The sequence below is a fragment of the Eleutherodactylus coqui genome, chromosome 3 (genome assembly GCF_035609145.1).
Source record: "Eleutherodactylus coqui strain aEleCoq1 chromosome 3, aEleCoq1.hap1, whole genome shotgun sequence".
NCBI lineage: Eukaryota > Metazoa > Chordata > Amphibia > Anura > Eleutherodactylidae > Eleutherodactylus > Eleutherodactylus coqui.
The window spans coordinates 140,393,102-140,537,280 of NC_089839.1; the positions used below are offsets into that span (position 1 = coordinate 140,393,102).

The 144,179-nt window shown below is 44.5% G+C and overlaps 1 protein-coding gene across 1 annotated transcript; it reads right to left on the minus strand.

Moving 5' to 3' along the window:
• Nucleotides 1–13,534: 13,534 nt before the first annotated feature.
• Nucleotides 13,535–90,422, minus strand: MYH9 (myosin heavy chain 9). The gene is made up of 41 exons (XM_066596175.1): nt 90,268–90,422; nt 70,466–70,818; nt 67,491–67,647; nt 65,546–65,573; nt 63,714–63,807; nt 61,845–61,937; nt 59,556–59,619; nt 59,148–59,246; nt 56,517–56,660; nt 55,778–55,873; nt 55,083–55,201; nt 54,849–55,001; nt 51,875–52,048; nt 50,145–50,318; nt 48,829–48,943; nt 44,380–44,573; nt 44,163–44,284; nt 41,023–41,092; nt 40,387–40,547; nt 38,443–38,551; nt 37,952–38,083; nt 37,274–37,480; nt 35,937–36,074; nt 32,316–32,439; nt 31,061–31,232; nt 29,721–29,933; nt 29,492–29,636; nt 28,125–28,331; nt 27,936–28,040; nt 27,549–27,701; nt 26,996–27,244; nt 25,472–25,684; nt 23,867–24,079; nt 23,172–23,333; nt 22,807–22,935; nt 20,899–20,987; nt 16,569–16,692; nt 15,852–16,060; nt 15,648–15,756; nt 15,398–15,570; nt 13,535–14,384 (listed from the first exon to the last, which is right to left on the minus strand). The coding sequence occupies exons 2-41, from the start codon at nt 70,796–70,798 to the stop codon at nt 14,270–14,272; spliced, it is 5,880 nt and encodes a 1,959-aa protein (XP_066452272.1). The 5' UTR covers nt 70,799–70,818; nt 90,268–90,422; the 3' UTR covers nt 13,535–14,269.
• Nucleotides 90,423–144,179: the final 53,757 nt, after the last annotated feature.

Sequence of the window (144,179 nt, forward strand, 5' to 3'; positions counted from 1 at the left end):
AGTGCATATGAAAGTACAGAATTAGTCTTACCAGCTACTTCCTTTTCCGTGAGTCCATCATAACAGCACTACTAAAGGTTGCCCTTTGACCTTTCGAGGGACAGGAAGAGAAGTTTAAGAGGCCGCCTCCCCTCACACTTTTCCAGTGACTTCCAATTATTATGACGCCCTTTGTTTCTCCAAAAAATTTTGTTAGTATCATTTCTTAAGATAATATATTGTTACATCACAAAAATATAATTCATAGCGGAAGGGAAATGTGTGCTGTCATGGTGGACTCATCGAAAAGGATGGCGGGTAAGATTAATTCTGTACTTTCCATTTCATCCATCCTGACAGCACTACTAGAGCTAATACCAGATTAGAAACCAGTTTAGGGAGGGAACACAGCCTGTAGGGCTCTTCTCCTGAAAGCCGTATCTTTACCAGATTAAAGGGGTTGTCCCGCGTCGAAACGGGTTTTTTTTCAACAGCCCCCCCGTTCGGCGCGAGACAAACCCGATGCAGGGGTTAAAAAAGAAAACCGGACAGTGCTTACCTGAATCCCCGCGCTCCGGTGACTTCTTACTTACCTGGTGAAGATGGCCGCCGGGATCTTCTCCCTCGGTGGACCGCAGGGCTTCTGTGCGGTCCATTGCCGATTCCAGCCTCCTGATTGGCTGGAATTGGCACGTGACGGGGCGGAGCTACCAGGAGCCGCTCTCCGGCACGAGCGGCCCCATTCAGAAAAGAAGAAGACCGGACTGCGCAAGCGCGTCTAATCCGGCGATTAGACGCTTAAAATTAGACGGCACCATGGAGACGAGGACGCTAGCAACGGAACAGGTAAGTGAATAACTTCTGATAACTTCTGTATGGCTCATAATTAATGCACAATGTACATTACAAAGTGCATTAATATGGCCATACAGAAGTGTATAACCCCACTTGCTTTCGCGGGACAACCCCTTTAAGTCTAAACAATGTTTAGAAAAGTATGGAGACTAGTCCATGTGGCAGCTCTACATATCTGCTCACTGGCGGCTTCAACCCTCTCAGCACATGGGAGGCGCAAGAGTCCTAGTGGAATTGGCTTTTAATCGCCTCTGCGGGACTCGAGTTCTGAAATATATAAGCCTCTCTGACGCACATCTTGATCCACATAGTGATAGTATTTTTGGTGGCTGCCTTCCTCTTATTTTGGCCCTGAAATTGAATACAGAGACTGTCAGATCTCCTAAATGATTGTGATGATCATATATGTGTCATCACAGCTAGTCTAACATCCATAAAGTTTTGGTAGGAGGGTAATATAATCTCCTACTCTCTATAAACAGAAGATGCATTATCATCATCAAAGAGGGTTTAAATTTAAAATTATACGGTCCTCTAAAAGTTTATGGAATATTTCTTTACACGATGGGGCCTGTATTTCCCCTATCCGTCTAGCAGTGGTTATTGTCACTAGGAAGGCTGTCTAGACTGATATATTTTTTTAGTTATTTCAATAATGGGATCGAAAGGGGTTTTAGAAATACTATCAAGGCAAAGGTGTAGAGGATGCGTTTGCACCTGGGCCCATGGGCCTTAGGGGGCCAATCAGGCCTCTCTTCTCCATATACAGAGCCCAGTATTATGAATAAAGTATTATACATTGGGGTCCTGTGAGATTTTGTACCAGGGCCCAGAGGCTTCAAGGTATGCCTCTGTATCTAGACCAGTGATGGCGAACTTTTAGGGCTGGGTTCACACTGGGTGGATTTGCCACAGAAATTCAACACGGCAAATCCGCCTGCTGCTGCTAATATCGGGATTAGCCAGACACGTCGATGAGATTTCTCAGAAATCTCCTCCACACGGGACGGTGAACCTCCCGCGGCAAAGCCTTTCGCAGATCCGGCCGCAGCATGTTCATTTTTTTTCTTCTGCTGCGGTCGCGCTCTCCTCCTCTATGGGAGCGCCGGCCGCAACGGAAAAGCGAGTGGCCAGGCCGCTTCAAAACCTGCGGAATTTTTCGCTTCGGCCAAACCGTGAAATTTCTGCCTGGAATCCGCCCAGTGTGAATCCAGCCTTAGAGACAGTGCCCAAAGCTCACATGTTTATGGCAAAGTGCCAACATGTCAGGGGGCAGAGATCATCACAACATATGATTTTACCCCCTTTATTTTGAAGCGGCCCTGTCCTTTTTAGAACAGACAGCTTGCAGATTTTGACTGTGGAAATGCTGCAGAACGTCCTCAGCGGAAATTTCTGTGGAAAATTCTGCAGCATTTACGCATCCAAAAGGCAGTCAAAATCTGCACCCTATTTTGAAACAGCCCTGCCCATTTCTACCACATGTAAACATACCCCAGCAGCAAGAGACCCCCCCCCCAGCAGTAACAGTAACCCTCCCACAGCGGCCCCAGTGATAACAGTGATCCTCCCCTCAGTGGCCCCCAGTATTATAGCGACCCTCCCCACAGCGGGCCCCCAGAGTAATAGTGACCCCCCCCCCCACTCCTCTGCACAGCGTTGCTGCTGGCACTGATCCCAGCACACACTGTGATGTCAGTGTGCTGCGGAACGCCTCCTCTCCCTGCTCTCGCGGAACCAAGTAGTAGGAGACGTTGGGAGAGGGGGATCACGGCTGCACACTGACGTCACAGTGCCGGTATTCACAAGCGGTCAGTGGCCGATGGCGGCGTGTGCCAGAAGGGAGGGCTCTGTGTGCCATAGGTTCGCCACCACTGATCTAGACTATATTTAAGTTCCAAAGATGGACTATTTTCCTGATAAAAAGGTTTTCCCTTTCACCCTTTAACCTGCTTATGTTCTACAAGGCAGATGTTAAAAAAAAAACAAAAGGCACCACAAGCTGCCACTTCTACTCCTAGGGTTCTAGTCCCTTTTGTAGGAACTCTAGTATTTCATTATAGTCTGGATTCTCAAAATCCATATTGCTTTTACTACTACAATTTTTTTTTTTAGCCAATGTGGCATAAATTTTAAATGTTATGTTTTCCCTACTAGCCATAAGAGTATCCACAACTGCCCCTGATTTCTAACGCTCTGCCCCTCAGTAACCGGGGCGCCAGTTGTAACTGATGAAAGTTGGGGCAATTTACTGGGCCCTGCATGAGCAAAACCCCTCTCTGCATGGTAGATTCCTGAACTGCTAGACTCCGAATCAGAGGATACCAAGGCCTTTTGCGTCACTGTTGAGCGATAAATAGGACCTTTATTCTGCTGTCTCTGATTTTTGAAGAGCCCGAGCTATCAGAGGTAAAGGAGGAAAAGCATAAGCCAGTGACATTGCCCATGTTTCAGTGAATGCATCCAACTCTCTGGGTTGTCCTGCTGGATGCAGTGAGAAAATGTGACAACTAAAGTTTTTCCAGGAGGCAAACGGATTAATCTGTGGTTTCCCCCATGGCCTACTAGCTGGTTGAACACCTCGGTGTTGAGGCACTACTTCTCCGGGTCCAGTTCTTACCTGCTGAGATAGTCTGCTATCTCGGTTTGAGATCCTCGCAGATGGACTGCTGTTAGGAACTGAAGATTGTACTCTGACAGAACATTTTTTCCTGGGCAGCTTCTGTAAGTGTTAGTGCCTGGTCCCTCCCTGGTGGCGACAAAAGGAAACAGCCGTCATATCAGAATATATTCTGACATGCTTCCCTTTAATTGTTTTGCATTAATCTAGGATTTCCCAGACTGCTGCAAATTCCCGATAGTTAGGAGACTGAACTAACGAGGAGGCCAGAACTCCTGAAAAATGGTTTGTCCTACTTGAAACCCCCCCCCCAAATCCTGATTTACTTGCATTGGTGGTTATCAAAGCCAAAAGGATCCTCAAGCCCCCACATTTCCTTTCTCAGGTTATTGGATAGTTTGTGGGAAGGGCTTTTTTGTTCCCTTTACAATATGTCTCCTGTCCATTTGAACAGAACCTTCCTCTGGAGGGGCCTAGAAGGTACCAGAGCCCATGGCACCAAGGTTATGCATGCAATCATTTTCCCCCAGAATCTGCACTGTTTCTTTAATAGGTAAAAAAATCTTTCTTTTTTAAAATCTCTTAACTGATTCGATCATCTGCCTCTCTTCCCTGTGGAAGAGATGAGCCCGATTCCAACAGTACCCCAAGGAATACTTTAGTTTCCGGAGTCAGATTTTATTTTTATAGTCTAATATCCACCCCACACCTGACAAAAGCCCTGTCTGGGTCAGATCAGTTGACCTGGTAGGTTTATCATCTGCAATAATTAACAGGTGATCTAGGTATGGGACAATATTAACTCCTTGACCTCTAAGGCGAGCCACTGGCTCCATCATTTCGAAAAAAAAATGCAGGGCCGTTGCCAGACCAAAAAGCAGTGACAAACTGAAAATGGTGAAGGTCTGTCCATTTGAACTGCAAACCTAATGTATTTTTGGCAAGTTTGATGGACTGGTATATGGCACCCTTTAATCTAAGGTACATAAAATGCAGTTTTGGTTTATCAGAGAGGTATAGTCGATTTAATTGTCTCCATTTTAAATCTCTTAACCGTAATATTTAGACTTTAAACATGCATTATTCTAGAAGACCCTTTTGGCTTGGGAACTATAAATATTTTGAATTTAGTGCTAGTTCCTTTTTTTCCCTGGCGTCATCATGACGGCAGTACCAGGAGGTTGCCCTCTGATCTTGTAGGGACAGGAAGCAAGAGACTTGAAAAGGCTCCTCCTGCCTCCCATTCACCAGTGTCTTCCAAATTACTTACATGGACATGTCTTGATTTATCAGGAAAAATGTTTTTAATTTGCTCCAAGACAAAAAAAGACATAGTCCCGCGAACACAAATTAGAGGGGTACATTACCCGAACATTAACGGAATTATGCCATAATATCGCCATGCAAATTATATATAGAAGTCTCTGGATATACATATATATATACCCACATGTATGCACGCATATATGCGCTCCTTTTTTAGGGGGGAGGGAATAACGTGCTATTATGATGACTCGGGAAAAAAGGAATTTTCGGTAAGAAATTCTATCCTTTTCCCCAGCGTCATCATGACAGCATTACCTGGAGTTATACCAAATTACTTTTAGGGGGGGGGGGGGACTATTGCCTGCAAGACCTTCCTATCGAACGACAGGTCCGAGGAAAGGTCGGTGTTTAGTCTATAATGTTTCGTAAATGTGTGCAGGCTAGACCACGTGGCCGCCCTGCATATCTGGTCCGGCGTAGCCATGGCCCTTTCTGCCCAAGAGCACGATACTGCTCTCGTCGAATGCGCTTTGAGTCCTTCCGGAATCGGCCTGTTGCTGAAAGAGTAGGCCTGCTGGATTGCTGTTTTTATCCAGCGGCTAATGGACCTCTTAGAAGCCGCCCTTCCTCTGCCCGGCCCCTGAAATTGAATAAAGAGATGGTCAGTTTTTCTAAAGAAGGAGGTTTGTTCCAAATAACACAGGATGGCTCTTTTTATGTCCAGGCTGTGGTATTCTCTCTCTCTATCGCTTTTGGGGTCCTGACAGAAGGATGGAAGGATAATCTCCTGCTGCCTATGGAACTTTGAGGCTACCTTAGGTAGAAAGAAGGGGTCCATTTTTAGTATGATTCTATCGTCCAAGACTAGTAATTATGGGGTCTTGCATGAAAAGGCCTGGATCTCACTAACCTGCCTCGCCGTCGTAACTGCGACTAAAAATATTGTTTTGAGGGTTAGCGTTTTAATCGAAGGGGGACCTACAGAGGCTTTTGAGTACTAAGTTTAAGTCCCATGGGGGTACTGTACTATGGGATACTGGTCTCATCCTCTCCGCTGCCTTCATGAATCTGCGGATTAGCCTATGTTCGGCTAGCGGTTGGTCCAGAACGGCCCAAATCTGGACTTTAAGGGTCCCTGGTCTTAGGTTTTTATCCAGGCCCTCCTGGAGGAAGTCCAAGATGTCCGCCACCGAGGTGCCGAGGTTGGAGACTTCCAACCCCCTCCAGGAAGAGAACCTCTTCCATATCTTGTTGTAAGTGGCGGTAGTTACAGGTTTGCGGCACTGGCGGAGAGTTGATACTACCCTGGTGGACAGACCTTGTCTTAGCAGCATCTGTTCCTCAACATCCATGCTGTCAGTTTCAGCCTCTGCACGTTGGGACACAGAACTGGGCCCTGCGATAGATCCTCTCTGGCTGAGAGGCGGATTGGATTGAACCATGCCCGCTTTTCCCAGAACGGGGCGACTAGTATGACGGTCGTACGGCTTTGCCGAATCTTCTGTAGGACCCTTGGGATAAGGGGAATGGGAGGGAAGGCATAGGCCAGACCGATGTCCCAGCTCTGAGAGAACGCGTCTATCCCCTCGGCCCTGTCCCTTGGATTGAGGGAAATGTAATTGGGGCATTTTGCGTTTAGGCTTCTCACAAAGAGGTCTACTTGCGGCCTGCCCCAGATGTCTATGATGCGCTGGAACTCCTCCTGGTTCAGGGACCACTCCCCTGGGTCCAGGCGTCTTTGGCTGAGGTAATCGGCTGTTGCGTTCTGGGACCCCCTGGGGTGGACTGCTGTCAATGACCGCACCATGGCTTCGGCCCACCGGAAAATCCGGGCTGTCAATTTCAGGAGATGGTAGTTCCTGGTACCTCCCTGGTGGCGAATAAGGGAGACCGCAGTCACGTTATCTGAGAAAACCCTGACGTGTTTGTCCCTTAGGGTGTCTTGTGACCTGTGCAATGCTTCCCAGATGGCCATAAGCTCCCTGAAATTTGAGGTCTGGTTTCTAGTCCTTGGGCCCCATTCCCTCTGTAACAGGCGTTGTCCTATTTGTGCTCCCCAGCTGAGTTGGCTTGCATCGGTGACCACGCTAATAAAGGGTTCCGCCACCCACGGGGATTCTGCGTTTAAATTACGCGCTGACTGCCACCAGTGAAGGAACTGAGTGACCAATAGTGACAGGGGCATCCTGGCGTCTAGTGAGGTTGCTGCTCCATCCCAGTTGCCCAGGACGGCCCTCTGCAATGTTCTTGAATGCGCCTGGGCCCATAGTATGATCTGAATGCTCGATGTCATGAGGCCCAGGAGTCTCATTCCGTCCCTTACCGATATCTGCCTCTACCCCCTGTATTTATGGATTGCCTGCCTTAGGCTCTCCCTCCTAGGTGGCGGCAAGGATAGTGTCTGTGACTCCAAGTTTATCCGCACCCCCAGGAATGTTTTGCGAATTTCGGGAAGGAGGCTGGACTTCTGGAAGTTTATGATCCACCCCAGTCTCTGGAATAGGGTGATGGCCCGAGCGGTGTCCTCCTTCAAGGCTTTTGCCGAGGGTCCCATTAGTAGGAAGTCATCCAAGTAGGGAACGATATTAACGCCCGATGTGTGAAGGTGCGCGACCATCTCCACTACGATCTTCGAGAAGACTCTGGGTGCCGTGGATATGCCGAATGGTAGGCACTGAAACTGGAAGTGATACAGGCGGCTTTCTATCTCAACCGCAAATACTTATGGTGTTCCGGCAGGATTGGGACATGGTAGTACCCATCCTTCAGGTCAATTGTGCACATATAGTCCCCCCTTTTTACTAGGGTTACTGCTGACCTGATGGTTTTCATTTTAAATTTTTTATAAATGATATGTCTGTTCAGGCCCTTCAGGTTGAGGATCATCCGATGCGCACCGTTCGTTTTTTTAATGAGGAAGAGGGGAAGAGTAGTACCCCAATCCCTGCTCTACCGTGAGGACCTGTACTATAGCCCCCATGTGTAGCAGATTAGTGATCTCCTTTCTGAAGACATCCTGGAGGACAGGGGATTGCGTGGGGGTAACTGTGAAATTGTTTGGGGGCTGGACAAAGAACTATCCTGTACTCCAGGGATATCACTCGGAGAACCCACGGGTTATGTGCTGCCACTCCAGACCAAACTTTAGTAATCTACCCCCCACCTGGGAATCCTCTACTGGAGTAGTGATTTCTTTCGTCTTACCCCTGCCGTCCTTGGGGTAGGACCAGCCGCCCGTCTTCCCTTTTCCCTGATAGGGTCTGAAGGCTGGCTGTCGCCTGAGAGGTAACGCAGTTCTTGCCTGGTCTGGAAAGCCGTGGGTCCTGTCCGCCGCTTTCTTCAGGATTTCTTCCAGATCTGCCCCGAAGATATACTGGCCGTGGAAGGGAATGTTGCACAATTTACTTTTAGACGCAGCATCCCCTTTCCAGGTCTTCAGCCAGATCGCCCACCTAGCCATATTGGACAATGCTGCGTTTCTGGCCGCTAGTCTCATCGACTTGGCGGAAGCGTCTGCCAGGAAGCCTGTTGCTAGTTTCAGCAAGGGTATGCATTCCTATATCTCTTCCCTGGATGCTCTCTGCTTGACCTGGTTGCCCAGCTCCCCCAGCCAGAGAAACATAGATCTTGCGACGGCCGTGGCCGCGACATTCGATTCCAGGGTAAAGGCTGCCGTCTGCCATGCCCGCTTCATTAGGATGTCCACGGGATCCTTAGGGTGTGAGGAGTCCTCAAAGGGAAGCGCTGTCTTCCTCGCCATCTGCGCGTCTACCTTTGGGACGTCCTCATAAATCCACACGTCCTCCTCCGCGAACCGGAGCCTCTCTATATTCCCGGGGCAAATACAGATGTTTATCTGCGCAGGCCCACTCGGGGGAACACGGTCTTGTTTCACGCCCTAAGCCCGCCGAACATATCGTCCTGTACGGATCTTGGCTCGACCGTGTCTTCTATCTTCATGGTGTCTCTCACCGCCTTTACTAGTTCATCAAGATCACCCGACGAAAAATAGTATGTCTTATTTTTGTCTTTAGTGTTGGGGGGGGGGGGGGGGTGTAGTCGAAAAACTCGCTTTCGGAGAGTTCACCCAATGACTGCTCAGAGTCTGAGCTCGTTAACGGCACGTAACTGGGTCTTTTGGCGCCCCTTTTTTCCCGCTGGGCTGAGGGAAGGCTAGAAATAGATGCCCGGACTTCTTCCCTAACAAGGGACCTTATGTTCTCCATGAACGCCGACTGTTTCTCTTTGAGGATTCTTGCTGGGCATAGCGATTTTTTGTATGCCTTGTCTAGTTTTTTTTAAAACACAGGGAGCACTTCCTGTGCCTTTTCTTGGGATCCTGTTTTGTTTTGGCGGAATCCCTGTCCTGCAATTATACATGCATAGGCGTAAAAAACCTGCGTACGCTACCGACCATGAAAACCAAATTTTGTACATATTGCACCCTTTTTGGTTTTAGATGGAACACTCACGGTTTGTAGGGCCTCCACATCTGTCTCTCTGCTTGTCATGCTGAAAAGGGAGCTGTAAGACTGACCTGGGATCTGGGTGCACCTTCTGTGAAGGTGTCCTGCAATGGAGGCTTGTCGGGGGGCTTTTTCAAATTTCCCAGGCTCTACTTCCGGCCCGTGACATCACCGCGTCACTAGCCCCGCCCCTGACGTCACACGCGGCCGCGCTGGAGTCTGCTGCCGGTAGAAGAGGGGTCTTGGAGCCTCTGGCCCGCCGCAGCGGTGGTGAAGCTGGGAGGCAGAACCTGTGGCCCGCCGTTCCCCCAGACAATGCTGATGAGAAAAGGAGGTAAGAGGGGAGATGAGCCTGTGGTCCGTGCTTCCTCCACCCCCCCCCCATAATCAAACTTTTGGCTTTTGGCCCCTCTTGCACGTCACTGTAGGGACAGGAAGCACTGAAGAATGGGAGGCAAGAGGAGCCTTTTCAAGTCTCTTGCTTCCTGACCCTACAAGGTCAGAGGGCAACCTCCTGGTACTGCCGTCATGACGACGCCAGGGGAAAAAAAAGGAACTAGCACTATTGCACCTATCCCATAAGCCTGCTGGATTATTTGCAGTACCTATGCATTATCAGAAATCAGAGTATTTCCCATTGTATAGGAATAATCCACCTCCCACTGGCTGCTTGATTTTAGAGGATATTTGGAGTGGGATTGATAGTGGAAGGTTTATAACTTTCCTTCACTTTGGAGAAGACCATCTGCCCAAATTTCCATTTTTTTCTGGTCTGTCTCTGTGGATAGCCAGGTTTTCATTGGCAAAGTCTCTTGGACTAAACTCTGGGTAGTCCCTTCTCCCAGGATTTTATTCAGTTCAGGACCAAACATATATATTCATCCCGAACAGGGATGTTGCATAGACATTTATCCGCTCTCCATGCTTTTAGCCATTATGCCTTACTGGAGGCATTCAAATTTGCATTTCTTGCAGCAATCCTGAGGGATTCTACGGATGCATCCGCCAAGAAACCTGTCACTTTTTAAAGTAAAGGGATACCCTTGCATATCTCTTCCCTGGAGGCTCTTTGTTCTAGACTGTCCTCCAGTCTTGTCAGCCAGAGAAACACCACACTGGCCATGGATATGGCTGTATTAGCCTCTCATCTGTATATTATATGCAATCCAAACTAGTTTAAAGGGGTTGTCTCGCGAAATCAAGTGGGTCTATATACTTCTGTATGGCCATATTAATGCACTTTGTAATGTACATCGTGCATTAAATATGAGCCATACAGAAGTTATTCACTTACCTGCTCCGTTGCTAGCGTCCCCGTCGCCATGGTTCCGTCTAATTTCGGTGTCTTCTTGCCTTTTTAGACGCGCTTGCGCAGATCCGTCTTCTCCCTTCTCCCTTCGGCTCAGCTCGGCAGCATCGGCATTTTGGCTCCGCCCCCTTGTACGCATCATCGCGTAGCTCCGCCCCCGTCACGTGCCGATTCCAGCCAATCAGGAGGCTGGAACCGGCACACATCATGGGGCGGAGCTACGCGATGATGCGTACAAGGGGGCGGAGCCACAATGCCGATGCTGCCGAGCGGAGCCGAAGGGAGAAGACGGATCTGCGCAAGCGCGTCTAAAAAGGCAAGAAGACACCGAAATTAGACGGAACCATGGCAACGGGGACGCTAGCAACGGAGCAGGTAAGTGAATAACTTCTGTATGGCTCATATTTAATGCACGATGTATATTACAAAGTGCATTAATATGGCCATACAGAAGTGTATAACCCCACTTGCTGCCGCGAGACAACCCCTTTAATTCATAGCCTGATGAAGGGGGTGAGATAGCCACAAAAGCTTGCTGTAAGATCAGGTATATTTGTTAGCCAGTAAAAGGTCTCATCTACAAGATTACTTGGTTTCTCTCACTGAGAACAATCACACTTCTCTCTACTGGCCAACATGGTACCAAACCCTTTCATATAAGCGTCTTGAGTATCATTTATAGGAAAGGCAGTTCTAGGTCTAGATCTAAGTCAACCAAACATCTCATCCTGTATTGATCTGGGCTCCTGGATGCATATTATCAATTTCTGCTACAGCTTTGTCCACCCAACCAACCGAGTTGAATCAGCCCACCCAACCAACCGAGTTGAATCAGCCCACCCAACCAATCAGGTTGCTGGAATTGTAAGCAAGAACCAATCTGGTTGCTGGCATTGCTGAGTATGGCAGAGGTGCTGCAGAAATTGATAATGCCTCCTGGACTCCTGGAATCTCCATAGTGCAGCGAACAGCTCAATTCCTCTAAAATCAGTATTAGAAAAGTACTATTTCCAGTCTTCTTCACATCAGATAATGCACCATCTGACCACTCAGATTCAGATGAAACTATACTCCTGGTGCAAGGTCTTTTACGTGGCTTGGAGAGGCCAGGCTGAGGATCTGCCCTCATGGCTTACACCTCTTTTCTAACCATAGTACTGGAGGTCCCCCACGAAGGTGGTTTGCTCCTCCCCATTTTGCAGTGCATAAAGTGTTTCTATAGCGGTCCTCCAGCTTTCTTGCACATATGCCACATTTCTTGCATTTTCCCCCTCTCCACCGTAGCCTTTTAGACTTCATCCTGTAAGACGAGAGGTCAGTGCACGTTATACTATAGCACAATATGAGTTTTGTCCAAGTGGACTACTCGCGGTGCGTGGGATTTTCACGGTCACCTTTAATGCTATTCATAGCGACTTTTGGTGATGCCAGTCATAGTTTTCCTGGATTTAGACTGCAGAGGCTCAACCAACCAAGTCCACCTCTTAGCTGGGAAAAAAGCATGCCCAGATGCATCGCTGATATTAATACCATGCATTACAAAAGGACGATTTTAACCCCTTCGTTGTAGACATGTGCCTGACTGCGCCTCCCAAGCCTACAGGTGCAAAATTTTGTGCTCTTATTCACACCGGCTGTTGGGGTGCCACAGGCCCCGAAGTATGTGCATGGGACCCTGCAATCACCTGTGCGCTACAGAGTTGGTACAGGGAAATTACCGCAATTGGCAAGGAACACCAGATCGCTTCTTTGTGTGTTCGATCCTGCACAGTCAGCTACAAGACCTTCAATGCTCCCATCTGAACCTCTCCTCCATGTCTGAACAGGAAGAACACTGCAGAATTGTGAGGGAGGCGGCGGCATCTTAAACTCCTCTTCCTGTCCCAAAAAGGTCAAAGGGCAACCTCCAGTAGTGCTGTCAGGACGGACGAAATGGAAAATGAGGATTTATACCCCAAAATGGACATACTTCTGTCCCGTGTTCAGAAACACTCATTGTGGCCCTAATCTTATGTCTGTATGTATAACAGGGCCCAAATCAAAAAGGAGCATCTGGTGGCTTTCAGGACAGGAAGGCATTTTAGGCCCCATAGCACATTTTTTTCTAGCCCATGAGCATCCAAAATGATGAACCCCACAAATAACCCCATTTTGAAAACTAGACCCTTTAAAGAATTCGAGGGGTGTATTGTGTATTTTGACCCCACAGCTTTTGAATGAATCTAACAAAAGCAGAAGGAAAAAAAGATATGATTTCCCTTTTATGGGCACTTGTCATTTTAAAAAGTTTTTGTACAGCACACATGAAGACTTCTACCCCAAAATGGATACCTGTTTGTCCAGTGTTCAGAGAGTCATACCCATTGTGGCCCTAATCTTGTGTCCGTATGCACAATGGGGTCCAAACAGAGAGCATTAAAACCAACCGTTTTTTTTCTTCTCACTTTTACGCAATTGCCGTTATCCATTGATAACAGTAATCACGTGACCAAAGACTGTGTACCATGACCCCCTATAAAATTTCCAGGAGCTTGACTACATTTTGGTTACCAGGAGGGGGGAGATTTTAAATTACCCTGGCAATCCACAGCCTCTGCGCATGTCTGCTGGCCTTCTACGCGTAGCGTAATGACGTCTGGCGTTCATGCGCAGACAACGGCATCAGGTCTTGGAAGACTAGAACACTGCGGGACATTGGAGGATGGGGAGAGTACTCTCAGCTTCCCTCATGGATCCGATCCATGAGTGGGAGCTGATTTTGTTTTCTTTACATTCCATTTACCTTAATGTGATCACCATTATCCAGTGGATCACAGCGATCATGTGACCAGGGGCCAGATTTTCGGGCCCCTCCATGACAGCTCCAGATTGTGTGCTACCTCAGTTAGCCAACAGCATGGAGCTGTCACATCCATGGGTTTCAAACCTCAGAGTGAGCGGTTTTACGGCCCTGAGGATTAAAGCCCAGCAAACCCGTGTGTAAAAAGGCAATGTTTACTCTAAAACATAAGAAAACTGAAAAATTACCAGTGGACCTCATTTGCAGTACTGTTCATATTTATTATAAGCAACAAAAGGCATCTGACGGTTCCTCAACTCTGGATGCAAACAGGCTGCAGTATAAAGGCACTTGCATTATTATGCAGGGTAATGTGATAGGCTCAAATAGTACTAAAGATTTTACATACTCGTGAAGATGTTCGTTTAACAGGGAAGAGTACTCTGCATACATTTACAATGATCACTCCTGACTGGCAGCGATGCATTTGAAAACAGACTATAAAAATAAGGAGTGCACAGTATATCATTTCATATAAGTGGTGCATGGCAGCTAATTCTCCAGTTATAAGTTTATCACATATACTTCTCATGTATACAAAACATTAATATAAAAAGTGTGGTCCAAACATTAAATATTTGGTCCTTATATGACTTCCCAATGACAGTGTATTTTGGCAAAACCGCATTACAAACAGAAAAGGCAGTAATGAAGACTTAAGTTTTCTAGACAGTTTCAAGAAGAAAGGTAAACCAAATCTGTTAGCAGTCGCTCTTTTCAAGACGCTTGGAATCAAGATGGGCAATATAAAATACATCTTAAGATTCGACATATCAACCGATTACATGAAGTGCCAAAACATTTAACCCAACATTCTGATGAAGCCACAAAACACATTCAATGGAGATTGCATTTCATCAAGTAACGACTTTAACAAGACAGAAAAAAAACATTCAATCTTTTCCAGCAACAAGCTTTATATGGCGATTAAATCTCTAATCAGTAGACTTTAAATCTCCAGAATCAGCTTTGCTTTCCAAATCTTCATCAGAAGCTTCATCAACTCCCTTTCTTCCAACACGTCTTGTTACAAATGGTACATCGCCACGTCTGTAGGAGAATCATAAAGCATCAAGGATTAACGTTTTTGCAATGTATAGATATTGCATATATTAAATATTGAAGCGTACAGAGCAGGCAATTAACCCCTTAACGCTCCAGCATGTACGTTTACCTGGGATGGTCGAGTTTTGTATGGAGGGGGATCGGGGGTCACTCTTGTATGATACAATGCAGGTACCAGCTGTTTCTTAAAACCAACACCCACCCGCAACAGCTCTTAACACTGCTACTGATCAACCCTTTAAATGCCCCCAACTCTACTCCAGTCTATACCACAGGATTAAAGCCATTTTAACCTCACAAAAAGGCATTCCTACCATTCCACATTGGAAATGGGAGGAAAGTGTCCATGCTTACATCCTGCCCAGCAGGAGCTCCAGCTTCACTGGGTATTGCTCAGTTCCTCATCAGCCAGCAGCAGATGGATGGAGGGAGGGCCCTGCCAAACATGGTGGTCACGATCAAGTGCTCGCAGGTACAAACTTCCACAACGGGGTGCTGTTAACACCATGACCACTTCAACAAAAGTTAGAATAGCGCTTTGTGAACTGCACACATTATATTAAGTGCAAACCTGGTGCTCAGTGGGTTAACCCTGGTGAGGGAAATACCATTGGCACCCGAAGTCCAGGTTTGCGTGTATAAAAAAAACCCCGTTTAGTCCACAATCCTGGACCACCAGGAGCTTAGTGAGAAATATAGCCAACAAATCAATAAAAGAGCCCCACACTCTTGGGACTGGGAGATATTACCAGTCACAGTATGTGGTAAGCAATCACCAGAGGTACTTGGAATCTTCACTTTATTGCGACGTGTTTCGGTATTTAGACAATGCTGAAATGCATTTTGTTTGATTTGTTTGTAATATCACGGGGTAGAGGGATCTCTACGTGGACAGGCACCACAAGAGAAGGGCAGCAAGATTACTCAAACATTGCGTTTTTTGGTCCCAATAGGCCATGTAACTAAGGGGTTAAAGAACTACTTATCAGACAACTTACCGCAGTTTGCTTTTAAGGGTATTAACCTCACGATTCATTGTTTCTGCAGTCTCCGTAGCATCCTCAAGTTCACGCTGCAATTTACGCCGTAATGCATTGGCACGTTGGGCTTCTTCTTCTGCTTCCTCCACCTGGCGCTTCAGCTGTTTCATACGAACATTATTTTTCTCTGCCTAATAACAAAATCCACAGTTTATGTTAAAATAAAGTCTTCAAATGAAGTTTGCGCCCCAAAGTTTTCAGTAACTACCTGGTCTTTAAACTGTTCCGCATTGCGCCTTTCATCTTCCATTTGCATTAGTACATCCTTCAGCTTTTTCTCTGTGCGACGGACTTGTTTGCTTGCAGCCTGCCTCTCTCTATTACAGGATAGAAGTTTGGAGTCAAGTACTACAGCATCTGATTGTCAATTCTGCGTACAAACATTACAATTTTATTAATAAAGACTACATACTTCATTTCCGTGTCAAGCTGTTCTTCCAGTTGTGCAATTTTTGCTTCCAAGGCTGTGATTGAAGCCTTGAATTTAGATTTAACGGAGCCTTCCAATTCCTGTAACTTTGTTTTTAACTCCTTGTTCTGGCGATCTAATTGTTGACGGGCATTCTCATTCTTTTGAGCGTTACTACGTTCCGCATTCAGATCAGCATTCATCTGGTCAATCTTTGTTAGAGTAGGAAAAATACAATTTGTGAAACAGAACTTAAAAGCGTTTTCCCACAATGCACATTTATCTGGTGGTAAGAGTTTAATTACTGGGGGCCACATCAAATCAGTAGGATGATGTTCCCGAGCCCCCCGGCCCTCCGTCCTGCACGACTGCCATATGAGCATGTGCTGGGCCTCTCAATTCAGTCTATGGGACCAATTAAGACAGCAAGTAAGGCGCTTGTCATTCATCAGATATTTAATGGAGTGGCAGGGTGCATGCTCAACCACCACTTTATTTAAAGTCCTCCTCAGTGTGGTTATGCAGCGATGTATGGAAGTCTTGGGACCCCATTCTAGTGATCAGTAGGAATGCCAGTGGTCTGGACCCCCAGAGCTCAATCATTACCTTCCCTCTGGGTGATTAATAGGCGAATACAGTTTAGAATACTGCAGTGACCAACTGGCTAAAGCTTCAGAAACCCAAATTAAAAAGACTGTTCACCGAAAACTTATTAAGCACCTGGAGTGTAGCCTTTCTCAGTCTGTCACTGGCCAGTTCAGTGTTGCCCTGTTCCTCCTCCAATTCTTCCTCGAGCTGGGCAATGCGAGATTCTAAACGTCTCTTTTCTTCCAAAGCCAGAGCACTAAAAATTAAGAGCAGTTTTGTAAAATGATTTGACGTTCAGTTAATGTCAAACTGAAATCTAAAACTTAGACTGTTACTTTAAGCACTACAAGCCAAGCTCCTGGGCCAAGAGTAGGTGAGGCACTGAGCCCAGAGATGTAAATTTTTTTTTTTTTAAACTTACCTACCAAGTCGACTACACTGGAAGTCACCGCTCAGTGCATTGAGCAGGGCTACCAAGTTGTCCGCCTGTTATAGTGTGAGATTTTACACCGTTCCAATTTTATGTCCTTTTGAAAGGGGGAGGGGGGAGAGTTTGGAGAACACCGCTTTTGGGTATAGCTAATGCCACTAGGAGGCAGACACTAAGCAAAAAAAGTGTTCGCTCCTACTACCAGCTATATCAATCCTAAAGGAGTAGTAGCAGCCAAGAAGAATATAAGAAATAATACAGTCAATGTAGACATTAAAACATTTAAGACTGCAACACCGCAAAGAACTATTTGAACTCCAGAGAAAGTTCCAGCAAGGCGAAAGATGAACATGAAATCTTCAGAGTTAAATTAGGTGGGTGCTGTTTCCCCCAGGAACGTGACGAGAATGATTTTACGGTAAGTACAAGAGTCTTGTTTTCTCATCTGTTGTATTCAGGGGGTAGGGTAAGAGTTTGAGATGTTCCAGAGCAGTCCCTTGGGGGGCAAGGAAAGGTACAGAATGACACATGGTCAGCTAATGGCCATCTGCAAAACTCCTTGACCGAGAGGGGCATCAGCAGATGGAAAGACGTGCATCCTATAGATGTAACTCCCATTTTCCAGATAGACTCTCTGCTTAGAAAAGCAGCCATCGAATTGTCTACGCCAGGAATGTGGACTTCCAAGAATGCTGGGGGGGTGATCTTCACCCCATGATAGGATTTTCACTGCCTCTGCCATGACTGTCGAGCTACAGGTCCCGTCTTGATTTATGTATGCAATGGCTGTCACGTTATCGGTCTGCAACTGACAAGGGAAGGTCTGTTAGCTTGGGTGCGAAGTGTTGAAGCGACGAGAGAATGGCTCATCGTTCCAACACATTTATTGGAAGGGGTGACTCCCTTACAGTCCAGTTGCCTTGGGGCGAGTTGGCTGGCATCTGTGGTGAGCACCTGATAGTAAAAAGGCAGAAAGGAACACACCAGGTGGACCCGTGGAGAATCCAGCAACAAGAGAAGGGAGGCAAGCGAATCTGTTGATAAAGTCCACACATTTGTCCCATGGAGTGAGAATGACCCACTGGAGAGGTCTGGTATGAAACTGGAGTTGAGAAACACTGTTCTGGACAATTCCATTTAGGCAGTCTTCAGGGACCCCCAACAGGTACAGGTTTTCAGGATATCCTATAAAAAGTACACCTGTGGCAGTGTCTGAGGCACCGACAATTACATCAGCTGTATAATACTGAGGCACTGCAGGAGCAAGTGTGTACAGCTTTCTGTGGTGCCCTGAGAGCATCACAATGGATATATAGCCCCGCTGTGCTGTGTGGATAAGCCTGCACAGGTACTTACAGCCATAACCAGCAGTGCCACAAGTGTGCGGTGAAAAGCAGTGCCGCCTGGGATACAGACCCAGAAGAAGATGCCATGGACCCCAGCAAGCCAAGGGCTCACTGTACGACTCCACCAGAACCCTGTACCACGAGCAGGAACACAGCAGCGGTCCCCAAAGGTGTAAACAGGCCAGCTAGGAAGAGGCTGTCTCCCAAAGGGAAGCCCCCCCGTGGGAAACCCCCATGCCAAAGGTATGGCAAAAGAACATTCACCTGGGGGCTCAGGATGGTAGAAAGGTCCTGATAGGGGGAAGGGGGGTGGGGTGCAAGAGTAGAGAAGGAAGTGGTACTGTATGTGGGGAAAGCAATAGGATACTTGCCCAGTGGAGAGAATACTCACCTTTCAACGATAGACTGTAGAACATGTACTCCACAGCAATGCAAGCTCCAGTGCTTGGCTGCCTTTGGGTAGGAAGGGAATGCACCAATAGGGGGGAGCTACTGTAGCTGGCGGGTCAAGGTCAAACTGACATTGACCATTTCACCTTGTCTTCTGAAGGTCGGGCCAACAGACTGGTTAATAACTCCAGCCTGTTCGCCCTTGGTGGGGTAATGAAGAGCATCCAGTGCCAGCCCTGTATGCCCAGATCTAGAAAGATAATTGACGAACCAGAGAAAGAGGTCTGCCTCCTACGCACACAAAGCTAAAAGGGGTTAGTTTAGTGCCTACAAGTTTGTTATAGCTAAAAGGGAAGGAAATACATTTTGCCTAGTATCTACCTCCTAGTGGCAATAGCTTAACCCATAGTCTGAAGCAGAGTCCTCCAATGCGTTGGACGAGAAAGTATTAACCCCTTAAAGCACCCCTTTGTCAGGACAAAATTCTGTAGCCGATTCCGAGGGGGGGTGGGTGTGTATTACCAGCCGTAGTTCATCATTCCTCCGATCTGTTATTTTTGCAGCAGTAGTTTTGAGATCTGGAACTATCAAATCTACACTGTGCACTGTTTTGATTGGTAGTGTTAAGACCCTATACCTGCTCTTTAGTAACTGCTCACGTGCCAATGCACTATGGGGATTAGTTAGTCGGAAGAGAACATTAGCCATCTTGGGTGGCTGAAAACAGGACTTTGAATCAATGGATTGTAGGGACTAGGAAGGACTGGAGGTACCATAGCCCCCTCTACTCTTGGAACAGAATTTAGTCCTGTCCTGTAATTAGAGGGTCATTTTAGGGAACAACCACTTTAGTTTAACCATTTTCTGCTGTATGAGGGTTTGTCTTTTTTGGGGGTGGTGGAAGTGTCTATTAATACTATAGAATTTTTTTTTTTTTTTTTTTAAATACAAAGTAGAATTTGTTGTGTTTTAGTTTTTTTCCCCCCCACTTCGTGACACTTAAAAACAAAAAACACATTTTGGAGGTGGCGATTTTACAGAATTCAGTGCCGTGAAAGAAGTTCACTTTATCCATGTGCGGTTACAGACATGCCAATTTTAGAGTTTGTTTTTTTGTGTCTAATGTACTACTTTACAAAAAACTTTAATATGCTTTGTCGCCTCATTCTGGCCTCCATTACTAATTATTTTTCCATTCATTGGGGTAAGGACTTTTTGCAAGTCGAACTGCAGTTTTTTGGTACCAATATGGAATTTACACAACTTTTGACCACTCTGTAATTCCGCTGTTAAGGATTTTCTTTTATAGCATTCACTGTGCGGCATACACAATGTAATATTTTAACTTTTATGGCTGCAGTGATACTAAATAAGTTTAATGCTAAAAATGGGAAAATGTTATTTTGTAATATTTAAGACCATTTTTAAACCTTTTACTCCTGCTGCATGTATGATATACTGCAATACTTAAGTACTGAAGTATATTGCATTTTTACTGGCTTAAGGGCTAATGCTCACGGGTCAGATTTCCGCCGCATTGTACTAGGCGTTGCCATGCAGCTATAAGGTTTTATTGAACCTAATAGCTCAATGTTCACACTGTGGAATTCCACCCGGTGAAATAAACCGCGTCATGTTCTAAATGCCGCAGGAATACACGCGGCCGGCTTCCATTGTAGTCAATAGAAAAGCCAACCATCACGCTATACTTCCGCTGTACTACAGCGGAAGTATCGCATGAATACGCAGCCCGCCCAGTCATTTGACACTTCCGGCACGTCATGCGTTGTACTGCGCATGTGCACCGGCCCTCTATGCGGGACACGTACGGCAGATCTGGAGTGGTATGAGGGTTTAGGGGGACGCCATGGCGGACTCCGCTGCGATATTCCGCTGGCGGAGTCAGTCACGGATGTCGGCATGACATCCAATAGGCAGATTCTTCATGCTAACATGGCCACCTGCAATCGCGTTATAGTGGGTGTTCTTGGAGGGCTAGAAGTTCCCTGCTTAAGCACTTAATGGCACCAAGAGCTAGCTCCCATTGTGGCTGTCAGCGATATTAATTAACCAGTCAGTAGCAGGTATGCCCTCACACAGCAATGATGTACATTGAAGTCATTGGTGATAGGCGTTAAAGTGAAAAAACCTAGAATGCAGAGCATGACAATTGGAAAGCATAGAGGTAAATTTTTACCAGAACTCGAGAGCACTTTGCCACAACCCCCTTAGCATTTTTATTCAATTTCAGGTTTGTAATCCTAGCGTGGGTACACTGAGAAAAATATGTACTTACCCTTTACCACTGCTATTTGCCATTTCATCTGCCAGTTCATCTCTTTCCTGTTGTGCTTGTCTTTTGGCACGCTCTGCAGCAGCAAGCTCCTACAATATAGATAAATGTAGAAAGCAAAAAATTACATTCTGCTTAAAAAAATATTAAACCCTTACAAGGAATACTGTAATGCAATCTACATGCTAACCTATAGCTAAAAACGATGTACATATCTATGATTGTTGCAAAAAGTCAACCAACATTTTGTTGGTAAGAGTTTTATTAATGTGGCAGAGCAGTAATCTCACAATCACCCTAGAGCTATCAGATATTACCAAGTAGCCTTTATCCAAGCAGGACTATGAGAAAATAACCAGCAAAAGTTTCTCCTGGTATCAGAAGTGGAGAGGATTAACTTGTGTGAACTGCAGTTTGAGCAGTGCAAAAATGGATTCTATTATGTAGCCCAGACAGAACTTAGGCTAGGTTCACACTGGGCAGATTTGCCGCAGAAATTCCGTCCAGAATTTTGCTACGGCGAATCCACCTGCGGCCGCTAATCCTGGGTTTAGCCAGCCATGTGGATGAGATTTCTCAGAAATCACACCTGCAAGTCCCCTTGCTGAACAAAATCTGTATTGCCTCATTTGAAGTGACCCATGCTATAAATTGTCACTTGGTACTGGGCATTATTCCCATCCTGCAATTTAATTCAGCGTCATTTACTTTTAGGGCTTTATCAGGAGCAGGTCCGGTTCTGTCCTTGGCAGATAAGCCCAATATCCACGGGCGAGTTTGATTTGCGAAGCACCCACCCAGAAGATCTGCAGCTCAAGTCACCCATAGGGAAACATAGGCGTCCGTAAATGCATTAAGGCATGCAGATTCTGCAGAGCTTTTGGTCCGGAAAACAAATCGCAGCTTGCTCTGTTTCATTGCAGATCCAGTACAAATGGCTTCCACTGTAGTCAATGGTAGCCATCTGATACGCACCCTGTCCACAATTCAATTGCGAATGGGCTGCGGATACCGCAGGAAAGCAGGGGTTAAGGGGGAAAAAAAAAAAAAAGTGTACTGCGCATCCACAGTAAAGAAATATCCAGACATGATGCAGAATACCCGCACAGGTAAAAGTGTTCGTGGTCAGGGTGGGATATTGCTGTGGGCTACCGTATGTGGAATCACACCTGCCCGTGGACTTGAGCCCTTAGGCACAGAAGCACTCATTGAGCACTATAGTGCAGCAAGAAAGTGGAAGTGTTCCTAGCAGACCCACATCAACTGTTAGTGACATCTGGATGCCCCAGCCACATTGGAAATGTGTGAAGTTAAAAAACAAACAAACACTGAAACACAATGTGAATGACCCCCAGGTCTTATATGACGTCATGGGGAACAGATGTTCTTAGAAAGTAGTTCCAATAAATAATATATTACACACACACACACACACACACACACACACAGCAGTTAAACCACCACATTAGTAAAATCCCTAAACAGTGTCTGTTCCTTAAGGAGTTAATGTCACATGTATATATTTATATAAAGAAAATAAGCAGTTGTGCTCAGTCAGAAGTCGGACTCCTCCTGGCAGCTGAATACAGACCCATATAGAGCTATATGGGGCTGTCTTCAACTGTCAGAAGGAACCGAAAATGTCCAACCTAGCATGAACTCTCCAGCGTGAAAGTGCAGGTCCTCTTTAAACATATTGCAGATTCAGAATCTAGGGAAACCCTTTAGATCTAAAAACAGTTGTCAGCCAGTTCTAAATATATAAAGACCGGCCTCCAGCAGAACGCTAGATATAAAACAAGTCTTGGCAAGATCCATGTTTATCAGAAATCTGGACTTGTCCTTATCAGGAAAGCTGAAAGCACTCGGGTACAATTCTAAACATACTCTCTCACTAGTAGACTATTTTACCTCTTGCATATGGATCATCTCTGCCTCTAGACTTTTCAGTTTCTTTTCATTTTCTTTAGACTGGCTTAAAACGTCATCTCTGGATGCTCTTGTGTCTTCCAGCTCTCTTTGGTAATCCTTCATTTGTGCCTATTTTGTGAAATAGCAAATAAAGTACGGAATGATTTAAACTAAAAAGGGGCAATTCCACTTTGGAGCACTACAATACGTAATGTAGTACACTTCTATTTATGACACGGCAGATAATCTGCAGTGTCCAGTAAATACAAGCATTAAAATATTCCTATACTGTATACATACAAATGGTTTCAGAATTTAAGCAACATTGTCTTCTGCCCACTTACACCAATAGAGCAATGGCTTACCTGCAGTTTGCGCAGTTGTTTGACGGCTTCTTCTCTGTTTTTGTTTGCAGAATCTATTTGTCCTTCCAAATCTTTCAGATCCATCTCAAGCTTCTTTCTGCATGCTACAGCTAATGAACGTTGCTTCCTTTCATCTTCAAGCTCCGCTTCCATTTCTTTTACCTGAAGGATTATAAATATTGCAAACATCTGTAGGTACATAGAAAACTGAAGTGTGAAAACATTCATCAAGAGTAAGAGGAATATGGGAAGTCTCGCCCATTACTACAACTTATTTCAGTCTACAGCTTGCCCCCTGAGAAATAAAGGAAAAATAGAATCCGCAAATCAATTATCGTGCATTCAAATCAGGATTGAGAGGCTCCAAACCTAGATTCTTTTTGTATCCTCGCTGAGGTTGTTGGCACATTAGACTAAGTTAGTTCCATTAGGAGGCAAGCATAGAACTGTCCACTCCCCCCCAAAAATGGAAAGGACTGCTAAAAAAGGTAGACCTAAGGGGAAATTGACACTGCAACACTAGTTATAACGTCCTCCCCCATAAAAACCCTACATTTTTGCACAATAAAGCCTTAAGCTGTGTAATCAATTTAGAAAGTGTTGAGATGAGAAGTTGTTTATCTTCAACATCCTATGTGCTTGTAAAGGCATGACTGTAAATGACAATTTAGAGAACACAATGCGTAAAAACTTACTTGTCTGACAAGTTGTTTCTTCTTGTCTTCACTTTGCTCATCACGTCCTTGCAGGTCTCTCTCAAACTGTGCCTTCATAGCTTGCAAGTTGACTTCCAAGCGCAACTTTGCATCTTCTGTAGCTTGCAATTCATCTTCAAGTTCTTCTAATTGAGTCTTAATTTCTTCTACTTGCTGTTCCAAGGCTCTCTTAGACTTTTCTAGTTCATGTACCTTTAGAAACAAAAGACAGAATAAATCAGTTTTTAATGTGGTATATCGAATTTTTGAAGACCCTAAAGAAACAGTCACTTATCAACAGTATAAAGAAAAGTGTCACATTTTACCACAGACTAATCTCTAAACTAGACAGGTTGCCACCATGTGTAACTACTTTACTTGATACCATAGCACTAACTGGACAGGCACCCTTCACATTTACACCCTGGAAATGTGCGATCACTTGCAGCGCAGCAAGTAACCCTGCTCAGTCCCGTCTTAAGTCCTGAGGCTCCCCAAGTTCTATATCTTCCCAAACAAGCTCCTGTCAATATCTTTTTAAGAGAGCCCTGTGGCCTCCAGGGCTCCTGAATCTGATAGAGATTGGGACAAGGCTCAACTTAAAGCTATGCCGACTACCTTGGAAATAAATAAACTTCTTTAAATGCTTTGTAAGGATTCCATATCGCCTTTCTGGGAGGCTTCAAAAGGAAATACAACATGCGGGCCATAGAGTATCGGATACTGAAAAGTCGCAAGAACAGCCCCATGCCATATTTGAAATGCATAGACGTGCCATACAGGAGCAATTGACAAGTTGAGGATATTCTTTCCTATCGGAAAGACCTGGAAAACCTCCAATCTTCGCATCTGTGGTCTAGGCGAGTACATCTTGCCCCCTCTGTTAGAAAAATGGGTCCAGCAATCTTTTGGGTAAATTTCTGCAGAGGCCTGAGGACCAGCGCGTTGAAATAGATTGTAGCCACAAAGCCTTGGGCCCCAAGGCCACTGACCCACAGCGTCCTTGAGATGTACCATGCAGAAGTAATTTTATACATAAGAGCTAATGATGGCACCCACCAACTCCAAATACCTGTGTCATCATCATAATCAGACTTAACTTGTCGTACTCTGCAAACATGGAGAGTTGCTATTAGAACTGAAGAGGGACATTACATATTGCCGAGAACATTTTCAACTGCCCAGAAGATCTCCCTTAGGTATCTTAAAAGTCCCTAGAAATGATGTAGCCAACACCAAACTGGCCTACAACATGCTTTATTCCTGTCCTGCCACCACAGGTCTAATGGCAAGACTCCCCTAAAACAAAGGGGTCCCTGAAAACCCAGATTTCCCACCTACATGAACCTTCTGCTCCCCAACCATTGGAGAGCTCTTGACCTTCCTTTGGGGACTTTGAAACTGCCAGTCAAAGAAAATTTTGCAGTGTGAACAGAGCTATTAAACAGTGAGTATACATTGAGGTGGTTTTAGTAAATTGCTCATCTTCACATCCTGTCATAACTAACAGTACTTAATAGGCCAATTGGAACATATCTAATGTGCCCAGGACAAAACTGTATGCAAGACAAAAAGAAGGAGGAGGGGGAGTTGGCATAAACTTACACTCTTTCCAACATCATCCTTGGAGCTAACCAAGTCCTCCATTTCAGTGCGCAATTGCTTGTTAAGTCTTTCTAATTCAGCCTTCATTTCAAAGGCCTCTTCCAGAGTGCGTTGCAAGGAGAGCGCTTTGGTTTCTTTTTCACGAGCCTCTGCTTCAGCACGGTCACGTTCTTCTGCATACTTAGCAGAAATGGTTTTCTCCTCACCAAGCAACTAAAAGGGACCAAGAAATTGAAAAAGTTAAGAGCATTGTAATTGAAGTACATTCAGCTTCATGGAAATTCTCTAGTTTCTCTGTTGCATTTTCACTGCTTTGATTAGGAAGGAATCTAGATCCCCACCATGCAGTTGAGCTTGTTACCACATATTACACTATATATAATTTTAAGTCCTTTTTTCAAATTTTTTCCTAACTGTGGGGGTCCAACTGCTGGAACCCCCAGTGATCAAGAATGGAAGACAGTGTCCCTCTATTTCACAGTTGAAGATGCAGGCTCCCATTCCTGTAGTGCAGGAATGCACGTTGTGCTTGGCCATCTGTCTGCCCATAAAATTAATAGAGCAGCAGCACTATTCATTGCAACGGGGCAGACAGCTAATCAAACGTTCGGCTATTTCTTGCTGCCCCATTGAAGTGAATGAGTGCTGCTTGGTTATGTGTCTGCACCATAGAGAGGAATGGAGTAGCTGCTGCACATGTGTGATTCGAGTCTCCATTCTCCCCACCACTACAAAAACCATGAGCCCACAACGGTTAAACCCCCCAAAGGCAAAGTGCTGCCTGGCAGTTCGCAGATGATTCAATGCAACTGTCTGAATCACTGCTGACTACAGGTAGCCTTTTGCTTAAACCATGACATCTTGTCTTTGGTCAACAACCTTGATTGTTAACTTTACCATATATGTGAACTTACTCTATAAACACTCATGTTTGTGTGATAATTGTGGTACAACAATTGTATTTGTGTATTAGCTAAAGTGGCCTTCAGTGAGGGAGTGTGAATTGCTTGCCCTTTTCGTTGACCAAAGCTCCCTAGAGGTGCCTTGAGAAGACTTATGATTTGATGTAAACCCAAGAAGCCATATATATTGAGTTAGTTGTACATTAAATGAGCTGGCATATTTCTAGCCTATACTGGAGACTTCCATAAAGAAAAGACTAGACATTGCCAATTTAAGTTGGTTATTTGTGTATAAATGGTATAAAAACATAAAAGTATGTTACAAGTCTACCAAGCTGCTGTCACTCCCTTCTGCGATGTGTTTGTCAGTATTACTCTACTTAATGTCAATATATTGCTCTACTGTCTTGATGAACCCTGCTATGCCGAGTAGATTAGTTTCCTGATCCATGATTTAACATTAGCAAAAGAAACAAGCTCTGTTAAATATCCTAAAGCTCTAGAAGAGATAGTGATAAAACAAGAGCACAGGAAACTGGACATTGGCCTTTGCCAAACTGATAAACTCAGAGTGTAGAGCTGTAACCCACTTAGAAGTGAATCTGAACTCCTTTAAAATTACCTGATCAAACTTCTTCTGTTTCTTCTCCAAGTTGGACACAATCTGACGTTGGTGATCAAGATCCACACTAATATCTTCTAATTCCTGCTGAAGTCTAGTTTTCGTCTTCTCTAGTTTGTCATAAGCAGCTGCTTTTTCTTCAAACCGCTGATTTGTAGCTTCTAATTCTTTTTGATATTTTTTCTTTTGCTCTTCAACAGAGTCCAAGGATGTGACGCTCTCCTCCATTTTCTTTTTCATATCTACCATCTAATATGGAACAAAAATTATAACTAACTTAACTTTTGGCCAAACTCACACCATATGCTGGTCTGCCCGTAAACCTTAATGGGCAAACATACCAAAATTGTGAATTAAATTTAACTGCAGACGTATCCTACTTTATCGACAGTGGCATGCATCTGTCTAAATATGAGCAATGAACTCTGGCTAGAGATGCCATGACGAGAATCACTGCTTACATGCCAGTAATATTCAAGACACCTATTGCCTAGCCATAGAACTATTGGATCTATGGAATGAACACACTCAAACGAGTCATCTGATCACTGACCTGAGCCTGAAGTGTTGAAATCTGCTTTGATAAGTTTCTCTTTATTTCTTCCTCTTCCTCTAGTTGCTCAAGGAACGCATTTTTCTCATCTTCCATTTGTTTAAGTTTTGTACTAAAACCAAGCTTCTGGCGAGTTTCTTCTTGCAAGACTTCCTAAAGAAGCATAAAGCAGATACAAGGCATTGGACAAAAAGGTAGGGTTTTTGATAGAAGTAGCCAAATTAAACCTTCTGGAATGCTTGTATAGAAAGTTGTTTTAAAAAAACACAAACTATGCAATAAACCTACATGAACACGAGAAAATGCTTAATACAAGATCCACATTGGCATATGTGATTTGCTCTAATAGGATATTTCATTTATAGTTACCAAGAGTTGAACACCTACCTGAGAATCTTGAAGTTGAGATTCTAATGTAGAAAAGTCTTTGGAAACTTTGATACATTTGCTGTCTGCTTGAGTAAGAAGTCCTGTCACATTATCCAATTCCACCTGAGATTTTCAAAACGCAATTAAAAAATAACCAGATATACCTCATTTATCATATACTCTGCATTGCCAATAATTGCAGTTTACCTGCAGTCTGTTTGCCTTCTCGAACAGCTCTGCCCGTAATCGGTCACCTTCTGTGATTTTTACTTGCAGCTCTTGAAGTTGAGCCTCTACCTTCTTTCTCTTGTGTTCAGAGTCACCCTTGCCTTGTAGTAGTGCCTTTATCTCATTGGCCAATTCATTACGCTCACTTTCCAGAGCCTGTTTGACTTTTTCCAAGTTTCCTTTCACCTAAGAAAACATAGAATTAAATACCACAACAGAGAAAACCATTGTTTATTTAAGGGTAAGGGATAACTAGCTGATCAGTGGCAGTCCAACTGCTGGGACCTCCAGAGAACAGGAGCCACTTTTCCCGCATCCTTCCCATTGCAGCTCCCGCAATGAGGAGATTGAATGAAATGCGGGGGTGTTGCTCTGTTCTTGTAATGGGACTGCCATAGATGGCAAAGTACAAAGCACTTGGCGATTTCAGTCAGCCCCATTGAAATGAATGGAGCCGCAACTGTGCATGTCCAAAATTGCATTCCACTCCAGGTGAAGCCACACATAAAAGTGAAAAGGAATGGAGGAAATGCCCCGCCCCCCCCCCCCCCTCCCTACCTTCCCCATTCTCAGGATATGCAGGGGCTCCAGCAGTCAGACTTGATCAGTTTATCTATTCAATAATTAAAAACTTGGACCCTCCCTCCCCCCCCCCCCAAAAAAAAAACAAAACAAAAAAAACACTCCTCTAAAATACCTCTTGAAGGTTAGGTTCTAAACTGCAAGTGAATCTGGGTAAAGCAACTCCAGTGACAGCTACCACTGACCGAATGGTTTCTTCCACTTTCATCACTAAACAGGTTGTCAATGAGTGCCATGTATATAATACTGTAAATGGCAGTGCCGCTTCTTGAAGGTCTAGATAACTGATGCTCTTGTTTGAGGCCCCAGGTACAGGACGTCTAGATCAAGGTCTTCATTTTTTTTAGTCAAGTACCACCTTCTCAAATTATATGAAAGTTACCCTCCCAAGGCTATGACCTACTACGCTGCACATATAGCACAGGATGAGTACAATGCAAATAGCTCTGAAACTACTTCATAAATGTCTTCAAAGGGAAAGAAAGGAAAAAAAAAAACCACTTCCTCTCCTGTCTATTAAATCGCAGCTTTCGTTTTTCATAACGCTCTCAAAATAAAATCTGCACAAGGTTTGGTTGCTAATGGTAACCGTTTTATTCATGAGGTCTTCATAAATTTGGCCCATAGGCACGTACCATGCTACAGCAATTCTCACAGTTCAGCACCTTGAGGAAAAAATACGCACAGACCCCAGGCCCCCCCAACCCACCTATTATCATCCGAAAGACAAATACACTTTACAGAATGAAATCACTGCATCTCACCCGTTTAGTTTGCTCTAGCTGTTCGGAAAGTTCCTCTACAGCTTGACCGTGTTTCTGTCTTAGCTCCTGGATTTGGGCTTCATGTACTTTAGCTTCCTCATCTAAGCTTTTCTTCAACTGGGTCACCTCTTGCTCTCGTTTTGTTCTAAGAAATATTGATATTACAGAATTAGTGAATCTCTATAGATCAGGCATAATTGAACATTGTGACTGATTTTTGCAGTTATACCGGAGTTCTTGCTGGGCTGCTGTGGAGTCCAGCGTATCTTCCAGTTCTGTCTTAAGAGCTTCAAGTTCTTCACCCAAATCCCTCTTTTGTTTTTCTGCCTTGCTACGAGCAGCTCTCTCAGATTCCAGGTCTTCCTGTAGTTCTCCTATCTGTGATTCCAGCTCACGAATTTTCTTAAGAGCCATATTCTTTTGTGCAGATTCTTCCTCTACTCTGGAAATTTAGCAGAAGACCACAGATTTGTACCATGAGAAGTACCATCAACAGATAAAAAGGATATAGTAAAGCCCATAACAAAGCATGGTCAGTCCAACATTCAGAAAAAACCCAGGACCTACAGGTAGTGTGTCCGTGAGTGCTGATGCTTAAGTGGATGAGTTTACATTAGAGATACTGCATCTAAACGGGAGGTGTTCCGGGAAGAAAGTGGGAGATGCTGTCCAGAAAGATTATGGCAACACTAAAATGGCAGAATTCTGGCATAGAAAAGTTGCAAATGTCTGCGTAAGCCCTGCTTGCGCAAAAATTTTCTGACTCTTTCACGGCCTCAGCACTTATCCGGAAAGTTGGCAGGGCCACATTGGACCAACAGATGTGCAATTTATGGCAGAAATGTATGCTGGGTCAAACATTTCTATGAAGGCAGACAGAAGTGCTTAATACATGAAGAGTAGTGAGCCACTTCATGAATTAGGGGCACCATGCGCTGGGGGAAGTTATATTAAAACCAGTTTTGGAAGTGCCAGTCTTCATGAAAATAAGTCCTTGAATAAAAATGTTCTAAAAGATTGACTGGTTTTACAGGTGAAACAGTTAATTGCGATGTTTAACCAGTACTGCAACAAGTTCTGCAGAAACATGGCACAACCTGTTGTGTATGGATACCATAATAGAAGTCAAAATAAAAAAAAAAAAAAAGTTGCATATCAGCAATTTCTCAAGATGCACCTTAGTAACTATGGTTAGTAATAGCACATTTTTATAAAGACTGAACGATCCTTAGGATCATGCAAGAAACGAGACAAACTTAATACAAATATCAGGAGAAAAGACTCCCTTAGGTTCTGTTCACCACTTGTAGGTTTTCATCTTCAGTTCCATCTGAAGTGCCATTAAAAAAGCCCCCCAAAAAAAATTTGTTTAAAAAAAAAACAGAAAGAAACACCCACACACCTATAACAGAAGCCAGAGGGAATGATTTCTGTCAGAGGCAGTTTTCATTTTTAAACAAAAATAAAACTGAGCCGGATCATTCAAAGTGAGATCAAGTGTGATCAGAGCCTGAAAAAGTACTGTAGAATGATCCGTAATACTTTTCCCCCTAAATTATATGTACTAACCTTGCAAGGGCAATATGTAATTCTTCCTCCTTTTTAGCTAGCTGCATTTTTAATTCCGCTATTTGTGCTTGCAGCTCGGCAATTTGATCATTTAAATCTGTAGAGTCTCCTTCCAACTTGCGACGCGTCTTCTCTAGCTCTTGGCGCTGCTTCTCCTCACGACGTAGGCGCTCTAAGCAGAATTAAATAAAGTGGGGGCATAAACGCAAAAAAAATTGATTTTCCATTAAAAACTATTTCATACCAAGTACAGAAGAGTATAAAGAGTTGGTAGCTCACCATCCTTTTCAGAAAGTTTGGGGGACAAGCAGCCACAAAACACCACAATGTAACACATAGAATACGTTCTGCTTAATTCTCCCTGGTAGTCACAACAACAATTCCCCATCAAGATAACTATTGTAGCAATTTGTAAGAGCAACAAATGGAAATGGGTGGGTTGTGAATTAGTTACTTCAGGTAATAGTTGTTTAGGTCTTGTTAATTAGTATAGTTGGGTATTCCAATCTTGGCTTTTTACAGCAGAGAGGAGAAACCTCTGCCATTTATCAGCCACAGCCTACAGAAGAGTCAAGCACTTAGCGCAGTGCTGTTTCAGTTGCTCCCATTCCCTTTAACGATCTCCAGAAACCGTTTTCTCCAACAGTTGGTCGGAACAGAGCTTCTAGGTTTTCCTATCGCCACCGTTAAAAAAAGCCAAGATGAAAACACCCTGTTTAAAAGGGAACATGTCACCTGCCTAAAGCACCATAAACTGTCAGTGCAGTTAGGCAAGGCGACAGGGAGCCACGTGCTGCATTTTTCATACTCTTCCTAGTTCCTGCCAATGAACAAAAATCTAACTTTTCAGTGAGGTTTGTGCGCTCTCCCATAGTCATTTATAGGAGAGTATGGGACTCAGGACAGTCAGATTTCAGCAGCAGACACAGCGAGGACCAGGAAGTAGGAGAGTGAAAAACACAACACCCAGCTCTGTCACCTTGTCCAACGGCACCAAAAATTAGTTTATGTGCTTAAGGCAGGTAACAGCTTCCCTTTAAAAATTTAACTTTTGTCATGGCTTAAAATAGTTTAAACACCAAAAAACAAAAAAAAACCAAAACAAAACTTTGGGTCATCTTCTGACATCTAATTCCTTTAAGAGAAAACAGCCTAGTTACAGCTCAAGCTTTGGGGTAGTCTGTTTAGATCAGGATTCTGCCCATGGTCTGGTGAACAAATTACGTTTCCACAAAAACTTATTAGTAAAGCTTACCTTCCAAGTCAGAGATCATAGTTTCATGCTTGTGTTTTAATTTAGCCAGACTCTTTGACTTTTCCTCTTCCTCAGCTAGATTTGTTGAAAACTCTGCAACACGATCCTCAAGAAGTTTTTTCTCCTAAAAGATGCAATTTAGTTAATATCCCCTATTTTTATCTTGCACATTTATTTATAAAGTGCACCTACCCATTAGAGAATTTTCTTCAAATTAATGCAGCTTTAACAAATCCACTCAATAGATGAATTGAGCAATATTTGACACAATTTGTCTACAAGTCTTTGTCTTGCACCAATTTGGCCCCCAAAACTATTAGCAAACCAGTTTTAATACTTTATTTTTACGTAAAGAACCTCTCATGTCCAAGGGTCATTGATGCCCCCAATTCTGCAGCACTGGTATTCCTACTTTCAAAAGTTAATTTTCGGGTGTGTTTTTGCGGGACAAGTTCCATTTTTTAAACGTACTATATAATGCATTGAACACTTTACAATTTCCTGTTGGCGTAAAGTGGGAAAATCTGGTTATTTAAATTGCTGCTGTCAGAACGGACTAGCTGTTAACCTTTTAAATGATGCAATCAGTTCTCTAATCGTGGCTGATGCCAGCTGTCAGTGACAGCCGATATCTGCAGTGTATGGAACAGGCTTGGCTCCAAAGCCCACTCCATTTAGAGCATGTTCTGTGGACAACCATTTGCATCCTAACCGTACAGGTCTTCTCCCATGGTGCACCATGGGCTCTGTGCGGTCCATTGCCGATTCCAGCCTCCTGATTGGCTGGAATCGGCACACGTGACGGGGCACAGCTACGCGATGATGCGTAGAAGGGGGCGGAGCCAGAACGCCGCTCGTGCCCGGACCAACCAGAAGGGAGAAGACCCTTCTGCGCAAGCGCGTCTAATCTGGCGATTAGACGCTGAAATTAGATGGAGCCATGGAGACGGGGACGCCAGCAACGGAGTGGGTAAGTGAATAACTTCTGTATCGCTCATATTTAATGCACGATGTATATTACAAAGTGCATTAATATGGCCATACAGAAGTGCTTAACCCCACTTGCTATCACGGGACAACCCCTTTAATTATCCCTACATATAGGGTTAAAAAGGACAGACCTAGAGTATATTTTGGCATAAGGCCTGGCTTACTTGGACATGCGCTGTACGCACATACCCAGGGCACTGAAGAGAAGCTGCATAACAAAAAACCCACTGCAAAAGTACTATTAACCTGGTTATAACCAGATCAAATGGGTCGGAAATATAGTTTTGAGTTTGAGTTGCCATAACTAAAATTAGTACTTTGTGTCCTACAGTGTATCATTAACACTTTCATGTATTCTTGTTTCTTTAAGATAGGATTGGATTTATGCAATATAAGGCTCTGCTTCATAAAGGGGCTCGCCATCTGTAGTTAGGCATTGTGCCCATCCGTGTCAGGTACTGAGCGTGTTCCCCATTGGCCAATGCGGATATCCTGATTTTGGAGATCTGCTGAAATACTCCATGTTAAGTCTGAGTAGTTTTTTTGGGTGAAGATGCAAAACATTTATTTGGGGAGCCAAAGCTTGGAGGAATATATTTCCAAAAAAACAGCAACTCCCAGAACCTCCAACCATTGCAAACGGAACACTAAAGATATCTACCCATCCACTTTTAGCTACTAGGACGAGTAGACAGGCAATGAATACAGCCAATGGGGCACAGTGCTGAAGTGCACGCTGCAGCCCTTTCATTTGAGCAATCAGCAGGGTCTCAGTGCCTAGACCTCCATTGATCAAGACTTCATGTTCCGATATGTCAAGCTTTTTTTAAAGTGCTGTTACTTTTTAATCTATACAGGATTATAAATGTTCTTCCTCAACTCATAACTCACATTTATTGACTCAGATACACAAATCTGATCTCAATGAAAAAAACCCAAAAAACTTAGTTTTGTTGGACATCAGAGGGGATCAATAAGAGCCCGTCACTTGCTACACATGGAGCCTGTAAGTTCCTGCCGTACGCGTTGTAGTGTATGAGGATATACTTAACCAATGGCTTTTGTGATGCGTACTCAGACAATGTATGATGGGTGGCAAGAGGGGCATGTAGCCCAACACTCTCCCAGAGGGTAGAAAGAAAAAAAGGTATTTAAAAAAAGGCACAAGGTGTACAGACTAGAAAATATGGAGACCAAGGAAGAAGTGTACCATTGCCACAACCTATACGGCCAATCCATCCGTTTGGTAGTGGCCCATTAAGCTCACTTCTGACTTTGTTGTCGGAATGGGGCGGTGTTGCACCATTCTGCTGGAAGTTGAAACCTGGGATTTCCCATTCCAGCTGTAGCATGTCCAGGTACCAAATCCCCAGGATTGTTTTCTCCTGGAAAAGGGGTGGGGGGAGGGGGCCATACACTTTCCTACAGGTTATAGTGCAAAACATTAACCTTGATGTCAAACATACGAGTCACGTAGGTAGGTCAGTTTGCCCTCCCCCAGACTGACATTAGGTTTGTAAACTGTGTACAATACTGTGGCTTAAATCACTAAAGATTCCATGAACTCCGTTTTCATTAGCGTTTGCATCCTCCCCCCAAAAAACAGACTTTGTCGTCCCGTTTGAGAGGCGATAGTCCGTATGGATACCACCACCAGTTAGCGCAGAATCTTCCAGTCTACTGCGAGAGGTCCAATTCTCTTCTTGCTCTGATGGAGGATTTCTGAGGACTGTGTGAAACTTGCAGACACGCTTTACGGTTTCCACGCTTACCAGTGGATGAGTGGATGATTTTCACTTACACATATAACCTTTTCTTAAAACTGGAGTACCATGTATGAATTGTATGCCCACTGGGTGGATATCCGACAAAAAGCTATTGGTTATGACCCTTAAAGTTACATTCCACTTATATAATAAAGGTTGTTGACTTTATATTTTCATAGGCGTTTTAAGACTCTTGCAGCTTCAATAGACTAAAATATTCATAGACCATAGATCATGCCATAAGTTGTATGGAGGTAGTGAATGCCGGCCACAATCCCAGCATGTATGTGCAGAGCAGTAGTAAAATCCTGAGCTAAGATGTAACCACTATCCCTCCCGATAGTTTTTTTTTTTTTTTTTTAACTAGGAGTCATCAGGGAAAAGAACAGGGCTATAATACAAAAAGCACTGTAAATTACCGCCCCTAAATGGTTCTTCACTTTGGTTTTAAAAAAAATTTTTTTTTTTTAAAAGGACATTGTACCACCGCCTGGAATAAAGCACAGTACTAACCAAGTGTCCTATGATGCAATAGATTTCAGGAAACCACAGAAAAAAAAAGGAGGGACCAGAATAAGCGTTTCACTAAATATGAGAATGTAGGAGCTCAAAAGCTACAGATTTATCAAGCTAGAAACACATCTGGCATTGGCCATGAATACAAAGTGAAAGCCCCAGCCAGTTTAGAGTCTACGATGACATCTAAGCATCTCCTTCACATTCGCATGTCCTGAATATACAGAGTCAAACATGAGACCGTAAATAAACAGGAGGTATAGCAGATATTTTGTTATGCTGCCTGGAATGTGAGGGGCCTTAAAGACAAATTCTAGTTTTCAGATACTCAACTAGTGTTCATTCTCACCTTGCTTAGTTTGCCGGTCTGGTCTTCTAGCACAATTACATCTTCTTCCATCTTCTTAAGTTTTGCTTCAATAGTAACCTTTTCCAACTGAAGCTTCTGTCTGGCAGCTTCTTCCTCTTCCAACTGTTCCTCTAGCTCCTATACAAGTTAAAGGGAATCAATCAGCTTGAATACTGTCCAAATGTTGGGTTATAGAGCCGGAGAAGCCGAGCAAATATATTGTCTATTGGGAAAGATGCAGTACAACATATATTTTAATCATTTAAACCTTCTGCACACTCAGATGAACAGTCCAATAGGTGGTCCCATCAATGATTGACTGCCTTCACCTGTAGGTCCTGTCATACACAGATAACGGTCAATCCCTAATAGCTCCGCCTAATTTACTGTTCAGCTCGGAATAAGCAGAGAGCTAAAATAAATTACAAGTGTATTGAATGTTTCCCCATAAAACTACATATTTATCAGCTCAGAGCTTCTGGCTCTATAGCCTGATGTCTGACTATTGGAAGTTGGCTGTGTCCATAAGTGGATATCTATATGCATGAACAGACAAAAAAAAAAGTTTGACTACATTGCCAAATACCATAAAAGAGGAACTGTCACTTAATTTGTTATCATGCACATAAAGGAGCACTAGATATAATCCAGTGACCATAACTGTCTCCTAAGAACATGCTGCTTGATCATTTTAAGTCTTGATAGACTAGGGCCAAGAAAGTATTCTTGCCCCTAATAACTCCAAAGACAATCAGATCAGTGTTCACACTAACTTGGGTCTCTATTACAGTTCAAGGCACTAGCTTTTCCAAAGATTCTGACACAAACCTGTCACATATCACAAAACACACATGAATTGATGTTTTTGTATCTACACAGAATTCATGCGACAATAACACTAACCTGTAACTGTATGACAGTGCGAGGGATGGGGAGGAGAGCAGAGAAAGCTACCATTACAAAGGGCTGTATGACGGGTGTGGGGGATGGGGAGCAGAGAAAGCTACTATTACAGAGGGCTGTATGACAGTGTGAGGGATGGGGATCATAGCGGAAGCTACTATTACAGAGGGCTGCAAGTCACTCAATGAGTAAAAGGGGACCAGCAGCTACTCCTAGGATAAGACCGGGAGAGAACTGCAGTATTGAATGGTTGCAATTATGCTAAACAACCTCTGGAAGAGGGGATGGTCATTACTTATGACTGATTCAAGTTACTGGCAGCCTCTTCACCTTCCATCAATCCTTCACTACAGTTAAAAGCAGTTAAAGAATTTTTTTCCCCCCCAAGAATATCTTTTTATATTAGTATTCAGGTTAGTAGGTCCTGAACTTGCCCCAATATTTTGTTGCATTTTCTTCTTTTCTCCCTGCAGAATCTGGCAACGCTCCTCCTCTTCCTCCACACGAGACTCCAAGTCATGCAAGATTTCTTCCAATTCCTGCTTTTTAGCAGCTAGACGAGCCCTCATTTCTTCCGCTTCTGCACAAAGCTCAGTCTCGGCTTGCAGCTGTTCCTGCAGTTGCATTTTCTCTTGCTGAATCTAGAGGCAGAAAGCATGGAACTTAAGTTAGACAATTAAGTAGAGCTTATTTTTAACATTCATATCCTGCTGTTTGTAAAGTTTAAGTATCAAAAAAGCATTACAAAATTAGCTAGTAATAAAATGGAAAGTTTGTTAACACCAATCACTGAAATACCAGATTTAGGGTTGCTAAATGTCACCAGACTGATAGGAGGTTTGTGAGCAGGAGAGCACTGGCGTCACTTGTATAAGTTGAATGGGAAAAAAAAAAAAAAAAAAAAACATTCAAGACTACAGTAACATGAATACAGCTTTGCCATGGGATGCAATTCTGGTGTCATTCGACAAAATGACAAGCAGATACATCAAGTCAATTTATCAGAATTACAATAAAACTCAATTACAGCAAAATGGAGATATTTGTCATGAAAGGAAAATATATTTTCTCCTAAAGGAATAAGTATGTAATATTTAAAAGGTAAAAGCTACCTGTATGTGAAGACTTTCCATCTCAGAAACTTTCTGGTCAGACAGAGTTTGAAGCTCCTTCACTTTTAGAAGTTCAACTTCCTTCGCTTGCAACTCTTCATCAAATCTGTTAGCTTGCAACAACGGCTTAACCTGGACAGAAAAACAAATATTTACACCTAAAGCATTGTGTAATACGCAAACGCAAAAATCTAAAAAAACTCAGCATGTTCTATTTTGCTGTGTCTATACATGGGTGAGATAGCATCGGTCTCTATGGGTGCATATGCACGCACACTTCACAATGGTGCAAGAAACCGAAGACTGGTGTTTCACCCATGACAGCATGAGCGAGATACAGTACAATTCCGCTACCATATGTGGCAATAGGCCAGGTCACCAGCAGCTCCTCAACGGTAATACTTAATGACCTATGCATCGTTTTAGGCTTACTGTAATCTGAGCCCAGTCTCAAACTGTTGATCAGTACTAGAAAAAGAGAACTTGCTCACCTTTGTAAACAGCCGCCACCACTGCCAGTTCCTTAGTTTTAGGTAAGCTGCACAATTCCTTTGAATTACTTTCATTGCAGTAAGCTGCTGTTGACGTTTAGCAAACGCCCTGAAAATAAGATTTTAAAGAGGTTTGGTGAAACTTGAGTTAAATGATCACAAGCTATTAGATGATCATATTTAATTCTGCACAATATTAAGCGCTGAAACCATATGTACTAAGAGGGGGAAAAAAAACGAAAAGAAAAACAAACCACGACAATGTTCCCAATTCACCTGTAATTATAAAAGTATGCAAATGGACAAAAGAGCCCTTAACTTTCTCAACGAACCAATCCTACACTATCTAAAATTCAGACAAAAAAAAATCCAATGAGAACAAGACATAAGGCTAGTTAAACACATGGGAATGCCCCCAAAATAATTTAAAGGGGTTGTCTCACCCTTCTGCGCAAGCGCGTCTAATCGGGCGATTAGAAGCTGAAGTTAGACGGAGCCATGGAGACGGGGACGCCAGCGCCGGAGTGGGTAACTATATAACTTCTGTATGGCTCATATTTAATGCACGATATATATTACAAAGTGCATTAATATGGCCATACAGAAGTGCTTAACCCCACTTGCTTCCGCGAGACAACCCCTTTAACTAAAGGACCAAATGTGGCAACCATGGAAAACAAGCAATCAGGAGGCTGGAATCGGCACACGTGACGGGGCGGAGCTACACGATGACGCGTAGAAGGGGGCGGAGCCAGAACGCCACTGCTGCCGGACAGACCCGAAGGCAGAAGACCCTTCTGCGCAAGCGCGTCTAATCGGGCGATTAGACGCTGAAGTTAGACGGAGCCATGGAGACGGGGACGCCAGCGCAGGGAAGGTAAATGAATAACTTCTGTATGGCTCATATTTAATGCACGATGTATATTACAAAGTGCATTAATATGGCCATACAGAAGTGCTGAACCCCACTTGCTTTCGTGAGACAACCCCTTTAAGCCCAACTTGAAAAATTGGTATACATGCCTATTGGCCATGAAATTAAAGCTACCTGCCTAGTATTGTGGACGTCACACTCAACTGACCAAAATAGTCCAGATCGGTTGAGGGTGTTCTGTGGCATCGGGCAGCAAAAAATTAACAGCAGATCCTTTAAGTTGCGAATTGAGGGCTCCATGGATCAGACTTTTATTCCATCACATTCTACGCATGATCCATTTCATTGAGATGCTGGTAATTTGGAGGCCAAGTCAACACCTTGGACACTTATACTGTACCGCAAACTGTTCAACCAATTTTTGGAGGGTGGCTGGGGACATTTTACAGCTGAAAGAAGCCACTACCGTAAAGGAATACCATTGCCAGGAAAGGGGATCTTTAACTGCAAAAGTGTTTGGGTAGGTAGCGAGTGCCCACATTAATGCTAGAACCCAAGGTTTTCCTAGAGCATCACCCTGCCTTCACTGGCTTTTATACTTCCCATAGTACATCCTGGTGTCACCTCTTCCTCAGGTGGGAGGCACGTGTACCCAGTTGTCCATTAGGGCTCTTGAAAGGTGGGAATGAAAAACGTTGCTGAGCCTGTGGTGGTAGAGCTGAACACTAACGCTTGCGTACTATTTTGCAGGCATCCGGTTCCCACTGATTTTCCCTTCTGGCAGAAGAGTAATGACGAGTGCGACAGCTATCCACTGGCTGACGCAGTCACATGGCCCTTTTGTTGGGAAGGTGATCGCTGGCTCCCCTTAACCAGAGGTGAACACCAGCAAGGAGTGGCAAGACAGCAGCAGCGTGCAGGTGGGCAAGGGAGCATGTATTGTGTTTTACTAGTCGCAGGCTCAGAAAGGTTTAGAAAGTGTATTCCCCCGGATAACACCTACATATATATGGTGAGTACTTAGGACTTAAGACTGACCAATATGACCTTCATCCTGAAAGAACACTTACTTTCTCGCAATGTAGCCTCTGCACCAGGCTTGGAAACTAATGATCACATCTGTGATTTTAAGGTCACGTTCTTCCTCTAAATGAGCAAGGACTCCAGCTCTGAAAAACACTTTGCTTTGTCCAATACGATAAAGGTTGGAGTCTAGCTCCAGGGCTCTGATCTAGAAAACATCGACCAAAAACTAGATTGTTTAGTAGCAGCATATATCTATATTTGTCACATCTGGCTCTACATGCACTAGAACAAGCCAATAGCCAATATAGGTTTGTGTTATAATTTACATTAACTTATAGAATAAATTACTTTTGGGCCCTATCTACTTTTGGAGAGAAAAAAAAAAAAGTGTGGCATAAAAATGAAGTTTATTTGCTTTTTGTGCAAACGTGGTGTGCACCAGAATTTGCAATTTTCAACTTTCTTCCCCACCACAATTTTGGCAGAGGCAAATGGAAAAAAAAATAATTAAACCCTATAAAGCAATGCTACATTTTGGGAAAAGCCCCAGCGGACCGAAAAGAGATGCATCATGAGAAAATGCCACAACATACTTTTTGTAGTACATTTATATCTCACTATTGGCTTTAGGACCATTTAGTAATTTTTTTCAAATATATTAAGGAAACCCATTTACTTACCATTATAACACAGGCTTGTTTTCCATCCATGAAGCCTTTGGGAATGGAATTTGGAGTTAGAATTTCATATCTTCAGGAGGGGGAGAGAAAAAAAAAAAAAAAGATTGTTTAGTAAGGTGGAAATGGAAGACATCAAATCAGGCGTGTCATTCTGTTCTGTACAATTACTTCCCCTTGCAGTAGGACATTCCAGATTCATACCTTCACTTGCAAGAACCAGTTCCCGGCATGTCGGCCACCTGCCCGATTCCTTAGGCTCTGTGCACACAATTATACTACAGCGACATTCTGGGCCTATGTCTAACCCTTGTTTCCCTTGGGTGGTGGTAAATGGGAACCCAACATAAAAAAGGGAATCATGCAGGTACTCTGCACTAGAAGCATGGCTTCCATTGGAGAATACATTGCACTATCACAGGAATTCCATCACAACAGCATCCATCTGTGTAGGCACACTTCTATCCAGCTGCGACATACTTTCCACAATGAGCTGTAAACACCTTATCAAATATTTGGTTTTCACGTAAAAGTTTATCCAATAATAGAATTAGGTTGCATGGAACAAGGCTGATTTTTTCCCTACATTAAGCACTTATTTGGACATTAAGATACAACCTTAAAAAAGTTATCCTTAGTCTTAATTAAAGTGATTTGTTGACAATTCTTAGAGGTTTACCAAAACTGGTGCAGCTCTTAGTTTTAAGTACGCTATTAATTTCAATGTCCAGATTACAAACCAATTTCTGGGATTTCAGTCCCCATAGCTCCACGTCAGAGTTCTTCCCCAAACATGCAGAGAACATTCAGGTCAGGGTGGTGGGGTGTTTCTAAGGAGCTGTAGGTTAGGCTTTGTTAATCCAAGCGGGGGCCCTGTGTCACAGCGGATGCAGAGGGTATTGGCTTGGTGAACAGAGGCTGACTAACAGCTTTCAAGCATAGCACATGGGGATAATTTCCACTTGTAACACAGCAATGGCCCTTTTACACGAGCCGACAGTCCTCTAAACCACTGCACAAGCACAGACGTCTCCACTTAGGTGGTTTTGACTAAACGCTCTGTACGAGTGCCCACACTTCTGGATCGCAGGCTTCTCGCTCATCGTGTCACATTCCATATGATACGCTGCGCAGGCAGCATTTACAATTAGCCGGAATCCCACAATCCAGCAAGGTTTTTTATGCTGACTGAAAGTCAGTGATGAGCAGTGAATAGTAAGCCTTTTTTTGCATTTAAACCGGAAAATAATTCGTCCAAAATGAACAAATTTGAGCGATTGAGTCATCATCCGTGTAAATGGGACGGAAGGCTCAAAAAATAAAATTCACATCTGATGAATCAACATAGCAAAATAGGTTTTTTTGCCTTCCAACTTCAGCCTGTGAGGTAGAAGCAAATTTTCCTTATTTCCTCCAAACCTGGCAATAAGAATAATCCTCAGTTCAATAACCCTTATGAAGTAATGTACGAACATGTATTATTGCAACTCAAAAGCCATCCAGGACCCTTTTGAACCTCTTTAACAAGTTCATCACTGTGACCAGGCGGAGAGTTCCCTAGTCTCACTGCTCCAAGAGTAAAGCACCTTCTATGTTCATTTATTATATTAGGCTCACATGTCCGAGTACCGGTGTCCAAAAGTATTCCCAATATTCCAAGTGTGATCTGTAGCACTTGTTTGTAAAGCAAAGAACAAGGTTCTCGTCATGTGCCCCTAGACCATTGATGGACCCCATGATTCCATTTGCCTTTGCAGCAGCTGCCGGATACTGGTTGCTCCAGTTTACGGTTAACTAAAATCCCCAAATACTTTTCCATGTCCGTTTCAACCAGTGGTTTCCCATTTAGCATGCAACAGTAACATGTGCATGGTTGCCTGCACACGGGCGTCAAAAATAGAGACGTGCATTGCGAGACACACAAATATGAACTCCATTATTTTGATTGGTGTCATACACATAAGCAAGGTTTTCCTGCATGGCGATGCAGGAAACAAATGGCGGCATTTTCTATAGTGTGTGCCCTCGTATCACAGCGACCATTGCCTTCAACCAGGCTGGTGGCAGCATTGCACCATATGCTTGGTCCACGCGATGCGATGAAAGGTCTCCCATTGAAAATAGGAGAAACTCTGCAATCTGCTGCACTGGGTGCGTATTGCTTCTGCCTCAGGAAATTCACATGGTGGGTGCGCGACATAGGGGCAGGATGCACAGCCCCATATCGCACTCGTCCGTGTGAAGTTACCCTTAAACCTCATTTGCCACTTTTTTGGCTAAGCCTTCAGGTTATTAAGGCGCATTCGCAACTGTATACTATCCTTTTGTGGAAATTCACACAGCTTCACCCATCTGCAGGTAGATATTTTTCAGTGTACTTTATATTAAAAATATGGCCCCCTGTGGTACCCCACTAGGAACAAAGACCCAAAGAACGTACCATTAATAACCCTCTGCTTTCCTTCACCAAGCCAGTTACCCACTTACATTTTTCACCAAGACCACATATGCTCCTTTTATATATAAACCATATGTGGCACAGCATCAGAGACATTGGTTCTCAGTTTCAAAGGACTCCCTGATTCAGTCTAGAACTTACCTGTGAGATGAAAAAAATCAGTTTGTTTAAATGACTTAGGCCCAATGTACACACGCGGATCAGATTCCGCATGGAGGAATCCGCAGCGGAATCAGACACTGCCCGCAGCAGAGGACACTGCATACCCATCCCTACGTGTGCTTGTCTGGGTCTTCCATTTTCTTCACTGCAGATGTGCTGAGGGCTGAACATAAACTCCTGCTTTGAATTGCAGACGGGCCATGGATTAGACGGCTTTCATTGAATTCAATGGAAGCAAGTCCATGCGGGAACCACACCGAAATGGGGCATGCTGCAATTTTTCTGGATCAAAACAGCCGCAAAACAAATCCTCATGCTTTAATTCATGTGCAGATGCCCATGCTTCCCTATGGGTGGCTTGATTTGTGGATCTTCTGCACAGGTGACCCACGTGGATTTCACAAATTAGATCTGGCCGTGGACATTGGGCCTTACAGTTACAAATGCAACTATTCCATGCAAGGAATTGCAATTGAATGAAAATACTGCTCTACAATGTTATATCAGAGGTTATATTCTCTACCTTTGTCGGAACTCTTGGAAAACAACTCTATTTGGAAAACCTTGTCTGCAGATTCTGATTCCCTCCAACACACCATTGCAGCGCAGCTGATCTAGCACCAAGTGGGCATCCAGTTTACCAGCCTAAAGAGGAGAACCAAAAACACAAGCCTTTTCAGATTGAGTACAACCACTACTATTCATGTATAGAATAAACCAGAAAAGGTGTGCCAACGTACCTTTTTCTCATGATTCGGGATAATGCAGCGTACAAAGTTTGGGTTTGTGTTTCTTAGAGTAGCCATGAGTTTAGACAGTTGCTCTTTGTACAACTGACCCACAGTACGGAACATTCCTTTTCTAGTCTTGAAAACACCGGGCAAAGCCGATTCACCCATGCCTGCTACTTGATCCAAGCCAACAATGCGATCCACTAAAATGATTTAAAAAAAAAGCGCACATTGTATGTTAGAGAAAGAAAAAAAAAACCCACACCCCTGTCCATGCAGTTCAGCCTGTTACCCCCCAATGCTGCTAGAGGAAGGCAAAAACCTCAACGAGGTAGAAGCCAATATTCCTCCATTTAAAAGTAATAATTTCCTGACTAATCTGGCAATTGGAATTATCCCCAGATCACTGACCCTTCTCATGTAATTCATGACATAACATGTAATATTGTATCACGCATTCTCTTTCATATTCATAAACAGGAATAGCATGGTCCTTATTAGCCAGAAAACCCTATGTCAAGTTAATCAGGAAAAGGAAAAAAAAAAAAAAAAAAAAAAAAAAAAAGGACTTCAAAACAGGAGATGGAAAAGTACCTCCACAGCCCCACTTGTGATATCTGTAAGCTTTCATAGCACACAGGCCCCTTATGACGAAGGCCTAGAATTTGTGTTCTTACAGTACAAACCCTTCTACACTCCTATAGAAAGCTTTCCTGTAGACGTAAAGAATGCCCCTCGTTACAGACACAGTCCTGGCTATTAACTGCTCAGGGCAGAGGTTTCTGTATTGACTTGATAGTTAGGTCCTCCTTCAGATGTTTTCCAGACCAAGGTTTTAATAATCTTTGCCATGTCTCTTCACCTGCCTTTGAACCTGTGCAAGCTCACTGGGCACTAGTTCATAAGAGTCAAAGCTGTACACAATTCTGTGCAGTAACTAGTGAGTTGCAAAGTGGTAAAACTATGTTCCTGTAAAATATCTACGCCTCTTGGTATATCCCATATCTGCCTCGGCAGCAGCTGCCTGACGCTGGTTGCTCCAGTTAAGCTTACAATTAACTAAAATCCTTAAGTCCTTTTCCATGTCAGCGTTCCCCAGTGGTTTCCAATTTAATGTGTAATGGCGACACACATTTCATCTGCCCATGTGCAGAACCTTACATTTATCAGTGCTAAACCTCCCAACATCTCTGGCCAAGCCACCAACTTTTCTAGATCCATTTATAAGTATACTATCCTTGTGTTACCAAACTGTAAAGTGGTAATCTCCCAAAAATTTATATTTTACTATGCAATCCTCTACAGTGTCATAACCCTATTAGAAAATAGCACCAAAAACTGACCCTGTGGTATCCCCACTAGTCATAACTCAATCTGATTATGTAACATGATGAAGTAGCCTCCACTTTCTATGACTGAACCAGTTACTTGCCCAGAATGTCCCAGTCGAGTACAGTGAAGCCTCTGACGACCACCTAAAACTGCATTGAAAAAGTCTCAATAGATTTGATAGCTTTATATGGTGGAAATGAAAAAAAAAAAAATCAGTCACATGAATTCTAGTCTGGACAAGGGGGTGTTCTTCCCAATGAGGTTACACTTCTCACCCTCCACCCCCATCCAAAAGAGAAGGGGGGGGGGGGGGGCAGAGTATTTCAGAAACTACTGCATTTAAAGTCTTTACCCTAAGCTTTTAGCTTAAATCCCAAAAGTATTTATATGGACTTTAAAATTCTAAGTTTGCTATTGGCACCATGAGCACTGGGTCTTTGCCAGCAAATCCCAGTGATCTGTCAACCTGATTCACGATGTTTAAGTGGTAACCAGGAAGACACTGTTGGATAATCTTAGATTTTTTGACAGATTTCCCTGTTCTAGTTTTGAACCGCACACGACCAGGACCTTCTGACACCTGACCAGCAGCAATTTTCCTGCACCTTCATTGCCAACATCCTGCCCAATATCCACTGCAGTAAACCACTAATTCCTTTCCATGTTATGAATGGATCCCAGTGTTGGAAGTTGCTCAGAGTTAGCTGTGCTGTCATATGTGCAAACAATTAGTAAGGTGTGCTTCATAAGGATTAATGCTATCCAAAGTTGTATATTTCTCCTTGTTCTCCATTGTATAAACAAGTGACATCTAAACTGAATTTAACATCACCAAATCTCAAGTCACACTTAAGGCCATATTCAGTTGGCCACATGAGTTGTACTAGGTAGTACACAGACCCTACATATTGGATGTGCTATTCTCACCCATAAAGTAGGACACAGGGTGACTTCACTTGGGCCAATGATCCATGTGAAAGTGTTCGCATTACTGGCTAAAATGGGTATGTGGGATACACGGACAGCACATGGCCATAAAAGGTATGTCCATCTGAATGTGCCCTATGGAGAAATGCTTTAAACCACAATATATTTGCAAGCTGCCACATTTTTTTCCCAGTTGGCTTTTCAAGTGGCTTTTCTCCACTCCGATGCAGAAGATCCTGCTGGCAGATTCCTCTAGTTGCAACATATTTAAATGTCAGACTTACCCAAATGCTGCACCAACCTCCCTAGAGTAAAAGGGCATGTTCAGTAACTAGAGCCAACGGTTTTGTTTCAAAAGACCAGGAAAGGATCAGAGTTCAGGTAAACCTTAGCAGTTAGACTAGTTTCAACTATCACAACACAAGCAACAACTCTAGTAACAACCCATGCATTGTGCATTTTGGTGACAAAATATATTCGTTGTGACAAGTGATCATGCTTCAGCTTGATATACGGACCGACGTTGGTACAAAGTAAAACTCTCCCCCTTTTGAGCACTTTAAAAGAAATAGTAATTATCAGTTTTCTGCAGCAGGCCTGTGTACAGATGTACAAACATTAAGGCATTATTTGGAAGGTCGACTCTCAGGTAAGCAGATCATTGGGGAGTTAAACAACCCAGTACAACCTTTCAGCACGAGAATTGAAGTCTCAAAAAACAAAAAATCTTCATGAACGGGGTGTCCACAAAGAACAAGACAGATTTCCCGTTCCACTAAATTTTTATCAGCTTAAGAAAACCATCTCGATCAGATTCCAAAAATAGTATTACAATTTGTAAGATAGAATGTTTAGGATAATCACGTTTCAGTATTTTTCCTGGCGATCTGTTTTGCTTTTTTTGGCATTAATGCCACATCCAGATGATAGCTGCAAGTCAATAGGGAACTATCAAAAACACGCTATGAAGTATGCTTTTTGCTGGCTTTACGGGTTTTGGCTTCCTTCAGCCAATGCAGCAGGCTGTAGATCTAGCACCATTTTCAGGAGTTTGAACAGGATTGTAAGAAAAAATACAAATCTATTATATATGTTTATTGGGGGTTCTTTTACAAACACTAAAAGTTAAGTTTCAATAAGACTGCAGCTTCACTTTGGGTGAACACACCACCGCATCTGATCCATTGAGTGCCACGTAAAATTATATACCGACGTGGGATCAGTGTTATGACGCTGGCGCTTGTTCCTGCAAGGACGCTTCCACAGCGCTGTTCAAGGAAGCCTTAGGCAGCCCAAAAGTTATCATTGACCGTTCTAGCTGGACTTCAAGCTCATTTTAGGCACTTTCCACAAAAGGGATTATGTAGCCATTCTGTATGTACACTATCTTCATTAGGTCTAAAAGGTGCCCATAGACCTTCAATAGCTGCTGGCTAAAAGCCATTTTCTCCCATACCAATACCCTTTAAACACACGAGCACTCATTTCAGCTGAATGCTCATGGTTTCCGACAGTGTCATGAGAAGTCCAGAGGCTCCGCATGCATGTGCGACAGTCCAAGGAAGACCATTTTTGATGGAACTGACCAGCTTTTCATGAATGTGTTACGGAGGGATCCAAGAGACCTACTTAAAATATCCGTCACTAGATTTTGAAATACAGACTGCATAGATGGACTACTTTTGAGGCAATGCTTAGGCAGGTAAATTTCAGACAAAAAAAAAAAAAAAGTTACTACAAAAATTGTAGGGAACGTTGAAAGAAAGGATGAATGAAAAGAAAAATGCATTAAAAGTTGTGAGGTTATGAAAATCCAGGCAGGTGAACACCACACCATGCACAATACCTGCTACTTTGAATCACCTCAAGAAAGACAGGTGCCATTTCTGTAGATCTAATGGAAGGGAGAAATTAAGTGTTTGAAGAAAGCAGCAGACAGAGCAGAGGGAACAAGATGAGCCACAAGGTATTTCAGCAGGCGCACTGCTTTCAGTGTATTTGTATAAACCTCTCCTATTAAAGAAAAAGGAAATAATGAACAGTATCAGCCTTGAAGACCTAACCACTGGAAAAGGGCGATTTAGGGCTAGATGGGAACATAGAACAGTCTTCACGTTGCACTATACTACAAGCCACTAAAGCATGCTTGACATTAGGGATAAAAAAAAACAAAAAAAACACACCACAATTACTACTTACCATCTCTCCAAAGTTCAGACACAAATTTATCAGAAGACTGATTCAGAAGTGTGGCAATATTATCGTTAAGTGGGTCCATATTCTTCATAAGCCACTCATCAGCTTTGTAGTCAACCTACAAAAAGACAAAAATGGTTAAAATTGAACCTGTCTGGTCCCTTAAGCTGCACAGGCTATGGACAACAGGATACAGCAACAGACATGCAGATTTCAGCAGTCTATCAATTTAAATCTTGCAAATTTAACTTTTGAAACTTTACAGCAGGCTGCACAACTACAACAGAAAAATGAAGTTATTGTGTGCAGAAGATGGAAGAAAATTTAAAAAAAAATAAAAATTAAAGGTCTTTGGACAAAAAAAAAAAACAAACTACACAACTTTGGTATCGTAGTAATCGTACTGACCCATAGAATAAAGTTAGTCATTATTGTTGGTTTGTGTACCGAAGAAACAAGACGCACTCAAAGATTGCGTAATGTTTTTTCTTCATTTTACCCCACTTATGTACTGAAACTTTTAAAAATTCTAAGGTACATTAGATTGAAAAATACAACTGTCCCGCAAAAAATAAGCCTTCATATAGCGAGGTGAATGGATAACTAAAGGAGTTCAATTTTTTTTAAAGAGGAAGGAGGAAAAAACTAAAATCAGAATTAAAAAAAAAAAAAAAAAAAAAAAAGGGGCCGCGTCATTAAGGGGTCAAAGACTTCATGGCAACGTCCTTCAGTGAGTTTGTGCTGCAGTCCACATTTTTCAATGTTAAGATCTCACTGCATCCTGGAGGTTTCTAGTACCTACCAAATGAAACTGGGTATTTTTTCAGTCAGTCACCAACACTACCCTTTGCAACACAGCCACGGGTTCACACAGCCATGAGTACCGATAAATGGCTGCATAACGCACTGGATTGGTTTCTCTGCTCTTGACACATTTGGCACTTGGATACTTCTACCCAATGTCCAATAAGTGCATGGAACTAGATGCAGTTTATCTCAGAAAGAGGTTCCAAGTGCAGAATTGGTCACGAGCCTCCAGTCTGACATAAATCATGCAGCGGCTGTGACAGTGCTCAGACAGATGCATGGCATTAACCCCCAAGTGTAACTATGTAGTTTGCTGCCAGCAGAGTGCACGTCTCTGGTTGCTGTCTCTTCCAGACAAGTGATCCATAATCTTCACTGCCTTGGAGGATAAACAACCTACCACCCACCTTCATACAAACCTCAGTGTTGTGCCGCACGCCTGCCCTCTCCGTACGTGTCCCAACAACCCATACTACCCCAGGAGCAGGACTGCTTCTAATTTCAGTACTTACTTTCCCAGCGTAATGTATAATGCAAATATCTGCTTTATCCTTGAGCTGTTTGGGCTTCTGGAATTTTGGATGGGAGCCCTGCTCTTGAACCACTTTGTCCACAAAACTTTTATCCGTAGCTTTTGGAAACCAACACTCCTCATCCAGAAGGGCCAGTATTCCCGGGGGTCCAGCCTTCAAAACAAAACAAACTTTAAAAAAAAAACAAAAAAACAAAGACATAGGACTGAAAGGAATTAAAGAAAATGTGCATCAGAAAGTGACCTGTTCTATTTAAAAAAAAAAAAAAAAAAATAAATTAATTCACATTTAAGAATTGGTGTTTAAATTTCCCTACATAAAAAAAAAAAACCTAAAATTTTACATTAACAATGACCAGAGGCCAATAGTCTGACACTTCCTGATACCTGTAAAGAGGAAGGGGGAAAAAAAAAAACCACGCGACTTTGCAGCAGTCATCTCACCATCACCACAAACAGGATTACACTGAAAGTGTAACACCCACATGTATGAGGGAGGGTCAAAAATTATCCACTCTGGATGGTGGAATTTAAATAAACTTTCAGAAAGAAAAAAAACATTTTCTAATCTCCCTCCTTTCCAGTACACTTTGTCCATCTGTCAGGCTTTTTATATTCCCTCATTAAACAGGTTTTAGGCTTCGCTGCGAGCCACGAATGCGAGAGGAGAACCACACACTAAAATTCAAAAATGAAGTTTTTCAAGATAATTACCAATACTAACTCTTGAGAATCTGAGAAAACTAAGCCCCAATATTTTCAGCTTATGGCTGAATTTGTCTTGGTAGTCAATGGAGTACATTGCCATTCCAAAAACAGCAATCATTTCACGCTGCTTTTTTGTGCAAATCCCAAGTGGGGCAACCATTTTTCTTGTACTGCAGCCACAAACCAAGGCTACATTCACAGGAGCGAGCACAATATCAGGCTAAGAAGCCCTGCCCTATATAATATCAGCATACCTCGTTCATGGCAATGTGAAGTGTTTGATTAAAAGCGCATCGTATCACTTCTGTGAAATTGTGTTCCTCGCACGTGTTAAAGGATCGCAAGTGTTTATTGATTTCAGTGGGAAACCTCAGTCACATCGCACGTCATGCGAGGGTCACCAGGCGATGGCTTTTAAAATACATTGAAAATACTGAGCAAGGCTTCCAAGGGAACGTCTAAAGAGAACATGCTGCAAATTTTCTAGTGCGACTGAATCCATTCAAAAGATTGGATTTCATATTCGTGCAAATCGCACAGAACTCACACAAGATTGCTCATGTGAATAGGCTTTAATTGACATGACCTGTTCAAACCTGCACAGCAGTGACTGGGGAAACAGTTGATCAACAACGTCAAGCGTTACAGTGTGGCTAGAGGTTTTATTGCTGAGGGGATTATTTTTCACTCCCTTGTATAGAGCAGGTGATTGGCTTTTACCATCTCCTCACCCTAATGTAGAATGACCCCCACACACAGGTCACAGAGCTAGTCTACAACAGTGTCCGTACAAGTCAGTGGGTCCCCTCCTGTCCATTGCGCGAATGGCCCATGAAGCTGCTGAAAAGCAATCTATATAAATCCTGTAAACCTAGCTCAGGTAAGATGGCCGCCCCGAGTCATGTATAGAGCAAGTCAGAAAATAAAAACAGGTTAGAAAAGTGGAAAGTTTCTCCATCTGGTTTTAAATAAAAGGTTTTGGTGACAGTCCCTTTAACTTACAGACCGCTCTATCAGATCAATACAAGGTTGAAGGTCCAAGCCAAAGTCAATAAAATTCCACTCAATCCCTTCTCGTTGGTACTCCTCTTGTTCTAGTATGAACATGGTGTGATTGAACAGTTGCTGCAGTTTCTCATTTGTGTAATTGATACATAGTTGTTCAAAGGAGTTCAGCTACAAAGACAGAAGAAAATGTATCACCATAATAGAAAAAACACATCTTAGGTCTATTCTTTTCAATGACATTTCAAGTTGCAAACTATCCAAAATACCCTTTATAATTCTGTCACGGCTTCTGTCACAAAGCATTAAAAAAAAAAAAAAAAAAGTTTCAAACCGTGCGCTTCAGCAAAAGTATCTGCACCTAGACAACGCAAGGGAACTCATTTTTTGCAGTTTTGCGTGCCAAAACTACTGCAATTGTGGAAAAATTACAACCCCCCCCACCCTCCAATATATGCTTTTTAACTTTATATATACACCATCCAGCTGCTCCTTCTGACACGTACAGATAGTCCCCGACTTGCGAACATTCGACTTACGAATTTCGCTAGATACGAACTATCTGTTTTGCACAGTATGATGTAATGCTAAGGCATTACATCATGCTGTGCAGGGACTGGAGAGGCTTCTATCAAGCCTGATAGAAGCCTGTCCGGTCACATCGCGGTTGCTGGGCAGCCGGGGGCCTTCTGAAAGGCCCTAGGGCTGTCTATGCAGAGCGCCTAGCAAGCCGTGCGCTTGATGGGCACTCTGCATAGGCAGCCCTGGGGCCTTTCAGGAGGTCCCCGGCTGCCTAGCAACCACACAGCGTCCCACGATCTCATAGTAGGACGCTGTACAGGCCCCCTGAACGTCGGGTGCAGGCTGTTCTTACAGCGGACACCCGGCGGCAGCAGTTCTGACGAGCCGCGCCGCTCGTCAGAACTGTTAACACTTTAAATACCGCTGTCAGAGCGGTATTTAAAGTGTTAACAGTTCCGACAAGCGGCGCGGCTCGTCGGAACTGCTGCCGCCGGGTGTCCGCTGTAAGAACAGCCTGCACCCGACGTTGTATGGAGCGGGATCCACCCGCGATCCCGCTCCATACTACTACTTGTTCGACTTGCGAACAAAACGGACTTGCGAACGGGCTCCCGGAACGGAACCTGTTCGCAAGTCGGGGAGTATCTGTACTTGAAAAAGGTGGCAGAGCTTCCTCTGAAATGCGTTGCACACCTACCATAGTTACCCACCTTTTTGTTTTTAGTGATTGTCGTAATATTAAGTGTTTATGTAGGGCCATTAATAAACCCTGGATATTCACATATTCCCATCTGTGGATTGATTGAGCCCCAGTGAACATGTGTGTTGCAGACCAGGATTAGGGGGTTTATGTTCACGGCAATATTCCCTGGAGTGCTGGGTATTGTTCACTTGTTTACTTCCCATTTCCGAGACGTGCATCAAAATTCCGTTGATGCTGTCCACTTCTGGATGTTCTTATGACTAGGGAACCTTATGACCATTCCCTACTGAGAATTTGAGAAGCCACCAGGGACCACAAATGTGACAGACTGCCCTTTCTTGGGGGGCTTGGTCACACCAGGTAAGTCACTCTTACCATTACATTTATACATCATTTCTCCACCCTCATACCTCCAAAGCACTGCCTTGGTTCACAATCCTAGTCAGCCTTAGCTATGTGCATCTGACTAAGTAGTGACTGAGTCTTGGGAAGCTTACTTAGTGCAACACTTAAGGAGATGTTCTGTGCAGCAATACTGCTCCAGTCTCCTCCAATAGGAACACAGACTACCTTAATCACATCCAGATTATGTGGATACCATGTAGGCAGCTCTTCTGCCTCTGAGGGTTTGCAGGGGAGAAGTAGGCAGAGGAGCAGCCTGCCGCACATGTGCAGACTGCCACTCTCAGAAATATATGTCACTGACAGCCGTGATTAAAGGGCACACAGGCACTGAAGAGACCGTTTAGAAAGAAAAAAAAAAAAAAGGCTAAGAAAAGCGCAATAAATGGCAAAAAGGAATAGAATTTAGACCTTCCTCAGTGCCCATTTGCCAATTATTGCTCCTTTAGTGTTTTACTTAAAGTGCCATTCTGTAATAGAGGGGTGCTATGGAGCAGTAAGCAAATGCTCACACAATTCAGTGCCTCCTTAAAGGGGTTGTCTCACAAAAGCAAGTGGGGTTATACACTTCTGTATGGCCATATTAATGCACTTTGTAATATACATCGTGCATTAAATATGAGCCATACAGAAGTTATTCACTTACCTGCTCCGTTGCTGGCGTCCCCGGCTTTGTCTAATTTCGAGGTCTTCTTGCTTTTAGACGCGCTTGCGCAGAAGGGTCTTCTCCCTTTTGGACGGTCTGGGCACGAGCGGCGTTCTGGCTCCGCCCCCTTCTACGCGTCATCGCGTAGCTCCGCCTTATCACGTGTGCTGATTCCAGCCAATCAGGAGCTGGAATCGGCAATGGAACGCACAGAGCCCATGGGAGAAAACCGCAGTGCATCCCTGGGAAAGGACCGGCGGCCATCTTGGGAGAAGAATTTTATAAGTTCATCTTTCATCACATCGGTGAGTAGCAAGCGGTTTAAAAACAGCTTTAAAAGCTATTTTATGCCAGGGGGCGACAGGGGGAATGGGGTAATGTAAAATTTTGATGTTTGCCGCAAGACAACCCCTTTAAGATGGGCCGGTGCTTGGCCGAATGTAACGACTGAGCAGTGTAGCTAGGAGTCGCTAAATCTCTGAACGGCTGCCATTTACTGTGAACAAGGCTGGTGGATGGAAGAGATAGGGGTGCTGTGGTTTACAGAAAACTGCAATAAAACAATGCACACATCAGTTTTGCTAAATGTCGATTAAATATGGACATGGTTGGTGGACCTGAAGTGGTTTAAAAGCACTTAAAACTGTAAAATTGTATTGATACAAAAAGGTGTTTTATAAGAAAGTGAAGAACATTACCTCAAAAATCTCAAACCCAGCAATATCCAGAATCCCAATGAATGCAGCGCCTTGCCTTTTTGTTTTGTCTAGGGCTTTGTTAATGCGCATCACAAGCCAGCGGAACATGCGCTCATATGTTGCTTTAGCAAGCGCCTCTACAGCAAAGTCTGCCTGAGGAAAGACGGCCAAACATGTAAGTAACAAACATGAACTGTGCAATTGGATCTTTTTTGAAGTAGTAAACACGCTTACCTGTTCTTTTGTCTGTGCTTTTTGTACATAGTCCCGGCCAACTTTTATGCGTGGCGTGAGGATTCCTCTTGTAAAGTCATTAACATTAACTCCCAATAGATGGCACACCTTCTGAGCAGCTAGATTTACATTAAAAAGAAAATTAAAACCAACATAGGGACATGTTAGGCCCAAAGGGAAAAAAAAAAAACAAAAAAAAAAACACCACACCCTTATCTAGTTTAGCCTATTACCAACCCCCAATGTTGATCCAGAGGAAGAAAGAGAACGCGACTCCTAACACATCCGTGGATCAGCACTCCATTTTAACAGGACTGATGGAAACCCCCGGACGGCACCGGCTTGGCTTTCTCTAAAGTCCTATTGAAAGTTAATGCAGTGCTAGTGTACTTGTACGACTAGCACTCCAGGCAGTCTCCTCATTACTTCAGGGGTCCCATGTCCCTTGCCCTCAGAGGTGGACAGCATCTCAGAGAGACCCCCACCAATCCACAAGTTACCCAGCATCCTGTAGCTAGGGATATCTTGCACTTCTGCTAAAACCCCTTTAACAGGATGAGCATTATCCTTGTCCATTGAAATGAGAACATTGGAATCAGCCAAGTAACATAAATTGAGCTGTAAAGCCTGGCTGAAAATACTCTATCAGAACAAACAGCTTAAAATTATGACAAATAAGCACTCCGGTATCTTACCAGTGTTATCAGGCATGGACGCCTGATCTGTGTTGCGTTCCTTCTTAAACATAACGTTGCCCAGCTGCAATACGGCAGAAACAACTTTCAGCAAACCTAAAGAGGGGTGTGGGAGGAGGAGAGAGAAACAAGTTAAAATCTGGAAGGAAAAAAATTGAGGCTCCAATTAAGATTTAGATGAGATTTTTGAAGATCACTGGACTCTGCAGCCCATGTCCTATGACCCCGTAAACTTAAAAAAAAAAACCAAACGTATGACCAAAAGGTGCCACGACAGACGCCAACACAGGCATCCATGTTAGATGTATACTTTGTGACATCTGTCACCTTAGGGTCAATTTACACAGCATATTTCCTGTCCATATTACATCCCTAATCATGGACATAAAATTGACAGCATCTGACATCATTGGTCAAAAAGAACTGACAGATTGGTCACATGAAAAAGCAGCATGTCCAGTTCGTATTTACGAACCAAAACCACCCATTCAAGTCTAAGGGATCACATGAACGCAGGAAATGCGTAGTTGTATGCGTATTCACTTTGCTTACATAGGTTGTCAAAACAGTGGGGGAAAAAAAAAAAAAATTTAAGAATTCAGTCCTCTGCCAGGCTGTCTTTACATGCCTGCAGCAGTGGAGTGCTTGTATACCACCGTGTGACTTGTGCAGAAAACCGGATTGGATGGGTCTACATTATGCCCAAATAGCTACTGTAAAACTAGATTTGAACTCCTACCTATTTGTTCTTCGTCAGGAATGCTCATGATTCTCATTGCTTCCAAAGTTTCTTGAAATAACTCTGGGTCCTGCTGACCTGGAATGGTAATGTGCCCATTGGAAAGGAAGCGGTACTTGTTGTACGCCTCCAACAGAAGATCCGCTGCAAGAGAAAGTTGTGCTTTTACAAACATGTATTCTAAACGCAAGCTTTAACAGGCATTGTGACATTACAAGAGGTTAGCCCTTACCCACGAGACAGGCGATAACTTTTAGATCAGTTAGAGGTCCAACCACTGGGACCCCCAGCAATCCTGAGAATGGTGCCATGGTACATCCTGAGATGACAGCAGCAATCCCACATGGGCACTGCCAATCCATTTTAATTGGACTACCAGAGATCATGGAGTTCAAGAGCTCGCCATCTCCGGTGTCAATGACATTGTGCGTCTCGGTGAAGAGACATGGTGCCTACTGGGTAGAAACTGGTCTGTGTGTGAAATAGTTGGCAACCTCTTGAAGTATCAGGTTACTTGCTGTGACCCGGAACAAAGTGTAAAGTTGGCCCAACTGCAATCTGTTATATAGTTCTCACGCAATGTTCCAGTAATTTGTGCCCTTTTATGAAGTGAAGCCATAACTTCCATTAAGTGTTCAAAAAAAAAAAAAAGAAAAAAAAGAGCCAGGATTTCAAGAGATGCAGACCTTCCAAAAGAGCACCTGAAATCTGGGCCAGTTACACTGCACGCAGGATGGTTGGAAGGTATGGAGCTCGTTCTCCAAGTCTCCTCAATACCCTGCTGGAGACCGGCTGATAGTCACATTGCTATTCTGAAACACTACAGCATTTCAGAATAGAGACACTGATGTTTGACTTGGAGCTGAGCTTAAGAGTCAATGGGGTGCGTCACGCCAGCCTCTGCCGCCCACATCAGCTATCTCCCAAGCAGGGGGAGAGCTGGCAGTGTTCACACGGCAGGGAGAAGCTGGTGGCATGACTCAAAGCTCAGCAACAAGCTTACCTGGCCAGGATTTGTACCGCCCGTGGTTCAGGTCGCATGAAGCAGCGAACAGAATCCCTTCAATGATTAAAAGATGTTGAGTCTTTTAAAGCTAAACATATTATTGGACCCCTCTGATGGCAGCACTGCATAGTGCTTGCCACACTGATTACAGTGATATGTCTATCAACCTGTGCAGTAGTTTTGGAGAAACTTGGTTCATCATGACCCACAGAATAAAGTTATGCTTTACTAATTTTGCACGAAGTCTGTACAAAGACTGGAGCCACATTCCAGGACCACAGCAATAATTGGCTGAGGATGGGGTGGGTGGAGCTAGCCTGCAGTTCATGAATATCCAGGACTACAAGTAGTCCTCTATGTATGTGCTGTTACTGATAAAGGACCGTTTCCAATGCTCCTGAATAAATCCACAGTCATCACTAATCAGTGTGACTCGTTTTTTTTGCACACCTTTCTGAAGCTCGCACAAGGCAGTGACAAATTTTCATCAGAGCCTTTTTTGTGGGACAGCTTTAGTTTTAATTAGTACCATTTTGAAGTGTAAATGGCAGATATACTGTCTAATAATGGGGCTGGGAGCCATTAATATCTTTTACTGTGTAAGATAAGAATGATCGATTTATTGTATGGGTATGACACTAAACATGTGGATTTTAAAAATTAAATCTTTTACTGGTAAATATGTGCAAAAAGGTTTAAAAAAAAAAATTACAAAACCACCACACTTTTTTTTGGTCCATGTAGAGGGCTTAAACTTACAATGCTATGAACACACTGACAATTCACTGCAGTACTCCTGTACTGCAATGCATTGCTAATCAGTGATCACAGACCATTGCAGACCTGGACACCACTGTATGGCAGCTTGACACCATTGCAACCCATCTGCCCTCCAAAATTGAATGGCCAGTAACATCACAAAGGGAACACTGAACACTTTATATGTCATAATCAACAATTATTGCAGCATGTAAGGTTAACAGCAGGGGGATCGTTCTTACTGATGCCCCTCTGTTGCAGGAGGCGTGCTCTTGCATCGTTCATTGTTTCCAATGGGGCCAGCATTGCACAACGTGCACAGTGCAATAGAAGGAACTCTGCAGCAGCTGTCAGCCAGGGGGAAGTAGAGATCCTCCCCCACAAGTCATGTGTGGCAGCTTGGATATAAAAACCATCTCACATGTTGGCGAGCGCAATATCGGGCCATGATTCACAACCTGTGAAGTTAGGCAAGAGCCAACATTGCAAGTTTTCTATATTGTTCTGAGATAAAGTCTTGTGGAAACGCCAACATGGTTTTTGCGGATTGCTGCGCTTTAAAGCTGCAGTGCATCTGCCCAGCCTGATTGGCACCAGCTCCCCCATATATTCCAATGGAACGCAGCTGACATTCTCACACATTTTAAGATGCACCATATGGTCTTTCTGCAGTGAAGGGTCTTTTTTCCCCTTCTATGCAGAAATTCCAGAAAGCGGCCATATACTTACCAATATACTGATACATGAAGGTCAGTAGAAGCACCACAACCCCCAGCATGCAGACAACCAAACTGCTATATGGAGCCACAGCACAGCTTAAGGTACTGATAAGCAGCCACTCACCATGAATTCTTAAAAGCACTTACTTTTCAGGTGTTCTCCAGCTCCTGATAACAGGTAGTAAAAAATATGGAAAGTTCTTTCGTCCTTAGCCTGTCGAATTGCACGCGATTTTTCCAGCAAGTCTAGTGATTTGTCAAGAGAAATTTTGCACTCCGAACGTTCAACAATTTTGCATAGAACAATTCAGACAAGTATGAAAATTGGTAAGATCTTACGAGGAAAGATCATGGTTCTCAACACCCTCCACCCCAAACTGTTCACTCACGCTGAAAAGCACTAAAACCAGAGCTTTCCCCATGGTCAGTGTTGTGACAATCACCTGGTTCACATGGTGGAGCATCAGTCTACAAGTTCAGGCGATTGTTAGTTATGTGCACGCAGGCAGCTCTACACACCTCAACCTTGGATCTCCCAAGCATAAAAAAGGATACAGGTTTCTATATTTGCTCCAGCAATGTTGCTATTCACATCAAAGTTAATCCGGATAAATTTGCCCTAGAACAATTAGATTTGAAGAAATTAGCCAAACAGTAGTTATGAAAAAACATGAAACACATTACAGCAGATCTGCACCAGAATAGAACGGGAGCTTTATTTAGAGTCTTCCATACATTTTCAAGGTTTTCAGCTTTTTAAAACTTAAAAGGTCTACTTTAAAGTTTTAAAGTAAAAGTAGTCTAAAAGTAAAAAAGGACCGCAGAGGAGATCTACAGAAATGGCTTCCAACAATTAAGGTTACTGTTAGGACAAAAACAGACTTTCAGACACCCCAATTTGCGAGATATTCCCAGAAGCTGACTGCGCGCTCAAGTAATACTTTTACAACGTAAAGCTCATAAGTAGCAATCGTTGAAAAAAAAAAAGGATTCCCAACACAAGTATTACAAGACTATGCCCCACAAAGTGTTACCTACTTAAATTTTATGTAACAAGTGCCCTATTGGGTCTATCAAACCATTATGTTAGCGCTAAACTCCACCCGCTATACTAAGCTGCCCTCCAATAGGGTAGCACAGACAGCAGGTTACAGATTCACTTTAATGGGGTAGTCTGTGTGATACAAATGTAAAAAATAGATCCTAATCTGTTAAAAGCAGCAGCCTTTAAGGCCCATTTATACCAACAGATTGCAAAAAAGGAAAAAAAAGCTAAGCTTTTAGCATCTTAGCGATAGTCGTTGCGTCTAAATGTGCACTCATCGTGCGCTTTTCGGGCACTGCTAGTTGATCGTTAAATTCAGTCCAACCTAAAAATCGTCATTCAGCCTCATCAGTTCTCCACAGGGAGTGCTGTTAGCATTGTTTCCCGTTTGAGCGATCTGCTGGTGTAAATGGGCCTTTAGTTACCGCTACCATCTGACCGGGGCAGTCACGTGCCATTCTCCTGGTATCATCGTTCAGATGCTGCTAGCAAAGGTGCCAGAAAAACTGCATGTGACCACCGCAGCCCCCCAATTAGCCGTTCCTAAACAAAGGCCAGGACCACCGTGTGGCTGCAGCTCTGGCAGAGAGGACAGGCAAGCACCACTGCTTTTAATAGCTGTATTGGATGGATACAAATCTGTTATCACCCGAGGACCCCTGTACACTATTCCACTGCCCCTTTATAGCCATAGTCCAAAGCATGAAGAGCCCACAGCCTTTAAGAGAGGGCAATTCAAGAAGAATGTGCAAAAGTAAGGCATATTTACACACAGACATCCAATAGCCAGAGCATGCAGATTCATGTGTAATACACTGTACAGATGTAAACACTAAACTAGACTGCTGTGGGGGCATCCAAGGAAGGAAGGGGGAACAGTTTATTGCTCTTTAACGTTAGTATGATTTCTTTTAATAGCACTGTCTTTTTAAAAAAGTGTGTGCGTGTACGGCCAGTGTGCTGACCAGAAAGGAACTGGAAAACGGAGTCAGCCGAGTTGTCGACAAAGGAAAGAATCGCTCAGTATGTGGTGTAGCAGTAAATGGTGTCCTCCAGGCAGAGAGTAACACCCAAGTCAGAGAAAGTCAGGACATGTGCACGTCTTTTCTGATTCCCCCTCCCCGACTGCTTTTACCTATGTCAACGGGCGCTGAATTAACCCTCAGTCAACCAGATGCAGAACAGTGTTAAGAATCAGTCTGCACAGAAGTTGGACTTTAATTCATTAATCCATCTGCAGGGATCAGATTTTTTGCCAATAACCCATTTCCATGACCTAAGAGTCTGAGCGATCCCGGATTACCAGGTCACAAATGGATTGTTCTCTGTTCAGCAGTTACTAAACCAGCTCTGTTGTGCAAAGACAATTCTCGTGCATGGTCCACTTCCCCCAAGAGTCGGACGACAGCTGCCAACCCATGTGGATGAGGGGGCGTCAGTCTCTAATCAAGCTTTGCCTAGCTCTGTCCATTAAATAGAGGATGTGCTAGGACACATCTGGGCAGAACTGGACATGACATCTCACCAACTGTCCCCACATTGAACATCTGCAAGTTACATTAAAATGTGAAGTGCTCTTTTCATATCATTCTGGCTGCTGTACGTCAATGAATGACTATATCTGATTTACTTTTGCGCCCTCTTTGAATCGCCCTGTACATATGGGGGTGGGGGGGGGGTGGGAGGCTTTAACTTTCCGGGAATTAAATTTCCAACGCATTTCAAGATGGAGAGACGGCAGCTTTACAAGTCAGCCGACCAACCTCTAACTTAATATTGAGCAACCACCTACTACTTACAAATCGTGACGAGTTGTCATTCTTGACGGTTTTAGCATTTCCAAAGGCTTCCAGGATTGGATTTGCTTGCAGCAGCTGCCTCTCCAGTTCACCCTGGAAGGGAGAAGGCAAAAAGTTGAAATTGCATCAAGGTCACTTTATAGTGTATGGGATACTGTGTGACGGAGCTTTATAGCGGTCATATACAAGCTTGGTTGTTAAACATGCCGGAGAATAGGCACAGCAGAGTGGTCACTAAGGAGTTAAAGGCTCTCTGCTTTGGGCAGTATCCATTTCTTGGAAGGGTCAGATAAGTTGGTAGTGTTCCCTCACTAGAACCGCTCAGTTATTAACTGTAACCTGTTGGTAAACCTAACAAGCGTTCTATTTCTCTGCAGTGCCACTACAGGGGTTGCCTGGTTACTTGACAACCTCTTTTTAATAGGACCCCCAGGGTTAAAACAGATACTCTTCTGGACACTCTGAAATCCAGCACTACAGTGGTTTGCGAGATTCCTGTGAGATGTCCCAGGTAATCAGCAACTACTGCAGTGTCACCCGTCCCAGCATTAGCGCTCACATTTTGAGTTCCATGGTGTAAGCAGTGTAAGAATATGACACTGCAGCATCTCCTTGGCTGCAGCGGTCAAGTAGTTTCCTATGAATCCGTTGCAGCGGGCTGCAGCGCTGGATCACGGCCTCCGTGCTGGGGCAAGTATCTTATGTTACCCTGGGGAATTCTAATGACAAGGGACTGTCTAGTAATTGGACAATTCCAGTGAACAGAAGATAGCTGCTGCTCAGCAAGAGATGCTACTTGGAACTTATCTTCAGATGAAACTCTTGAGCAGAAAACCCTGCCCTTTCTATTAAAGTGGTGTTCCATCTTGGGCTGACAGAAATAGCCAAGAGCGGCTGAGCTATGCAGTATCTAACTCCCATAGAAGTCAAAGGCAATTTTGCAGACAGCATAAAGCTAGCCATGTTTGCAACTCCACATTGAGTAAAAAACAGCCTAGAGCAGGGTGCTATTTCATTTCAGTTTTCCCAGCTACCGTATCCAGGATGGTTGGGGTCCTAGCTCAAGATAAGTGTGGGTCCCACCCAGACTAATGGCATATCCTGTGGAAGTGACAGTCTGAGTTGGGAATACCCTTTTAACTTGACTACCCAAACAAGTACGAAACAAATTTCTTTAACCCCCTTTAGAATGCAGAGTTTTTCTTGCTCACCGTGACATTCCAAGCCCTAGAACATCTTTCAGTCATAATTGCAGGCCCCCACCACCAATTTGGCATATGTTTTCTGGGTAATTTTCAAGTAGATGTTTTCAGAGGGCAGTGGGGAATTGAAAAGCTTCAAGCAACCCAAGTCAGTTCTGAGGGTGTCCCTACCATTTACCATGCAGCAAAATTATTAGTTAGGATTGCATCAGTAACTAAATACTGTATTATTGCGGTAAGCCACAATAGGGTTACTGTTTTTCCCAGTGTGTAGGGTGAATTTCTTCTAAGCCAATTAAACACAAAGTTCCCCAACACATACCAGGTCGGGTATGTAGGGCTAGAAGCTGGTTGTGTTCGGTAAGGGAAAATGTATACACACACAATTGAGTGACATCCCATAGGCCTAGTATACCAACACAAGCCACCAGCGAGGTGATGTCAAGACCATTACACCTCGCTTTATGTACAAGTGCTGGCGGTGGCCTGTGACACCTCTGGCCTGGAGGTTCTGTACAGCTTGGAGTTCTAAGCTGTACAGGATATCCAACTAACCAAGAGAAGCCATGTACTCAATGCAAAATAAAGGTCATACCTTATATACCACCACAAACAAAAGGAAACCTGACACTCCTTCAGTCACCCCTGCACCCAAGAACAGACTTACCTGGTCTTTCTTGGATTTATGAGATGATGCAACATGGGCCAAGTATTGGATTACTTTCTTTGTATTTTCCGTTTTGCCAGCACCAGACTCGCCTCTTAAGTAGGGAAAAAGATGAAAAAATAACCATGTAGATAAACTTCAGTTAGCATTTATACTTCACAGTCCAAGTTACTGAAACGACATAGCCAGAGGCTGTGGGTATTGCCAATGCCACTAAAAGGCGGGCACACCAAGCAGAAAAGATGTCAGCTCCTCCCACTTTGCTATACCCTCCTGCAGACACCAAGCTAATCAGTTTGCATCCAAACAGCAGGAGCAGCCAAGCAGCACAGTCCCTTGGGGGCAGGGAAAAGTATAGGAGGACACATGCAGTTTGACAGGCTGCCATAAAACTGCATCTGAGAAGGGTGTTCACAAATGCAAAAGTGTGCACCTGGTAAAACTGAAAAGGTATACAATGAAGTGCATGTAGCAGCCTTACACATTTTAATAGCAGAAGCGCCGTCACATACCGCCATGAGTGGCATGCACAGTAACATGGAAAGGAGGCGCTCCAGCAGTGACTGAATGAATGGAGCGTTGGCTGTATGTACTGAGTATGCACCAGCAGTGCTCATTTATTTTGATGGGGCTAACATATCCAAGCACTTGCCATGCTGCCATCTTAAACCCCCATACACAGTTTAACCATCCAAAGCCTCCGATGGCAGCAGCGTAGGACAACTCTGTATGGAGGCAACGCTCACTAGCTTTGGCAAATGTCAGGGAAAGGAAGATCGAAGACATTACAATTTCAACATCTGATACTTCTGTTCTGAAAGTTAATTGGCCAATAGCACTGTCCGGCTGGAGCTTAAGGGCTCATTCACATAGGCATATATGTAAAATGCTGCATGGATCAGGCAGCGTTTCCCACCCTGGGAGCAGACGGTGAGCCAGCCATCAACGCTTATAGCAGCTATATACGCTGGATGTACAGTGCACTCATGCGTGGTGTGACTTGGTACTATTTATTTCTTAATTCCCCCTCTTAGAGTTCCAAATGGACAACATTGAATACGCTACCTATAGAGAATAGAGTTGTTCGTGCATAATAAGCGGTAAAATAAAGCATGCTGCAATCTTTTACACTTCCCTACACACAATAATAAATATTTGCATAGCGCCAACTTACTCCGCAGCACTTATGTACCAAGCACACAATGTATTTACGTTCATGTGAAAAGATCAATAAAAATCAATGTACCGTCACTGACTCCATTCACAGCGTACTAAGGTGAATGTACATCGCGAATGTAACAGTGAAATGACATCCTTGTGAATGAACCCCAACTCGCTAAACACAACCGTTTAGCCGGGCCAAAATGTTCACATGTATAAAGAAGTTGGGGGAAACAGCTATCGGACAGACAATGAGCTGTCTGCCATTTGTTGAAGATATATGGGCACTTCTACCTTTTAACTGAGGTTTGTTCTAAAAGTCAATCAGGCAAAACATAAAAAAAAAACAAACAAAAAAAAACCAAAAAAAAAACAAAACAACTTTATAAAGGTCTTTAACTTCTTGCACGCATGCAGCCCAGAGAGGAAGCTACACCGTTCCAGTCCCTGTGTTTAGTGACCCGGCTTCCAGTCCATCTTAAAAGAGAAATTACTACTTCTCACAACTTCGTAGGACAAACGTAATTGGCAGCACAAGTGTCTGAACGCACACACTTTAGATTCTGAAGAGACCGCCCAAGAGTAGTTGGAGAAAACCCACACACCATCAACCCCAGGATCACCATAAGTTATGGGAAGTGCTTTACTGGAGATAAGCCATACTAACTTACGTGCAAAGAATGGACTGGTCTTCTCTATCTGCGGAGACAAAATATAGCAAAGTTATCAGAGACAGAAAACACCAGACATTTCAGAAGCGTGCTCCCTTATTTCTGAGCCTCACACTAGCCCGCACACTCTGCTGCCCTATAGCGCGCAGCCACACAACCAAGTCGTAGGACATTTCTTGCATGGGACAATATGAAGGCTTCTGGATTTTCACATTGGGTTTCACTTCCAATGCGTGAAGCAAAATCCACATCGATGCATCCACATTACAAGCAGATTTTGCTGTAGAATTGCTGCAGATTTGCCACATGTCACCTCATTTTTGAGAATGGGGGTCCCAATGGTCCCCTGCATGAGTGGAGTGCAGGATGCATTACATTCATTTCAATGACATTAAAATTGCTTAGTAGGAGCTCTTGGCGCCGCTGTTGAAATAATGGAATGGCAGCAAACATGCACATCCCACGCTATAATCATGTGGGGCCTTTCAAGACCCCAGTTCTTGGGAAGAGGGTCCCAGCAATCAGACCACACCAATTATGTAGATAGTGCATAGCTTTATATCTTGGTACAGCCCCTTTAATGAGTCGCCGAAAACCAACTAAGGATCTGAGACATTGGCCTGACCCAATAATGCCATAAAGGCATTTATACAAGATCAGTCTACGTGACAAAACATTCCATTCTCTAATTCAGCTATGATGGATAAAAGGGAGTTTTATAAAGGTTTTTCTTAAACTAAAAGAAAAGCGATTAGCCAAATAACTCATACTTATGCACTGAGCCTGGTATATAAATAAAAAGTAACAAAAAGTTACACTACAGGCGTAGGCAATAAAACGGGAGTAGACTGGAACATTATGAGTCAGGCATAGTAGAAGTGTTAGCAAAGTACAATCATGCTCACTACGCAGGAGAGTTGGTAGAGCACAGAGCCAACCGAAGGGCCCACAGATCAGAAAACCTATCGTGTGACCAGAATTCCCAGCTTGAGATTTCTCTAAACCAGAGATCAGAGTTAACCCTTCTTAGTGTGGTAGATCTTTGTTCAGCCAATTAGTAGGAACAAACTCTTTAGCTGCTATAATTAAGGTTGGGAGATGATCTTTACCCAAAGGAGAGTCACTGGACGGCCAATCTGAAGGCCTTTTTGTTGACTAGTTATGCATCTAGAAAAACCATGTGATCTTGCAAAGATTTGGGAAACTTCCTTGGTGGTAAATTGTTCTTTAGTTTTCGCATTCTGCAAGATAGTATGACCTTGCCAAAGCCAATCAAGAGTAATGTCATTGATAATAGGGTTTCAGATCATCTGAGCGGTCCCAAATGAAGGATTTGAGAAATTGAGAGCAAATAGCCTGAAAGTGCTGAGGAAATCTATCACTGTTTGAATGTATACCAGAGCCCAAACTGGTCCTCGAATTTAAAATATGACAAAAAAAAAAAAAAGGATTCGATGTGCTGGGTTGAGTGGCAAAATAGGGTTGAAGAGGGGAGCAAATTGGCCAACTGTGAGCCAAGTCTGTGCAACTGCTTCGAATACCAAATCTGATGAGGGCATTTCGAGAGTTTGGGTTGGAAGACCCCCACAAAGACATTCGCTCCCGAACACTTAAGTTTCCCAAGGCCACTTGTTTGCATGGCTTATTGATTGAAGGGGAGTGTAACTACAACAGAGTTGGATAGCTTTGTAGGATTAACACAAACCCAGGAAGCCAAAACCACCTAGTTTTTAGAATGATATAAGTCAAAGGCTAATCTAGATCTAGAGGATTTTTAAAAGAACTGGTGGCACACCTTTCTGAAGGAGGTAGTTTGATGGGGGCTCTTATATAAATTTATGAATATAGGTTTTAAGCAACTTTTCTGCCTATCCAAGACAGCGTAGGAATCTCAATGATCTTCCTTTTACCCAACTAAAGAGGAGTGTTCTTTATAACAGGTTACCTTGCATCATGCTGCGATAAGCATTGTCTGTGATGGCATATATATGTGGTGGCATTTCGTGCCTCTTCTTTCCTTTGTACATTTCGATTATCTCTTCAGAGTAAATTGGAAGGTTCTTGTATGGGTTTATTACCACACAAAACAAACCAGAGTAAGTCTGCAAATTAAAAAGAATGGATTCAGTATGCAAGAACACAGATTGAAGTCATTCACTATTAATAAAAATCATGTGATAAAACGGACATTACTTTGATTAATAGGTATGCGTTATCAAAGAAATGACCCAATGTGTGTTCACCTAGCGCTGCTCACCTGCTGGCCTTGGTCTGTCTCACCCACGTTACTGGGTTGACTTTATGCCAAAGCAAGAGTCATTTTGGCATGTTTTGACATTCATGAACATCATGGGAGGGAAAGTTAGAAAGACATGCCTTAAATGGAAAGAAGTTTATGCCAACGTCATCAGCAACAACTACTGATTTATGAAGGACTAATTACATTAGAAAGAAGGCAGGTTTATCTTGTAAATCCGCTGTTAGTATTTAAGAGGTTAGAGAACGTCGTACAGTTAGGAACATCTATTTGAGCCTGAGCTATGTGGCGCCAGTGCCCAGGAGTTGTGCGATCGCCCATAACTCACCCCACTGATCTCCCGGTCACATACAAAGTCTACCATGTACTTTGTACTCCAATAACTTATGCAAAAAAAAAAAAAGATTTTACATCAGAAACCTGGCCCACAGGAGGCTTATTGTTGGAGGAGTAAACCACCACAGCATAAAACTGCGCTAGGGAAGATGAAAGCTTCCATGATGTTATCCTTTACATCATCTAATGACTCCTGATGAACCTCCTGAGAAGGCGAGCCAAGACTGCCACTACAGCAGCTCCCGAATCCTCCAACCCCACATGGATTAGCCGAGAGAATTTTACACCAGATACAATTCACCACAGCAGGGCTCAGAGGTGGGCTAAGGTTTTCATTTTTTTTTCTTCATTGACCTGATTAAACACTCAACTACTCAGTATGTCCATCAGAAAACCCCACCTCTATTTATGCTGAACCTCACAGGACAACCCCCAAGGAGCATTTTATTAACCGCTTCCAATCCACTGGCTGACATCTTAAGACATTATGATTTAAAGCTGTACAGCTCCAATATTGGAAGACATTCGTCAGGGTTCTCTTACTATATATTGCCAGCCTCTGCTGTTGGAGCCTATCCATCCTGTCACCTCATGCAGTAATTGCTTTAGCCAGCATATAGCGCCGTTGTGTAATGGCAGAAAAAGAGTAAGCCCCCTAGGAAAACCAGGATTCAAATTGGATTGGAAAGGGTTAATAACTCAGGGCTAGTGAAGAAGCCAAGCTGGAGCATGAATGTTGTACCACACCCCAATGTTCTACACGACCAAGGATGTATTCTGAAACGATTAGATTTCTACGTTGTATTAATACTGTGTCCACCCAGTGATAAGCCCAATCATGACAGCTTATATAAACTTAGGCTTGTATGACAGCACTTCAGTGCCAAGTTTGCCCAGCTGTACACCTAAGAATATTTCTGTTGGGAGTCTTGGGGAATTTTAAAGGGATGCTTCAATTACACCAGTACCTGCCTGGTAAGGCCTTATCAGTCATGTTATGTTAGCACACAGGTACACTGTAGCCTATGACGCCATTCTCATGTGCTAGTTGGACATATACAGGTGTCCATGGGCTGTCCGATGCGAGTTGCGGCCGAGAATTTTAGGTTGCATTCAGACAGCCGCATGTGAATTGCCATATCTGTAGGACCAGGGCTACCACTCATACCTGGATAGTTTTTATATCAACATTCCCCGATTCAAGAGCCTTGCTTACAGAAATACTGCAGCATGTGACACAGTAAGAATGAACCAGAAAATCCTCCCTAGGCTGTAGCTTGAGCAAACGCACAGAAGTGTGAGGGCAAGACGCTGCATGTTGTGTGTTATGGTGCATTTACATGGGACGAGATGTGGGGCAAACAAAAGCTGGCGCTCTTCCCAGTCATGCCAGTTGCTGAGCTGTTACACAGGAGTATCGCTGGCAGTGCTGCTGGCAAGAATAGTCCCTTGTAAAAGGACTATTAAACATAATGACAAGAGGGATGTCTTGAGCAGTGTATTGTCATAGTGTTACTCACTTCCCAGTATACTAGAGATACTAGTACATAGAGGTCAGAGCAAGAAGACGTCTAATAGACTGTTTCGCTGCCATTGAAATAAATAGGAAATCAAGAAATCTGGCAACAGATGCAGCTCTCCAGAAAGTAGCAATAAGTGTGATATATATGAACTTTAATGACCAGCAACACAGAACGTGTTTCAAGGCCTGGCCTCTTCAGTTCAGCTGAGATGGGGCATAGCCAGCAATTGATTGGATACTTGATGTAACAGTGCTTGGAGGGAGGGTGGGTTTGAACAGCACAGGAAACTGTTCCACCAAGTATCCAATCAATGGCTGGCTGTGTCCCAATCCCAGCTTAACTGGAGAGCTCGGGGCTTGAAGCGCATTTTGCATTGCTGGTCTTTAAAGTTCATATGATAAAAAAAGATCACACTCCTATTGCTGCTCTGTGGACGTACGCCTGTCGCCAGATTTTCTTACGATTTCCCATAAGTTGTATGACCAGTTACCTACAGGTTTGACTGGCAGCATCTCTGCATATGCACGTCCACTGCTAATAAAGACCATTGGTCCTCAGCCGTCTAAGCCGCCACCTCTCAAACAGGTCACACTGAAATAAATGGAAGCAGAGCAGATTACACATCTAGCTCTGACCCAAATGATGACTGCTGGCCCTGCTGCAGTGACAGTGGGATGGGCAATCAGCCATTGATTACCTAGCCTGAGGATAGGTCATCAATAGCACTTCCCCAGAAAACCCCTTCAATATTGTTAAACAGGTCTTCACACAAAGCCATTTACACGTATAGTAGGGGATACTTACATATATTAAGCCAGAGTAGTATCGCTCCTTGAGATTGTGCAGGACAGAGGCTTCATTCAAGCATGTAAGCTCAGCCATATCTTCAACTTTGGAGAACTTAGGTGGATTCATCTTTTGGACATCATCTTTATTGACCTTTACTTTTTTACCATTCTCTGCCAATTCAACGAGGACCTCGTCCCCGGCCTCCTCCTTCAGGCTGGCTGCTTCAAAACCATGTTTTTCTGAGGGCACCCATACTTGCTTTTTTGCAGCCCAGTCCGCCTGAGCTAGAGGGTTGTTGATTACATTGCGGTCCACGTACAGGTATTTGTCTGCATCTTTTTGAGCCATGATCCTTCAGTAAAGCAGGCCTGTAAAATACAAAGCAAACATTAGAAGAAAGCAGAGACTAAACTTAGTCCACAGCAAAGTGATTGTCAGACTCCTCCGCCAGAAGTCGTGCTGAAGATCTAACACCCATCATGCTCTACCAACACAACGTATACAGAACAGTCGCAGAACTTCATTCTACAAGAACCATTTGCAAAGTCTAGAATACTCCGTAAGGAAATGGGAAATAAAAAAGAATCATTGCTGCGGTTTGTACAGTTTCACATTAAAAGGGTTATTGTAATTTTAAGACTAACATTAAGTGACTGGTAATAAATAAAATATAAGTAGCACTTGTTCCTCTCCTCCCAGTAAACAGCAGTGCCAGGGAAGACCTCGCTGTCCGTACATACTGGAAGTCATGTGGTTGCTGCAGCATAACCGCCTGTCCTCCTGGCATCAGCACTCACATCCTGGGTGCCATGATGCCAGGAGTCTGGAACATGACACTGCAGTCTCTGATAGGAAGTCAGGTGATGAGTGCAGCCAATTGGTGCAGGCAGTTGGATCTTCATCAGCACTGCTGTACCATTTAACCGGGGAGAAGAGAAAAGTACCATCACGCCCAGCCATTTAAAAAGAAAAAAAAAAAATTAATAAAAAAGTTATACCAATACAACCACTTAGCTGACACTTAGAGATCCATGTATTTTTACACTAGTGAGGGCAAACAAGACAAGTTACCAGTCATTTTATGTAAGATGTTATTGTTCAGTCATCACGCGCACCCAGAGGAAGGGGGGAATTGTCTGGCAGGGCAAGTAAACACTCCCCAAACAAACCACTAAATTGGCTGAAGAGGTGAAATGACCCAAAAAATTCGAGACTCTTATCTGCAAGTGTAAAGGGACGTCATTTGAAGGCAAATGGCTGATAGGTTCCTCATTCCAATGGTTAATCACTCCGTGTAATAGGACATTGAGATAGTTTCCCACCCATCTAGACTAGAAATATATTCTGTCCGCCAAAGAACACCATGGCTTCATACTGTCAAAGCAGATACTGAAAGAAGCTGTGCAAAAATCGAGCATGGAGGGAGCTTGCCTTTAGGGTTGTGAATGACTAAACAGCCATCAAGAATACAAATAGTTACTCCATAGAACTTTAGACTTGAAAACTAACATACATAACGCTTACTGATGCATTCACTGACTTGTGTGAACGCACCCTAAAGGGTATTCCCATATCACTCATGTATGGCATTGGGACCTATAGGCTTGTAATGGGGGAGCGCCTGTACAAGACTCGGAAACTTCAGATTTCCGTGCCTGCTTCTTAGTGCGACTGCCCTGGATTGTGGGAGCATGCAAAGGGTGGGGGGAGGCGACACGCATCACCCGGCTTCCTGACATGTTCCCTACCATACTGTTAGTTTATGCTGCTGTGGGGACATGACAGGTTCCCTCCAAGTACTGGTCTGATTACTAAAAGCCCATTGGATTGGAGAATCCACAATGGACTACTAGCAAAACTGCAAGCTCTTCAAGATGTGATAAGGACAGAAGCAGAGCCACCTGACCAGATAGACATTCAAAGCGTGGCAGCTTGATAGTCCTGGGGAGCAGGAGTGGCTTCTCCATTACATGCAGACAATGGAACTTGCTTCTTTATAGTTCCTGGGATCTTGATATGAGGGAAGGAGGATTTGGATAAAGGAACATATTACACCAAGATATTTTACTTGGGATGATACAAGCCCAAAAGAGTTTTAGTTTTAGCTCTGAACTGCAAAGATAAATGGAAAAAAAAAAATGTGTAGATTTCAAGTAGGAACTCCCAACTGAAGTCAAAGTAACAACTGATCTGAATCATCAGTACTCTAATAAAAAGCAAAGGGTCAAGGCTAAAAGCCTTTTTTCAATGACTACTTCACTTAAGATGTTTGTACAAGAAACTTTTCTTGAAGCCACTTTCTGTGGGAGGCAACAGTCAGCTGGTCGGTATTAGTGTATCTTGATGCCACCAGGAACTCCTGGTGGAGTCAAGATTGACAGAGGGTGACACCCCCCTCAACGTGATTGGGTGGACAGCGTGTTCGGCTGCAAGTCCTGGCAGCCCACAAACGAAGAAAGTGAGAAGCATACAGCAGACCCCCAATGCAGCCACGCTGGCCCATGTGTAAGTGCCTTCCCTGGCGCCACTCCAACGATGCAGCCCCCTATGTGTTGCTTACCTAAATGCTGAACGGGGTCATCAGCAGGGATTCCACACCGGTGTGAGGCAGCATTACCGGTGGCCGTCAGTGAGGAGCAGACAGCGGCAGCGACAGACTCTTAGAGGCTGCGGATGCTGACATGTGCAACACAGCACATATCTCACTTTCACCTCTGGCAGCGGGAAGGCGAGAGCGGCGGCAAAATACACTGTGAAAGCCGGCAGCCGCTCACTGCTGGAGCACACCATGGAATGTCAGACCTAGCCGGCTAACAGCACGAGAGCACTGTGGCGGGTAACACTGAGGGAGCGCATGTAGTGAGGCAACAGCAGCGGCTCACAGCTGCAGCACCCAGGACCTGGCAGCCAACCCTGCTGTCCAGCCAATCACATACAGGGGGTCATTCCCCTGTCAATCTTGACTCCACCAGGAGTTCCTGGGGGTGTCAAGATACACTAATACCTACCTGGTCTTACCCCATATAGCCTCCATTAACCAAAACCTGCACCTCATTCTCATCTTGCTCCTATGCATCCATCAGAACAGTCTTACCTCAGTCATCCAAAAGATTCTTTACCTGGGACGTTCTTTAAAGTATACGGTGAGAAAAAAGGCCTAGTCTACAAAAGTTTCCACTGAAGATCACAGACTAAGCCCAGAGATCATATGTGTTATGGCCTCTGAGCTAAGAGGCAGCAGTCCTAAGCCAAGACTCCAAGGCCAACCAGCCATACACCAGAGGCCAAAGACCACTTTGCTCTAAAATGTCCGATCTGGTAGGGTTAAGTCAAAAGGTGGAATCCAATCCCTTATGTAAGGTTTCCATTTGCGGTGCACTGCTGAGGACATGAAGATCAGCATCCTAGAGAGGAGACTCCACCGCCCGCCACCTCCGCACTCCCCAACAGTCATCCTGCTGACTGCAGAGGCTGAGCTTCACTGCCTCGGCAAAGTTAGCATGTTCAGAGAGCAGAGTCGCGCTCTCTGAACTTCAGTCCCACAATGCCTTGTCTCATGTTCCCTAATTAGCAGGATTTGCCTACATTGTGACAACTTTGGCAATGCTCTAAACACACCTGCTACAAAAAATAGAGAAACAATGAAAGGGGCCATTTACACATAAAAATTACCGCTGAATTTGTTCAAACAAATGGTTGAGTGATCATTATGCCATGTAAATGCGAAAACATCGTTCACTATTAGATTAGTCAGCAAAAAAAAAACAAAACAAACTATTACTGAATTGCGGGCTTATGTGTAAACGCTCTTCACATAGGTGACGCGCTGAGTGAGAAGAACTGCGATCTAGCGGTAAAGTCAGTGTAAACACTGCACGAGCGCAGACTACCTTAGCGGTGACGTCCGTGCTTGTGCTGTTGCTTACCGGACTGTATAAAAGCGACAAAAAGGTGACAATCCACATCTACAATAGGTTATGTCTGAGGATCCATTTACATGCAACAATTGACACTCAAAATTCATTCAAATGAGCAAGAGTGGATGGGTATTAGTTTATCTTGACACCACCAGGAAGTCCTGGTGGAGTCCAGAGGGGGTGACGCCCCCTGTACATGATTGGCCAAATAGTTTCCTGGGCTAAAGATCCTGGCAGCCTAGTAACATACAGCAGTATGAAATGTGACGGCTGCACTTGTAGCGGGCCATCTGCCGCACAAGCCGAAACCCCCGCCTATATGCGCAGAGCGGGTTCTGCAGCAGGGAGGCCACACTAGCCGTGAAGTGCCTTTGCCGGCTGACAAGTGCATCACCCCCCGCCCCACATGGAACCGACAGCTGCAGACTACTGCCTCTCACTGTGGGGACACTACGCGTACAGCAGGTTCTGCAGCAGGGAGGCCACATCAGCCGTGAAACGGCAGTGACGCAACAAGTGCCTCACCCCTGTCCCCACATGGAACTGACAGCCGGTAGCCCCAGACTGCAGGCTCTCACGGCGGGGACATTATAGCACCGCAGGACACTGACTGACATGTCTCTCCCCCCACACAGGTGTAGGACACCACGGAGGCAAGTGCGGTGGGGGACTGTCAGTGATACAGCAGGGAGGGTGGAGGGCAGAGGGTGAGAGCCAGGTACCTGTTGTCATAGCGCTACAGGTAAGCGACGGGCCCATTTATAGAGACATGCACTTTAGCTCCTTGTAGCACCTTCAGCTCTTGAGCCAATCAGGAGCTAGGGGTGTGAGAAAGGCATTCCTCCTGTCAAACCCCTAGCTTCCGGTGGCGTCAAGATACACTAATACCAAGTGAGTGATCGTTACTTGTAAACGTGAAGCCATCGTGCATTATTCATTCACTGGTCGCTGAGTTTCAGCCTGCATAAATATAGTCGCTAGTTTGTTTGCTTGTCATTAGGTTTAAACAGCAGTTGGAGGTTCAGTCTTTCAAACCACTCCAGGGGAGGGGGGATTGTTTGCCCATCCAAACAAAATGGCTCATTCAAAAGTCAACCCACATCCTGCTGCAGCACCCAATGACTTTTCACACTAATCAAAAACCTCCCACATAGGAGAATTTTCACATATACAAACACCTACCTGAACAATTGTCCACTTAGCTTTACATAAACACTACCAAACGTCCAAGCTAATGAGCGAAATGGCAAGGATTTCTAAAGATTTTTACGTATTTCAAAGCAAAAAAAGTTGTCAATCGTTGCGTGTAAATTGGCCTTTAATTTATCTACTCTCCTCGTTGCACAAATTACACAGGAGGCCTAGAACACCCTCCTATACAAGTCAATGCATCAGTTGCTGTTCATTGTGGGAATAACTCATGAGGCCGCTGTAAAGCACAGCTCTGGCAACCTGAGCAAGATGGTGCCACTCAGTCATTGGCAATAGCAGGGGCAAATTAAAAATAAGAGTTAAAAGGGACAGCTAGAAAGAAAAAAATAAGAGAAAGTTTCACCATCTGGTTTCAATGTGTAAACATAGGCGATCCCTTCCAGTTAACGCTGTGAGCGCCAGCCTTCAGGTATTCTAGTTATTCTACATATTTTTAGTTTTCACAACCAAAATAGTACTTCATTAGAACAAGAGCTGGAAGGAAGTCAGGCTGAGAAGTCTTTGGCAAACATCACCACTTGGCAAACAAGAGTCACATGCACATTGTTGCACCATTTCCGGCATTTCATTCTATGTGAAACATGGCTAGAATTGCCTTTTTTGGTCATGACAAGAACAGGTCATGAAAGTCTTTCTAACAAGCAGTTGAACCTGCAACAACCGCCGCCGGCAGCGTTCTATTGTAATGATCAGCTCTCCACATTATGCAGAAGATAAAGCAGAGTCATTTAGAATTCTCTGAAGCCTCCGGCACTGTGTGATCACCAGCTTCTGCAAGTGTAATATATATTGTCTTAGTGCTCGTCCACAGGGTTCGTCTGCAAGAACACATGCATTCAGCACATGTTTTTAAACTGGTACAGTATTGCACAGAAGGCGGCCGGTTTCACATCTGCACTGGAATCTCTGGTTGGAGGTTCTGCCACACATCTGCCTCTAAATAGCAAGAGAAAGCGCTGCATGCTACTCTTCCAACTAAAAGAAAAATGGACCCCCACTATAGTCAACGGGCTCCATTCAGCACTCGTCCGGTTACATCTTGAGGCGGAGCCGTTCATGGAACAGGAGAGGGGGATCCCTAACTGAATCCCGAGCGCAGCTGTGAAGGCCCCCCACTTCTGATCCATCTTCACATAAAATTTATAGTTTACTTTTCCTTAATCTTAAGACATTCACGTTAAGAGTATGAAAACCTATAACCTTGGTGGGACAAAAATAGTATAGTAAACTATGCCTCTAAATAAGAAAACCCATATGTCTTTCTAACAGTAGCCCAATGTATGAAATGTTTGACTAGGTTTAATCTACTACAGCCCATTTGCTCTGTTAAATGCTATGTTTTCAGAGTTTTTGGAAGTAAAAATGTGCGTTTTACAGCCGAGCATGCGAGTGTGGACAGGCCCCAACCCTCAGCTATCACCTAGGAAAGGCATGTCTGCCCAGGCATTCTCTGCAGGGGAACTTGAAGGGGTTATCCAAGGACATGCTATGGATGATCTATCCTCAGTATAGGTCATAAATAGTTGATCAGCTGGGGTCAACCACTTGAGATCAGGTGACCTCTGTCAGTGCTGCAATCCACAAATGGCCTATGTTGTGGTTAGTGCTTGCAGGCTTGGATCCCATTAGGGGCTCCCACACACTTGGGTTTGCGTTTTTTGTTAATGCGATTGTCAATGGAACTTTCTAATGTTAAAAACGCAACGCACCAAAAACACAAGTTGCACTGCGTTGCGTTTTTTACACTAGAAAGTTCCATTGACAATCGAGTTAACAAAAAAACACAAACCCAAGTGTGTGGGAGGCCTTAAGCTAGTAGGGGCTGCACCTGCAGTAACAAGCACTGGCCACTACACTGGGGTCACAGTAGTAGCATCTAATCCATACTCCCATGTATTGTGGGGTTGACAGTCAGCACCTGATCAACTATTGATGACCCAACATGATGGTGGGTCATCAGCTGCATTTCCCTGGAAAACCCTTTTAAGCAATATATACTGCATGTTATGCATGGATATGTAAAGTCTACTACAGTGACAGCTACACTAAGGATGTGTTCCCAAGTGACTCTTCTCAATGAGGGGGTGAATTCTGCACCAAAATCTACATTTACTTTCTCAAATTCCAAAAGTGGTCTGGGTTGAGGCAGACTGCTACAAATCTGCACCCTGTGAACCTGCCCCAAGGTCGTCCTTTCAGGAAGAATCTCTGTACATCAGCAGTAATTGCCTCAGGTGTTCCCAGCCCTCCTACAGCTCTGCATGAGTCAGACAAGATCTCAAACATTGCAACACCCATCCTACTGTTCCCTGGGAGGTAAGCCTCAGCAGAGCGTTCAGCTGCCATGCCTTCCCACCTACTTCTACATCAACACTATTGTGGCGCAGCCGCTATCAAACATGGCATCGCACAACAGATACTATCGTAAGGCCGCTTGTACACAGAACAATTTGTCGTTAGCATAAGTGAATAATGAGTTCGTTCAGCCATTTTATACAGGCAGATACAGCGTTAGTCGTTCTCATTCACTGGCACACTGAACGGTTGGTACTTACACCCGATGATTTTCATACTTGGATAAATGACAAGCAGACAAATCAGCGCTCATTGTTGGGGTCTTCTATTATGCGTGGGGCTAGTAAAGATGAGCATTAGCGCGGATATTCTATACCACACCCCAATGTTCTGCATCGTCAAGTCAAGGACGGAATTTCAAATCATCATGAAATTCCTTCATTATACCGACAATGCGCCGTGCCCACCCAGCGAGGACCCCAATTAGGATTGCTTCTATAAAATCAGCCGGAATAGAGCATTTTAATGCCAAGTTTGCCCGGGCATAAAACACTGAGAAACATTTCTGTAGACTATTTCCAGATACATTTTAAAGGGAGACTACGATTCCGCCAGTAAGAGGACGCAGTATGGTGTATAATCCATAAGGTCAGGGTTTATGAGAGGGAAGGACACTACAACCGAGCCCTTCAGAACGTCCCTCTTTCCTTGGAATTACAGGAATAATTGTATGGCTATTGTTGCCCCCACTACCTGTATATTACACCAGTGTTCCGCTCCACTGCTGGTAAGAAGTGGAAGACCCCAAAAAGGTGCAGATTCCGTTACAAACGAGGGATAAGGAAGGATACCATCACTGTGAAGCCCTACAATATACCGCACGGCCCAGGAATATTAACCAATTGGGCAACATATCGTGGGATGCTTTTTCTTTTGCCACTGACAAAAATGAAAAATCTGGGGCTAAACTTCCATATTACTGGGGAAAAAAAAAGTTATCGCAAAATTAAAAAGATATGATTTTTCTCTTGCGCCTTACACCCCATCCAACTATGCAGCCAGCATTACTTTGTTTACTTACTCCTTTCTATCTGAAAAATTCCTTTCAGTTGAGTCATGTGATCTCATGGTGACCTCCATCGAATTACTGGTACTGTTGTATCTTGATGCCACCAGAAGCTAGGAGTGTGACAGCTTTCACCAGAAGTGAACACTCCTAGCTTTGGATTGACTGACAAAATACAGCAGTGATGGCGAGCAAGCAGGACACTGAGCATCAGACAGTCATGGTGATTGAGGCAGCAGAAGCCCAGACAGCGGCAGACCAAAAGACACCATCAGCAGTGATGCAGCGAAGCTGCACGGGAAGCACAGACAGCGGCTGACTGAAGAGCCCATCTGCAGTGATCCAGCAGGGTTGCCCGGGGTCTGCTGGGAGCGCACATGGGAGGCCAGGAAGGCACGGTGCGCTGGGCCGTGCGCAGACAGCTGTGAAACACTCACCCAACCCACCCCGGGGACTGTGAGAGCAGGGCCGCTGCTAGCGGACATGCCAACCTGGCAGGGGTGTACTGTGACTGTAGACCTGGGAAAGCAGCAGACAGCAGCGGGTTCGGTAGCTCCAAGACGTGGCACGACAGCAGCCTCCAAACACTGACTGCGCCAACAGAGTGCTGTCAATGTAGTGTGCCACCAGTCGCGCTCCCTGGTCTCCACTGTCTGCAATCGGGGGGGGGGGGGGGGGGGGGGTTGGGGTAGCAGCGACTGGTGTATCTTGACGTGTATTTCCTCTGCCCATGTGCAGAACCTTACATTTATCAGTCTTAAACCTCATTTGTCGCTTTTCTGCCCCCAGCTTGATGAAGTTACATGACTGCATTTCACATGAAAAACGTATCGCAGTGTATGCGATTTGCAGGCGCCTTCTCATGTAGAAGTCACACTTCAATAGGAAAACGTAAAAAGACAAAACCACATTGCCCTTGCATATACATGCAAGTGGTGTAATTTTTTAAACCCTTAAAGCAACATGATGTAAACTTACATCCTGTGTATTGTACAGCATCAGAAGCAGAGCCGGCGCCATCCGGCATAGGAGTCAGCTGATAGATCACAGCTATACCTGCTGTTAACCTCCTACATGCCACAATCTATGTAGATCGTGGCATGCGAAGGGAGCGTGCTCCCTCTGACATAATCAAGCCTCTGCAATATAATTATGGATGGTTGATCTGCTGCCATGTCAACAGGACGTCAGATACCGGCATCCCAGGTTACCGCTATTTATGACAGTTATTGTAAGGGATAAGGCATTGAAATACAGAAGTCCTGCATTTCATAAGAGCGATCATACCTTTTATGGTTCAAGTCCCCTGCAGGGATATAAAAAAAAATTTCTAAAAACAATGTTTTATGTGCACTTTCCTCTATATAAAAAGAATTTAAAAAACCCACATAGTTGGGCATTATTCTTTACATAATAAGCTGTACAATGAATTAAACACCAAAAAAAAAACCCCCTAAGAGCTGGAGAGGAAAAGAGTAATGAAAACAGCAGTCATACGGCCATGTCAACAGAAAAATAAAAAAGGCTATAGCTTCCCCTGAAAAAAATGTTACATCCTTACATGCGCTTGTGAGTGGCTGTAAAGAGTCAAGACGCTGCAGTTTTATGCAGCCTTTTACGGCATTTGCAGTATTTTGCCCAGTAATAACTGTGGCATAACCTGTGCGAAAAACGCAATAAAATGCATTACTGCATGGATCCCTCATTTACTGCATTTTTCACAAACTGTAATAATTTCAATGGGTGATGTAGCATGTGAAATACGCACTAGGATGAAAAGAGCGTACGTGCGATTTTGCACGCATTTAATACAATGAGCAAACACATTAGCGTGAGTCGCCATTGAAATAAATAGCCGTTTAGTGTTACATATTTCTAACAGGCGAAAAACGAGCGTAATACGCAACAAATAATGCTTGTGAGCTCGCCTTTAAGGGTTTAACTCCTCCATTAAAAAAATGGGTAAGGTTTCTGCAGAACAATAAGATGCGCTGCAATTCTCCCACCTCGCAGCACGGGAAACTGCATGTAAATAGACGCATTCTAATCTCACCCATGTAAATACAGCCCAACGGCAACAGTTCATCCTCATGACCTCACTAACCAGATGTAGCTCATATAGGTGATTAAGACTGCCTGTCCACAGGCAATGATCTGCTAGCGATAAATCGTCCGTAGATCACTCTGTAAAACTTTCCATAGGATTACAATGGAAAGCGCAGCCTGACATCCACGAGTGGAGAATCATAGCGATTCTCCGCTCACGGGATTTAAATTGTGGCATCTCGGAGACCTGTCAGTGCTCCCCCCTTCTCCCCCACAGAAGAATATCGTTAGCGATACTACACCTCGGCCGTGGACAGAGGGCCTTAAGTGTTGGTATTAGGGTTTCCACACACTTGCGTTTGTTAACGCGATTGTCAATGGAACTTTCTAATGTTAAAAAGGCAATGGACCAAAAACACAAGTTGCACTGCGTTGAGTTTTTTACATTAAAAAGTCCCAGTGACAATCGCGTTAACAAAAAAAAAAAGCAAACGCAAGTGTGTGGGAGCCCTAAGGGTATCTTGACACCACCAGGAATTCCTGGAGTAAAGATTGACAGGGTGGTGACGCCCCCTTTACCTGATTGGCTGCAGACAGTCTTCAGCTTCTGCAAGCTCACTAAAGTTCATGAGAAAAGCCACGCAGCGGTTGCTCCCGCCGGTGAGCAGCATCTGGAGTAAGTGACCTCCTTGGCGGCAGCCTTCGGTCCTGCAGGGGCACAAAAGTAACACACAAAAGCCATGCAGCAGCGGCCAGCACTGCGCAGCCCCAGGAGCAAGTGCCTTTCTCGGTGGTAGCGGCAGCGCCTGCCGGCCAGAAGGTGGGAAACCCCCTCTGTGGAACCATTGGCCGCTGTCCTGCAGCACAGAGCGCAAACCGAAGTGTCACTGCTTTCCCGGGAGCGACTGCCACTACACGCAGCTCACAGCCATGGGACGGAAATGACCTGTGAGACAATGGCAATTGCGTCGGGGACTGAGATGTCAGGCAGCGGCCGGGACGGAGAGGTGAGCGGCCGGCCGCTCACCACGCTTGGGTGCAAAACTGCGGCCGGGATGGACCTGACACTGCAGCGTGTGCATTGATTTTTCCCAGCACTGCAGCTTTCCGCTGAGGATTACTACAGTTGTTAGACTTGCATTATGACATGTAAATGCTGCCATGTTACAGCGGTAACATGGCAGAATTTACATGTAATAATGTCAGGCTAAGAACTGCAGTAACCCTCAGCTGAAAGGTGCAGCGCTGGGAAGAAAATCCATGCACACTGTGCTGCAAGGACCTTCCTGCCTTGGCCCAATCAGGAGCTGGGGGTGTGAGAGGGGCATTCACCCTGTCAAACCCCTAGCTTCCGGTGGCATCAAGAGTGTTTAGGCTGCATTTACACTAAAGTCCTTTTCCATGTCAGTGTTCCCCATTTAGTGCATAATGGTGACATGTATGTCCTCTGCCCATGTGCAGAACCTTACATTTATCAGTGTTACCCCTCAGCTGACAATTTTCAGGCCCCAACTTATCCAGATCCATTTGCAGCTGTATGCTGTAGGCTTAAGTCTAAGCAACACAAATAAAGTTTTACGGGGATAAATTGAGTATATTAGTGTGCTCAGCCCCTCCAACTGTAACACACTGCCTGCAGACTGCACAGCACATTCCAGCCCACATGTTCCAAGATGCTTTTAACCCTTTCCAATCCACTGTCTGACGTCTGAAGACATTATGATTATGATTTAAGGCTCTACAGCTCCGATGTTGGAAGACGTCCGTCAGGGTTCCCTTACTGTATATTGCCAGCCTCTCTGCTGTCGGAGCCTATCCAACGTGTCGCCTCATGCAGTACTGGCTTTAGCCAGCATATAGCGCCTTTGTATAACGGCAGAAAAAGAGTAAGTTTCCTAGGAAAACCAGAATACAAATTGGACTGGAAAGGGTTAAAGTTCTCATCACCTGAACCAGACTGATCGCAAGCACATGAGGCAGGCATCACTCTTGGCAGCTACATCAGCGCCCAAAACCATCTAACTTTTGATACCAGTTGCTTATTCAAATCACCAAAATCTGTCTGCCCACTGATGCCAGTTCTAATCTCACACCCAGAGTCCCCTTCATGCTAGCTCTCATGCCCAGAACCCCCCCCCCCCCCCCGATGCAGACTAAGTGTTAGCCGTTCGTTTAGTAACCACCACCTATGTACGGCCAAAGGCCAATTGGGGACTGAGTCCTCATGGAATCTGAGTGGAAAGGGTTTTAAAAGGTCTTTTGGGTGTTAGAGTATTATTGGCTTATTAAGTAGGTCTTTAATAGATGTTCTTTGAGTTTACTACAGGGTCAGCAGTAAGCGGGCTGGAAGAAACGTTGAAGCCCTAGGATGGATGGCGATTGGTCCGAAGAAAATGGCAGGAAAAAGCCTGAGAGATCCTTCTCTGAAGCTCGGGCCCTAGCAATAAGAACTGATTGGTGGGAGTGATTTGAGAGAAAGCTGATATAAGGAGGGGCTGACAGGACAGGGGCTTCAGTTTTTTTCTACAGCACCATAAGATGGTCCCTCTCGCCTTCTTGTTTAGCTTCCAACTTGTCGTGGCATGTTTAAATGGGGGAATGTCGCCCGCCTCCTGAGGGTGGGTATAAAGATGGATTATAGATTGTTATTGGTGTAGACTTGAGTAGGTAGGGCTCTGTCTACGTGTTATACATGTTGAGTTATTAATATTTATAAGGTAACCCCGTTTAAAATAAATGCCGCAGCCTTTCAAATCCCTGCTGGCGACGGATTTTATTTCAGGTATATGTTTATATTAATATATGGTGTGTAATATCCTATATGTATAGGGCAGGCAGTATAAGCTATATGTATAGGGCAGGCAGTATAAGCTATATGTATAGGGCAGGCAGTATAAGCTATATGTATAGGGCAGGCAGTATAAGCTATATGTATAGGGCAGGCAGTATAAGCTATATGTATAGGGCAGGCAGTATAAGCTATATGTATAGGGCAGGCAGTATAAGCTATATGTATAGGGCAGGCAGTATAAGCTATATGTATAGGGCAGGCAGTATAAGCTATATGTATAGGGCAGGCAGTATAAGCTATATGTATAGGGCAGGCAGTATAAGCTATATGTATAGGGCAGGCAGTATAAGCTATATGTATAGGGCAGGCAGTATAAGCTATATGTATAGGGCAGGCAGTATAAGCTATATGTATAGGGCAGGCAGTATAAGCTATATGTATAGGGTAAGCAGTATAAGCTATATGTATAGGGTAAGCAGTATAAGCTATATGTATAGGGTATCTGGGACTTGCACCGGCCACCATCTGACTGACTCATATCAATATATAATGGAGGGAAGTGGTAAGTAAGTGAAATTTCACACTGGGTGCCATACAACCTAAGGCCAGCCCTAACCACACCCACTCAACGGTGGTAGCCGGCCACACAAGTCTGCCAGTGAGGGTCCTTTTACACAGACCGACAAGTCAGTGTAAATACATACTCCAACTGAACGACAAACGAGAATTCATTGGCTTGTCGTCCGTTCCATCGATCAATTTCTGCATGCAGAAAGTGATCCATCCATGTAAACAGGCAGTTCATTTATAAACGACTGCCTGCTTGCGAGTTCAAACCCCGAATGGTTCAGGTAGCCGGCTCAAAGTTGACTCAGCCTTCCATCCTTCCGAGGTCAGTAAAATGAGTACCCAGCTAAACGGGGGTTAATAAGATACCTGAAAGAACTGCGGAATAAGTTGGCGCTATTCAAACAAGATTTCTGTGAATCCCTGGCCCACACTCTGACTCCATTTACTGAGCAATGTGCGTTTATTACTGGGCCTACTGCCCGACAGGTCGGCCAATGTAAAAGGACCCTAAATTGCACAGCCAGTTACAGATGAAGTTTCACACCCAGCAATTTTTGGAAAAATGACAGTCAACTGACTTTACACTAGTACTATGAAGGAGGTACTGAAGTGCATTGGAAGCACCATCAGGATGGCGAGACCTTACACAGACAAGTTATGGCTGGCAGTAGTCCTCCTGGTGGCCTGGACCCAGATTAGATTAACCCTTTCCAATCCACTGTCTGACGTCTGAAGACATTATGATTTAAGGCTGTACAGCTCCGATGTTGGAAAACAGCCGCCAGGGTTCTCTTACTGTATATTGCCAGCCTCTCTGCTGTCGGAGTCTATCCAACGTGCAGTACTGGCTTTAGCCAGCATATAGCGCTGTTGTATAACGGCAGAAAAAGAGTAAGTCCCCTAGGAAAACCAGGATACAAATTGGATTGGAAAGGGTTAATCTGTTTTTCCTATCAGAAGACACCTGTGATTACTTGAGGTAACTGCACTGTACTCACCATAACTGTGTAGAACTAGTATCTATTTGGTGACTGCAGAATCGGGAGGTATACCAGAGCTAAGCCACAATATAAAATTGTCTTAAAGGGGTTTTGTAATAAATATAAAATAAATAAATCTCTACACTCACCTGTTCCTTACTGCATCCTCTCCAGTCACCCAGGTCACCTCACGGCAAGCCGTATCCTCGTTATGAAGCTTGCATTACTCGCATTCTTCTCCCTGTCTGGCAATGTACGCTACGTCAGTGTGACATACTGTTCACTGGCTAGGAAGGAATGCTGGTCTATTGCAGAGACAGTGCACATGCGCAGTCTCTGCAATAGCTCGGCACTCCCTGCTAGGCTGTGAAAGCTATGTCAGTAGTGACGTAGCATACATTTCCAGGCAGAAAGACTGCCTGTGCATAGACGCTTCATCACAGGAAGCGGAAGCACCAGCCAGCTGGAGGTGATGTGGGCAATATTGTATCTTGATGCTACCGAAAGTACTGGCGGAGTCAAGATACATGACTTTGACAGGGGGGTTGCCATCCCCTGTTCCTGATTGGCTGTACGGCTGTCTCCCCAACAGCACCCTCACAGGTCCTGTAGGCATATTAGCCTCCTACTACCCACTTCTACACAAGCCAACCTAAACAACCAATGACCGTGAATCAGCCAACCCAAATAACCAATGGTATTAGTTTATCTTGACACCACTAGGAATTCCTGGTGGAGTCAAGATTGGGGGGGGGGGGGGGGGGTGTTCACAGCCCCTCAACGTGATTGGCTGCATTGGAACAAACTTGTCAGGTCCTGCAAGGTCACTGAAAGTTACAGCAGGCCATGGTGTCATTTTCTTTCCCTGGGTGCCCGAGTGAAGGGGTAGCACATCAGAGAAAGAAGGTAGCAGAACCATCAGCTCAAGCCGATCGGAAGTTAAGGGTGTGACAGGGGCGTTCCTCATGGAAGTCCTGTCAAACCCCTAGATTCCAGTGGCGTCAAGATACAATACCACCGGTGATGTGACCCCAAGGGACTGCAGGAGAAGATCAGCGGGAAGATGAGGCAAGTAGACTGACAGGAGAGAAATAGGCGAGTATATATATTTTTTATGACAGAACCCTTTAAGGCCTCATGTCCACGGGGAAAATAAGATCCGCTGCAGATTCTCCATGGAGAATCTGCAGCGGGTCCCTCCTGCCCCGCGGACATGAGCGCCGAAAATAAGAATTTAAAAGCATTTACCTATCCGGCGCGGGCGGGGAAGGTCAGCTGTTCCTCACGGCCGGATCTTCATTTTCGGCCGGCGGATGAATTCCTGACGCCGGCGGCACGTCGTCGACGTGCCGCGCGCATGCGCCGGGCACATCCGCCGAGCCGAAGCAAGGAAGATGCGGCCGTGAGGAAGAGGAGACCTTCCCGGTCCGCTACGGATGGTAAATACTTTAAATTCCTATTTTAGGTCTCCCGCGGATCCGGACGGCTTCCATAGGCTTCAATAGAAGCCCGCGGGAGCCGTCCCCGCGGGAGACCCGCATGAAAATGGAGCATGGTCCAGATTTTTCCATGCTCCATTTTTTTTAAAATCCCTTTTATTGACGATCCGCGGGTATTTATCTACCCGCGGGTGGTCAATGCATCCCTATGGGATGCGGATCCGCATGCAGGAGATCCGCTGCGGATCTTAAATCATATTTTGCCCGTGGACATGAGCCCTTAGGCCCCTTTTAGACGAGCGACTTATCGTTTGAATGAGTGAATGAAATTAATCATTAGCTTGTTGGCTCATGCAGCCCGTTTAGACAAACGCATCATTGGCTCGTTTAAACGAGAAGTCTTTCAGTCTCTCACATCCTCTGTATAAGTGAGCGAACAAATTTTAAACCTGTAGGAAATGGACGAGCGAGAAGCAAAGGATTGTTCGGTCATTGGTCAGCAGTTAGACTGAATGATCAAAAAAAAGGTTCTGGTACGGTGTTAGCCAGCAGAGCAAAGTGTGATTACTCTCAGTGAGAAACCAAGTAATCTTATTACATTGAAAGGCAATTTCAGATCACAAAGCCACAGAAGAATTTGGGAACACAAATTTATAACATCTTGACACTTTCAACAGAGGCCTAAATTCTTCAAGAGGATTCATGTGTGACTGGGAAGTATGAGAGATCTATAGCAGATACCGCTGTTGGCCTGATCTTTTAACACTAATTCAGAGACCATAAAACCTTCTCCATCTAGGTTTGTATTTCTGTTGTGGAATAATCCCACCATGTCTGTGCCTTGTCATATACATACACATCTTCGGATCCATTTCCTTATGCTATGATGAAGGACCCTGGGAGGTCTGACAGCTCGCTATATCACGTATTTTTGTTAGCCATTAAAAGGTATCTTCTACAAGATTACAATATTATTGTACCTTGATGCCACTGGAAGCTAAGGGTTTGACAGGGCTTTAATGGAAGAACGCCCCAGTCACACCCCTAGCTTCTGATTGGTTAGCAGTGTGTGTACTGCTTTTTGCCTGGAGGGTTCACTCCAGGGGAGGAAAAGCAATACAGCCCGATTGCCATAAATTCCCAAGCCGCCCAGCATTTGTCACTCACCCCTGGCCCTCTCCTCTGCCTGCTCCTGCGCTGATCCCCGGACGTCTGACTGCTCCCGTAGGCGCTCCTGCGCTGCGACTGTCCAGCCCTGCGCTCCGACTTACCCCCAGCGCTGCCATTGTGCAGTTATTCATCCTGCTGCAGGCCCCCGGTAGCAGCATGGATGGATGCCTGTTGCAGTGTGCAGCGTCCCGGCCGCCGGCTCCCTGGATTAAACACGCACCCAGCGAATCAGAAGCTGGTGGCGTTAATATTTCTCTAAACTGCTGTCTTATGTTGCCACCCCTAACTTCCGGTGGCAGCATAATACAATACCCAAGATTACTTTGTTTCTCACTGAGAACAATTACACTGAATGATTCGTTCAGTTTCGCTTGTTTAAATGATAGTTCTGTCTAAAAGCACCCTTAATACATTTGTATATATTGTTTGCAGAAGGGAACTCCGCACCCTGTCTCCCCAGTACTCCGGTTCGCAGGAGGTCCCGTTAGAACCCACCAAACTGCACTTCAGTCCTAATCCTGTGGGTGTTTGAATGCAGCTCTGGTCCTCGATTCAGGCTTGAACGCAAGATCACTGCAGCGTCTCAACTTTCCATGTAGAGTCATTCAATACATTACTGTCCATGTTCAAGGGGGAGCAGAACTAACAGCATCTATATAATATTGGTATGAAGTTAGACTTCTGTTTCTAAAAGCTAGAAATGCCTTAAGTGTCTTCAAAAAGTGCATCCAACCAGGTCGTGTTCTAGATGAGTTTACCTTTAGATTAGGAAAACCGCTAGAGCACAGCGAGCAGAAGTAACGCCAGCCACTCGCACTTCAGAGTTGGGTGTGGCAACTGTTCAGAATGAAACTTGCTGAGAGGAAACCACTGAACACAAGTCTCCCGGCTCACCTTCTGGCTCTCCACCTGCACTTCGCGCTCTAATGTCCAAAAACATTCAGATCTACACTGCGGCGTCTATTGATCTCAGCGTGGCAGTGTAGTTGCCAAGAGCTCACCTTCACATTTGTGCTAGACGAGCACGGACTGCCGGCAAGGAAAATGGGAGCATGACAAGCTTATTTCTCCACTGATGTCAGCAGAGGACGGCCTGGAATGGAAGGTTTATGTATCAACATGATCAACGCTTCTGGAAACTAGACTTAGAATAAACCCTCTACGGCTCACTGTCTGCCGACTGTACAACGGCGTTCAAATGTAACTGATCGCACCAACACGCCCCTGCGGCTATACATTAAGGTATACCTACGGTGTCATGTGACCAGAGACTTCTAGAACACGCACCACACCTCGTTAGCTGGACAGGTGCTAAAGGTTCTAGAAGATATTGTAGGAACACAAAGCAGCTCAGAAGGTCCACGTCACAATATGCAAAAGATTAGTGGGCCGAGCGGACGGCTTATCAGACATCTTACACAAGAGTTTTGGTATGTTTGCCCAGTCCCGCAGCCTACCCGGCCCATACGGGGGCTTCTGCACGGGACCCAAGGAGTAGGTGAACTTGGACAGGTGAAACCGCTGCACCCCCCCAATGAGAACTGTTATGGCTGATGCCCACAGACGGATTTCTGCCACATTTCCCACGGTGGACGTCCGTGGCGTTATCCCGCAGCCATTTGGTTCTGACCTAATAGCTTTCTGCATTTTAATGAAAATTCTTTTAAAAAAAAGACTCCCGCGGCAGATCCAGAGAGGTATGGGGGTTACTGGGGGCGCCGCTCAGACTCCGCTGCAATATTCCACTGGTGGAGTCCGACATGGCCGTGGGCATGAGGCCTTAGGCATTTGCCCCACGGCTGGTTTGCACCTCAGGCTCCGGCGACGTCTCACAGCAGATCTAGTTGTCAGAGCTGCAGAGGATGCGTCTCAGCATGAAGTTATCGGCCGACACAAACTGCTCTTTACCTTAATAGGAGATAGCAGAGCGGATGTGCGGAGCGGCAGCTCACTGGACCGGCACAGACCTCAGCGGCAAGCTGGGGAGCTCCGGCCAGGGGATCACGGCTTCCAGCAGCAGGACTCATGCACGCCGGTGCCGCACACACACGCACTGCCCCCGGGCACACACACGCCTGCAACCCGGAAATAGAGCGGCAGTGCCCGCCGGAGGACGCAGCTCTTGGACGCAGGCTCTTTTGTACCTCCGGCTGTCAGCACGGGACACGCAAGGAGTGGTCACTTCCACTCGTCACCGGCAGCTCAACTTCCAGCGGGACGCTGCAGCACGGCGGACCTCCCCGGCGACTACACAACCCGCACGGATCCGAAAGTTCAAGGGAGAAGAGAGCGCACGCCGCGTCCAGCTCCAGGCAGCAGCCGATCACCTACCTGCCGGCGCGGCGTCCACAGCTCAGATCCACAAGAGTTACTGCCGAACTTTCCAAGACGTTTCCGTAGCAGCCGGTCACCTCTAGAGAAGCGGGACCAACTCAGACCTACCGGCAGCGGAGCTCTGGAGCAGGGAGGTGGCCGCTTGGACACGCCTATCACATGGGTGTGGCTCTTTGTAGTGACGGGCTGTGCCGGAAACGGCTCCTGTACGGATGTAACCCTTTCACTGCTGCAGGGCGACGTATGCGGTTCACACTGCAGGGAGGAAGATTAGGATGAAGGTTTTACTAAGTGTAAACATTCCGCTGAGCCCTGCAGCAGGTATAGCAGATATAGGGGGGAGGGCACACCATATACTGAGCCCTGAAGCAGTTATAGCACATATAGGGGAGGGCACACCATATACTGAGCCCTGCAGCAGGTATAGCAGATATAGGGGAGGGGCACACCATATACTGAGCCCTGCAGCAGATATAGGGGAGGGCACACCATATACTGAGCCCTGCAGCAGGTATAGCAGATATAGGGGAGGGCACACCATATACTGAGCCCTGCAGTAGGTATAGCACATATAGGGGAGGGGACACCATATACTGAGCCCTGCAACAGGTATAGCACATATAGGGGGGAGGGCACACCATATACTGAGCCCTGTATCAGCTATAGCACATATAGGGGAGGGGACACCATATATGGAGCCCTGCAGCTGGTATAGCACATATATGGGGGAGGGCACACCACATAGTGAGCCCTACAGCAGGTATAGCACATATAGGGGAGGGCACGCCATATACTGAGCCCTGCAGCAGGTATAGCAGATATAGGGGAGGACACACCATATACTGAGCCCTGCAGCAGGCATAGCGCATATAGGGGAGGGCACACCACATACTGAGCCCTGCAGCAGGTATAGCACATATAGGGGAGGGCACACCATATAATGAGCCCTGCAGTAGGTATAGCACATATAGGGGAGGGGACACCATATGCAGAGCCCTGCAGCGGGTATAGCACATATAGGTGGGAGGGCACACCAAATACTTAGCCCTGCAGTGGGTATAGCACATATAGGGGAGGGCACACCATATACTAAGCCCTGCAGCAGTTATAGCAGATATAGGGGAGGGCACACCATATACTAAGCCCTGCAGCAGTTATAGCACATATAGGGGAGGACACGCCATATACTAAGCCCTGCAGCAGTTATAGCAGATATAGGGGAGGGCACACCATATACTGAGCTCTGAAACAGGTATTGCACATATAGGGGAGGGCACACCATATACTGAGCCCTGCAGCAGGTGTAGCACATATAGGGGAGGGCACACTATATACTGTGCCCTGCAGTAGGTATAGCAGATATAGGGGAGGGCACACCCTATACTGAGCCCTGCAGCAGGTATGACACATATAGAGGAGGGTACATTATATCCTGAGCCCTGCAGCAGGTATAGCACATACAGGGGATGGCACATTATACATTGAGCCCTACAGCAGGTATAGCATATATAGAGGAGGGCACATTATATATTGAGCCCTGCAACAGGTACGGTGCATATAAGGGATGAGCACATCATATATTGAGCACTGCAGCAGATATAGCATATATAGGGGGAGGACACATTATACCACGGGCCCAGCAGCAGGTTTAACACATATAGGGGATGGATACATCATATACTTAGCCCTGCAGTCAGTATAGTACACATATGAGAGGGCACATCATACACTGAGCCCTGCAGCAGTTATAGCACATATAGGGGAGGGCACATAATATGCTGAGCCCAGGTGCAGGTATAGCAGATATAGGGGAGAGCACACTATATACTGAGCCCTGCAGTAGGTATAGCAGATATAGGGGAGGGCACAACATATACTGAGCCCTGAAGCAGGTATAGCACATATAGGGGGGAGGGCACACCATATACTGAGCCCTGCAGCAGATCTAGGGGAGGGCACACCATATACTGAGCCCTGCAGCAGGTATAGCAGACATAGGGGAGGGCGCACCATATACTGATCCCTGCAGCAGGCATAGCGCATATAGGGGAGGGCACACCACATACTGAGCCCTGCAGCAGGTATAGCACATATAGGGGAGGGCATACCCTATACTGAGCCCTGCAGCAGTTATAGCACATATAGAGGAGGGCATACCATATACTGAGCCCTGCATCAGCTATAGCACATATAGGGGAGGGGACACCATATATGAAGCCCTGCAGCTGGTATAGCACATATATGGGGGAGGGCACACCACATACTGAGCCCTGCAGCAGGTATAGCAGATATAGGGGAGGGCACACCATATACTGAGCCCTGCAGCAGGCATAGCGCATATAGGGGAGGGCACACCACGTACTGAGCCCTGCAGCAGGCATAGCGCATATAGGGGAGGGCACACCACATACTGAGCCCTACAGCAGGTATAGCACATATAGGGGAGGGCATACCATATACTGAGCCCTGCAGCAGTTATAGCAGATATAGGGGAGGGCACACCATATACTGAGCCCTGCATCAGCTATAGCACATATAGGGGAGGGGATACCATATATGGAGCCCTGCAGCTGGTATAGCACATATATGGGGGAGGGCACACCACACACTGAGCCCTGCAGCAGGTATAGCACATATAGGGGAGGGCACGCCATATACTGAGCCCTGCAGCAGGTATAGCAGATATAGGGGAGGGCACACCATATACTGAGCCCTGCAGCAGGCTTAGCGCATATAGGGGAGGGCACACCATATACTGAGCCCTGCAGCAGGCATAGCGCATATAGGGGAGGGCACACCACATACTGAGCCCTGCAGCAGGTATAGCACATATAGGGAAGGGCATACCCTATACTGAGCCCTGCAGCAGTTATAGCAGATATAGGGGAGGGCACACCATATACTGAGCCCTGCATCAGCTATAGCACATATAGGGGTGGGGACACCATATATGGAGCCCTGCAGCTGGTATAGCACATATATGGGGGAGGGCACACCACATACTGAGCCCTGCAGCAGGTATAGCACATATAGGGGAGGGCACGCCATATACTGAGCCCTGCAGCAGGTATAGCAGATATAGGGGAGGGCACACCATATACTGAGCCCTGCAGCAGGCATAGCGCATATAGGGGAGGGCATACCACATACTGAGCCCTGCAGCAGGTATAGCACATATAGGGGAGGGCACACCATATATTGAGCCCTGCAGTAGGTATAGCACATATAGGGGAGGGGACACCATATGCAGAGCCCTGCAGCGGATATAGCACATATAGGTGGGAGGGCACACCAAATACTTAGCCCTGCAGTGGGTATAGCACATATAGGGGAGGACACACCATATACTAAGCCCTGCAGCAGTTATAGCAGATATAGGGGAGGGCACACCATATACTGAGCCCTGAAACAGGTATTGCACATATAGGGGAGGGCACACCATATACTGAGCCCTGCAGCAGGTGTAGCACATATAGGGGAGGGCACACTATATACTGTGCCCTGCAGTAGGTATAGCAGATATAGGGGAGGGCACACCCTATACTGAGCCCTGCAGCAGGTATGACACATATAGAGGAGGGTACATTATATCCTGAGCCCTGCAGCAGGTATAGCACATACAGGGGATGGCACATACATTGAGCCCTACAGCAGGTATAGCATATATAGAGGAGGGCACATTATATATTGAGCCCTGCAACAGGTACAGTGCATATAAGGGATGAGCACATCATATATTGAGCACTGCAGCAGATATAGCATATATAGGGGGAGGACACATTATACCACGGGCCCAGCAGCAGGTTTAACACATATAGGGGATGGATACATCATATACTTAGCCCTGCAGTCAGTATAGTACACATATGAGAGGGCACATGATACACTGAGCCCTGCAGCAGTTATAGCACATATAGGGGAGGGCACATAATATACTGAGCCCAGGTGCAGGTATAGCATATATACAGGAGGGCACATTATATACTAAGCCCTGTAGCAGGTATAGCACATATAGGGGAGAGGCACATCATATACTGAGCCTTGGTGTAGGTATAGTATATATAGGCAAGGGCACAATATACACTGAGCCCTACAGCAGATATATTACATATAGACGAGGACACATTATACACTGAGCCCTGCAGCAGTTATAGCACATATAGGGGACAGCACTAGAGATGAGCGAGCACGCTCTGTAAGGTCAGTTACTCGAGCGAGCCTCGCTCATCTCGAGTAACTGCCTTTTCCTCTGAGCATGTTCGGGGGGGGGGGGGGGGGGAGGGTTGCGGGGGGCAGAGAGAGATCTCTCTCACTCTACCCCTGCTCCCCTCTGTTCTCCCCTGCTACCCCCTCCCCTCGGATTAGAAGGCCTTACCAAGCGTGCTTGCTCATCTCTAGACAGCACATTATACACAGCCTGTAGCAGGTCTAGCACATATTGGGGAGGGGCACATTATACACTGCACTCTGTAGCAGGTTGTTTCAGTGTTCGGCTTGCATGATTACACCTAAAAATGTAAGCCTAACACTTAGGGCGCATTCAGACGACTGTATATCGGCTCGGTTTTCACGCCGAGCCGATATACGTCGTCCTCATGTGCGGGGGGGGGGGGGGGGAGTGGTGGATGGAAGAGCCAGGAGCAGGAACTGAGCTCCCGCCCCCTCTCTGCCTCCTCTCCGCCCCTCTGCACTATTTGCAATGAAAGGAGATGAGGGTGGGGCTAAGTCCCGAGAATTAGCCCCGCCCCTGTCTTGCCTCTTCCCATTGCAAATAGTGCAGAGGGGTGGAGACGAGGCAGAGAGGGGGCGGGAGCTCAGTTCCTGCTCCTGGCTCTTCCATCCTCCCCCCCCCCCCCCTGTAGATGAGGATGACGTATATCGGCTCGGTGTGAAAACCGTGAATCCAGCCTTAAAAAGTACCCCTAACCCTCGATCCCATCGCAAAAGTCAGTGCAGCCTTCTGCGACCTTGCCCTGCATTTACAGTCTGCGGACACGCCGCCACCACCACCACCAACTTGCCGGCTGTTTTAGCTAATGTCCCCTGAGGTGTGAAGTCACCCCCTGGTAGCACCATCGTGCTACCTGCAGCCGGCGCGGCCACTGCGGCGGCACAGCCAGCTGCTACTGAGGCAGAAAAGGGGGTGGAAAACGCTGCACCCGGGAGGCCCTAGCCGCTGCGCCGTCAGGTAATGGGCCACAGCTGTCAGCTACTGAGCCTGAAAATGGAAGTGGGGGGGGGGGGGGGGGGGGCTGAAACCGGGAGGCCCTGCACGCCTTAAGGGGAGAGAAGAGCAGCCGAGTGCAGCCCTTACCGCTGCCGCCAGAGAACATTCACTGTGGGCCACCTGAATCCACAGCGGCAAAGCCGTGAGTGCAGTCTATGAGCGACGTGCCGTGCAGCCAATCAGACACTGGGGGCTCGACATGGCTGTCAAGCTCCTTAACTGTTTGCTACAGTCACCACTTCCGGTGGCATCAAGGTACACCAGTACCAGCACATACAGGGAAGGGCCCATCATACACTGAACCCTGCAGCAAGTATAGCACGTATAGGGGATGGCACATCATATACTGAGCTATGCGGCAGGTATAGCATATAGGGGAAGGCACATTGTATACTTAGCCCTGCAGCAGGTACGGCACATACAGGGGTGGGCACATTATATACTGAGCTCTACAGCAGGTATAGCACATTTAGTGGAGGGAGGTGCATTATATACTGAGCCCTGCAGCAGGTATAGCACATATAGAGTATGGTGCATTATATACTTAGCCCTTTAACAGGTATGGCACATATAGGGGTTGGCACATTATATACTAAGCCATGCAGCAGGTATAGCACATATAAGCGCTGCAGAATAAGTTGACGCTATACAAATAAAGATTATTATTATTATTGTATAGAGGATGGCACTTTGCATACCAAGCCCTGCAACAGGTATAGCACATATAGGGCATTGCGTGTTATTAACTGAGCCCTGCGGCAGGTACAGCACATATAGGAGAGGGCACATCATAAACTAAGCTCTGCAGCAGGTATAGCACATATAGAAGATGGCACATCATATACTGAGCCCTCCAGTAGGTATATCACATATAGGGGAGGACACCCTCTCAGTCGCTTTCTACAGTGACAGGAATAAGGCAGCACCTTGTGCTTTGTAAGTTCATTAGTCTCCAACACAGACAGCAGACTAAAGAGTCTATGTAGTCTTTGGAGAGCAGGCTGAGTCTGCAGTCTTTTCAGAGCAGATTATGGTGTCTATGCAGTCTGTGGAGAGGAGACTATGGAGTCTATGCAGTCTGTGGAGAGGAGACTATGAAGTCTATGCAGTCTGTGGAGAACAGTCTATGCAGACTGTGGAGAACAGACTATGCAGTCTGTGGAGAACAGACTATGCAGTCTGTGGAAAGCAGACTGTCATTGCTTTTTACATTCACTCAAGTTATAAATTGCAAAAGAGGATTAAGAGAAACCCGTAATAAGGCCTCATGTCCATGGGCAGATTTTTGCTGCGGAATCCGGAGTGGGTGTTCAGCTCCTGATTCCTCAGAAATAACCTTCAATAGCACGCTATAGAAAAACGATTTTTCATGCACAAGAGCGTAAAGTAATTGCGGTCTCTGCTCACGGATGAAAAATCGCAGCAATGCTGCATTTTACTGCGGTTCCCGCATGGACGGCTTTCGTTGAAGTCAATGGCAGCCGTCTGATCTGCAGCCCATCCACAGTTGACATTGCGGACGGCCCACGGACTCTGCGGGAAAGCAGAAGTTTAAAAAAGAACTGTACAGCGCATGTGCCAGCGCACTAGTTGGCACTTCTGCACACATCTGCAGTACAGAAAAAAGAAGATACAGACTGGTACGCAGGGTTACCGGACATGGGCACGGTCAGATTCTGTGTAGGATTCCCCATTCGGAATCCACACATGCCCGTGGACATCAGGCATAAGTCTGGAGAGAGCACAAAAACTCTAGGGAAAGAAACACCAAGTGAGGTGTTGGTTAGCATCTTAATTTAAAAGCATTCTGCCCGCTCGCTGCCATCACCAGATGCAGAATAACTAGTTGCCATCGGTGACATCACTGTCTACAGCTCCAGCTAAAGCATCCAGAGACTGAGGTCCTGTGATTATATCACTGCAAGACATACAGTAATGAAAGCCTGTACATGACAGGGATCAGCATTCCTGCCTGGGGGTCAGTTTTGGCCATCAGCAGCAGGTGAAGTGCAGCAGAAATGAGAGGAGGCTGAACAGCATTAGTATTAAGAGAAAGCCCAAAGAGCCAACTCTTTTTTGATAAGCTGAGCCAAATGATCTGGGTCACCAAAAAGGGCTGAAATGCCCATCATCAGTGTGGCTCTTTGAGAAAGCAGGAAAGGGTGTGGCTACTTCACCTTAGACATCCAATCACTGCAATGCATTTTCCTTTACACTTTTATGAAAAGTTATTTGAGTATTACTGTCCTTTGAGTATTTATAAAGTTTGATTGCTGAACCCACATCTCAGAAGAATGCAATTTTTTGCCTATTCAATAACATATAATTGAGGAGGTTTATTAAAGCTATCATGCCTGGATTTTGTCCAGAAAGGCGACTTTTTCTGGTCTAATTACTGTGCACCTGATTTATGAACCTTTTTTAACCAGTACGCCAGGTCATGCCATTTTCCCTTGTAGTCTAAAATTGTGGGCATACATTAAGTGGCACAACGGTTTAGACCTGATTTTTAATGTAGAATCATAGATTGGTAGAGTTGTAAGGGACCTCCAAAGTCTTCTGCTCAGTGCAGAATTCACTAAATCATCCCAGACAGATGTCTGTCCAGCCTCTGAAGACTTCCATTAAAGTACACCTCACCACCTCCCGTAGTAACTTGTTCCACTCATTGATCACCCTCACTGTCTAATATCTAATCTGTGTCTCCTCCCTTTCAGTTTCATTCCATTGCTTCTAGTCTTTCCATGTGGAGATGAGAATAGGGCTGATCTCTCTACACTGTGACAAACCTTCAGATATTTGTAGACAACTATTAAGTCTCCTCTCATCCTTCTTTTTTGCAAGCTAAACATTCCCAGATCCTTTAACCGGTCCTCATAGGACATGATTTGCCGACTGCTCACCATCTTGGTAAGTCTTCACTGAATGTGCTCCAGTTTGTCTATGCTTTTTTTTAAATTGCTTTGCCCAGAATTGGACACAGAATTCCAGATGAGGTCTGACCAAGGAAGAGTAGAAAGGGATAATTACCACAAGTGATCAAGACTCTTAATATATCCCAGAATTGTGTTTGCCTCTTTTCCTGCTGCATCACACTGTTGATTCATGTTCAGTCTGTGATCTATTAGTCTACCCAAGTCTTTTTCACATGTGCAACTGCTTAGCTCAATTTCTCCCATTCTGTATGTGCTTTTTAATTTTTTCTTGCCCAGATGGAGGGTTTGCATTTCTCCTTGTTAAGGACCTGGCACTTTTTTATGGATTTTACCCATCTGGTGGTTTTACTGCTCTTTTGTTTTCCATGACATATTGGGCTATTTTTTTAATATCTTTTCCACACTGACTTTTTCACCCGTTTTTTTAGATTTATTGGGGGTACAAAATGTTTTTTTTTAACATTTATAGTTATTTTATTTTTATATCTACACTAAAATAAAGTATGGGAATGGGTTCTATTTTTTTCTCAACGTTTTGATACATAATTTGTATAGTTTTGGATTACAGGACGCATATAGCGCTAGTTTTGTTGGCATCTGCTTTGGGTCATTTTTAGAGATGAGCGAGCGTACTCGTCCGAGCTTGATGCTTGTTCGAGTATTAGGGTACTCTAGATGCTTGTTACTCGAGACGAGCACCACGCGGTGTTCGAGTCACTTCCATTTTCTTTCTAGAAAATTTTGTGCCGTTTTTTGGCCAATAGAAACACAGGGAAGGCATTACAACTTCCTCCTGTGAAGTTCCAGCCCTATCCCACCCCCCTGCAGTGAGTGGCTGGGGAGATCAGGTGACACCTGTGTATAAACTGGGGCCGGCCGCGGCTCGCCACAGATGCACGCTGAGAGACATTAGGGAAAGTGCCGTCCTGCTGTAGCTGCTATAGGGAGAGTGTTAGGCTGTTATCTTCGTCTTCAAGAACCCCAACGGTCCTTCTTAGGGCCACATCTGACCGTGTGCAGTACTGTTGAGGCTGCTTTTAGCAGTTTTGCAAATTTTTTTTTTGTATATCGGGCATGCAGACCATAGCGTCCTCAGTCTGCAGTCATTTTACTGAGTATAGGGGCAGTACTGGTGAGGCAGGGACAGTGGTACAGGGAAAGAGATATACTGGCTATATAGGCAGTGGGCTTTTTCAAAAAAATTGGAAAAAAAAATCTTTGGGCTGCCTGTGACCATGTTCAGTTTACTGCGTGTCTGCTGGGGGTAGTAGTCGCTCATTAATACCCAGCTAGGTGTTACTGCAGCCTTGTGCATAATTTTTTCTGTCTGCACTGTGCTTTCAATAACCACAGTCATCCTCCAACAGGGAAATCCATATACAGGCTATATGGGCAGTGGGCTTTTTCCCAAAAATTAGAAAAAAATACTATATTTGGGCTGCCTGTGACCGTCTTCAGTTTACTGCGTGTCTGCTGGGGGTAGTAGTCGCTCATTAATACCCAGCCAAGCCTGTGACCGTGTACAGTTTACTGCGTGTCTGCTGGGGGTAGTAGTCGCTCATTATTACCCAGCTAAGCGTTACAGCAGGCTTGCGCATAATTGTTTCCTGGCTCTGCTGTGTCCGTTACATGATCGCGTAGTCGCCGTGTACAGTTTACTGCGTGTCTGCTGGGGGTAGTAGGGGTAGTAGTCGCTCATTATTACCCAGCTAAGCGTTACAGCAGGCTTACGCATAATTGTTTCCTGGCTCTGCTGTGTCCGTTACATGATCGCCGTCATCCCGCCAGAGGAAAAGAGTATACATATATACGCTGCATACGGTGTCTGTCTGGTTTTTCACCTCACCACTTTAAAAAATTGAAGCAAAATACTTAAGGCCTACCACTGGCCTTTGGCCACTTGACTGGTTCTGCCCTGTGAATTCCAGTAGCTCAGTCATACGCACCTAGGTCTGACTACAGGCTTGCGCATAATTGTTTCCTGGCTCTGCTGTGCGTTCCGTAAGCGAAGTCAGCCTCCAACCACAGGCCAATAAGCGGCACATTTAATTACAGCGTTCTGTTTCTGCTCTACTGGTAATACACCATGCTGAGGGGTAGGGGTAGGCCTAGAGGACGTGGACGCGGGCGAGGATGCGGAGGCCCAAGTCAGGGTGTGGGCACAGGCCGAGCTGCTGGTCCAGGTGAATCGCTGCCGGCTGCTGCGCGATTAGGAGAGAGGCAAGTTTCTGGGGTCCCCAGCTTCATATCACAATTTATGGGTCCACGTGGTAGACCTTTATTACAAACAGAGCAGTGTGAGCAGGTCCTGTTGTGGATGGAAGAAAATGCATCCAGCAATCTATCGACCACCCAGTCTTCTACGCCGTCCACAGCTGCAACTCTGAATCCTCTGGCTGCTGCTCTTCCTTTCTCCCAGCCTCCTCACTCCATGAAAATGACACATTCTGAGGAGCAGACAGACTCCCAGGAACTGTTCTCGGGCCCCTGCCCAGATTGGGCAGCAATGGTTCCTCTCCCACCGGAGGAGTTTGTTGTGACCGATGCCCAACCTTTGGAAAATTCCCGGGGTCCGGGGGATGAGGCTGGGGACTTCCAGCAACTGTCTCAAGAGCTTTCAGTGGGTGAGGAGGACGATGACGATGAGACACAGTTGTCTATCAGTGAGGTAGTAGTAAGGGCAGTAAGTCCGAGGGGGGAGCGCACAGAGGATTCGGAGGAAGAGCAGCTGGACGATGAGGTGACTGACCCCACCTGGTTTGCGAAGCCTACTGAGGACAGGTCTTCAGAGGGGGAGGAAAGTGCAGCAGCAGGGCAGGTTGGAAGAGGCAGTGCGGTGGCCAGGGGTAGAGGCAGGGCCAGACCGAATAATCCACCAACTGTTTCCCAAAGCGCCCCCTCGCGCCATGACACCCTGCAGATGCCGAGGTGCTCAAAGGTGTGGCAGTTTTTCACTGAGAGTGCAGACGACCGACGAACTGTGGTGTGCAAGGTTTGTTGTGCCAAGATCAGCCGGGGAGCCACCACCACCAGCATGCGCAGGCATATGATGGTCAAGCACCCCACAAGGTGGGACGAAGGCCGTTCACCGCCTCCGGTTTGCACCACTGCCTCTCCCCCTGTGCCCCAACCTGCCACTGAGATCCAACCCCCTCTCAGGACACAGGCACGACCGTCTCCCGGCCTGCACCCACTCCCTTACCTCCGCTGTCCTCGGCCCCATCCAGCAATGTCTCTCAGTGCTGCGTCCAGCTGTCGCTAGCGCAACTGTTTGAGCGCAAGCGCAAGTACGCCGCCACGCACCCGCACGCTCAAGCGTTAAACGTGCACATAGCCAAATTGATCAGCCTGGAGATGCTGCCGTATAGGCTTGTGGAAACGGAGGCTTTCAAAAACATGATGGCGGCGGCGGCCCCGCGCTACTCGGTTCCCAGTTGCCACTACTTTTCCCGATGTGCCGTCCAAGCCCTGCACGACCACGTTTCCCGTAACATTGTACGCGCCCTCACGAACGCGGTTACTGGCAAGGTGCACTTAACAACGGACACGTGGAAAAGCACAGGCGGGCAGGGCCACTATACCCCCTGACGGCACATTGGGTGAATTTAGTGGAGGCTGGGACCGAGTCAGAGCCTGGGATCGCTCAAGTCCTACCCACCCCCAGAATTGTGGGCCCCAGCTCGGTGCTGGTATCTGCGGCGGTGTATGCTTCCTCCACTAAACCACCCTCCTCCTCCTACCTCTGTCTCGCAATCAAGATGTGTCAGCAGCAGCACGTCGCCAGCAGTCGGTGTCGCGCGGCGTGGCAGCACAGCGGTGGGCAAGCGTCAGCAGGCCGTGCTGAAACTACCCAGCTTAGGAGAGAAGAGGCACACGGCCCACGAACTGCTGCAGGGTCTGACAGAGCAGACCGACCGCTGGCTTTCGCCACTGATCCTCCAACCGGGCATGGTCGTGTGTGACAACGGCCGTAACCTGGTGGCGGCTCTACAGCTCGGCAGCCTCACGCACGTGCCATGCCTGGCCCACGTCTTTAATTTGGTGGTTCAGCGGTTTCTGAAAAGCTACCCACACTTGTCAGACCTGCTCGGAAAGGTGCGCCCGGTCAGCACACATTTCCGCAAGTCCAACACGGACGCTGCCACCCTGCGGACCCTGCAACATCGGTTTAATCTGCCAGTGCACCGACTGCTGTGCGACGTGCTCACACGGTGGAACTCTACGCTCCACATGTTGGCCAGGCTCTATGAGCAGCGTAGAGCTATAGTGGAATACCAACTCCAACATGGGCGGCATAGTGGGAGTCAGCCTCCTCAATTCTTTACAGAAGAGTGGGCCTAGTTGGCAGACATCTTCCAGGTCCTTGGAAACTTTGAGGAGTCTACCCAGATGGTGAGCGGCGATGTTGCAATCATTAGCGTCACCATTCCTTTGCTATGCCTCTTGAGAAGTTCCCTGCAAAGCATAAAGGCAGACGCTTTGCGCTCGGAAACAGAGGCGGGGGAAGACAGTATGTCGCCGGATAGTCAGAGCACCCTCATGTCTATATCTCAGCGCGTTGAGGAGGAGGAAGAGGAGGTGAAGGGAGAGGAGCCTGAGGAGAAGCAGGGGGAAGAGACAGCCGGGCCCACTGCTGAGGGTACCCATGCTGCTTTGCCTGTCATCCTTTCAACGTGTATGGCCTGAGGAGGAGGAGGAGGATCCTGAAAGTGATCTTCCTAGTGAGCTACCCTGGCACACATGGCTGACTTCATGTTAGGATGCCTTTCTCGTGACCCTCGCGTTACACGCATTCTGGCCACTATGGATTACTGGGTGTACACACTGCTCGACCCACGGTATAAGAAGAACCTTTCCACTCTCATACCCAAAGAGGAAAGGGGTTCGAGAGTGATGCTATACCTCAGGACCCTGGTGGACAAACTGATGGTAAAATTCCTATCCGACAGCGCTAGTGGCAGAAGGCGCAGTTCCGAGGGCTAGGTAGCAGGGCAGGTGCAGAGATCAGGCAGCATGTACAGCGCAGGCAGGGGAACACTCTCCAAGGCCTTTGCCAGCTTTATGGCTCCCCAGCAAGACTGTGTCACCGCTCCCCAGTCAAGGCTGAGTCGGCGGGAGCACTGTAAAAGGATGGTGAGAGAGTACGTAGCCGATCACACGACCGTTCTCCGTGACGCCTCTGCTCCATACAACTACTGAGTGTCGAAGCTGGACAAGTGGCCTGAACTCGCGCTGTATGTCCTGGAGGTGCTTGCTTGCCCTTCTCTTCTCCACCAGCGGACAGCAGCGGTACCTAAACAATACGTAGGCTGCACCCGCGGATGGAAGCATCGTTTTCTATCACCATAAAAAACGGGGACCTTTTAGCTTCATCAATCTGTGTATTATATTCATCCTCCTCCTACTGAAACCTCACGTAATCACGCCGAACGGGCAATTTTTCTTAGGCCCACAAGGCTCAGTCATATTACTTTTGTAAACAATGTTTATACGTTTCAATTCTCATTAAAGCGTTGAAACTTGCACCTGAACCAATTTTTATTTTAACTGGGCTGCCTCCAGGCCTAGTTACAAATTAAGCCACAGTAACCAAAGCGATTAATGGGTTTCACCTGCCCTCTTGGTTGGGCATGGGCAATTTTTCTGAGGTACATTAGTACTGTTGGTACACCAATTTTTTTGGGCCCTCGCCTACAGTGTAATCCTAGTAATTTTTATGGGCTTCGCCTGCACTCATGGTACAGCAAGGTGTGTGGGGTTGGCCTACACTTTTGCTACATAAATGTAACTTGGGCCTTGTCTATACTGCAACTACTGAAATGTGCAAGAGACTGTTATCTCCCTAAACTGCTGCAACGGGAATGTTACTGTGGCCTGTCTTGACTGCTACTACTACTGAAATGGAACTAATACTGTGCTCCCCCTATACTGCTGCTAGTGATATGTTACTGGGGCCTGTCTAGACTGCAACTACTACTGACATGGAACTAATACTGTGCTCCCCCTATACTGCTGCTAGTGATTTGTTACTGGGGCCTGTCTAGACTGCTACTACTACTGAAATGGAACTAATACTGTGCTCCCCCTATACTGCTGCTAGTGATATGTTACTGGGGCCTGTCTAGACTGCTACTACTACTGAAATGGAACTAATACTGTGCTCCCCCCTATACTGCTGCTTCGGAATTGTTACCGGAGCCTGTCTTGACTGCTACTATTACTGAAATGGAACTAAGACTATGCTCCCCCTATACTGCTGCTTCGGAATAGTTACTGGGGCCTGTCTTGACTGCTACTATTACTGAAATGGAACTAAGACTGTGCTCCCCCTATACTGCTGCTAGTGATATCTTACTGGGGCCTTTCTAGACTGCTACTACTACTGAAATGGAACTAATACTGTGCTCCCCCTATACTGCTGCTTCGGAATTCTTACTGGGGCCTGTCTTGACTGCTACTATTACTGAAATGGAACTAAGACTGTGCTCCCCCTATACTGCTGCTTCGGAATTGTTACTGGGGCCTGTCTTGACTGCTACTATTACTGAAATGGAACTAAGACTGTGCTCCCCCTATACTGCTGCTTCGGAATAGTTACTGGGGCCTGTCTTGACTGCTACTATTACTGAAATGGAACTAAGACTGTGCTCCCCCTATACTGCTGCTAGTGATATGTTACTGGGACCTTTCTAGACTGCTACTACTACTGAAATGGAACTAATACTGTGCTCCCCCTATACTGCTGCTTCGGAATTGTTACTGGGGCCTGTCTTGACTGCTATTATTACTGAAATGGAACTAAGACTGTGCTCCCCCTATACTGCTGCTAGTGATATGTTGCTGGGGCCTTTCTAGACTGCTACTACTACTGAAATGGAACTAATACTGTGCTCCCCCTATACTGCTGCTTCGGAATTGTTACTGGGGCCTGTCTTGACTGCTACTACTACTGAAATGGAACTAATACTGTGGTCCCCCTATACTGCTGCTTCGGAATTGTTACTGGGGCCTGTCTTAACTGCTACTATTACTGAAATGGAACTAAGACTGTGCTCCCCCTATACTGCTGCTAGTGATATGTTACTGGGGCCTGTCTTGACTGCTACTATTACTGAAATGGAACTAAGACTGTGCTCCCCCTATACTGCTGCTAGTGATATGTTACTGGGGCCTGTCTAGACTGCTACTACTACTGAAATGGAACTAATACTGTGCTCCCCCTATACTGCTGCTAGTGATATGTTACTGGGGCCTGTCTAGATTGCTACTACTACTGAAATGGAACTCATACTGTGCTCCCCCTATACTGCTGCTTCGGAATTGTTACTGGGGCCTGTCTTGACTGCTACTACTACTGAAATGTTACTACTACAGGCCTTTGGCCATACTGCTGCCACGGAATTGTTACTGGGCCCTGTCTATTCTGCTACTACTGAAATGGAACTAATACTGTGCTCCCCCTATACTGCTGCTAGTGATATGTTACTGGGGCCTCTCTGTACTGCTACTACTAAAATGTTACTAATACTAGGCTCTCTCTACACTGCTGCCACGGAATTGTTACTGGGGCCTGTCTATTCTGCTACTACTGAAATGCTGCTAATACTAGCCTCTGCGCAGCCTGACTAGGGCTTGCATTGTGGGCCGAAGCCAACCTACATTTCTTCTCGCATTCCATCAGCTCTAAGGGAGGCACTGCAATGGGATTTATTTATGTACCGTCGGTGGGTTCCAGGGAGCCACCCATCCTTTTGGGTGCACGCAGACATACCATAGGGGAGTTCGTCCTATCTGTGACAAATCTTAATTACCCAGACTGCCTGGGGCATGCAGTGTGGGCCGAAGCCAACCTGCATTTCTTCTGACGTGCCATTAGCTATGAGGGGTACTGCAATGGGATTTATTAATGTACCGTCGGTGGCTTCCTGGGACCCACCCCTGCTGTGGGTGCACACAGACTTCCCATAGCGGAGTTCTACCTACCTGTGACTATGAAAATAACCCAGCCTGCGTGACTAGGGCTTGCAGTGTGGCCCAAAGCCCACCTTCCTTTCTTCTCGCGTTACCTCAGCTTTAAGGGAGGCACTGCAATGGTATTTTTTTTGGTACCGTCGGTGGCTTCCTCGGAGCCACCCCTGCTGTGGGTGCACATTTAGTTCCCATCGCGGTGCTTTACCTGTCAGCCACTAAGACACTGAGTGACTTGGAAAGGGGGCACAGTGCAAATGGCTTTCCCCTTGCAGTGTGGATTGAGCCACCTGACATCTAGACAGAATGAACACTGTGTGGGCACATGGATTCTCCATCGCTATGTAACTCTTGGCGACATTTGCAGCTCCTGACGGAGGTGGCACAGGATTGGAGTGAAGATCGAACGTTGATTTGTCAGTAATTCTCAACTGCATTGTGGGCTATCGCCCCGCCCCTTTTAAAGAGGGTCACTACCTGGCCCTGCCAACCCTCTGCAGTGTGTGCCTCCGGTTCCTCCTCATCACAGAGGCAATTATAAATAGACATGAGGGTAGTGTGGCTATCAAGTGAGCGTGTGGCATGGGGGCAGCTGAAGGGAGCGCAGTGACACTTTTGTGTGTGCAGCAGACGCTGGGTCGTGTGGGGCGGTTGGGCAGCATGTTAGCCAGGAGAAGTGGCAGCGGAGTGTGCTTTGTTGGAGGTAGTGTGGTGCTTAGCTAAGGTATGCCTTGCTAATGAGGGTTTTTCAGAAGTAAAAATTGTTGGGGGGGGGGTCCCACTCTTGTCGCTATTGTGGCTTAATAGTGGGACCTGGTAACTTGAGATGCAGCCCAACATGTAGCCCCTCGCCTGCCCTATCCGTTTCTGTTTCGTTCCCATCACTTTCTTGAATTTCCCAGATTTTCACAAATGAAAACCTTAGCGGAGCATAGGTCCCATACAAAAATGCTCGGGTCGCCCATTGACTTCAATGGGGTTCGTTACTCGAAACGAACCCTCGAGCATCGCGGGAAGTTCAACTCGAGTAACGAGCACCTGAGCATTTTGGTGCTCGCTCATCTCTAGTCATTTTCTTTTTTATGTATATATTTTTATTTTATTCTGTAATTTTTTTAAACTTATTCCTGTGACTTTTTTTTTTTTACTATCTATGTCCCCCATGATGTCTTGTTTGACTTCAGTAATATGGGAAAGATAAAATTCCCTGGTACAAGCATCGACTTACATTTTCTTGGCAGACTGTTTTTGCGGGGTGTCATTGCCTTCCCCAGTCATATTTTGCCAACCAGCAAGCTGGGTACTAATTTTACCGGCCTCGGAAACATGGAAGGCCTTGAACCTGCAACCTTCAGGTCGTGAGTGAGAGCTGCCCTACTTCATTTCTGCTGCCCTAACACTCTGCCACACAGGGCTCTTTGGGCATAAGCTTCCCAGCTGGAATCTCATTATATAAATGCGTAAAGAGGGGTAGTGAGAAAAGTGAAAAATTCTTTATAGTGTAGGGCCATGAAGCTGTCTGGGCTGGGGGCTTTGCCTAATTTTAGGCTTTTGATTGATTCCTCTATCTCTTCCTCTGTAATTGGAATACTTAATTGTTGGCTATAAAAAGAGCTGAGTTTTAGAAGGGTCAGGTGTTGTAGAAAATCGTTCGGTGCGGAACAGTGGCCATGTGGTTCCTGTTTATATAAGGCGCTGTAAAAATCGTGAAAAATATGACCGATTTTGGTTGGGTATGAGGTGCAAACTCCAGTTCATCTTGTAAGGCAGAGGACTGAGTTAATCCTTTCACGCACTATAAGTTGAGCCGCTAGAAGTTTATCAGGTTTGTTAGCAAGTATGTAGTATAAAGATTGGGTCCATTAAAGAGCTTTTTCAGTGACAGAGGTGTATAAGAGATTTGGTTATAATTTTACATCTCTTATATCTTTAGCTACTAAAATACTTGGTCTCTTTAGGTTGGCTGTTTCGAGGAGAAACAGACTCCTCTCCAGAGCTATCTGGGCCTGTGTCCTCTCCTTTTTTTTGCCGCGATACTAACGATTTGTCCCCTCATGAAGGCCTTGTGGGCCAGCCATCTCATGTTGGCTGTAAGTCAGGGTTAACATTTGTGGCTAAATATAAAGTTAGCTGCTGTGCTATTTGTGGGAGAGTCGTTGGGTCCTTCAGGAGAGATTCATTTACTCTCCATCTTTTCAGAGATCGCAAGGCTTCTTGGGTCGAGAAGTGAGAGGAGACTATATCGTGACCAGACCAGGGACATGGAATATGCCTTGCCTGGCCTGGTTTTGGTACTAAATGGGTAGAGATCAGTCTCCTCAACACCCACAGATTTAGGAGAATTCCACCAGAACAGGACATACCATAATACACACAACAGAAATCTGCACACCTACAGACCCAGGAGAATACCAACAGAATACATAATACAAAAAAAGGCTTCTGCACACCTACAGACCCAGGAGAATACTAGTCTAGACAACATAATACACACAACAGGCCCAGGCGAATACCAATAGACAACGTAATACACACAGGCATCTGCACACCTACAGACAGACACTGAACAAGACATTGTCTGTAGGTGTGCAGATACCTAGTGTGAACAGACGCTGAATAAATCCCGATTTAGACCCAACGATTATCACTCAAAATTAGCTCAAAAGCCGTCTTTTGAGCAATAATCGTTGTGTGTAACTGCACTGATATTGTGCAGTTTTCGTTAAGCAGTCGCTCATCGTTGTCAACAATGAGTCTTATCAGGGATTCACAGCGAGATACAGCTGATACTGTTGTTTCAGCTGTATCCCGATCCCTGATGACAGGCTGGGTATGAAGAACAGAGCGATCTGTTTTCAATACCCCGCACGGAGCGCTCAGCTGTATAACAGCTGGGCGCTCCGTGCAGAAAACAGCTGAATGCAGAAGACAAGCAGGGAGACCCCGCTTATCTTCTGCATCCTTTGCTCTCAGTGCCAGGTGATCGCTCATCTTGAGCAATGATCTTGTGCTGTAAATGACACAACGATTATCGCTCAAAAGACATCCTTTGAGCGATAATCCTTGTGTCTAAATGGGCCTTCAGACATTGTTCACAGCATGTGTTTGCACGCCTACAGACAGGGAAATTCCACCCAGAACTTCTTACATGCATATTTACACCAAAACAGACATAGCTAAAATTTCCACACCTACACATGTAAGGGGCAGAGTGCCAGACATCACCCATCTGACAGTGTAAAGGATGTCTGGAACCACACATGACAGCGGTAAAGCAGTGTGGTCTGCAGGACACGTGAACAGAAAAATCAGGTGTCCAGACTATTTTCATGGATTGCGCTGAACATATGACAATAGCACGGGATATACATATGTAATTTGGTCTTAAGTAAAGAGAAAAAGAGGATGACTCCTGTGCTCAGGTTTTTCTTTTTTCTCTTTACTTGGCAGTTTCTGGGGGCTCCGTCCCCAAGCTCTTCTCCATGCATGCTCTCATCCGATGTCCCTATTTTGGGACAGGGTCTCCCCGTTTCTGCAACTACCGCAATCTCTCTGCATCCTCTTATGTGCCTTCTACTATATACTATCCCAGGTTTACGTTCCACCACTGACTACTAACAAGAGGCGCTGTCAAGCTCTCCATTTCTGTAATTTGGTCTTGGCGCTCTGTCTAGAACAGGGGTCCCCAACTCCAGTCCTCAGGGACCACCAACAGGTCATGTTTTCAGGATCTTCTATAGTAAGAACACCTGTGGCAATGTCTGAGGCACTGACAATAATTATATCACCTGTGCAAGACTGAGGAAATCCTAAAAACATGACATGTTGGCGGTCCCTGAGGACTGGAGTTGGGGAACACTGGTCTAGAAGACTCCCATTCTCTTAGATAATATGTAAGCCGATGAAGAAAGTCTGGCACATCCAAAATTCCATAAAAACGTCTTACTTTATTATACCATGTTAAAATAAGTACAACAGAGGTGCCACAGAGCAACGCTTACGTATTTCAGACCAACAGGGTCCTTGGTCAAGACATAAACGACCATAAAAACAGAACAATATTTATTTAAAAACAAGACTGATCAGTCACAATGTAATGATTTACATATGAAATAAATGCATATTAATTGGTATACAGAATTAGCTAGAAACATACATTAACTCTTTCCATCTATTATTCCACAGGTTAGCTGTGGTGGTTTATGTTCATTCTTGCACTGTGTAAACATAGCCTGAGAACTGTTCGGGGGATTGGTTTCGGAACATCCTGGTCAGATGTGACACCTAGTCATTTTAAAAGATCATTTTTGTGGTTCATCGCCAATGGGACTTTTGTTCTTAAATTGAGTATCCAAAATGCCCCCCTACTGAAAATCTTCTCTTTCAATTACCTCTTTTTGATGTTTTTTTTTAACTATTTCAATGACTTTGAAACAAAAGGAGTGAAAGAACCAGCCATGTTTGCAGGGTTCCTTTGTATAGCATATACATGTTTGGCTATTCTGAGCATGTTGGTTGGGTGGGGAACGGACAGGAGGGAGGCGCTATACGGTGGCACGGTGCAATGTAGAGCTTTGTGGGTGAGGGTAATGAGTTTGAATTGAGTTCAGTAGTAGATGGGTAGCCAGTGCAGCGACTGGCATAGTGCGGAGGCATCTGAGAAGCAGCTGTATAAAAAGAGAAGTCCAGCTGCTGCATTTAGTATGGATGGAAGAGGGGAGAGTCTGGTGCAGGGAAGGCCGATGAGCAGCGAGTTGCAGTACTCACGTTGGGAATGGCTGAGGGTGATAATGAGTGTCTTTAGCGTGTCCGTGGTGAGAAATGGCTGGATTTTAGCAATATTCCTGAGGTGTAGGTGGCATGTTCGGGCCAGAGATTGGATGTGGGGGGTAAATGAGAGGTCAAAGTCACATAAACCAAACATGCAAGCAACAAAGGTAAAAAGAGGCACAAAGACCCTACACAAAAAATAGATGGAAATATTAATAAGTATGAGGTATTAGTTACACTACACTCACAAGGCAACTAAACCCAGGAAAGGGAACCCTACCAGTAAGTGGGGCGATCTGCCCAATAAGGACGCCCCAACACTGCAACCTAGATAGCAATAGGCAGGAATACTAACAGACAGAAGGGCCTAAGGAGGGCTGCAGGCAGGACTTCTGGTGCTAGAGAGAGGTAGAGAAAGGGTTAACATCTATGGGTGTGTCAGGAAGCAATATAAAAATCTTGGTTCCTGTCACACTCAGAAGAAGTGATAGCTCAGTGAAGCTGAAGGGCTTCTAGCCTGAGGTCCTGTGTGGACCTGTTTGGGGAACTATCACACCAGTCTGACAGAGGAGGATGCCCTCCTGACACCACGGGCGGGGTTAGTGACGGGGACCCTGTGGGTTTTTTGAACCCTGTTATATGGACTGTGTTGTATGCTGTGCACATATGTTGCTGTGCTATGAAATAAATAAAGTGTGATTGTTCTCAGTGAGAGAAACCAAGAAATTTTGTAGATATGATACCTGGCAGGCGCCAGATTTTTAAAGAAAGGGAAGCCTCCTGGAGCCTTTTCTACATGTGTAGTGCCCATTTTCCAGTCCAAGAGCTCGGTGATCCTAAGGCGAGTAAGCCCCCTTGCCACAACACCTAGACTGAACAAGACATTGTTCACACTAAGTGTCTGCACACCAACATACAGACACTTAACAAGACATTGTTCATACCAGGTGTCTCCACACCTATAGACATATGGGGATCCCACCCAGAACCTCATGCATGCCTATATACACCAAAACAGACATAGTTTAAACATCACCCATCTGATGAAGAAGGGACAAGGTGTCAGACATCACCCATCTGACAGCGTAAAGGACATCTAATGTCTGAAACCACACCTGACAAGGGTAAGGGAGCGGGGGCCTGCGGACCATGTGAACAGGGGAATCAGGTGTCAAGACCATCTTCAGGGAGAACAACAAAGATTAGCTTTACAGCATGCACGACTCCAAACACCAGTTTTCCCAGGATGTATAATGACCAGCACCTTCTCACAATAGGGGCCCGGTATTTTTATATACAGGCGCAAGGTGATTGGCTGGTGAACTCCACACCATCAGCCAGCTAAATCAACCAGAGCTTTGACACAGGCAGAAGTTGCTGCCGAAACGTGTCGCTGCGGACAAGGCGTTTTTATCTATGTGTCTCATGTTCTGAATGTGAATTTTCAATAAAGAAAGAAGTTGTGTGAAGAAGCTGGCAACGTATCCTTTTTCTTGAGCTAAATCAACCACACCTGCAGCAGTGTGCTCCTGGAAGTACATGGTATTACAGATCGCAGGAACACAACATGACAGGTTTGCTCCGCTTTTGCATCTCAAACTTTGATACCATCTACTTCTTCTCTTCCAATATCTGTTAAAAGAACAAGTAGTTTTGGTAATTTGATTCTCTGAGGTTGGAGAAAGTGAAAATTTTTATGATTCTTCAGACGATTATGATGACTACAAAAAATTCTCTTCAATGCAGATGATAAAGATGAATTAATTAAGGCAATTAGAGTCACTCTTAACATGGATGAACCAAAAAGCCTAGAACCATTCAATATTAAATCTTTGGGCTAGGAGAAAGACATAAACATCCTTTCCCATTCTACGAAAACATTCATAAGCTTATTAAAAAGGAATAGAAAACGTCTAAATTGGGTTCTTTCATTCCAAGAGGGATTAAAAGTCGCTATCCCTACTCAGGAGTATTGTGTAGAGTGACAGTCCATACCCAAAGTAGATGTTCCAGTAGCTAAAGTTGCAAAATGTTCTTCCTTGCCCTTTGAGGCCGCTACACAATTTAAATAATCCTTTGGAAAGGCAGAAAGTCTTTTAAAAAAGACATGGGAGGTGGCTTCAGCCTTACTTAAACCAGGAGTGGCAGCTACATGTGTGGCTAGGACCCTTAATGTCTGGCTAAATCAATTAGAATTACACATTCAGAATAAGACCCTCTGCAAACAGATTCTAGATTCACTGCTGGCTCTTGAGATGGCCACCAGTTTGTTGGCAGACGCAATGACAGAGTCAGTTAGACTATCAGCATGTACTGCAGCCTTGTCTAATTCCACTTTTGTTGTTAGCCGTTTAGTCATTCACGACCTTCAGCAACCCAAAGGGTGAGCTCCCTCCATGTTTTTCGGTTTTGCACTGCTCCTTTCAGTTGTCTGTAATTTATGCCAGTATCAGCCATCGTGTCCTTTGGCAGCTGGGTCTTCTTTTGCCACTGATCTCTCAAAGCATTATAGATTTTGCTGGTGACTCTGCTCGCATTACATGGCCAAAATCTGTGAGTCTGAGCCTGGTCATCTTGCCCTCCAGTGATATATTAGGTCTTACACGATTTGGGACTTCACTGTTTGTTATTCTCGCAGTCCAGGGCATACGCAGCAGCTTTCGCCAGCACCTCAGCTCAAATGCATCAATCCTTCTCCTATCAGCTTTTTTCGCAGTTCAGTATTCACATCCATACATGGCTATGGGGAAAACAATGGTTTGCGCTGTTCTGCGTTTAGTTGCTATACCGATATCCCTACTTTTCTAGATTTTGTCCATGTTTAGCATTGCACTTTGTCCCAATGCTATCCAACGTTTTATCTCTGGCATAGATTCTCTACCCTGGGCAATTTATGAGATACGGAAGATGAAGTCTCGCACACATTCTATGACCTCATTGTTGATTTTGATTTGAAATTGGCCATTTTTTGAAGTTATCATAATTTTAGTCTTCTTTAAATTCAGGCAGAGACCCATTTTTTGACTTTCAGTTTTAATCTTACATATCAGCTGCTTCAGACCGGCTTCTGTTTCTGCAAGCAGAATTGTGTAATCCGCATAATGGAGATTGTTGATGTTTCTTCAAGCTATTTTTACCCCAATATCCAATTCGTCTAGGTTCATTTTACACACGATCACTTACACATATAGGTTAAACAAGAAGGGTGAAAGGATTTGCCGATCCCAAACCAATCTGTGTCCTCATACTGTGTTCTCACAGTAGCTTCTTGATTGATATAAAGTGATTTTATTAGCTTGACTAGATGTGCCGATATGCCCAGCTCTTGTAGGACCTGCCATAGCTTGTCATGGTTGACACAGTCAAAGGCCTTGATGTAGTTGATGAAGCACATGTAGATATTCTTTTGGTATTCTCAAGCTTTTTCAATGGTCCATAACAGGTTTGCAATATGGTTGCGGGTGGGACATCCTTACTGGAATCCTGCCTAAGCATCAGGGAGTGCTGAATCAACTGCTGATCTTGGTATTTCCTGTATGATTTTAAGAAGGCTCTTGCTTGCATGCGAAATGAGAGCTATTGTTTGGTAGTTGTAGCAATTTTGGGAGTCGCCTTTCTTTGGTAGAGGGATGAAGACAGATCTTTTCCAGTCCTGTGGCCATAGTGTGGATTCCCATACTGTCTGGCACAGCGCTGTGATGGTTTTCACTGGTACTGGCACCAATAGCTCTGCCGGGATGTTATCTATTCCTGGTGCTTTATTTTTGGCTAGTTGTTTCATTGCCATAACCACTTCTGACTCCATAATGAAGGGCTCCAAGTCCACAGGCTCCACCTCATGCAATGGTCCAGGTATGTGGTTGCAGGTATATAATTCCTCTGAGTATTCCCTCCACCTATCCTTGATACTCTGTTGGTCATTCAGTTCCTTCCCATTTTTGCCTTTGATTGTGCTGTTGCGTGCCAAGAAAGATTTTTGGGCCATCTTGACCTATGAGAATAGGCCTTGCATATGGCCTTTCATGGCTTCTGCTTCGAGTTGTTCGCAACGCTTATTCTAGTCCATTTCCTTGTCTTTCCTTGCCGCTCGCTGAAAATCAGCATTTAGTTGCCGAACTTTTTCTTTGTTGCCTTTGCAGTTTTTCTGAGGGTTTGCTTGGACAACCAATAGCATCATTTTTCCTGCTTCTTATGATGCTTACTGGCTGTTTCCATAACTGTAGACTGTATATCCATGCCATAGTTCCTCTGGATGCTTTTCTGATGTGTCAAGCAGTTTGTATCAGTTTGCTACCTCAATAGTGTATGATTGGGGGATTTTAGAGGTGTCGAATTTTCTCAATGGAGTACCTTTCTTAATTCTATGGAATTTGATCTTGATCTTAGCTGCAAGGAGTTCATCATCAGTGCTGCAGTCGGTGCCAGGAAAGGTTTTTATTGCAACGACTGAACTTCGGCAATGATGATGACACAGGATGTAATCAATCTGATTTCGATGGAGGCCATTGGGAGATGGCCACATGTACAGTCAGCGTTTGGGATGCATAAACCATGTGTTTGTTATCCTGAGCTGATTTTCTTGGCAGAACTGTACCAGATGTTCACCGGCTTCATTTCTTTCACCAAGTCCAAATCTACCTGTGATGGTTGCTTCTGGTTGGCTGCCGACTTTGGAATTGAAGTCGCCCATAATGTAAATAATGTCCTTCTTTGGCACTTCATTTAAAGTTTTCAGGAATTCAGCATTAAAATCTTCAATGGTTTCCTCATCAGCATCAGTCGTTGGGGCATAGACCACTAGATGGGTTTTATGGCTTAAGTTCTGGTCAGGGGTTATGGCTTCAAAAAATAGGTTGTGATCCTTGCCTTTTCATGGTCAGTTTCTATTCAGACCAGACTTAGATAAAATCTTAAAGAAATCTTCAGATAGGAAAATATGTTTTTCTGAAGAAAGACCACAAAAAAAGCCTTGTTTTGTACCTCGGGCAAACGCAAGATGCTATCAGAAGTAAAGGCAAAACAGGACACTGGAGTGATGCAAAGGGGGAAAGAGGAAGAAACTTTTTTTTGAACCCCATCAAATGAATGATCAGAGACCAAAGCAATTATGCCCTTCCAGTAGGGGCAAGATTACAGCTTTTTGGAAAAATGGGCTTGGCTCTGTGAAAAGGCCTGGATTTTAAACATCATAAAGGAGGGATACCACATAGAACTCATTTCTTATCTCCCTCAAAATTTCTCAGTATCTTCTTGCCTCTTATCTCAGAAAGCTCTAATGCAACAGGGAGTTCAGGATTTATTACAGCTGGAGGCAGTAACTTCAGTTCCTTTAGCCAAATAAAAGGAAAGCTCACTATTCCAAATTTCTTATTTAAAAAAAACGGGAAATTTTGCATGATTATAAATCTGAAACCTTTGATCAAAATCAGTAAGGTACAGAAGGTTCAAGATGAAATCAATAAACTTAACATACTTTTAGGGAAGGGCCTGTCAGAAAAGGTGATCCAAACTTTGCCGTCTAGTAGGAAAAATACTACCAACAAGATTTACCTTGCGTCATGGTGTGGCGGAACAAGGCTCCAGCCCTCAGCTCCAAATATATCTCTAATTCTTGACTTTCTTCAAGATGGACACTACATGGGTCTTTCCTTTAGTACATTAAGGGTCCAGATAACAGCACTCAGTGTTTTTTATGGTACTAAACTCTCAGAGGTCACGTGGATTTCTAGGTTTTTGAAAGCAGCAAACATATTAAAACCTATAATTGAGAATCTATTTCCATCTTGAAATTTAAACTGGGTCCCTAAAACCTTAGCTTTGGCTCCCGTTGAACCTTTAGATTTGATCCCAATTAGAACCTCAACACTAAAAATATTTTTTCCAGTTGCCACAACCACAGCACAAAGAGTAAACAAGCTTTAGGCTTTATCAATTCTGGAGTCATTTTGTAGGGCCACTGAGAATAAAGTTGTGTTCGAATTAGACCCCTCATTCTTGCCCAAGGTGGTATCATCTTTTCATAGATCTCAAGATATCATAATACCCTCTCTTAAATAACCCGAAACATGTATAGTGACTAATGTTAGAAGTCTGACCAATAAAGTAGATGAGCTAGAATAATGTCTGAGGAAAACTACAACATAGTGGGAATAACGGAGACCTAGTTGGATGAAAGCTGTGACTGGGCAGTGAACTTACAGGGTTACAGTCTGTTCAGAAGGGCTCATAAAAACGGAAAGGGGGGTGTTGTCTTTATGCAAAATCCTGTCTAAAGCCCACATTATGGGAAGATAAATGTGAGATGAACATGTGGAGTTTCTATGGGTGGAAATACATGGAGGAAAAAATAACAATAAAATCCTCATAGAGATTTTCTATAGAGCCCCAAATATAACAGAAGCTACTGAAAATCTATTATTAAGGCAAATAGATGAAGCAGCAAATCACAATGAGTTAATTTTTATGGGGAACTTTAACTATCCAGATATTAACTGGATATAACAAATGTCTGTAGCATTGCTCTATTCAATTTCTCTTTTCATTAGAGGTCATGGAGTAGATCCAGAAAAATGACTGTGATACTTGGTACCTGATTCCATGGATTTCATGACTATTTATAAGGAAATGTGTTTTAAGTGAAATTCTGATAGGAATTCCAAATTGGTTAAGACTTTTAATAACTGTATGCAAGTATTTTCTGTTTTGGTTTGTGTATACAGTAAAAAGTTCCCAGACAAGGCCTATACTTTATCAATATACCTAGACACTATATTTAGTGCTTTTATGGTGCACTGCGGTGCTGTCCATTGATGGTATGATGAGGCGTTCAGGAGGCATTTGTCAAAAACGGCAGAAGTTGAGTGGGACTCAAAAGCCACCAATATTTGGTTGCGGCTAATGACCTTGCAGCAGTGCTTTCCAATAACCACCTCCACCTCTCTATCTGCCAGAACTGGTGTCAGTGGTAGAGGGATCTTGCGCCACATTGGCGAATGTTGGTTATTTATCGAGGGACACTGTAGATTTTATGGTACCTGTGGAGATGCCAATTCCATGCTCCATTGCTGTGGCTGCTTCGACTCTATGGACTGCCCTCAAGGTAGTAGTCACGTAGGGGATGCCAGTGCACATCCTAAAAATGCTATAGGGTTAAATCAGTACCCCAATAGGGGGAAGGCTGCCCTAGTTAGAAAGGGGTTTTTTCTTTTAGGTTTTTCATCACCTTTGTACCCCAACCATTTTTTTTAGTTTTTCTCGGAACCTAAAATCAGTGTGTGAATTTCCAGATGTAGCCTGTGTGAAAGTTCTGAAAGAGGCTGAATTGGGAAGAATGGCAGACCTGTTTAATGAATTACCCTTACCCAATTTGTCAATTTGTACATGTCACCACTTGGTTGACATCATCACCTCTCTTATCTGCAGGGCAAGTCTGTTAACAATGGTATCAGCAGAGATCTAGTAGCTGTATGCTGTCATGTGGTAGTTTATATGATCTGTATGGCTGGTCAGTGTTCTTTTCGCAAAAGTGGACAAAGAATCATTATTTTGTGTACTGCCGATTCATACGGACTACTTTCATTTGTTGGGTTATAAACTGGATGAGTACTATTACTGTGACGTATTTTCCTATGGCATGCTCAATCTCATGCTTTTATATGGGTGATCCTATCAGTCATTGTACATACAGGGGTAGCTGTCAATCACTGATAGGACTGCCATTGGACTATTTACAGCTCCGAATGAGCAAAATGTTTAAATTAATAAACTACAAGTTGTACTGAATCTTCTCCCATTAAACTATATATCAATATGCTCAGCTCCTCCTGCTTATAACATGCTGCCCTACAGTCAGGACAGCATGTTTAAGTTGACAGACTCCCTTTAAGATCTTCAGTTCCTTTCTTGAATGGGTTACTAAATTTGAGACATCTGGCTGTGTAGCCTTGAATGGTTGTTGAATTTTTGATTCACAGCCACCTTCTAGCCCCCTCCCTTTTCTTTTTGTTTTCTCACTTTTTTGTTAATTGTAAAATGTAACACTCACATCTGTTGGTTCCTCCATAATTGAAATGATTTGTTTGAAAGTTCTTTATGGTTGGTTTGATATATGGGTGCGTCAGCGTACAACCTGTATTTCGTTAATAGTCTGTTACTGCTGGCTTCTCAGTAGAAATGATTGACCTATAACGTTGAGATTTGTGACATCTAGTTGCATGGATATGCATTATCTGGCTAATTTGCTTTTATTTGGCCCAGGCAATTCATTTCAGTATCATTTCATTTTAGATCCTTTATGGTGTTTTTCAGAGAAATTTAGAGTTTCTTTGTCAATGGATAGAGATAGATACAATTGCAATTGTCTTTTGCTTACTTGAGTAGAAAGTGCAAGAGTTGAGAAATTAGTTAGTGGTGTGTCAGCCAGAAAGGTGCAGTTACATCAGCTACAATCCATACATGGAGTTTTAGTTTTCATTTGCAGAGTTATGCCTATGATGGAGGCCAACTGAGATATAGATCTTACTCTTTGGGCTGTCTTGGGAGCCAGTAGGCATCTAGCCACTGGGCCCAGAGCTTCACAAATATCCCATGGCAGTTGGGCATTAATGTGTGTAAAGTTTAGAGGAGAACATGCAGCTCAGGGTTAGTATAACCGTAATGGCAGTTTGGCCACTTTAAGAATATTGCTGCTTCACCAAGGAGAGGAAAAACTGGAGAAACTCAAGGTTTATAAGGAGGGCTCTGGGAAAGGGGCACCCCTTTTCTACTTTATAAACATTTTAATAAAGTTAATAATGCTATATAGAGCTGTGGCCCACCCTGGAGTCAACAGAAAAGTTAAGATAAAAGCTGTGTTATGTCCCTTTTATGACCCTGTTATGTTTAATGCCTGTACGCATCAGGTTGTGGGTCTATACTTTGGCCAGTCTAGATTCCGCAATGCCACATTGGTGGGGTCTTTAGCTTCTATACAGACCAGGATTTAACATTTATCATTTGAAATATATAAACAGTATCAAGGTATTTTTCTTGTAGAGCTCCTGAACATATTAAATTCAATGTTTTCAAGGCAAAATTGCAGCTCTCAATGGAAAAAGCTTAAATAATGTAGATTTAAAAGCCAGAAAAAGATGGTCTGGATTTGTACCATCTAATCTTATTATTAAATGCTGGTAGCAAAATTTTAACACAGTTGTAGAAGGTGTTGCTTCCCTTGCTTATTGGAAACAGTGTGGATTTATGGTAAATAAATCATGTAACAATAACTTTAAAACTATATTCTGTTTTGCAGTTGGGAGAGGAAGATGGACGGGACCATTCTATTCTGTCTTTGGAAGCCAATATGGCGTTTGACAGTGTTGAGTGCCTTTTTCTCCTGGATGTAATGAAACACTTTGACATAGGTTCAGGATTTATCGTTTGTACGAAGTAACCAACACTTTAGAATGATTTATCAACACAAAAATGTCATTTTAGGTAAATGACGTGATTTGCACTTTTGCTAGTTACACTAGAAATTATAGATACAAAGTTTTTCAAAGCACGGTGACCATTTAACTGCGCTATATTAACTTTTCACTGCGTAGAGCTGGTATGTAGCTATTATTAAATGTATGCATTATTTAGAGGTATATTGCTATAAAACAGCTCAGCCGCTGTGTCCAAGCCTGCCATGTTATAAAAGCAGTCTTATAGATATGCTGTCTATTGTTTTTGGGTCTAGGAGTGTTTAAAAACCTATATTTTGGGGTCCTAGCTATGCCCGTGGTTGTTAGTGCTCACTTAAGAGACCCAGTATTGAAGCAAAAAGTTACAGAGAGGTCCAAGCTGGTGGCCATGAAAAGAAGTGGGGAACGGCAGGCTGAACTTTTGAATCGGGGTCCATGAGCAACACAACGGAGAAGTGGATTCGTACAAGTCCAAGGTCAGGATTCATGCAACACAATCGGGTCAGGGTGAGCAGCAGCTGAAAGGTAGTGTCTTGAAACAGTTCAAGTTACATCCAAAATAGCAAACAATAAACACATTCACAAATGTACAGGAACTGAGGAAACTTGTTTTTCAGGCAGTCTGTGGTAGTTCAGAGCAGCTTTAAAGGGGTTGTCTCGCGAAACCAAGTGGGGTTATACACTTCCGTATGGCCATATTAATGCACTTTGTAATGTACATTGTGCATTAAATATGAGCCATACAGAAGTTATTCCACTTACCTGCTCCGTTGCTAGCGTCCTCGTCTCCATGGTTCCGTCTAAATTCGCCGGCAGCTTGCTTTTTTAGACGCGCTTGCGCAGTCCGGTCTTCTCCATTCAGCACGAGCCGCTTCAGTGTGCTCCCCGCTACAGCTCTTCTGCGCATGCGCAGACGAGCTGTCACTGCTCGGGAGCGCGCTGCAGCGGCCATTCTGTACCATCCTCTGTTAGAGGAAGGTGCAGAAAGTGGAGCTGCCCAGCGGAGAAGCCCAGCCCAGCCCAGCAGCCCCGAGAAGCGTCCCAGGTAAGTGATGGGTCGGGGGGGGGGGCTGCCGCTGCGCCGGGCTGCGCCGGGCTGCGCCGGGGGGGCTGTCGCTGCGCCGGGGGGGGGGCTGCCGCTGTGATGGGGGAACTAGCGCTAGGCCGGGGGGGCTGTCGCTGCGATGGGGGGGCTGTCGCTAGGCCGGGGGGGGCTGCCGCTGCGATGGGGGGGCTGTCTCTAGGCCGGGGGGGGCTGCCGCTGTGATGGGGGAACTAGCGCTAGGCCGGGGGGGCTGTCGCTGCGATGGGGGGGCTGTCGCTAGGCCGGGGGGGGCTGCCGCTGCGATGGGGGGGGCTGTCTCTAGGCCGGGGGGGGCTGCCGCTAGGCCGGGGGGGGCTGCCGCTAGGCTCCGGAACCCAGCGCTGGGCTCCGGGGCCTTCACCTGGGCTGAGGGTCTAGCGCTGGGGAGACGGGGGCTAGCGCCGGTTACCTGCTGCCTGGCGGTGGGCGTCTGGTCGGCGGCTGCGATGCGTCCGGTTGCCATGGAGACACAGCTGGCGGCGTCTCGGGAGCGCGCACGTCGGGCTGCAGCGAGCGACGGGGAAAGAGCCGGCGGCCATCTTGAGGAAACTTTTATAAGTTGCTGAAACGCTGGAACGGTAAGTACGAACCAGCTAGAAATGTCATTTACAGGGGGGCTTAGTTATGTATGCTTAATGGGGGGGACTGGGCAAAAAAAAAATTTAACTGCTTCCTCGAGACATCTCCTTTAAGTAATAACAGGTACTCAACAACGGGAGGCACTTTTGAAAGCCCAGCAGCAGTGGACTCAACTAACATTTCAAACCATTTACATTAAAAATGGCCGACCTCTTCTTCACACTTTTTAAAGCTATAGAGATAGGAAAAAACACCAATAAATGTCTCTTACAACAATAAAGCTGGTCATTCCTTCCTGACATACATATAGCTATATATGTGCCAACCTCACATGCCCTGTGCAGTTAAAACATATATAGTTCTCCACAGCATATGCTGTGTATGCAGTGGGCTTGGATGCTAAACCCAGTCCATACACATGGATAACAACTGTCTGACAGCTGACACCCGCTCGGAACAGTCGTGATCAGGGATAACTAGCCAACTACTAGAGGACACATTACAAGAGCGAGTATCCAGCAGCCAGGGCTGGGCAGCGGGAATAAAGCAATGCCGCCGCTCAATCACCGCTGCGAGCAGGAAATCCTAAGGATCTACAGCCGCCATAGGATGAGGCGGTGCAAAACCTCCCGCCTTGCAACTTCTCTCCCATGCTAGCACTGATGCTAACAAGGAAGATGCTCCCAGTACAGGCGGCCGGATGGCTGAGCCCCGATACCACGTAGGAGACCCTGCCTGAAGGGGGTGAGGCTCCATATGGCTATGGAGCCTCTTGTGTAAAAAATGCAGATCCTACCACTAACAGCGCAAGGTACAGTGCCTTCCAGAGGGGTACTACAACACCCATTCTTCCCTGCCTTAGGGGACCCTGCAGGAAATAGATGAGCCTCCTCCTGGTTGTGGAGTCCCCCCTGAGACGTGTAGTGTACAGAAGTTAATATATGGAAGCTTCTGGATGTTTCGCAATGATCTATGTAGTCTTGTTCTTATGTATATTGCCAGTCTGTTCTCTTTGTATGTCATGTGACCTTGTTTTAGATATGTGGATGCAAGGTGCATGAGTGGGTGGATTCCTAGCCGCCTGTTGTTTGGAGGAGTTGTTATTGTGGGAGTCTGGTCTGCACACAGACACCTTCAGTCTGTATGTAGTGAACATAGAAGAGGCTGAGAAGATAGAAGTCGTGTGCTGTGGACCCCCTTCTTCTTCCCTGTATGGAGAAATAGGAGAGTGAAAAGCCGCAAGAAGTGCGAGTTCCCACTGTGCAACGTTATGTGCAAATCTAATACTCCGTGAGTGTGTACCAGTAGAGAGTCGGTGAGTGTTCGTGAGAAAGTGTTCGGGAACAGAGATCCGCAGATAACTTAGCCTGTGCAAATCACTCTGTCCTCCCGTGTTTCCTCCCTGTCAAACCACGTGTTCTCCTGCACTACCTATTCTGCCAGTGGATGTCAAGTGTGGACTGTACTGGAGTTTGTTTCAAGTTGTGTTTAAATAAACGGCTTCACCGACCGTTCTCGGTTCTGCCTTTAAACCTCAACCCTGCATGTGGACTCTAAACACCAAAGAAGAGTTGAGAAGTCCTTTGGATCAAAAATATTTACGCTATTGCGATATATTAAAAACTCTACTCTTACGCCGTTCCCTAGGTCATTTTCTTCACCCCAGGATGGGGCATACTTTTATACCCCAAGATAAATCTGGACAAAGGGTACATAACCCAAACATGATAACAGAGACATTTTGGGATTAGTAACAAGACCTTTAAACCTTAAAGGCCAATTTAAGAATATCGCTCCAGGGCCTTTGTGTGCTCAAATGGCCTCCTATATCAATTAAATAGCTCTACCAACCATGCCTGAGACCCTCAGGTATTTATTAGAGGAGGACATGACAGAGGAAGAAATCAGTGCAGTTATTGAGAGATCTCTAGCGGGCAAATCTCCAGGCCCAGACAGTTTCTCCCCCATGTTCTTTAGAATATTCAGAGAAAATCTCACTCCTATTCTGAAGCCACATGTAATCAAGTATCTATTTCTTCTCTTTTTCCATGCTAGTCCCTTACGGCACACATTACGGTACTCCCCAAACCTGGGAAAGACTCATCCCCTTGCTCAAGCTATTGTCTAGTATCACTGATTAATGTGGATAGCAAACTCTTCTCAAAGGTGCTGGCCAATAGACTGGGACCCACTCTTCTTGCCACCATTCACAACGACCAAGTGGGCTTCGTAAAGGGAAAAGGCGAGGGACAATACCAATAAGACCTTTCTCGTGTTAAGCAAAGGTAAAACTCTGAATACTCCATTTTGCCTTCTTGCAGTAGATGCGGAGAAGGCCTTTGATTGCGTACATTGGGGCTTTCTTATGTCCTTCCTTGAACAACTTGACTTGGGTCCATTTTTGAGGGGGATCCTAGCCTTATAGAGTGGTCCTTCAGCATAGATTTGGGTGAACGGTCTCCTGTCCAGATTGTTTCCTATTAAAAATGGTATCAAAGTTGCCCTTTGTCTCTGCTCATATATGTTATTATGATGGAACATCTGGTGATGGCATTACGGAACAATCCTGATGTACATGGTTTACAAATTGACTGCCACTCGTACAAAGTAGCACTATATGCGGATGACCTCTTAATGTATATATCCCAGCCTCAGATATCCTTCACAGTTATCCTTCGCAAATTCGGTAAATTTGGCCACTTGAGCTATTTTAAAAGAAATCTTAGTAAAACAGGTTCTAAACATATCCCTACCCCTTGGGTTCTGCATCAGACAAATCAGTTTGATTTTAAATGGCAATCGTCCTCTCTCCAATACTTAGGGGTGAATATATCCGCAGATTTATCCTCCCTATACCAACTGAATTATATTCCTCTGCTGGGATGGACAGTGAGAGACCTGAACAGCTATTCTGAGAAGCAATTGTCCTGTTTTGGACGGATAAGTCTCCTAAAAGTGGATGTGATGCCGCATTTTTTGTACCTATTTCAAACGCTCCCCATTAAAATCACAATTTTTAAAGCAGATTCAGGGGGCATTTCGTAGGTTTGTGTGGGGAAAATTGACCAGCTAACTCAACTTTCGGACGTTGACCCGATCCAAAGCCTGGAGGAAGCTGGTATGCCTGACCTTAAATTATACCATACAGCAGCAATACTGACCAGACTTATAGACCAGCACTTCTACAGACATTCTAAGCAGTGGGTTAGTCTAGAGGCAGCATTGGTTTAGCTCTATATTCATATACTACCATGGGTACCTCCCAAAGATAGGCCTCCCTCCATCCCTCACACTTTTTTGTCCGCTATCTGCCTAGATACCTTGGACAAACTCACCATCAGGGGCGACCCCTCTCTTCCGCAACCAAAAATTTTCCCCCGGAATGAATAAGCACACATTCCTATGCTGGCAGGAACCGGAGGACATCCGTTTATGTAACATAACCACTATTGCTTTTCTACCTCAATTCTCTACACTTCAAGCTACCCAACCTGACACTAAAATCTCTTGGTTGGAATATTTACAGTTGTCCTTTTTAAAGTCCACCTCTTTATTTTAACAATGTTAAGATTGTTTGTTTTGGGTGCCACATTAGGCACTGGTCAGTAGATACATAAATTAAGAAGATTTGCTCCCTTTTTATAAGGGACCACTCACATGATCCCTGCTATGGGAGGACTCAGTTGCAAACTCAAATCCATTTATATACTTGATGATACGCGCATGAAATTACCTTCCCTATGAGACTACATCAGTTTTTGAGTGACTGTAAATGGCTCAACAGCTTTAATTAACCCCTTAACGACCGCCCCATCGGGAAACTACGTCCTCAGAAAGTGGGCCTTAATCCTAGAGGACGTAGTTTTATGCATCCTCTTTGGATTGATGCCCACTGGCCTGAGGACGTGACAGCTCCATGCTGTCGGTGCCCGCTCACATTAGCGGGTTGGAATTGTGTAATCCACTCGCAGAAAAGAGAACGCAGCAGGTTCTATTTTACCGCGGATATCAGAAACATAGAGCCCATTGTGCTCCATGGTCATGGATATACCCGCAGCCCATACGCAACTACGTTGTATACGGGCTGCGGGTACCCGCGTCATCGCTAAGCGATGGTGCGGGAAATACAAACAAAAAAAATAAAAAATGTACTGCGCATGACCGCCCGTGTAAGTACTCAGTTATGCGCAGTACATTACGCGGCCGTACGCAAGGTCACAGCCGGGCTCACAGCCGGGATCCACCTACGGCTGCGTAAGTCCGGCGTTATTCAGACCGCTACCTGTAATACGCAATTTACAAGAAGCCCCGGGAACGCTCGCCTTCCTGCAGTTCCAGGAGCACCTTGTTGAGCGCCTTCTGTGTGAGACCGCCGCACCTCGTCAAGCTTACGGAGACTCACGGAACGCCACTTTTTACACCCCATCCCGCCACTAAGGTCAAAAAATGACCCCCAAAAAGCATGAGAGGAGGGGGGATACCCGATTTTATTGCCCTATGTGCCCATCCCAACCAGCCTCCATAATTACCCGTCTTTGGAAATACCACACAGTTCACATTATTACTTTTATCTAAGATTTGGGGAACGCCGAAAAGGGCGTGGAGGGGGGATTTTTAGGGAGTCAATTTTTATTCCGTACAAATGAGCAATGGGGCCTGGAATGTATTCAGTTGTGCCCTGCAATCCAACGGGTGTTCCCTCCATTACAGGCCTTGCCATGTTTCCTGTAAGTAGATTAGGGCCACAATGGGTATGTTTTTGAACATGGGACAAACGGGGGGATCCATTTGGGGGTGAATGTCTTCATTCCTATGTACACTGTACAAAAAAAACTGTTTTTAAATTGACAAAATTGCCAAAAAAATGAAAATTGTAATTTTTTCCTTCTGCTTTGCTGAAATTTATTCAAATACTGTGGGGTCAAAATACGCAGTACACTCCTAGATGAATTCGTTAAGGGGTCTAGTTTTTAAAATGGGGTCATTTGTTGGGGTTCTCTATAGTTTTGGACGCTCAATGGCTCTATAAGTGGGCAATGGGGCCTGAAATTTATTCCGTTGTACCCTAAAATCCAACGGGTGCTCCTTCCATTATAGGCCTAGCCATGCATCCTTTAAGTAGATTAGGGCCACAAGGGGTATGGTTCTGAACATGGGACAAACAGGGGTATCAATTTTGGGGTGAAAGTCTTCATTCCTATGTGTGCTGTACAAAAAAACCAGTTTTTAAATTGATACAACTGCCAAAAAAATGAAAATTGTAATTTTTTTCCTACTGCTTTGCTTAGATTTATTCAAAAATTGTAGGGTAAAAATACACAGTACACCCCTAGATAAATTCGTTAGGGGGTCTAGTTTTCAAAATGGGATCATTTGTGGGGGTTCTCTGTCGTTTTGGCCGCTCAAGGGCTCTACAAGTGGGCAATGGGGCCTAAATCACCTTCATGCTAAATTTCTGTTCTGAAAGCCACCGACTACTCCTTTCATTTTGGGCCCCGTTGTGCATCCAGACAAAAGATTAGGGCCACAATGGGTATGTCTCTGAACACGGGAGAAACAGGGGTATCCACTTTGGGGTGCAAGTCTTCATTCATGTGTGTGCTGTACCAAAAAAGCAGTTTTTAAAACGACAGAATTGCCAAAAAAATGAAAATCACAATTTTTTCCTTTTGCTTTGCTTCAATTCATTCAAAACTGTGGGAACAAAATGGTCAGTACACCCCTAGATAAATTCGTTAAGGGGTCTAGTTTTCAAAATGGGGTCACTTGTGGGGGTTCTCTTTGATTGTGGCCGCTCAAGAGCTCTACAAATGTGCTATGGGGCCTAAAACGCCTTCAAGGAAAATCTATGTTCTGAAAGCCACCGACTACTCCTTTCGTTTTGGGCCCCACTGTGCATCCAGACATGAGATTAGGGCCACAATGGGTATGTCTCTGAACACGGGAGAAACAGGGGTATCCATTTTGGGGTGCAAGTCTTCATTCATGTGTGTGCTGTACAAAAAAAGCTGTTTTTAAAATGACAGAATTGACAAAAAAACGAAAATCACGATTTTTTCCTTTTGCTTGGCTTGAATTCATTCAAAAACTGTGGGGTCAAAATGGTCAGTACACCCCTAGATAAATTCGTTAAGGGGTCTAGTTTTCAAAATGGGGTCACTTGTGGGGGTTCTCTTTGGTTTTGGCCACTCAAGAGCTCTACAAAAGTGCTATGGGGCCTAAAACGCCTTCAAGCAAAATTTATGTTCTGAAAGACACCGACTACTCCTTTCATTTTGGCTCCCGTTATGCATCCAGACATGAGATTAGGGCCACAATGGGTATGTCTCTGAACACGGGAGAAACGGGGGTATCCATTTTGGTGTGTAAATCCTCATTTTCATGGGCTCTATAGGAAAAAAAATATGTCTTTAAAATTACATATTTGCAAAAATATGAAATTTTATTTTTTCTCCCCTAAATTGAACTAATTCCTGAAAAAAACTGGTGGGGTCAAAATACTCATGACCCCCCTCAGTGAATACACTAAGGAGTGTAGTTTTTAAAATGGGGTCATTTGTGGGTGTATCTATTATTCTGACACTTATGAGCCTTTGCAAACTTGCCTTGGTGCAGGAAAACAAAGTGCTCCTCAAAATGCTGAAAAGTAATGTTAAATTTGTACGTCCTCTAAATGGTTAAAAAAAAACACAAAAGTTTTTCAAGTGTGCATTCAGAATAAAGTAAACAGATGGAAATACATATCTTATCAAAAAATTGTACAGTATGTTTGGACATATTTGAGATATTACGGTTGAAAATGTGAAAAAATGACAATTTTTTCAAAATTTTTCCAATATTGGTACTTTTAATAAATATACACAAATAATATCGGTCTCTTTTTACAATCTAAATGAAGTACAACATGTGGCGAAAAAACAATGTCAGAATCACTGGGATATGTTAAGCCTTTACGGAGTTATGCCACGTTGAACGACGCATGTCAGATTTCCAAAATTTGGCTCCGTCACTAAGGCGCAAACAGGCTTCGTCACTAAGGGGTTAATATACTCTTTGGAGCAAATACCATTGTAATGCTTCATAGGTTTATCAATATAAGTTTAATTTGTTCCTACTTATATTAAAAACTCAAAACAGGGGTTGAAGCAGTGCCTTTAAACCCCTTTAAATACCACTATAAGATCTGTGATGCATTTCTGCTTATTAAGATATAGGAAGCATCTTAAAACATGGTCTAATGCAATACCACAGTATTGCATTATACTGTGTAAGTGATCAAATGATCGCAAGTTCAAGTTCCCTCTGGGGAGTAATGAAAAAGGTAAAAAGTAAAATGAACATTTTTTAATTATTATGAAAATAAAAAAAATATTAAAAATTAAAAAAGCTCTTCTCCCAGTTGTTGCATCAAAAACAAAAAATAGTATCACTGCTTTCTTAAAGGTCCTATTTATAAAAAATATTACATTAATAATCCCATATGATTAACTCCATCAGAAAAAATAACATAATGGCAAAATTGCGCTGTTTTGGTAATTTTGTCTCCAAGAAAAAATTTAATTAAAAGGGATATACAAGTCATGTGTTCCCCAAAATGGTACTAATACAAACTATAGGTTGCTCCACAAAAAAACATGCCCTCATACAGCTCCATTGATGGAAAAAAAATCTATGCAGGTCAAAAGATGGCAACAGAAAGCAATAGAGATGAGCGAACCTACGCGATTTTCGAGTACTTTCGTACTCGGGTGAAAAGATTCGGGGGGTGCCGGGGGCCGGGGGGAGGCGTGGCAGAGTGGGGGGTAGCAGCAGGGAACAGGGGGGAGCCCTCTCTCTCTCCCTCTCCCCCCCACTCCCCGCTGCAACCCCCCACTCACCCACGGCGCCCCCCGAATCTTTTCGCCCGAGTACGGAAGTACTCGAAAATCGCGGTGCTCGGGCGAAAAAGGGGCGTGGCTGAGTACGCTCGCTCATCTCTAGAAAGCAAGTCTTTTTTTTTTTTTTAAAGTAGTTTTTTTTAACTTCAAAATGTTTTATCAACTTTTTCATAAGTAGGATAAGGTGTAGATGCATGTTATACAGTAATAGAGGGGCACAATAGGATAGTAGATCCTTAGGAATCATTTTCAAGCATTATAGTACATACGAATGTCTGGTTCTGAGGATTCAATTTTAGTTTACAACAAACATTTCCAACATATCTTGTTGCATTTTAGTAAAGAAAAAGTCTTTAGGAGGAGGCAGAGGAGAGATGGGGGGGGGGGGGGGGGGGAGAAAGAAGAGAGAGAAAAGAAAAGGTGGGGATGGGGGCAGGTTTGGGGAGGGGGACGGAAGGCATGAGGTCTTGTAACTATAGACCTCTATAACAAATGTAAACTGAACAGCAAACTTTGTTGGCTTCATGAGTGATTTAAGGTTAGTTTTTTAGAGTCTTTACTCCTGTATAGCCCCAGTAGGGCTCGAATAGCGCCCAGGAGTTTTGTGCAGTGTAAGCACACGTGAGGTCCCCCTCACGCCACTAGGATCACATCAGTCATAAGGCTATCGGGGGGGTTTCCCTCCTATGGTTCTCTCTATATACCAAGACGTTAGTCTAAAGGACTCATTAATAGCTTCCCTCACCCGTTGGGGCAATATGCTAATAAAGTATTTAACCCAGCTTTCAAAAAACCTCTGTACCCAGGTTTCCTTTGCTGATGAAGCCTCCACCCAGTCCATCTGCATAAGAAATGTGAGTTTCTCTAAAAAGAGTTTAAAGGGAAGTGGCTTCACGTCAATCCATGTCTGCAGGATTGTTTTGACCCTGGCCATGGCTACAATATGTAGAAGTTTTCGACTTCCTGGTGTACATATTTGTTCATCTTGGTCTATGTAACCAAAGATTGCCCAGACGGGATTGAGGGGGCCAGCCGAGGTCAAATGCGAGGTGGTGATCCTGTATATCCTGTTCCAGAAATTACGATCCACAGGTCTGTCCTACAGACAATGGAGAAGACCCGCCCCCAGCTCCCAATATCAGGGAGATTTATCATCTGGGTATATTCCCATTTTGAATCCTCCTTGAGGAGTGATGTATGCCTTATGATAGGGCTGCAGAGTCATTTAAACGTAGCAACTCGAGGAGAGGGAGCACCAACTGTACTTTAGGGCCTTTAATAGGCGTGGGATGGTTGACTTGGGAATATCAGTGGTCCATTTCATGAGTGTTGTTTGGGACATAGTATAATCTATTAGAGTATGTAAATATTCGTAGGCTCTAGTTGACCTTGCATATTAGAGGAGTATGTCATACATATGTAATTTAGTTTTGACAATTCATGTGGGGCCATGTTGACTAGGGTTCTGTCTATGTAAGTTTTTACTTGTAGATAGGGGGAAAAGGGAATAAAGAGATAAGGAATTTGGGGTATTTGTTTTGCAGACCTGGAAGAGATACCATCTCATGGGTGTTTTCATTTAGTAAGCATTTGATATTAATTATTCCTCCCCTCTGTAATTGATAAAATTCTCTGTGGGGCGTGTTATGTTAGAAGTTCGGGTTTTTCAGAAACGTTAAGTATTTTAGGAAATTAGGGTGCAAGGAGGTTATTTTCCACAGTTTTTGCCATGCCTTCCACATTGATATTAGTAAGGGATTGTCCCTGCATTCTTCCGGGATCATCGGGTATGGAAGATGTAAGAAATTGGGGAGACTGAATTATGGTATTAGTTTTTGTTCGATATGTGTATCTACAAATATAGATGTTTGTTGTGTCCAATCAGTCATTATTCTCGTTAGTGCTGCTATATTGTATATCCGCACATAGGGAAGGTTTATCCTACTGTAGGAGTTCAGTTGTCTTAAAAAGTTAAAGGGTATCCGATTTCTACCTCCCTTCCAAATAAATGTACATATCAAAGTATTTATCCTTTTTTCATCTTTGGGAATGAGATATATTGGGAGAGCATGGAGTGTATATATAGGAGACGAGGGAATTCCACCATTTTAATCAGGTGGCACCTGACTATGTAGGACAGTGGGAGTTGTCACCATTTTAATAAGGTTTGTTCCAATGATGTAATATGGGGTTTGATGTTGGCAGTTTGGTTTTTGACAATCAATAGCGTGTTATCCGCAAAAGTTGTCACTGAGATGTTGGTGTGGTATGAGTGGACTGTTTTTTGTAAGGTTGGTAATTGGAAATGGTGCAGTAGGGGATCTAGCGAGAGGTAAAAGAGGGCATCCCTGTCTGGCCCCCCAGAATATATGTATGGGTTGCGTATTATGCCCATTTATTGAAAGGGTAGTGGATACAATAGCTTGGATATGACCAATGACGTTACCAGGCCAAAGCATCTCTTTTGTAGCATAGAATGCAGGAAGGACCAAGACACCTTATTGAACACTTTTTCTGCATCCAGGCTAAGCAGGAGCATTTGGATATTTAGCCTTAATGGTGGCTACGATGGTGGTTAGGATATTTTGGTGAATTGCTTTTGGGCAGTAAAACCTCTTTGGGATGGGTGAATAATGCTTAGGGGTATCTTTTGGAAGTGATAGGCCAGGAGTTTTGCTATGTATAGTTATAGTTCAATAATGAAATTGGGCAATATGATGGTACCGATGAAGGGTCTTCGTTGGCTTCAGTATAAGGACAGTTCTAGAGTCGAGGAGCATGTCAACCTGAACATTGTGGGCATAGATGTCAATTTTGTTAATGTAGGTATTAGTTCTTTTTGTAGGATTTTGTAGTATAGCCGTCAGGGCCCGGGGTTTTGCTATTTGGCAAGATTGTTACCACTGCTCACACTTCCTCTTTGGAGAATGTTGATTCCAGGAGGTTGGTTTGTTCTGACATGAGTTTGGTAGCTTAAGGATATCTTGCCAGACTTCAATATCATTTATGTTAGTGGGGGATGCCCTATATAAGTCTTCAAAACAGGTCTGCATAATCTCTTCTATGTCTGCCTGTTGAAAGTGTTTGTCGCCTGCTGCGGGGTTCGATAGAGCTAGAATTAGTTTAGGTTTTGTTTGTGAATTAACTATATGGCCCAAAAGTAAGCCTGTTTTGTTGGCTTGTCGATAACATGTATTTTGGTCTGATTTTGTGAGCTATAGCACTTGGCTTTGGTCAAAATATTTCAGTACTTGCTTTGGTCGTAGGATGTCTTGTTATGCTAGGAGGGGGAATGAGCATTCTGCTGTTGGGCGGATAGTAAGTAGAGTTGTAGTTTAGAGAACTGAAGTAATATCTTTTTGCGTTTATGGGAAGTGTGGCTTATTATGTGTCCTCGTATTACTAACTTAGATGCAGCCCAAAATAAAGTGGTGTCATCTATGTGGTCAATATTATCATCAAAATAATTGGTCCAGTGTGTTTTTAAATATTTCCTGAAGTCTTCTGAGTTATTTAAGTATTCTTGAGAAGCTATGATGCGCTGGAGAGTGGCATGTGTATTCTCTTGAGGTGGTGTTAACCATATGCTAGTGGCACAACTATAGGGGATGCAGAGGATGTAGTTGCACCCCGGCCCAGGCCACATAAGGCCTCTAATCTCCATATAGGGAGCCCAGTACTATGAATACGGCATTATCATTGGGGGCCATAGCAATAGTGTTTCAATGAGCTGTAGGAGATCCCTATAGGACTGTGTGTGCATATTATTTTGTGAAGATCTATTTATCATAGAATGGTAGAGTTGGTAAATAGATCTTCACAAAATAATATGCACATGTTTAGAATTGGGTGAATCATGGTATTAAAGTTTCCTCCTATAATGAGGTTGGACTCTTTCCTTTGGAGCAGCAAGAAAGTGAGATTTGAGAAAAAGTCTGTATTGGATTGGTTTGGGCGTATATGTTATGAAGGGTGTAATGTTCATTGTAAATACAAACTTTTAGGAGTAGGTATCTGCCGTCCTCATCTATCAGTTTTTCTTCAATGGAATATGGCACGCCCCTACAGAAGAGAATGGACACCCTCGAGAGTCTGAGATGCGATTAGCAGTGTAGCCGGAGTCCAACCAGGGAGTCTGCAAGGGGGTCCCTGTGTTGGGCCTCCAGTGGATTTTCTGCAGGAAGACAATATCAGGTTGAAGGTGTTTCAAGTGAGTCAGGATCTTCTTTCGTTTGATTGGTATGTTAAGGCCCACCACATTCCATGACACCATCTTATTGTCAGTGGGAGTTGAGTATTGTTGTCCTGTCATGATAAGTGATTTGGGCTGTGTATTTTGCAGTTTTGTTGTATCTTACCCCCTGTCATCCCAGCAAGCGATGGTAGGTTGATTGGGGCGTGATGGGGAGCCTGCGCGCCACCAGTCCAGATCTATGGAGCAGTAGCAGAGAGAAACATATTAGTGCCAACATATAATCAACAAAAACATGGAGAAACATATTCATAAGTTAACTTTTAAACTGATATTAGGTCTAGGCCTCATCACTTAAACAGTGAGGAAAGTGGAAAAGAATGTTCACTTCGCAGTCCAGAGGTATACGTATCATATCAAAATGATATGTATCCGATGTGGAAACGCATACAACTTCCAAATGGTGGTTTATTGCAATCTGTCATCCTTATGGAGGCCGAAATTTAGGTGTGATAAGTGGGCATCATCAAAGATCAACTGTCGGCCGTTATTTAACATTTTTAGTTTAGCAATAGCTGGAACGTTATGGCCTTTTCGTGGAGATGGCGGCAGATTGGGGTAAAGGCTTTACACTTTTGGGAGATGCAGGCAGAGAAGTTCTGTACTATTAAGACCCTAAATTATATGATCCTTAAGATAGATTGGAGACAGTAATCTCTAAGAATTGTTTCTTTTATTGCCCAGTTAAGGTATTTTGCAATTACTTGTCTGGAGGTGTTAACTTGCATTAGTTGTTCCGGGCGGCCCTATTCTGTGAGCTCGCTCTACGCTAGTTTTATCAAGAGGGATGTCCGAGGAAAGGGCCTTGGGGAGTTCTTCCGTCAACAGAACAGTGAGGTCATTTCCCACAAGGTTTTCTGGGTTACCTACAAAGTGACGATTATTCCTGCGGTGGTAGTTAATTTTTTTAAGCATTACTTTACAAAAAAATAAATGTAAATTTGGTATTTCTGTAATCATACTGACCCACAGAATAAAGTTAACGTGCCAGTTTTACTGCACCATGAACATTGTAAAAAGAAAACTCCTCCAAAATAGTGCAATTGTGTTTTTTGCCCAAAAGGGTTGACCTCCCCAAATATGACTCAATTTTGAAAATTAGACCTCTCAAGGAATTCATCAAGGGGTTCATTGAGAGTTTTGTGGAAGTTGTTGATAATTTGGGCATAAAAATGAAAATTTTAATTTTTTCAATTATACGTAGATTTAACCCCAAATATTTCAGTATTACGAGGGGCAATAGGAGAAAAAGCACCCTATAATTAGTTACACAATTTCTCCTGAATACAAAAAGGCCCCATATGTAGACATAAACTACAGTTTGGCCACATGGTAGGGCTTAGAAAGGAAAGAGCCCATTTTGAAGCAGAGATTTTGCTAGAATAATTTTCAGCTGCAATGATGCATTTGCAGAGCCCCTGAAGTATTCAGAACAGTGGACCTTCCCAAAACTCACTCCCATTTTAGAAACTTTGAAAGTTTGGAATTTAACAGGGAGTGTTGTGATCACACAGGTGTTTTGTGGAAGTTGTTAACATTGGGTTGTGAAAATGAATAACTCTGCAGAGTTGAAACATCAAATCTATCATTATACATTTCATTTTTATGGCAATCACTGTACTGTGTAACTGACTTCTAATTTTACTCTCTCTGTCAGTAACATTATTAGTTTTTTATAGATTTTTAAAATTGATTTCTTTTGCACAACAAAAACATTTTTCATTACCACATTCAGAGCCACAACTTTTTTATTTCTTTTTCTGTCAAGAGATTTGTGTGATGGCTTGTTTTTTTCAGAATATGCTAATGTTTTCATTAGTATCATTTTGTGGTAGAGAAGACTTTTGGATCACTTTTTATTACATTTTGTGAGCTGAAGTGTACAAAAACCCGAAACTCTGATATTATTTTAAAATGTTATAAATGACATGTTAACTTTATTCTGCCAGTCGGTTTGATTACTGTGATACCAAATTTATATAGTTTAACATATTTTACCAACTTTGCACATTAAAAGCATTTTTCATGGACAAAAAAATATTTTTGCAGCACTATATTTAGAGAGGCATAACGTTTTTAATTTTCCATCTATGAAGCTATATGAGCACTTTTTGAGTTGTTTTTTTTTAATTGTACAATCTATGTAGATAGTACAATGCATTTAGTTCCACTGCAATTCGCCTGCATTTTTTTTTAATGTGAAGACATTTACATTTTTTGTACTAGATTTTTTTCATATCACAAGAGGACGTGCAATTACAATTGTTTATTGTGCAATGTATCGTGCAAATGACTGCCAGCTGTCATTTTCCTGAATGACAGCTACTGTAAGCCTATTAGATCTCACCTCTGACAATTTTTAACAAGCACTGTGGAATATGTTGCCACTATACAAATACAGATTATTATTGTTATCATTAATAGGCCATGGTACATGGTACACCCAGAGGACAGTACTTGGCCTCTGCCTGCCATGGCAACCATCGGCACTCTGCAATTACATTCAACATAATGCACTTTACATTGGAGACATAAGTTACAATTAATATAGGCTTTGACTTCATGAATATTGCCTTTAACCTATTAGTGACAAACCTATTTTTTTGTTTAAGGGCAAAGCGTTTGTCATTTCGCATTGCAAGTACCATAACTTGTTGACATATCCATATGAGGCCTTGTCTTTTGGAGACAATTCATATTTTTCAATGGCACCACTCTGGGATACATATAATGTGTTGTAGAGCTTGTCACGGATGGGAGAGGGAAGAGATGGGGAGACCCCGATTGATCTCACCTCTATCACCAATTGTCACAGATCAAGTATTCCGAGCACTCTCACCACTGTGAGCACTTGCCACGACAGAGCCTTGATCGACCACTCTAGCAGAATTGCAAGCGTAAAGTCGTTAGAATACAGGTAGATTCATACCCAGCTTTGCCAGTCTTCTGCACACATGCAAAACGAAAGCTCAAATCACCACCTGATTCGGTCCAACAGCTCCAGCAATCTACAATACCCTCACACACTTATTGCCACCACCACATTTTGCTTCCCAGGTAATCTGGAACCCACACTTATGAATTATTAACACAATCTCATGGTTCATTTTAAAACAGACAAGGTTTGACTAAGAAATTGCAGATTTATTCTAAAAAAGACTAGCAGTGCTAAATATTTATATATACAAAAATATACAGAAAAGATGCTACAGTAGAGATAACGTTTACAGGTATACACAACAGACAGCACTTAAAAATGAAACAAGGAGATAATACAAGAAAGATACAAGATTTGGGATGTTCTGTCTAAGGTTCTGATTGTGCGGAGTCACTGGAAGCAAATGAGTGTTCAGCAATTTAGACCATATGTCATAGAATTTTTGTACCACTTTGCATTTAAAATATACTCTTTTCTCCCATGGCAGTATCCTATTAACCTTACCTCTAAATTCTCGTAATGTTGGGGGAGGTTCATCTAACCAGTGTTGCGCAATCAGTTTTCTTGCTAGATACAGTAACCTTGCCAAAGCAGTCTTTTCTGGCTCTGGTATTGGTTAATCATTCATGTAGCCGAGTATGCCAACCAGCGGTGTAAATTCCAAACTGATTTTATAGACACTATCAATCAGAAAATACACATCAGTACAGTATCTATTCAATTTTGGGCATCTGCACATCACGTGAATTAAACCACCTTGGTGAATTTTACATCTTGTACACAGGGGATCATCTCCTACTCCTATAGAGTGCAAGAACGTTGTTCTGTTCATCTACCACTGCAGTAAGCACCCCAAAAGAAACTGAGTAAATAGAGTTATGAGAGTGACTGAACAGGGAAAATGTGGAGTGTATGTGATACGTGTCAAACAATTAATGGGAGCACCCCGATAACGGTGCGGCAGATAAATGAGACTGCAGGTGTTCAAAGGAAAAAGTGACTTCTGTATACAAACTTGTTAAGGGAAGAAATGAGGAGAAGGAGTGTTAGCATTATTATGCTTAAGACTGTTTAATGTTGTGTAATGAAGAAAATTTCCATGTGACCAAGTAAAAGAAAATCCGATGCCTCTGGTTTGAAACTATTTCCTTGATTTTGGACTTTATTTACTTCATTCACTACAAAGAGGCACTGGCATAATGAGGACAAACAGATAATAAATCGATCCAGCACAGTTATTATACCGGAACCTGCATGCGGCTCGGCCGACCGTGATTTGGGGGTTGTGAGGGAGAAGATGGTAGAGCCACCCATAACTAAGGAAGATTTTACCCTATCATCTTTCTCCGCCCAAAGAACTGACCATGTCCGCTACAGGTGCGATACACTCTATGTATTAAATATATCTGGCACAGTCTATGTGTTTCACTTAGGGATAATTTGAGTAGCATCTGCAGCATTTTGTCCCAGTGATCACCTTATATAGGTCCAATGTCTGCCTCCCACCTGTCTTTCATTCTTACTGGATTCTTCAAGCCTAAACAGTTTTGTATCTAGGTATATAGTAGCGAATACATCAGCCAGCATAAACTTTTGAACATTCCTTTTTGGTAGTAACCCACTCTGCTTGGTATGCATGTTTTAATGGCAGATATTTATAAAATTGTGTGTGTGGTATATAGTACTTCGTCTGTAGCTGGATGAACAACTTCATCTCTCCTCCTGATAATATCTGTGAGACATACCGGACACCCCTATTCTTCTAGCTCCCCAAATCCTGAAGTTTGTACAGCTCAGATAGCCACATGGTTCCCCATATAGACGTGTATTGGGTACACCCTTCAATACGAATGACATACCTGACTCTCCACCAAGTCTTATGTATAAGCATTAATGTAGGGAATTGTGGAGCAATGGCTCTAAATGCGTGTATTTCCAGTACCTCAAACAGAAGCCTATCTCCAAAGAACTGCATTAGTAAATGATAAACAGAATAGTGCACCTCTCCAGTCTTCCAGCCCCTAAGGTGTTACATTTGTAATGCCAAAAAATATGCCCAGGGGTTAAGAAAAGCTAATCCACCCTCCACTTTAGCTCTACTCGGTATTATTGTATCTTGACACCATCAGAAAGTCTTGGTGGAGTCAAGGTTGACGGGGGGTTGATGCCCCCTGTACCTGATTGGCTGCATAGTAGCCTGGTACATAGGTCCTGAATGGGCACTACAAGTTGCTGGAAAGTACATCCAGCAGGGTCTGGTTCAAACGCACAGCCAGAGCTCCCATGGCCTTCTTGCCCACCGAGGCACAAGGCGCAACCCGTTTAGTGTTGTAGCACTGAGCCAAAAGCCTTGTGAACCTGCTTATCCAGCGGCAGCTATGAGCAGGGGAGTGGCCGACACGGAGCTGACAATCCACGCAGTGGAGCAGAAGCGGTGAGGCCAGCAGCTGTGAGCGGGGCACCTTAGGGTGAGGGTTACATTTCTTCTTAGGCTTACATTATTAGATGTTTATGCTGCCATGTTACAGCAGTAACATGGCAGCATTTACACCTCATAATATAAGCCTAAGAAGAAATGTGCACAAAACGCACAAATCTATCCACACTGTGCTAATAGGACCTGCCAGCCTTGGTCCTCTTGGGAGCTAGGGGTGTGACAGGGGCGTTCCTTCTGTCAAACCCCTAGCTTCCGGTGGCGTCAAGATACAATAATACCGCTCTACTCAACATCTCCAACTTTATCCACCATTTTTCCCCCTATTTGAGGTCTCTGAATAGACTGCCTATTTTGTGGAAAGAAACGTTTGACAATCCAGTTGAGTGTGTTATGCAAGAAGTACAATAACTGCGGCATCCAAATCATTTTACTGATTTATTGAGCTTCTGTGTAAATCTGAGTATTAGTGGGTCAAAATTTAATTTTGCATAGTCTGAGACTGACTTTGTTATATATACCCCCAAATATTTGAAGACAGGTGCACTGACAAGGGGGGCCCCTTCTATATTAATTGTCAATTCTGATCTATCCACTGGCATTCTAATAGATTTATTCCATTTTATCATAAGCTCAGAATACATTCCATACTCAGTAATTGCAGCTATAGCCATCTCCAGGGATTTTACAGGGTCTCCAAGAAATAGCAGGACATAGTCCGCATATAATGCAATTCTCTCCAAAGTGTCTGCCCTCTTAAAGCCCACGATATATGGATGTAATCTTATTATACTTGCAAGGGGTTATATTGCATTGTTGGGTCCCACAATGTAACGGAAAGGTGTCAGTGACGCTGTCATTAATATTAACACATGCTAGCACATTGGTGTACAAAATCTACACCTATTGCATAAAGACAGGACTGAAGCCCATCGTAGTCATCAGCTACCATAGGAATACCCACTCCACACTATCAAATGCCTTAGCAGCGTCTAGCGAACGAATAATTCGTTTCCCCGTGTTTTTCGTTGGTATCTGTAAATTGAGAAATAGTCTACGAATGTTAATTGCCATGGATCTAGATGGTATAAAACCGCTCTGGTCAACATGGATGAGGGAAGAGACCATTGTTTGGACTCTGTTTAAAAAGGCCAGTCAAACAAATGCATTACTACAGAGGCCAAATGGTATATCCTTAGGTCAGGAAGACCAACTTCTCCATCCCCTCTAGGTTTCGTAAGTGTTCAAATGCCTATCCTACTATGGTTCCCTCCCCATACAAATCGAGTAAAAGCTGTTTGTAGTTGTTTGAAAAAACCCTCCTGGAAGGGGAACACAAGGGGAAGCGTCTGAAACAGATACAGGAAGTGGGGAACAACATCTGTTTTGAGAGCATTAATGCGGCCAAACCACGACATGATTTTTTTGTCATAATAGTTTAAATCCTTATAATATGTTCTAGTAATGGGAGGTAATTTAGAGAATGTATTAACAAAAAGCCTCTGGATATATGTGTGCGCAGATATTTAATACTAGTGTTCCTTAATTTAAATGGGAAATGCTGTGATAAACTAGCAACCTGTGCGGGAAGTAGAGATACATTCAGTGCCTCAGACTTTGAAATATTGATTTTAAAGTTACTCAATCGGCCAAAACTGTGAAAACATGGTTGTGTAATATACAATAACATATCATCCTCGTATAAAGACATTTTGTACTCTCTAGGCCCCATTGAGAAACTGTGCACACTGGAGTTCCATCTCATCACCATAGCAAAATGCTCCAGCACCAGGATGAAAAGCAGCAGAGACAGTGGGCAACCCTGCCTAGTACCATTTGCTATTGAGAATGGGGGTTACAGGATCCCGTTATTCCTCACCTGCGATGTAGGCCTGCTGTAAGGGGTAAAAGTCTTCCCTATCACACCTGGTCCTATGCCAATCTGTTCCAACGAGGCCCTAAGGAGACTATACATAGGGGGGATTTTTGCTCCCTTCATGACATGTAAAGAATAACCAGGTACGTGGATACACTGTCTGGGGTGTTCTGGGGCTCATACCTCAATGAGTTTAGATGCGTTTTATTCAGCTGGCCCGCCCGTTTCTAAAAATATAATTCATATCGGGCTAGGACCTTCACATGACCAATAATCCTTATTAAAATATTTTTCCTTAATTTGTATCTTGGAGCCAACGCGTCTGGGAGAATCCAGGTCCTAGGTAAATGATTTTCCTTAGACTTCATTAATAAGTAAATGGTCACAAAATTTGGTATCCCTATGCTAATTCTAAAACCACAGGGACAGGTGGGGAAGAAGAAAGGAAGGGGGTTATTTACATCACAGCTCTGGTCCAGGGTAAGGGGAGACCAGTTGCCTTTCTAAATTCAAAAGGCAGGGAGGGGAGAGGGGCCGAGAAGCTGCACAGAATGGATGACAGTGTAGCTAGTCCTGACACACACACACACAGCAAAATGGCTGACTGCCTACCAGTCTCCATATCACAGAGTTTTTTTTTACTTTTTTTGCGGCGAAAGACAGAAAAATCTCTCAGAAATTCCGCCATTATTTCCTGGGTTTGTTATTATGGCGGTCATCATTCAGTAAAAACAACATTATAACTTTCTTATCTGGATGAACTGGATTACTGCAATACCAAATTTACAGATATTTTTTCCATTTTTATTACTTTTGCACAATAAAAACACATTTTTTTCCTGTAGAAAGAGCTGTAGATTTTATTGATAATATTTTGAGGTACATGTGATTTTTGGATTGTTTTTTAGTGTATTACAAAGCAGACATGGAGGCCTTTGTCAAGCTTCCAGCTGTCTTGGGTACCCCTTGGCACCTTGCGATCTCTCTGTGGGGTACTGAGAGATGACAGAAAGAGCCCCCTGTCATCTGCTTACATGCTGCAGTTACTATTGGTTGAGGTTGAACTGCCAGGATTTGGAGTCTCTCCGCATGTGGTTATTAGAGAAAATTAAAGGCCCATTAGTGAGGTCAGTAAAAAAGCATATTGACCATCACTAAGCGGTTTTATATGAAGTAAACACTTCTCCTGTTTCAAAATGTTTTCATATGCTATACACCCGATGCCGACACCTGTAAAAAAAGCCTTTGCGGCCTGCCTAAAAAACAACTGCTTTAGGCTCCACCGTAAAGCAAGTTGCGCTTGAGAAACTTGGATGAGAATAGAACATACAATGAGCCAGGTAAGTGCATATTGGATAGCAATTGTTTGGGCATCCCACAGAGTGCCACCACAAGCATATACAGTTTATCCAAGGGCATAGCTAAAGGCTCATGGACCCGGGTGCAAAAGTACAGCTTGGCTCCCCCACGCAGCTACTCTGCCTGACTACTATATATATATATATATATATATATATATATATATATATATATATACACAGCTTAGCCTGATAGGGTATAGTTTGATATCAAAACTATTCTGTCCTCATGTGTATGCATTATAGAACTACATGCTCACACTCACTCATCGTTACCTTAGTATCTACAGGGTGGGCTATGCAAACATAACACGCCACCACACTTTTACAAAAGCTGTCTAAAAGAAAATTTGTCTTTGTTGTCCATAGTAACCAATCACAGCGCAGCTTTCACTTTACCTAAGCAGTATAGCAACCAATCACAGTGCAGCTTTCATTTCTTATACTGCTGTGATAAAATTAAACCTGCACTGTGATTAGTTGCTGTGGGCAACAAAGATTTTCTTTTAGACAGCTTTCATAAGAGTGTGGTGTCCATAGCAACCAATTACAAAGACTCATTTATAAAGATTAGTCAAACTATGAAACAATAGAGAAATTAGAAAAAAATCATGTCTGAGCACTCAGTCTATGAATCCCAAAAAAGGGAAAACATCTTAAAGGGGTTGTCTCACGCCGAAACGGGTTTTTTTTTTATTCAATAGGCCCCCCGTTCGGCGCGAGACAAACCCGATGCATGTGTTAAAAAAAAAAAACGGGTAGTACTTACCCGAATCCCCGCGCTGCGGCGACTTCTTCCTTCTTCTTACCTAGCTTAGTAAGATGGCCGCCGGGATCTTCACTGTGCAGTCCATTGCCGATTCCAGCCTCCTGATTGGCTGGAATCGGCACACGTGACGGGGCGGAGGTACAAGGAGCCGCTCTCCGGCACGAGCGGCCCCATTCAGAAGACAGAAGACCGCACAGCGCAAGCGCGTCTAAAATCGCTAGAAGAGGCGATTTTAGACGGATCCATGGAGACGAGGACGCCAGCAATGGAGCAGGTAAGTGAATAACTTCTGTATGGCTCATAATTAATGCACAATGTATATTACAAAGTGCATTAATATGGCCATACAGAAGTATATAACCCCACATGCTTTCATGAGACAACCCCTTTAATCC

Excerpts from the sequence above, each read along its gene's own strand:
- MYH9 (XM_066596175.1), bottom strand. The coding sequence starts at position 70,798 with ATGGCTCAAAAAGATGCAGACAAATACCTGTACGTGGACCGCAATGTA. Across the intron at positions 29,934-31,060 it reads TTACATATTGCCCTTGCAAG|AGTAGAGGAAGAATCTGCAC; the intron begins GTTAGTACATAT and ends CTAAATTTCCAG. Across the intron at positions 22,936-23,171 it reads AACAACTGCGCAAACTGCAG|GCACAAATGAAGGATTACCA; the intron begins GTAAGCCATTGC and ends TTCACAAAATAG.